This window comes from Pholcus phalangioides, unplaced genomic scaffold (genome assembly GCF_987345545.1).
Source record: "Pholcus phalangioides strain wild (caught in Gottingen) unplaced genomic scaffold, Ppha-v1.0 ptg000008l_1, whole genome shotgun sequence".
Taxonomy (NCBI): Eukaryota; Metazoa; Arthropoda; class Arachnida; order Araneae; family Pholcidae; genus Pholcus; species Pholcus phalangioides.
Window position 1 is genome coordinate 56,462,859 of NW_028301601.1, and position 144,179 is coordinate 56,607,037.

A 144,179-nucleotide genomic window follows, 5' to 3' on the forward strand; every position below is an offset into this window, starting at 1 on the left:
CCACTTGTTAATACAAGATATACGGAAGACTGGATGTTGTGAAGATATTTATTATTTCAGATGTTTATTTTTTAAGGAAGGAAAAAACTCATCTCTGCCTCCACCGGGAGTCGAACCCGGGTCCCTCGATTGCCGGACGAGTGCTCTGACCACTAAGCTACAGAGGAGATAGAGATTTTCCTTCGCTAGAGCGTATATATGCCGAACGGAACCGTGCAATGGACGGTGAAACCGATCAGCTAATAGCTCATTGACGACGAGCCACCAGAGGGCTATATATATGACATGAATGTCGCTCTCCACTTGTTAATACAAGATATACGGAAGACTGGATGTTGTGAAGATATTTATTATTTCAGATGTTTATTTTTTAAGGAAGGAAAAAACTCATCTCTGCCTCCACCGGGAGTCGAACCCGGGTCCCTCGATTGCCGGACGAGTGCTCTGACCACTAAGCTACAGAGGAGATAGAGATTTTCCTTCGCTAGAGCGTATATATGCCGAACGGAACCGTGCAATGGACGGTGAAACCGATCAGCTAATAGCTCATTGACGACGAGCCACCAGAGGGCTATATATATGACATGAATGTCGCTCTCCACTTGTTAATACAAGATATACGGAAGACTGGATGTTGTGAAGATATTTATTATTTCAGATGTTTATTTTTTAAGGAAGGAAAAAACTCATCTCTGCCTCCACCGGGAGTCGAACCCGGGTCCCTCGATTGCCGGACGAGTGCTCTGACCACTAAGCTACAGAGGAGATAGAGATTTTCCTTCGCTAGAGCGTATATATGCCGAACGGAACCGTGCAATGGACGGTGAAACCGATCAGCTAATAGCTCATATCTATCTCCTCTGTAGCTTAGTGGTCAGAGCACTCGTCCGGCAATCGAGGGACCCGGGTTCGACTCCCGGTGGAGGCAGAGATGAGTTTTTTCCTTCCTTAAAAAATAAACATCTGAAATAATAAATATCTTCACAACATCCAGTCTTCCGTATATCTTGTATTAACAAGTGGAGAGCGACATTCATGTCATATATATAGCCCTCTGGTGGCTCGTCGTCAATGAGCTATTAGCTGATCGGTTTCACCGTCCATTGCACGGTTCCGTTCGGCATATATACGCTCTAGCGAAGGAAAATCTCTATCTCCTCTGTAGCTTAGTGGTCAGAGCACTCGTCCGGCAATCGAGGGACCCGGGTTCGACTCCCGGTGGAGGCAGAGATGAGTTTTTTCCTTCCTTAAAAAATAAACATCTGAAATAATAAATATCTTCACAACATCCAGTCTTCCGTATATCTTGTATTAACAAGTGGAGAGCGACATTCATGTCATATATATAGCCCTCTGGTGGCTCGTCGTCAATGAGCTATTAGCTGATCGGTTTCACCGTCCATTGCACGGTTCCGTTCGGCATATATACGCTCTAGCGAAGGAAAATCTCTATCTCCTCTGTAGCTTAGTGGTCAGAGCACTCGTCCGGCAATCGAGGGACCCGGGTTCGACTCCCGGTGGAGGCAGAGATGAGTTTTTTCCTTCCTTAAAAAAAAAAAAAAAAATAAACATCTGAAATAATAAATATCTTCACAACATCCAGTCTTCCGTATATCTTGTATTAACAAGTGGAGAGCGACATTCATGTCATATATATAGCCCTCTGGTGGCTCGTCGTCAATGAGCTATTAGCTGATCGGTTTCACCGTCCATTGCACGGTTCCGTTCGGCATATATACGCTCTAGCGAAGGAAAATCTCTATCTCCTCTGTAGCTTAGTGGTCAGAGCACTCGTCCGGCAATCGAGGGACCCGGGTTCGACTCCCGGTGGAGGCAGAGATGAGTTTTTTCCTTCCTTAAAAAATAAACATCTGAAATAATAAATATCTTCACAACATCCAGTCTTCCGTATATCTTGTATTAACAAGTGGAGAGCGACATTCATGTCATATATATAGCCCTCTGGTGGCTCGTCGTCAATGAGCTATTAGCTGATCGGTTTCACCGTCCATTGCACGGTTCCGTTCGGCATATATACGCTCTAGCGAAGGAAAATCTCTATCTCCTCTGTAGCTTAGTGGTCAGAGCACTCGTCCGGCAATCGAGGGACCCGGGTTCGACTCCCGGTGGAGGCAGAGATGAGTTTTTTCCTTCCTTAAAAAATAAACATCTGAAATAATAAATATCTTCACAACATCCAGTCTTCCGTATATCTTGTAAAAACTGCTATTGGTGGACTGCGTAACGTTTTGAGTCAGCCGCTATATACGGGACTCATTACATCCTAGATACAATATTTATAGGACGTACTGGCCTAGTGAGAAGACTGGATGCATTTATCGCACCCACGTCCTGCGGCAGGGGTCGCTAGACTGGGATCTTTGATGGGGCTTTAGACGCCAGATTTTTCACTGGTCCCTCGATAAAGAATTTATAGTATGAAAAAAACTATAAGAAACTAGGCTGAAGCTTTTCAGCCCCCCACAGAAGACGTGCGACCTGTGCAGCCACATGGGACACCTCTCTAAGAAAGGGTGCCAATTCCGAGTTGGAAGGTAGAAAAAAAAATTTTGAGCTGACAAACGTCATCGGGAAGGGGGGGGGGGCACCAAAAACAGATCACGCACGGGCAGAGATTCCTTTCTCTTTTTTGCCCTACCAATTTGTTCATCAAGGCTACCTTAAGACCATCGTAGACCCGGGGCCACAACTAGAGGTTTGGTCACCTGTGTCAAGCAAGCATTTTGGCACCCTCTTGTAATGTTGAAGCAGAGTTGGAAACAAAGAAAAGAAACCATAATCGGTGTTCTAAATTAGGCACGGTTCTTTGGCCGTGCGACCTAAATATAGTTAGTTATAGAAACATATTTTCAACTAAAAACATTCAAATAACGTGTGCATTTCAAATACGTCATTTATTTTACTGGGAATGATATACAGGGTGTCCTGTAAGTGCTAATGCGGAATTATTATTATTATATCTCAAAAACCGTTCGCCGTAGGGGGTACAGTTTCAATTTGGGAAAGGACAGTGTGAAAGTCATTTAAAAGCTGTCGCCCAAGGGGCTGAAAAGGATGAAACTTTAATGGTTCGATGCTACTCATTCGTCATTCAACAATTGTTCATGCGCAGGACAGTGTAGAACGCGCGGACTGCTTATTCAATCGGAGTTTGTTTTGCCACTTCGATCGATTGCCTGGAGCTTTTCGTGTAGGGGGGAGGGCGAGCCCAGAGGGTGAAGGAGGAGGAGGATATATCAAAACGGAATCTTCTAAGGGCCGCCAGCATAAATTTATGCTGGAGTCATGTGCATAGTTTTCATAAATCAATAGATAATCTGTACAATAAATGTTTATACTTATACACCTCCACATGGCCTCCACATCCTTGAGCCGGGCCTCCAGGCCAGGATTTTATGCGGGCCCCCGATCAGATTTTCACGGGCCCCCTTTATGATGAATTTACAGCGTGAAAAAACAAAAAAAGGTAAAAATCGTCCCTGGCCCCAGGGCTGGAGCCTTGTCAGCCCCACCCCTTGTGGGAGCCATGCACCTCCACCGAGAAAGAGGGAAATTAAAAGGGGGAAGGAAGGTAGGGGATTATTTACAATATATACATCTTATTTATGTCAGCGGGCGGTTATTTCGCTCCGCTGTGCGTTGCTAGGCAACGGCTCTCGTAAAGCTGCTGTTGCCATCTCTTTTCCCTCATCTGCGTTACCTTGGTAACCTGCTGCGGTCTCCTCTTCTGTTCTCCTCTTTTGCCCATTGTTAGGGGAGAGCTGTGACGTCATAGGGTAATGTTTGGTATGTGTGGTTTCGTTTTTGTTGTGCGTGTTATGTTGTGTTGTTTTGTTTTGCATGTGAAAGAGTGTGTGAAAGCCCTGACACGTCAGGCTTTTGTAAGTGTAATATGCTTTTGGGTCGCCTTCGGCAGAGATAGTCATCGCTCTCGTAATTTGAAATTTGCCTGAGGTGATCGTGCTCTGACTCTTCTATTGCTGTGTAGAAATTTCTGGCAATTTTCTGGTTAAATGCGAACAGTGTCGCGACCCCTGTATCCTGTCTCAGGCTTCTGTTCCGTAGGAACCATGGAGCTCGTAATACTTTTCGGATGTATTTGTTTTGCTCGCGTTCGAGCCGAATGATAACCGTAGAACCACGTGACGGCGCCATACATGAGTGTGGGCCGAAGCACTAGCTTGTACGAAATGATTTTATTCTTGACAGATAGAGATGTCCTGTACTGGCATATTATTCTCATGTTGTTGGCGGCTATCGTCATACGTCTTACTGCTTCTTTGCAGTGTGGAGTGAACGTGCGTCGAGGATAACGCCGAGGTATTTGGCTCTATCGGTTGGTGCGATTGGTGTGATCCATAGAAATACGGTTTTTTCAGCATTCAGTCTTGTTCTACTGTCAAGGCACCATCTTTCTATATCTCTGGCATTTTCCTGAAGGCGTTCCAATGCGCGGCTATGATGGCACTGGGCGACCGCGCTGTCATCAGCGTAAAGAGCCGTGAGACCTGTAGGACTCACGGGGAAGTCGTTCATATGGTAATTATGAAGTGCCGGTCCGAGAACGCTTCCTTGGGCTATAGAGGCCCTTATGGGTCGCTCGGAACACAATGTATCGTTAATTTTGACTCTAAAGGATCTGCCCTCGAGGTAATGTTTGAGAAAATTTATTAAGCTATGTGGCAAGTTCGTGCTAATTAGCTTATGCAACAGCCCGTTATGCCAGATCTTACCGAAACTTTTGGATAAATCGTAGAGGGCCATTGCAACTGTCACGCAGTTGGCTCTAGCCCATTGCAAGTATTCAATCACCCTCCGGAGGTGAGTTGTCGTAGAATGTACATCTCTGAAGCCATGCTGTTCAGGTATCAGTACGCGATGGTAGTCGTTATAGTCATGGACTCTTTTGACCGCCACACGTTCAAACACCTACCCCAGCAAGCTAAGAAGAGAGATCGGGCGCCAATTTGAGGCAATTGATAAACCCTGGCCAGCCTTTGGAATGAGACTTATGATACCAAATTTCCAGATTTTTGGGAAGTATTGGTGTCTCATAACCTCATTAAAAAGTCTGGTCAGGATTTTGATCATGTTGGGCGGCATCTCTTGTATTGCTCTGTTGTTAATTTCATCATGGCTGGGGGCCTTGTTCTTTTTCCGCTTTTTTATGATGGATGTCACTTCAGCTTCGTCTGTCGGTACCAGTGTGGTGTAATACTCGAATTGAGTTCATGAAAAGTATCTGGCTACTTTCCTGTCAATGTAGTTTATTCGTTGAGCTGGCGTGTTGTTGTTCGGACTGAATTGCTGCTCCAGAGAGTCTGCAAATACCCCGGCTCTATCCTCGCCAGTGACCGCGGTTCCGTTGGGTCCGTGAATAGTCCTCATGGTTTCTGCCCTGGGTATTGTCATCTTGTAACTTTTGTAGAGTGACCCATCTTCGCAGCTAGCGTCATTAGTGAGTCTCTCATACCTGTCCTGAATGAAGTTTCTGATTTCGGCTGATACCCTGTTTTTCATGTTTGTGTAATTTACATACATGTTTCTATTTCTGGTTCTCTGCCATGTACTTCTGAGTTTATTATTCTCTCTGATTTTAGCTTATAGTATAAATATTAATTACGAAAACTAAAAAAAAAACCAAAAACTTTTCATAATATATAATGTTAAATACGTAAAAAGTGATCATTCCCCGTGGGAGATTGTGTTTTTTGCTTCTATTTTTGCTCATCCCTTCATAGCTCTCATAGCTTGGTGATTGATACTAAAGGCTGCAGGAAGCTCAGAACATTCAAACCTTGACTATAGATCACCTCGTATAACAAACATTTATCAGTAAATATTCTACCAACATGCAGAGCGGGAACTCAATCCCGCTTCAGCTGAAATAAATCGTAAACCGTTGGTTATACGAACACACCTTTTAATTACAAAAACTATCCAGATGCAGTCGACGCTCTATATAACGACCCCCTCCCCCTTTGACCCGTCGAAGAAGGACGTTATTTATATTGGGAGTGTAATTATATCGATAGTAAAACATGTATGATTGTCGTTGTATGAGTATGAGAACATTTGGGATTTATCCTACTGGTCGTTGTAATGGAATGGTGGCTATAACGTGGGGTGTCGTCATAACGATCATCGAATATATTTTATTCCCTAAGGATGATATATGTACTGGGTTAGTTTTTTGTACGGCACCCGGTCATCCAACTTCCAATCAACAAACTGTTGCGTTATCTCTCTTTAGCCCAACAAAAATACGTGTTTCAATGTGCAATATAAGCTAACATATTTGCATTCAAAAATGGGTAGAAATGAGGGTAGAAAAACAGCGTACGTAGCAAATGAAAAATATGAAATAGTATGTCTTTTACTATACGCGATTCTTTTCCTCATTTTCACAATTTTGGAATTAAGATACCTCAGCTAATATTGGATTTTGAAATATGTGTTTTTGTTGGGGGCTCAATATAGGCACCGCAACATGCCCTATACATCCTGAGGCAACACAAAAAAATTCCAAATTCCTAAGTGTAATATGCGCTAAGATATTGGAATTCAAAAATCGGTGAAACGTTATGAAAGAACAGCTGAAACTAACGGACAACGCTCCTTTTTCCCCTCATTTTTATACTGTCCTTTCCCAACTTTTCTCCCATTTCTGAATTCGAATATGTCAGCGAATATTGCACTTAAAAACTTGATTCTATTTTTCGGCCTCATGAGGTACTTGTGAACAACTTTCTAATTGAAATACAAGGGGGGGGGGAGGGGTACCGTGTAAGAATATATATTTTTTATTTTGTTATACATGTATTTGCACTCTCAAAGCTGGTACAGGGTAATTTTTGAACGCCTGTTGAGCAATTTTAAAATTGAAACTGTACCCCCTACGGCGAACGGTTGATGAGATAAATTCCGCATTAGCACTTACAGGACACCCTGTATATCATCCCGAGTAAAATAAATGACGTATTTGAAATGCAAACGTTATTTGAATATTTTTTAGTCGAAAATATGTCTCTATAACTAACGGTTCGCGAGCAATTTAAGGTGAAATAGGCTGAAGTTTTCACTCTTGCATATGGATAAATGGTCTTTCTTATCTTCATAAACCTTATTCAATTCCTTTTATTTTGAACACAATCGACCGAGCCCCACAATTTCAAATGATTCTCATGTTGAATGACACACATGGATCATTTTCAAGATAGCTCCCTTTGGATATATGATATGGGAAATATGATAACTCCTGGCTACAAAATGGCGACGATTTCTGAATAATTCTCATTGGTTATCAGGTAAAGTGCTACTTGAATAATATCGTTTCTTTACACAGTATCTTATTGCCATTTTTTTTTTACTGTCAATGAAAATCGAAACATCTTAGTGACGAATAAGTCACCTTCAACGACCATGTCAATGAATGAGTGCTTGTCGTGATAACGGTAGGAAAGAGATCGCGCGATATTCAAACGTTGATAGAAATGACCGTGGGACTTCATAAACGAAGGCTTTGAGTCCTGGAAGGATCCTGAAGTCTAACTGTCAAAGTGAAAAAATGCTATAGACTCTATGACTTTGGTTTATGAGCATTATTCATTCCTTAAACATGAGCTTAATAGAAAAAGAACTGTAATATTCTGTAACGTGGGAAAACTTCAGTGAAATCCAAAAATGTCTGCAAACACATTATAATAATCTAATGTAACGATTAGTATCATTTTTTAATTCTCTAAGCGGCACACACAATGACGAGATAAACCGTCTCGATAGAAGGCTTTTTTTTTAGCTTTGGCAAGCCCAGATATCTTAATAAGTTTATTTCTCAATGAAAACACTTTTTCCCCCTATACACCTTACTTTACAGTGAAAATCGAAATGAAGCGAACTTCATGGAAAACAAAAATATGGAATTTTTAAGAGGGATTTCTTGATTTCTAAATGACTCTTAAAGTGTTAATAGGTATATATTAGAGCAAAACTTGTGCCAATCAAATTGGTTAGTTTAATCTCAAATTGTCTGCTTTCCCATTTTCTACATGAAAATTCAATTTGAATTGCTCAATGGCGAGTGAGCGCTTAAACATAAGAAAACACGTTATCAGTGAGAAACAGTAGATTGAATTTTATTAATTATGCACAAGTTAAAACTTTATCTTAAAGCTATATTCAGACGCAACAAAGAATGTAAACACAAGCATACGGACGTCACATTCCTGGCTCACTTTTTAACCTGAAAATTTTCGGCTTATCTTCTGAAATATTTCGGCTGTTTGCCAAGATTCCTGATATTATTTCCGAAGGCTTATTTCCGAAATTCCCAGAATTTCAAGTATGGTTTATGAAACTCCAGGCATTTCAAGCTGCTTTTCCGAAATTCTAGAAATTTTATGCCTATTTTCCGAAAGATTGGGTAGTTTCTACATATTTTCCAAAATTCTGAAAAATTTCTATATATTTTCCGAAATGGTGGAAATTTTCTACGTGTTTTCCAAAATTCTGAAAAATTTCTACATATTTTCCGAAATGCTGGAAATTTTGTACATATTTATAGGAAATATAGGAATTTCCAGCTCATTTCCGAAATTCTTAGAATTTTCTGCTTATTTTCCGAAATTCTGAGCATTCCCAACTCATTTTAAGAAATTCAGGGAAATTTTGCTTATTTCCGAAATTCTGAGCATTCCCAACTCATTTTAAGAAATTCAGGGAAATTTTGCTTATTTCCGAAATTCTGAGAATTTTTGGTTGATTTTTCGAAATTCTGAGATTATCCAGCTCATTTTCCGAAATTCTTGTAATTTTCTGCTTATTTTCCTAAGTTCTGGGAATTTTTTGCATATTTTCTAAATTATTTTGAGCTTATTTTTGACATTTTTGTTGTTTTTAATAATCCAAAAGTAAGGGAAAATTACGTAAATCTTTTTATGAAGTTTTCTAATTATCCAAGCAAAAAAAAACCACAAGTATATGCCATTTGTAGTTTATTGACGATTGTTTTATCAGAAAACCCCTTTTCTAAGATTTTTAATAGTAGATAAAATTTCGATTCTGTCCTTTTGGTGCTATTTATAATAAAATTATAAAAAATTTTATGAAAATTTTTGTAATTGCAATGACAGGTCTAAATTTAAATTTTTAAACTCAGTTAAGTATTTTTCATTCAAGGGATAGTTTAATACAAATAGAACTGTAATGAGAAATTGAATTTTCTGGATACTATGCACCAACTGATATTTGGAAAGAAAAGCGATGTGTTTCCTCTGCGAATCGAACTCAGGGACCATTGCATACCGGGCAAGTGCGATAACCAATGTACCAGAGACGCACTTTCCAATTCCTTGCAACACGTATTACAGTGTGAAGCGATGAGTGGAAGTTCCAAATATTAGTTTCCGCGTAACATCCATCGTTCCGCATAACATCGGAAGAAAGCGAACTTCATTGAAAAAAATATGGCATTTTGAAGGGGGATTTTGTGATTTCTAAATGACCTAAAGTGTCAATGGGTATATTCGGTATTAGATGGGTATGTGTGGACGCCAGGGGTCTAGGTCAATTCGTCGTGCTACAAACTCGTCACGGTACAAATTTGTCGCAGACTCATTTCGTAGCCGCTGTGGTGGTCGAATGGTCATAGTGACGGACTCGCATCGCGGGGATCCGGGTTCGAGCCCCACCGTCGCCACAGTGGTGATCGGCGGAAGTTGGTTTTCTGTGGTTCCCAACTTCGAGGCGCAAATGCGAGCCGATCTCCCCGTTAAAAAGTCTCGCCACAGAGAGCAACATTCCTACAAACAGTACAAATACTCAGTCACTACACATCACACACTTCACTTCTGAGATATAGATGGCAGCACTGAAAAATCATACAAAACACTAGATACGCACTCAGACTGTTAGGTACAACCCAAACTTACACTTCCGGCACAACTCACTAGGTAGTAAATTGCCTATGGCGATAGACCTGAGTTGTGCTCGGTTTGAAAGAAAAAGGAAAGACTCATTTCGTAGCGGTACAAATTTGTCGCAGACTGATTTCGTCACTGTAGAAAGATGTGGCGAAGTCATTTGAATTGCTTTAAAATTCAAATGTTTCTTGTGATCTTATAAATAGGGTAGTTGTTTTAGGCATTAAAAAATGTAACTAATTTTTTTTCTCATTTGTTGGAAATGTTCCCCCCTTCCCACATCTATTTCAATTTTTAACACAAATGAAGGAAAGTATTGATTGAAGACATCGAGAGACAATGCAACGTTCACCAAGGTAATAAATTTGGATCAAATAAATTTTTAAAATGTTATTGCCACCGTATAAGCCGCATTTCCCATTTTTTATCAGGATTTCCATTTCTCGCAGTGAGGGGCGTATATTTTCTGGGTGGGGAGGGGGTATGAGGGCTTTATCCCAAGATGACAAGTTTGAGTGAAAGCGCGTGATCAGGAACATGAAATAGAAGGGAATAAGGTAGGCAAGGTTTGAGTAGCCCACAAGTGGGAAAGCTATAAATCTCCTCTGTTTATAGCCTACATTTATCAGGATAATTTGACTTCAATTTTTGACTGACAAAAAAATTCATATCGTACATATAAACACTCCACAATATCTAAACCTTGATTTATTTTCAGTGCCTTTGAGTAACATTTTATTTAAACGCTTATCTAATGTGAATATCGCAATAAACAGCCTGTGATGATGGTTAATAAATTAATAAGTGATGCTATTTTAAACAATCATAATTTTTTTCCTTTTTTTAACGATCCGCGCGCGTAGGAGAAGATTTCAATTTATCGCAATTTAAATTGAATTCAATCTGATCATTTTTGTCGCACCACGGTCATTTTTCTGCACACGAGGGCTAATTAGACCGGGACCTACAATTTATTGCCGATTCCGAACGGCAGGCTAGTTTTTTATACTCATCGAGAGGTTGGTGCGCTAACCCCTCGATGGGGGACTCCCTGCGGTAGCAATTTTTTGCTGCGGTTAAGTCGCCGTTTTTTGTTGTACCCCTGTGTCAGGAAAGCATTCTGACAAGGACGAACCGGGTATCGAACTCGCGACACCTCTAAACATGCTTTGGTACTTCAGGCGAGCATCTTATCGACCGGGCTACCGCGCCCCAAATTGAATTCAAACAATTTAATTTAAAAAGTACTACATTATTTTTTATGAAACTGAAAATATTCAAACAAGCCAGCCAACGATTTGCGGACTGGCTACAGACATAAGATTAATGGTTATATGATATCTATGCGACTGTGTGACCCATAGTCGTCTTTCTTATTGGTGATTATCTGACTTTTTTGTCGGTGCTCATCCTGTGGGCAATATGAAAGCTTCGTCGAATCGTCATTCATAAGCACTATGCATTTCTACCCTTGATCTGCACCCAATACCCTTCGCTGCGAGAAATGGAAATCCTGACAGGAAGCCGGAAGTGCGGCTTACACGTTGAAAATTAAATATTAATTTAATTTAATTATTAACTAATTAAATATTTCAGGTTCTTATGGAGATACTGTAGTGGTAAATGTTGGTGACTCTCGGAGGAAGGGGGGGGGAAGAAACTCTCGAGCCCATGGGGGCAGATAGAAATTTACCGATAAAGATAGGCTCCACTGTAATTTGAGGAATATCATACAAACCGCAATTTTTCCACATGATATTGAAATTTTATCAATCACAGCAAAAGTCAATTATTTAACATTTCAAATTTTATAACTGAATTTTCAAATATAATTAAATTTTTAAATGCAGTTAAATTTTTGAATTTAACTGATATTGTAATTTTAATTTCGATGACCTTTCCGTTAACTGCGTGTGCACTTTTGTTCATGTTTCTTATTTCACGTATAAGACAAAAACCTACATACAAGCTCGCGTGGAACATGTGCACGTACAGTGAAGAATTGACGGTTCGACGAATTGATCTTGTGATAAATTGACACGGCGACAAATTTATACCGCGATGAATTGAAGCTGCGGCAAATTGACCAGCTACGAGCCCCCCCCCCCCCCAGTATATATATGTAGACTACATGGGAAAAAAACTCCATTTTTTTAAAGACAAACATAAATTTGACTATAGTTTTATGAATTGAAGTTTTCATGAACAGTAATCATATCATTCACAGGTTTCACTGTCAGCAATAATTACACCGATTGATCAACACCAATTTTGTTCTCAAAGATATTTCAGTTGTTTTAGAGTTTTAATCGGTAATGGTAATTTACTTATCCCAGTGTAGACTTGTTAAAGTTCTCAGTCTGCCTATTCGGCTTCCTAAAATTGAGTCAAGATAAGAACAGCGTAACTCACAAACGTACCAACACACGTCAGGATACAACTTTTCCCGACATGAAACATGTCGGCGGCCGTCATGTGAATCCCTTCCCTGTCGACAATTGCTTTTAACAATTCCGAATATGCTTCCGTCTGGGTATTTTTCCGATTGTCAAATACGTAATTTTCGTAGATTTTTCGACATTCGACTCTCACATCATGTTGGGCTTGTGGAATCTTCGAGGAGACGACGATGATTCCGAATAACGTAAAAACACTGTACATCGAGAGAATCATCAAATAAAGTGAATCAGTGGTTTGAATTTTCGGTTCGAAAATTAGATTTGATATCATAAGAAATAGTAACACGTAATTATGCATGAAAAGGATGATCAACGTAACTGAAAACGTGCTTCTCATTTCTTGGACGATGCTCAGCATTCTCCTGTGCAAATGGAAAATTACTGAAATTTTTCTATCCGATATCTCCCCAATATTCGCGCACACAGCTTTGAATGCCATGAGCATGGAGTGAACGTCATTACAAATTATGTAGTACACTAATGCTAAAAGTGACGGGACGATCATTACGAAATACAGCTCAAGTACCACACCCACCACCAGCGTGAAAATCGACAAAATTCGCCCACAAGCATCTGAACTGAAACAGTAATAACGCAGAAAGTAGTCGATGGAACGTGCATTATTAGAAACCTTTACCGCTATCACAGATACCACGTACATAACTGTCAAGAAAATGATTTTGTAAATATAATTCAATTTTGATGTTGGGAAGTTGTTGTGCCTCATAATCTCATCTATGTGATGTGAAACAGCAATTATTCCGCTGGAGCTGAACTGCACCGAAAGCCAGGTAATAGCGCAAAGTAATATCCTAGTAAAGTAAATAACATTTATGTATTCCTTTAAATTAGTCATTGTATTTGCAGTCCTCACATTCCGCATCACCTGAAGAGCAAAGACGTAGATGTAGCAAAGCATGACTGGAATTGTAGACTTCTTCAAAAACAGCTTGCGCCAAAATGTCCCCTGATGTAAACGACTGTCGATACAACATGTTCTCATGACTCGTATCATGCGACGAGTGTTTGGGTAAATCTTTGACGTTTTCTTGACGGCGTCAGATTTCCGAAAAAACCACATCGTATTCGAGGCTATTTAGATTTTAATATAATTCAGTTGTAAATTACAAGTAGTATTTAATTTTTGCCAAATATATATGCATCAACTATATATATGAATTTATGGCTGTAGATTCTTACGGGAGTAGGTGTTAACTCTCAAAGTCTTGGTGCTTGCTTCCGTGAAGTGGGCTTTCAAATCAACTGTGACCTACACCAATGACAGCCACGCTAGGCTGAAGAAATTGAAGATCGATCTCTTCCTAATTATTATTACGATGATGAAAGCTATCGAATGTGCTGGACATTGTCAAAGCAAAATATTTGTTATTCCTTCCCATTCTTAACAGGCTTATGTTTGTTAAATATCCGAAAGATAGACGGAGAACAAAAAGCCTCCGCTTTTAATAAGATTCTGTGGAAAAAATTTTGTTAAGATGAGCACTTGAAATAATGACTCAACTCTAGTGTCACTTCAATTTTTTTTTCTTAGTTTCTTTTGCCAGGTAATACGCAGTTTACAAAATATGATATATTGCTCTTAATGCAAATACAATTTCAATTTCGATAAAACGCTGTGTCCAACGAGATGACTAAAAAGAAAAATTAAAAAGCAAATGCTCGCAAAAAGATACGGATGTGAAATGTACAAAATGGATGAAAACTCCCGGATACATTTCAAAAATTAATGACTATAACTCAGATTTTTATCACTTAAAACAGAAGAAAATATTACATTAAAATTTAAAAATATGACCTTATAATCATTATTTCCACTTCTTCTTTCTCAGTTGTTGCTTCTTATCTTAAGATAAAAAATTTCTTATTTTTCTGGTTAAAATTCTCTCACCAACTTCAAATTAAAACCACGCTTAAATTATGCACAATCACTGTTCTTCAGCACGCTCTCCTAGAATAGCACTGACCTTTAAGAGATGCTGTTTCAAACGTTTATTGAAAAACTGATATTGGTCATTTTATTGTGAGAAATATTTGAAGAAACACAATTTCGCAAAAGTTTTTCGAAAATTCAGGAAAAATTACCAGATGAAGCAATATTTGAAGAAGGCTTGTCGGATGACTACTTTCTGCAATCTGGTTGATTGTTTCTCAAGCTGAATTGCAATGTTAGCGCATTATGAATGGGTTTCGAGCTAGAAATATTAACTTATTCAACAAAATACGCCTGGGGCACCATCGGTCCTTCTCTTAAGCCGAGCACGACTATGGTCTACCGTCACTCTGCCATTGGCTACCGTTTAACGCTCTTTCAGAAATAAGTAATTTGTGTGTATTTCTATTTCCCTATAAAATAATACCTAACTGTCTGCGTGGTTATCCAGTGTCGTGTACGACATTAGTGCCGCCATCTATACTTGGATTGTAAGCGATAGGTAATGCTTGAGTACAGTCGAGTTCCTTTGCAACGAACTCCAAGCGACTGAAGAAATTTCTTCATTATAACGAAATTTCGTTATAAAACAATTTCCGGTTTTACGAATTTGAACATTCGTTAAAATATTTCGTTGTAGGGAAAAATTAATTATTGACGTTCTACACCCCACGGGCCAGAGGCGGCCCGCTTAGAGGTTCTACCCGGCCCATCGCACATTTATAAATAAAAGTGTAGAAATTTACGTAAATTTTTTAATGAAGTTTTCTTATTATTGAAGCAAAAAAAAAACCACAAGTATAACAATTTGTAGTTTATTGACGATTCTTTTATCAGAAGCCCCTTTTCTAGGATTTTTAATAGTGGATTAATTATATATAAAAAAGCATCAAAGGAATTCTGTCCTTTTGATGCTATTTATAGTAAAATGATATGAAAATTTTTATAATTGCAATGAGAGATCTAAATCAAAATTCATAAACTCACTTAAGTATTTTTCATTCAAGGGATAGTTTGGATAATTTAATATAACTGTAATGAGAAATTGAATTTTCTGGATGTTATGTACCAACTGATATTTGGAAAGAAAAGTAATGTGTATCCTCCACGAATCGAACTCAGGGACCATCGCATACCGGGAAAGTGCGATAACCAATACACCGAAGACGCACTTTCCAATACCTTATAACAATTATTACAGCGTGAAGCGCTGACTGGAAGTTCCAAATATTAGTTTCCGCATAACATCCACAAAATGCCATTTCTTAGTATATTTCAGGTCGAAAAAAAAAATCTCTTCATACAAAAACGCTAACTGGAGCGAAAATTGCTGTAGTTTAGGGCGGTTCCCACTACTAATGCGTGTTATAAGGCGTTGAAAAGTGTGTTTGCAGTGTATTAGTATTGCATATCGCACCTGCACGATATGCAAGGGGATCCAGGTTGGATTCTCGGTGAAGACATGTTGTAGAGTGTTTATATGAAGAGGTGTTTTAGAGTGTTTATATTCAGAAACGATAAAGAATGTAAACACATGCATACTTATGACAGATTTCCATCTCATTTTCTGAAATTCCAGGAATTTTCTACATATTTTCAGAAATTCTGGGAATTTCCAGCTCTTTTTGGGAGTTTCTGGGAATTTTTTCCAAATTTTCTGGAATTCTAGGAATTTTCTGCATGTTTTCCGAAATTCTGGGAATTTCCAGCTCATTTTCCGAAATTCGGGGAATTTCCAGTATATTTTTAGAAATTCTTGGAATATTCTGCTCATTTTTTTAAATTCTTGGAAATTTCCGCTTTTTTCCGAAATTCTAGGAATTTTCTGCATATTTTCCAAACTTCTGGGAATTATATTCAACTTTTCCGGAATTCTGGGAATTTCGGGTTATTTTCCGAATTTATAGGAATTTTCTGCATATTTCCGAAATTCCGGGAAATTTATGCCAATTTTCCGGAATTCAAGGAATTTTCTACATTCCGAAATTCTGGGAATTCCCAGCTCATTTTCTGAAATTCTGGGAATTTCCAGTTCATTTTTTGAAATTCTTGGAATTTTGTACATATTTTCTTAATTATTTTCAGCTTATTTTCCGAATTCTTGTTGTTTTTAATAATCCAAATGTAAGAGGAAAAATACGTAAATTTTTCAATGAAGTTTTCTTATTGTTGAAGCAAAAAAAGCCACAAGTATAACAATTTGTAGTTTATTGACGATTCTTTTATCAGAAGCTACTTTTCTAAGATTTTTAATAGTGTATGGTGATGCTAGTGCAAGTAGCGCCACAAGTGGATTAATTATATAACAATTATTACAGCGTGAAGCGATGAGTGGAGGTTCCAAAAATTAGTTTCCGCATAACATCCACAAAATGCAATTTCTCAGTATATTTCTGGTCGAAAAAAAAAATCTCTTCATACAAAAACGCTAACTGAAGCGAAAATTGCTGTAGTTTAGGTTCCCACTACTAATGCGTGTTATAAGGCGTTGAAAAGTGTGTTTGCTTTGTATTCGTTACTGCACTTGCACGATATGCAAGGGCATCCGGGTTCGATTCCCGGAGAAGACAAATCACATTTTTTTCCAAATTTTAGCTTTGGCATAACATCCAGATAATTCGGTTTCTCAGTATATTTCAGAAAGTTAATATTCTGTATGTGGTGGGGAGGGGGGGGGGCGCAAACTTTTTTCAAGTGAAAAAAACCCAACGATGTCTGCAAACAGATATTATAATAATGTGTAAGTGTTTAACCGGCAATGGCGAGATATATCGTCTCTATAAAAGGCTCTTATTTCAGCATTGGCAAGCCGAGATGTTTTATAAAATTAATTTCTCAATGAAAATACTTTTTCCTCTATACACCTTAATTTAAACCTGCTGAACATCGGAAGAAAGCGAACTTCATTGAAAAAAAATGGCATTTTGAAGGGGGATTTTGTGATTTCTAAATGACCTAAAGTGTTAATGGGTATATATTAGATGGGTATATGTGCACGCCAGGGCATTTTCGTCGTGCTAAAAACTCGTCACGCTACAAATTTGTTGCAGACTCATTTCGTCGCGGTACAAATTTGTCGCAGAATCATTTCGTCGCGGTACAAATTTGTAGCAGACTCCTTTCGTCATGGTGAAAATTTGTCGCAGACTCATTACGTCGCGGTACAAATTTGTAGCAGACTCATTTCGTCATGGTGAAAATTTGTTGCAGACTCATTTCGTCGCGGTACAAATTTGTCGCAGAATCATTTCGTCGCGGTACAAATTTGTAGCAGACTCATTTCGTCGCGGTACAAATTTGTAGCAGACTCCTTTCGTCATGGTGAAAATTTGTAGCAGACTCATTACGTCGCGGTACAAATTTGTAGCAGACTCATTTCGTCATGGTGAAAATTTGTTGCAGACTCATTTCGTCGCGGTACAAATTTGTAGCAGACTCATTTCGTCGCGGTACAAATTTGTAGCAGACTCATTTCGTCATGGTGAAAATTTGTTGCAGACTCATTTCGTCATGGTGAAAATTTGTTGCAGACTCATTTCGTCGCGGTACAAATTTGTCGCAGAATCAGTTCGTCGCGGTACAAATTTGTAGCAGACTCATTTTGTCGCGGTACAAATTTGTAGCAGACTCCTTTCGTCATGGTGAAAATTTGTCGCAGACTCATTACGTCGCGGTACAAATTTGCAGCAGCCTCATTTCGTCATGGTGAAAATTTGTTGCAGACTCATTTCGTCGCGGTACAAATTTGTCGCAGAATCATTTTCTCGCGGTAAAAATTTGTAGCAGACTCATTTCGTCGCGGTACAAATTTGTCGCAGACTCATTTCGTCGCGGTACAAATTTGTCGCAGAATCATTTCGTCGTGGTACAAATTTGTAGCAGACTCATTTCGTCGCGGTACAAATTTGTAGCAGACTCCTTTCGTCATGGTGAAAATTTGTCGCAGACTCATTACGTCGCGGTACAAATTTGTAGCAGACTCATTTCGTCATGGTGAAAATTTGTCGCAGGATCATTTCGTCGCGGTACAAATTTGTCGCAGAATCATTTCGTCGTGGTACAAATTTGTAGCAGACTCATTTCGTCGCGGTACAAATTTGTAGCAGACTCCTTTCGTCATGGTGAAAATTTGTCGCAGACTCATTACGTCGCGGTACAAATTTGTAGCAGACTCATTTCGTCATGGTGAAAATTTGTCGCAGGATCATTTCGTCGCGGTACAAATTTGTTGCAGACTGATTTCGTCGCGGCACAAATTTGTCGCAGACTCATTTCGTCGCGGTACAAATTTGTCGCAGACTCATTTCGTCGCGGCACAAATTTGTCGCAGGCTCATTTCATCGCGGTACAAATTTGTCGCAGACTTATTTCATCGTGGTGAAAATTTGTCGCAAGATCATTTCGTCGCGGTACAAATTTGTTGCAGACTCATTTCGTCGCGGCACAAATTTGTCGCAGACTCATTTCGTCGCGGTACAAATTTGTCGCAGACTCATTTCGTCGCGGCACAAATTTGTAGCAGACTCATTTCGTCATGGTTAAAATTTGTTGCAGACTCATTTCGTCGCGGTACAAATTTGTCGCAGAATCATTTCGTCGCGGAACAAATTTGTCACAGAATCATTTCGTCGCGGTACAAATTTGCCGCAGACTCATTTCGTTGCGGAACAAATTTGTCGCATAATCATTTCGTCATGGTGAAAATTTGTTGCAGACTCATTTCGTCGCGGTACAAATTTGTAGCAGACTCATTTCGTCATGGTGAAAATTTGTTGCAGACTCATTTCGTCGCGGTACAAATTTGTCGCAGAATCATTTCGTCGCGGTACAAATTTGTAGCAGACTCATTTCGTCGCGGTACAAATTTGTAGCAGACTCCTTTCGTCATGGTGAAAATTTGTAGCAGACTCATTACGTCGCGGTACAAATTTGTAGCAGACTCATTTCGTCATGGTGAAAATTTGTTGCAGACTCATTTCGTCGCGGTACAAATTTGTAGCAGACTCATTTCGTCGCGGTACAAATTTGTAGCAGACTCATTTCGTCATGGTGAAAATTTGTTGCAGACTCATTTCGTCATGGTGAAAATTTGTTGCAGACTCATTTCGTCGCGGTACAAATTTGTCGCAGAATCAGTTCGTCGCGGTACAAATTTGTAGCAGACTCATTTTGTCGCGGTACAAATTTGTAGCAGACTCCTTTCGTCATGGTGAAAATTTGTCGCAGACTCATTACGTCGCGGTACAAATTTGCAGCAGCCTCATTTCGTCATGGTGAAAATTTGTTGCAGACTCATTTCGTCGCGGTACAAATTTGTCGCAGAATCATTTTCTCGCGGTAAAAATTTGTAGCAGACTCATTTCGTCGCGGTACAAATTTGTCGCAGACTCATTTCGTCGCGGTACAAATTTGTCGCAGAATCATTTCGTCGTGGTACAAATTTGTAGCAGACTCATTTCGTCGCGGTACAAATTTGTAGCAGACTCCTTCCGTCATGGTGAAAATTTGTCGCAGACTCATTACGTCGCGGTACAAATTTGTAGCAGACTCATTTCGTCATGGTGAAAATTTGTCGCAGGATCATTTCGTCGCGGTACAAATTTGTTGCAGACTGATTTCGTCGCGGCACAAATTTGTCGCAGACTCATTTCGTCGCGGTACAAATTTGTCGCAGACTCATTTCGTCGCGGCACAAATTTGTCGCAGGCTCATTTCATCGCGGTACAAATTTGTCGCAGACTTATTTCATCGTGGTGAAAATTTGTCGCAAGATCATTTCGTCGCGGTACAAATTTGTTGCAGACTCATTTCGTCGCGGCACAAATTTGTCGCAGACTCATTTCGTCGCGGTACAAATTTGTCGCAGACTCATTTCGTCGCGGCACAAATTTGTAGCAGACTCATTTCGTCATGGTTAAAATTTGTTGCAGACTCATTTCGTCGCGGTACAAATTTGTCGCAGAATCATTTCGTCGCGGAACAAATTTGTCACAGAATCATTTCGTCGCGGTACAAATTTGCCGCAGACTCATTTCGTTGCGGAACAAATTTGTCGCATAATCATTTCGTCATGGTGAAAATTTGTTGCAGACTCATTTCGTCGCGGTACAAATTTGTAGCAGACTCATTTCGTCATGGTGAAAATTTGTTGCAGACTCATTTCGTCGCGGTACAAATTTGTCGCAGAATCATTTCGTCGCGGTACAAATTTGTAGCAGACTCATTTCGTCGCGGTACAAATTTGTAGCAGACTCCTTTCGTCATGGTGAAAATTTGTAGCAGACTCATTACGTCGCGGTACAAATTTGTAGCAGACTCATTTCGTCATGGTGAAAATTTGTTGCAGACTCATTTCGTCGCGGTACAAATTTGTAGCAGACTCATTTCGTCGCGGTACAAATTTGTAGCAGACTCATTTCGTCATGGTGAAAATTTGTTGCAGACTCATTTCGTCATGGTGAAAATTTGTTGCAGACTCATTTCGTCGCGGTACAAATTTGTCGCAGAATCAGTTCGTCGCGGTACAAATTTGTAGCAGACTCATTTTGTCGCGGTACAAATTTGTAGCAGACTCCTTTCGTCATGGTGAAAATTTGTCGCAGACTCATTACGTCGCGGTACAAATTTGCAGCAGCCTCATTTCGTCATGGTGAAAATTTGTTGCAGACTCATTTCGTCGCGGTACAAATTTGTCGCAGAATCATTTTCTCGCGGTAAAAATTTGTAGCAGACTCATTTCGTCGCGGTACAAATTTGTCGCAGACTCATTTCGTCGCGGTACAAATTTGTCGCAGAATCATTTCGTCGTGGTACAAATTTGTAGCAGACTCATTTCGTCGCGGTACAAATTTGTAGCAGACTCCTTTCGTCATGGTGAAAATTTGTCGCAGACTCATTACGTCGCGGTACAAATTTGTAGCAGACTCATTTCGTCATGGTGAAAATTTGTCGCAGGATCATTTCGTCGCGGTACAAATTTGTTGCAGACTGATTTCGTCGCGGCACAAATTTGTCGCAGACTCATTTCGTCGCGGTACAAATTTGTCGCAGACTCATTTCGTCGCGGCACAAATTTGTCGCAGGCTCATTTCATCGCGGTACAAATTTGTCGAAGACTTATTTCATCGTGGTGAAAATTTGTCGCAAGATCATTTCGTCGCGGTACAAATTTGTTGCAGACTCATTTCGTCGCGGCACAAATTTGTCGCAGACTCATTTCGTCGCGGTACAAATTTGTCGCAGACTCATTTCGTCGCGGCACAAATTTGTAGCAGACTCATTTCGTCATGGTTAAAATTTGTTGCAGACTCATTTCGTCGCGGTACAAATTTGTCGCAGAATCATTTCGTCGCGGAACAAATTTGTCACAGAATCATTTCGTCGCGGTACAAATTTGCCGCAGACTCATTTCGTTGCGGAACAAATTTGTCGCATAATCATTTCGTCATGGTGAAAATTTGTTGCAGACTCATTTCGTCGCGGTACAAATTTGTCGCAGAATCATTTCGTCGCGGAACAAATTTGTCGCAGAATCATTTCGTCGCGGTACAAATTTGCCGCAGACTCATTTCGTCGCGGAACAAATTTGTCGCATAATCATTTCGTCATGGTACAAATTTGTAGCAGACTCATTTCGTCGCTGTACAAAGATGTGGCAAAGTCATTTCATCATTTGAATTGCTTTAAAATTCAAATGTTTCTTGTGATCTTATAAATAGGGTAGTTGCTTTAAGCATAAAAAATGTAACTAACTTTTTTTCTCATTTGTAGGAAATGTTCCCCCTTCCCATATCTATTTCAATTTTTAACAAATGAAGGAAAGTATTCATTGAAGTCATCGGGGGACAATGGAACGTACACCAAGATAATAAATTTGGATCAAATAAATTTTTAAAATTTAATTTCTACCATATAAGCCGCATTTCTCGCTTTTTGTCAGGATTTCCATTTCTCGCAGTGAGGCTCGTATATTTCCTGGGCGGGTATGAGGGCTTTATTCCAAGATGACAAGTTCAAGTGAAAGTGCGTAACCAAAGTTGTGTAATTGGTGATCAGGAACATGAATTAGAAAGAAATAAGGTAGGCAAGGATTGAATAGCCCACAAGTGGGAAAGCTATAAATCCGCCTCTGATTATAGCCTACATTTATCAGGATAATTTAATTTAATTTAAAGAAATTCGTATCGTACATGCTTTTTGCCAACAGAAAAATGTAGACCAAGCACACCAACCTTGTACCAAAAACTAATGAAACTATGTGAAAATATTCAAACAAGCCAGCCAAAGATTTGAGACTGACTACAGACATAAGATTAATGGTTATATTATATCTATGCGACTGGCTCATGGTCGGCTTTCTTATTGGTGATTATAAGGGCTTTGTCGGTGCTCATCCTATGGGCAATATGAAAGTTTCATCGAATCGTCATTCATAAGCACTATGCATTTTTACCCTTGATCTGCACCCAACACCCTTCGCTGCGAGAAATGGAAATCCAGACAGGAAGCGGGAAGTGCGGCTTATACGTTGAAAATTTAATATTAATTTAATTGAATTATTAATTAATTATTTCAGGTTCTTCTGGAGATACTGTAATGGTAAATGTTTGTGACTCTCGGAGGGGGGAAGAAACTCTCGAGCCCATTGGGGGCAGATAGAAATTTACCGATAAAGATAGGCTCCACTGTAATTTGAGGAACATCATACAAACCGCAATTTTTAAACATGATATTGAAATTTTATCGCAACAAAAATCAATTATTTAACATTTCAAATTTTTATAACTGAATTTTCAAATATAATTAAATTTTTATATGCACAGTTGAATTTTTAAATGTTATTGATATTGTAATTTTAATTTCGATGACCTTTCCGTTAAGTGCGTGTACACTTTTGTTCATGTTTCTTATTTCACGTATAAGACAAAAACCTACATACAAGCTCGCGTGGAACATGTGCACGTACAGTGAAGAATTGACGGTTCGACGAATTGATCTTGTGATAAATTGACACGGCGACAAATTTATACCGCGACGAATTTGTGCCACGACAAATTGACTGGCTACAAGCCCCCCAGTATATATATGTATACTACATGGGAAAAAACTCCATTTTTTTAAAGACAAACATAAATTTGACTATAGTTTTATGAATTGAAGTTTTCATGAACAGTAATCATATCATTTACAGGTTTCACTGTCAGCAATAATTACACCGATTGCTCAACACTAATTTTGTTCTCAAAGATATTTCAGTTATTTTAGGGTTTTAATCGGTAATGGCAATTTACTTATCCCAGTGTGCAGACTTTTTAATGTAATTAGTCTGTCTATTCGGCTTCCTAAAATTCAGTCGTGATGAGAACAGCGTAAGTCACAAACGTACCAACACAGGTCAGGATACAACTTTTCCCGACATTAAACATGTCAGCGGCCGTCATGTGAATCCCTTCCCTGTCGACAATTGCTTTTAACAATTCCGAATATGCTTCCGTCTGGGTAGTTTTCCGATTGTCAAATACGTAATTTTCGTAGATTTTTCGACATTCGACCCTCACCTCATGTTGGGCTTGTGGAATCTTCGAGGAGACGACGATGATTCCGAATAACGTAAAAACACTGTACATCGAGAAAATCATCAAATAAAGTGAATCCGTGGTATCAATTTCCGAATCGGAAATTAGATTTGATATCATAAGAAATAGTAACACGTAATTATGCATGAAAAGGATGATCAACGTAACTGAAAACGCGTTTCTCATTTCTTGGACGACGCTCAGCATTCTCCTGTGCAAATGGAAAATTACTGAAATTTTTCTATCCGATATCTCCCCAATATTCGCGCACACAGCTTTGAATGCCATGAGCATGGAGTGAACGTCATTGCAAATTATATAGTACACTAATGCTAAAAGTGACGGGACGATCATTACGAAATACAGCTCAAGTACCACACCCACCACCAGCGTGAAAATCGACAAAATTCGCCCACAGGCATCTGAACTGAAACAGTAATAACCCAGAAAGTAGTCGATGGAACGTGCATTATTACAAACCTGGACCGCTATCACAGATACCACGAACATAACTGTCAAGAAAATGATTTTGTAAATATAATTCAATTTTGATGTTGGGAAGTTGTTGTGCCTCATAATCTCATCCGTGTGATATGAAACAGCAATTATTCCGCTGGAGCTGAACTGCACCGAAAGCCAGGTAATAGCGCAAAGTAATATCCTAGAAAAGTGAGTAACATTTACGTATTCCTTGAAATTAGTCATTGTATTTTCAGTCCTTACATTTCGCATCACCTGAAGAGCAAAGACGTAGATGTAGCAAAGCATGACGGGAATTGTAGACTTCTTCAAAAACAGCTTGCGCCAAAATGTCCCCTGATGTAAACAACTGTCGATGCAACATGTTCTCATGACTCGTATCATGCGACGAGTGTTTGGGTAAATCTTTGACGTTTTCTTGACGGCGTCAGATTTCCGAAAAAACCACATCGTATTCGAGGCTATTTAGATTTTAATATAATTCAGTTGTAAATTACAAGTAGTATTTAATTTTTGCCAAATATATATGCATCAACTATATATATGAATTTATGGCTGTAGATTCTTACGGGAGTAGATGATAACTCTCAAAGTCTTGTTGCTTGCTTCCGTGAGGTGGGCTTTCAAATCAACTGTGACCTACACCAATGACAGCCACGCTAGGCTGAAGAAATTGAAGATCGATCTGTTCGTAATTGTTATTACGATGATGAAAGTTATCGAATGTGCTGGACGTTGTCAAAGCAAAATGTTATTCCTTCCCATTCTTAACAAGTTTTATGTTTGTTGAATATCGAAAGATGGACGGAGAACAAAAAGCCTCCGCTTTTAATAAAATTTTGTCGAAAAAATTATGTTAAGATGAGTACTTGAAATAATGACTCAACTCTAGTGTCACTTCAATCATTTTTTCTTAGTTTCTTTTGCCAGGTAATACATTCATTCATTCATTCATTGCCAGGTAATACGTAGTAGTTTACAAAATATGATATATTGCTCTTAATGCAAATACAATTTCAATTTCGATAACACGCTAAGTGTCCAACGAAGTGACTGAAAAGAAAAATTAATAAGCAAATGCTCGCAAAAAGATACGGATGTGAAATGTACAAAATGGATGAAAACTCCCGGATACATCTCAAAAATTAATAACTAGAACTCAGATTTTTATGACTTAAAACAGAAGAAAATATTACATTAAAATTTAAAAATATGACCTTATAACCATTATTTCCACCTCTTCTTTCTCAGTTATTGCTTCTTATCTTATTAAGATAAGAATTTTATTACTTTTCTGGTTAAAATTCTCTCACCAACTTCAAATTAAAACCACGCTTAAATTATGCGCAATCACTGTTCTTCAGCACGTTCTCCTAGAATCGCACTGACCTTTTAGAGATGCTGTTTCAAACATTTATGGAAAAACTGCTATTGTTCTGTTTACTGTGAGAAATATTTTCGAAAATTCAGGAAAAATTACCAGATGAAGCAATATTTGAAGAAGGCTTGTCGGATGGCTAGTTTCTGCAATCTCGTTGATTGTTTCTCAAGCTGAATTGCAATGTTAATGCATTATGAATGGGTTTCGTGCTAAAAGTTTAACTTATTTAACAAAATACGTTAGAGTGGCACCATCGGTCCTTCTTCTCTTAAGCCGAGCACAACTCCGGTCTACCGTCACTCTGCAATTGGCTACCGTTTAACCTTCTTTCAAAAATAAGTGATTTGTGCCCCTTAGTGTGTGTGTATGTGTGTATTTCTATCGGCCCATCGCACATTTAAAAATAATAGTGTCGAAATTTTGAATCTCAATGTTTAAAAAAAAGTACTTTGTAAGGGGGGGGGGGGTTTGCATATGGAAATATAGATATGATAATTGAAATAGAAATCGATTTAAAAACGTTTGAATACGCAAAATAAAAAATTTAACACATACGCAATAATTATTCATGAAGTGCCTAAAATATACTTATTTGTTTTTCCTAAGTTGTAAAGGATAAACCATTGTCTCTCACATAGACTTAAGATATAAATAGACCGCGCACGCTATTCATAAAACTTGTCGAACGTGAAGAAAAGATGAGCAGTATTGTCGGGGAAAGAACAGGTTCTGCGCTATTACATTTGGCGCGTTTTCGCAGAAGCTAGGATGTTGCTGTAACGAAATTTGACTCAATTCGATCAAGTTGATGAAAACTTTCCTTCATTTTTTCAATGAATTTCACTCATTTTTATGGGAAATATTTAGGGAGTATCAGATTTGAAAAAATAAATTCTATAAAATAAACAAATATTGGAAAACGGAATTTTTTTATTTTCCATTAAGGGATAATTCTTAATAATTTCTTAACACATGGGTTTTTAAATTTTAATTGAATATATAATATTTGAAGGAAGTGAATATAAAGAGTATAAATTTCATGAAATAAATTTTTTTGGCACAGTTTTTAATAGCTTTCTAAATATCTATACACACACAGGAAACAAAATATTGTATACAACAAATATATAATGTTTATGTTACTGTAAATTTGATAAATCCGTAGTGCGCGTTATCTTCAGAAATTATGCATAATAGTTGGTAAATATATGCATAATTGCCAATATTTTTAGTAAGTTTGATGAATTTCGTAGCATTGATCACTTTTTATGAATGAATCGAATAATTCTTAAAATGAAGTTAGTAAGTTTGATGAATATGGAAAAAATCCATGCTGAAATATCACTTTATTTCAACAACTTCGTTCTGCCCGTATGAGATGCGTGCACTACACATATTTCGCCATAAAAATTAAATTAATAATAAATGCGAAGATAGAGAGAGATTTTTTTTCATCTGCTTAGTTCATGTTGGCTTTTGCTGTATTTATCAGCATATGCAAACATAACCGTTACGAAGAGGGGTAAAAATACTATTATTTTTAGAGGTTGTTATGCATTTTTATGCAAAACTGCAATTGTCTAGAGGGGGGGGGGAAGTTTTCCTCACATTCTATTTAAATAGAATATTTTTCATAAATTTCTCCTTCTGAAAAGCATATTTTCTTCCAAGTTGAGCAAAACTCGAATGAACTCACTAGCTCGCCAAATCTCGCCAAATCTTGCGGAGACGTATATTTCAGTTAAAACTTCATAAAACTCACAATTTCAATCATTTATTGCCAAAAATTCTATTAAAACATTTAATAATGATTCATGACATTTGAATTTTACCAAAACTTGGAACTTTAATTGAATTAAATCCAAAATGGAGTCGTTAAAAACTGAGATTACGTCAGAAATCCATTGCATCGTCAATTTAATATTAAAATTTTTAATTTATAAGAAGGGGAATAAGCAAAAAAGTATTCCTTTGTGAAAGGATAATGTTCCTCCTTTCCTAAACCGTTCCGAACATCCGAAAGCTGCACACGTGGTGACCATTCTAATCAAAAATAAGACAGCACTTGGAGATCGTCATACGAATAGCCATAAGGAAAGCATTGCCAGCGAGATTCCCTGACCAGCCTTTCGACTGGAGTCACGTGACTCCGAATCTTTGCTTCACATTGTAACCCCTCGCGCGCACTCTATAGTATTATTACTCTGTGGTCTCTCATTTGCAATGAAGACGTGGCAGTCTACATAGCATGGAAACACATTCTGTCACTTCATTTCTAAGTATAAAACTTCAATTATGAATAAATGTCAGAACATGCCTATCCCGCCAAAATGATGTTTTTCTCTTTTTTTTTTTTTGGTCCGCTTCCAAAAAGTTTGCTGCCCATATAATAATAACAATGAAGTTAAATTTAAAAATAACTATAATCAAATTAGGTAAGTCTTTTTTTTGGAAACCTTTTGCTTATTTAACATATTTAAGGAAAATAATAAGTAACTTCTTTTTTTCTTTTCATTTTTACAAGTATTGTGAAGCAGAGGAAACAAGAGATCTCTCTAAAGCATACGCGTGCAATACTTGAAACAAATGCTTGAAAGATTTCGCATCCAAAAGCACATGCAAATTCCGAAATCTTTTCTCAGATGAGTGGGTTGGTAACTGACACATTTCGAGAATGAACGTCTTGAAACCATGTACAGTGTGGTTTCTGGGAAAATTTCCTGAACGAAATATCCTGTGTGTAACGACAGCTACATCCACATCTTGATAATTTAAGAAAGTCTAGTTTTTTTTTCCTCTGCTATAGTAGGATACTATAACTACTGTTTTTGAATTTGAAATCCTAACTTTTTCTGATTTTTCAAAAATGTTAAAAGAGTAGATGGAGATATGACGTATTTTAATCCCTCATTGTTTTTATTTACTTCAGCATAAACTTCAGAAATGATCTAAAGTTTGCCTTTAATCGTAAACCATTTCCTTTCGACGTCACTCATTTTTGATACAGAAGAAATATGAAACATTCCTAATGCGTAGCTTAGGCTTAACACAGATTTGATCTATTTTTGACGCACCGTATTGATTAGCATTTGTCTTCATAAGCCATAGAAGAACAACCTTTCTTCCCCAACAGTCCGGCAAGTAAATTCTCTGAAACAGATTTTACGGGATCATTTTCGGAAAGTTCTGCACTCTTTTGTTTATTTCTAAAAAATTGTTTTTGAATTCGTTATAACGGATTTTTCATTTCGTAATATCGGTATTCGCTATACATTGTTATCACGTAAACTTATTTAAGGAACGAAAAAGTTTTTGTCACGACGAGATTTTCGCTATAATGATATCGTTAAAATAAGATTCAACTGCATTTATGTAGTTGTAGGCTGGGCCGCTAGATTGTATCGTGCAGTTTCTAAATTAAAGCAAAGTTCAAATTTCACTCATTGGTGACGCTGTAAAACGAAAAAATGGACATAACAAGAAAGGCCAGCGCAAACAGTGTATAATTCATGTTCGCGGCAAATTGCGTTACGTAAAACTATCACATTTCAGTATGAATGTCATTTAAAGCTCGGGCTAAGCCTAAACGGGTGAAAGAATGATCATATCGAAATGCAGTAGTTTTATGCAACGTAAACTGTCATAAACATTAATAATGCACCGTTTGGTGATTATTAATTTGAAAGACAAATAAACTTCAGAATTTGTGAACGTTTTTAATACTTTTGCTAAGTATCCACTAATTGTTTGTGACCACATTCTGAGTCCACCCTACGTCAATCTGCATTTATGTCGTCTTGCCCTAAAAATCTTATGTCATTATCTGTGAATAAACGAAATAAGGAGGTTGAATCAATAAATCTATTTTCCCTCACTTTGATCTTTAAAATCATTCCCCGTCCTATAATGCCAGTATATATAGTATTTTTGTGGAAACGCACCTTTTTATTGGTCATTAATCAACTGGTCGATTTGTTATTATTATTTTTTAAATTTTTCCAGGGCTTCTCGTTCATCTTGTGTATGAAATAACAGCAACTTAAAATCGACGAATATTTCACCAAAAATAGAAACTGCGAGAAAATATAACACACTGCCCACAAAAGACCCAATTTTAAAGTAGCCTACAGGTGAAACCAGTCATCAGAACAGTATGAAATTTTGTGGAGGACTTCATGAAGTGATGGAGATTTGTTTCGGGGGGGGGGGGGGATAGTTGCAAATGTCGCCACCAGAGGATGCTTCACTTTGAATACTTGTAGTAAAAATGTAAATTTGTGTGATGTCACGCAGCAGCTGTTATAAAACCAAGAAACATACGTGGAGATCTTGTTTCTCAATGTGTTTGCTGCTCGCAATGACGATAAGTTTACGAGATCATGCTTTGTTGGTCAAATTGTTTTACCAAAACAACAATTCCGCAGTAACTGCTCTAAGGAAATATCGGAATCGGAAGAGCGTTCGAAAGGGCCAATAAAAGTCAAAAACCTTTGGAGCATGATAACGAAATTTGAAACCACATGATCGTTGGCTATTCGTCCTGGAAGAGGAAGAAAACCCGTTTCCATAGTACATTGTGTCAGGCGTGTAGCAAGGCATTAGATAGGCCACGTTCATGTCCATAAGATCATGCGGAATATCCTCCGATATTCTCGGCACAAACTTTCACTGATGCAGCGGTTGCTTCCACATGATTATGACGCTCGACTCCGGTTCTCCCTGCAGTTTCTAGCTCGCGTTGAGGTGGATTCAGAATTGCCTTGGAATATGCTTTGGAACGAAGCGCATTTTCACTTGGATGGTGCAGTCAATACTCACAACTGCCGAATTTGGGAAGAAGAAAATTCGCACGCTATCTTAGAGATTTCGTTGCATCCACCAAAAGTGACGGTATGGTGCGGATTTACTGCATCATTTATTCTCGGTCCCTATTTCTACGAGGAGTTACGTTCTATAGGTCTAGTGACATGTTCGTTCACCGCGAAGCGATATGCATCGCTATTACAGAACGAAATTGTTCTGGCTCGGCAAGCACGTTACTGCCTTGCAGACACAATCTTTATTAAAGACGGAGCTCCTCACCCATTGCAGTGTGCTTTAAGAATGTTCTTAAAACAAATTTTACAGAAGAACGTTTCTTCAGCCGGTACTTCCCTAATCTATGGCTTTCCCGATCCTGGGACCTTGATCCATGGGATTTTTGGCTTTGGGGGCATTTTAAACGTCTGGTAACTCGTGACAATCCAAGAACTTTACCTAACCTTAAAGACAGCAAGCATTTCACGCCACGCGCTGAAAATTTCCCCGCACACACTTCGGTCAGTTGTGGAACATGCCATCTTACGATTTCACATGGTATCTGAAAATGATGGCCATCATGTGGAACATGTTTTGTTGCAGTAACAATTGTAAAAGTGTTTAACATCGTTAAAATTGTGAACGTTTGCCTAAATGTGTCATTCCCTAATAAAACGCCCTGTGGTGGAAACACGTGCAACTAATTTTTTCTCCCGTGACACAAATTCCCATCACTTCATGAAGTGCTCCATAAAATTTCACAATTTTCTGATGACTGGTTTTGACTGTAACCTGCTTCACAATATGGTCTTTTAATTATGGATCCCGTATATAACTAATTATTATGTAATGTATAATATAACTAATAAATATAAACAACTATAATAAATGTGTTGGTAATAACTGGAAAGGGGTTGACGTAATTAGGACACCTTTGATAAAAATCAAAAATTTCCTGTCGTTTTGAATTTTTTTTTTTTTTGGTTAAAAAAATTTATTTATTGCAATCACACTTACATAGCTATTAGGCATGGAGTTGATTTACTTCAATCAGTTTTCAATTTTTATTTTACTGTAAAAAATTTTTTCAGTATCAACGATTTTGCTTTGGGGGAACAGTTTACCGACACTTTCCCTTTTACGAAATTTAAATGCAATGCATTTATCGAAGTAAACTATACTGTGTTAGGTTTTTAAGTAATTCATAGATCACGACTGATGCGCATCATCATGGTAATACAGGTTATTACAAGTGTTATGCATATAATATGAATATTTTAGTTCATTTCTCGATATTGTTATGAGTGCCAATGTTTACTTAGATTTTTAGTCACTGCGAAACATATATTTTTTTATTTACAGTCGCCCCCCCCCCCCCGTATTTGCGGTTTGTTTTTCATCTATTGGAATTTTTTTCCCATTTTTTGCAACACTTAAAAATCGTCATTCGTGTGTTTTTTTTACAAAATTTGAGTTTAGGATGGCTCATGTTTGGATGGCTCGCTAATGACATTACTGTCATCACTAGAGCCATGGTAGATCCCAAGATAGAAACAGTCACCTCGGGTTGGATTAACCTTTGGCCACAATGTGCGCTAAAGGGCACAACCATTTCTACAGCGCCAACTGTAGAGACGTCACGATAGCGAAACAGATGGGTGGAGAAGGGCTCAATAATATGGATATATAGAAGTCGAACAACTAATTAATAGCTGTTCATAGGGTGTTGGCTGAGGAGGAATTAATGCAGTTGACTGATCCTAAAACTAAAGCCGTACCAGATGAAGAAGATCAAGATAAAGAAGTAAAAGACAAGTTGGCCATGAGTAACAGCGGAAGGGCTTCGCACGTTCAAATCAGCAACAGATTGTTTTCATGGCATAGATCCCTCTATGGTACGCTCTTCACATGAAGAAAAATTGGTAGAGAGGAAGCCTTTCCATCATATTCCAACATACTTGATGATATAAAGAAGAAGAAACGGCAAACAGAAATCACAATGTTCTTTCAGAAAAAATCACTGCACCCTCTTTTAAATTCCCTTATACCTTATAATCTGCGTTACCCTGCTCTTCTCATGCTGTTCAATAAACAAGATATACAAAAAAAACTATAGTTTCGGTTATTCGCGGATTTCCGTATTCGCGGTAACCCCTGGAACGTAACCCCCGCGAATACGGGGGACCGACTGTACTTCACAAATACAAATATGTAATACACAAATTTAGACAAGTTTTACACGAATACAAACATATAATTTACCCAGAAAAATGCATATACACACATATTACACAAAAAAAAAGAACACTTTGTAGCGTCAAGGCACTGAAAATTCCTTCCAGCAGGCCTAAAGGAGAGAGTAAGATATAGAATATTTTTTCTCTTGCACAGCATTGTATTATATTCATTAGATACGTGTTCAAATATATTTTCGTTTATGTATATATCTGAATAAAGTTTACAATTAAGTTGCCTGTCGTGAAGTTCAATATAATATAATTATCGTACACCATTTCTATTTTTTTATTACTATACTCTTTTTCTCAGTTAAATATTGTTTTTATGCACTCTTTCAATACATTCATCTAAATGGTTTCGTAATCCATGCGTCTGACGAAGTAAAAAAATCACATGATTTATGTTTTTATTATTTTTGAATTGATTTTTTCAGTGTGACAAATGTTTATTATCTCAAGGGCAATGAAGGAAAGTTCTCTTTATATAATGCTTTATTTTTGGTTTTGCCACTTGATAAACTCGATTATATCTTTTTGTAATTGTATTTTGATTTTTGGTTAAGTAATTTTCATTTAATCGTGAAAATTTGATAACTCTGCAAAAAGTTTTGTCTCAAAGTTAGAGTATGGCGTTGTATTTTGGAACTATCGATTAATATTTGAGATCTTATCTATATTATCTAATTTCCGAATATTCTCGTAATATGCTTCTCCCGAGGCACAAATTGCATAATTGACAATTGAATGTATCCATGCATAGAATAAATCTTTTAAAAAATGTTCATAAATCAAGTTTTTCATTTTGTAAATAATCACTGCATATTTTCTAATCTTTCTTAATATAATAGCATAGTACTTGTTCCGTTTAAGTTCATTCTGTATTGTGAATAAAATAATTGTACTCTCGAACAATATCTATTTCTTGGCAATGACAATGATTATGTGTTCTTATATATATTTAGAGAGAGATAGATAGATGAATTATCTCTCTTTTATCTTTTCTACTTCTATAAATAACTTGGCTTAATGTTGAAATCAAAGCATGATTATGTGATAGAATATTTATGATCGAGAGGTTGGTGTGGCACCTATGTTTCGACTTAAAATCAAAAGCGACGATGGCTTGATTTTCCCACCCTTATTTATTTCTGCCTTCATTCCGGCAGCATGAATGAATGAACGCCAAGATTCTGCCACCGGACCTATCCCGTTGCCGAGGTCTTTCCTGCCCAGATTCGTACCAGAGTCTGGAACAAATTGTGTACCTAACAGTCTGAGTGCGTATCTCGCAGCGGTGTGTCTGATTTTTCAGCGCTGCCATCGATACCTCAAATTGTGCGTGAAGTGTAATGAGTGGATGTTTGTACCGTTTCAGGCCTGTTGCTCTCTGTGGCGAGACTTTTTAACGGGGAGACCTGCTCGTATTTGCGCCTCGAAGTTCGGAACCATGGAAGACCAACTTCAAACTTCAGCCGACCACCACTGGGGCATCGACGGGGTTTTATTCCAGCAAAAGAAACTTTTACCTGAAAGTCTTGATATGCATTTTGAATTCAATCTCATTTGAGTGAAATTTTATAACCTGTATAATTTCGTATGAGGAATAAATTGTGACAATAATAAATCTACATTTAAAACTGGTATATATTTCTACAGAAATAAAGTTTATTTCTCAAGTTGTATGAAACACATACGGACATATATCACACAATGAAATGTAAAAACAATATAACATGTAAAACATATAAATGCATATAACAGGAATGCACATTACTTTCGATATCGCTTTTGAACAACGCTTTTCATATTCAACACGTAAGATCTGTTTTTTTCCTCTATTTTTTGTTTGTAGAACGCTGATAAATTGAAAAAAAACAACTTTACAGCCGATGAACATAAATTTGACTAGTTTTAGGAATTGAAGCTTTCACATATGAATGGTGATCATATCACTTACACGTGTCACTGTCTTCAAGTATTCTGAATGATCAATTGAGATCAAGTATGACCAATATAAGTCCATAGTTGATAAGATTTTCGCAGCCATCATTTGACGAAAATTGTCTGTTCGGGTTCGCAGACGTCCATTCCGGTTCGTCCGTTTGTGTTAGTTCTCAACGTTTCCCCCAACACTAGTGGTTGGCATCTTCAGGAGAATTGATAAAACTAGAACAAAACTCTGCTACTTTTTTTTTGGTCCAGTTTCATCAGTTCTCCTGAAGATGCCAACTACTAATTTTTATGAAAGGTTTAGAACTAACTCAAACGGAAACGATGGTCTTTGAACCAGAGCCGACAATTTTCATCAATCTTCGTCCAGTTATTTTCAACGTAATAAATTCACCCATTTCTTTTAATCTATTAGTTTATGGACCCACCCTCCTTGTAGAACTGATGATGTCAGGCTTCCTTAAATTGAGTAATGATGTAGTAACTAATGAGAACAGCGTGAGACACCAAAGAGCCAATCTATGTTAAGATGCTAATTTTGCCGGCCGCTTGGTGAGTAACTTCTCTGTCGAACATGGCGTATAGTAGCTCCGTATAATCATTCGTCTGGGTATATCTCGATTAAAAAAAATTGAACTCCAATAAAAATCCTAAATTGAAACCTTCACAGATACAGCCATTGTTATCATTTACCGGATACATGTCCTTAAATTCATGTACCGTAATGTAGACGCATTGGTTATATCAATATTGGTGACCCACGAATTTAAGCAATAATCAGCTCAGTCAAAGAGTGTCAAAATGAGTACTGCGTAAGACACAAAAGTACCAACGCATGTTAAGATACTACTTCTGCCGATATTGAACATGTCGGCGGCAGTCATATGAATTACTTCTCTGTCGACCATGGCCAGCAGTAGCAGCGAATAATCACCCGTTTTGGTATTTCTTCGATTGTCAAATACGTACTTTTCATAGATTTTCCGGCATTCCGCCCTCACCTGATGTTGGGCTTGAGGTATCTTCGAGGAAACGACGATGATTCCGAATAACGTGAAAACACTGTATATCGAGAAAATCATCAGATAAAACGTGTCCGTGGTTTCCACTGTCGGATAGAAAATTAGATTTGATATCATAACAAATAGCAACACGTAATTATGCATTAAAATGGTCATCAACGTAACTGAGAACATGTCTCTCATTTCTTGGACGACGCTGAGTAACCTCTTGTGCAATTGAAACAAAACCACAATTTTTCCATCCGATACCTCCCCGGTAGTTACACACATACCTTTGAATGTCATGAGCATGGAGTGAACGTCATTGCAAATTACGTAATACGCTAACGTCAAAAATGAGGGAAGAATCATGACGAAATACAGATCAAACACCACGCCGACCACAAGCGTGAAAATCGACAACATTTTTGGACACTTATCTAGACTGAAACAGAAGTAGTCGAGAAAGTAATCGGGGAATTCAGCAATGCAAGAAATTTGAACCGCTATCACACATACTGCGTACGTTACTGTCAAGAAAATCACTGTGTAAAGAGAATTCGATTTTGATGTTGGGAAGTTGTACTTCCTTATGATTTCATCCGTGAGATATGAAAGAGTGATTATTTCGCTGGAGTTGAGCTGCACCGACAGCCAGGTAATCAAACAAAGTAATTTCATACAGGTATAAGCAACACCTATGTATACTATGTAATGATTCATTGTATTTGCGGTCCTCACTGTTCGCATCACCTGAAGAGCACAGACGTAGATATAGCACAAGATTCCCGCAATCGTGAACTTGTAAGAAAATAGTTTGCACCAAAATGTCCCGTAATCTAAACGATTGTCGATACAACATATTCTCATGACTTGTAACATGCGACGAGTGTTCTTGCCCACGTTTGATCTTTGCTTGACGGCGTCAGATTTCCGACAAAACCACATTGTTTCAATTTTCTGCAGATTCAGTAAGAAGTGGTATTCAGTTTTGGTCAAAGACGCATCAATATTATATTCACTTGATGACTGTAAATTCTAACGAGAACTGCCGATAACCCTCCAGAGTCTCGCTACTTCTGTGAGTTGGATGTCTAAGCCGACGTGTGAGCTACAGCAATGACAACCACACTACTCTGAAAAAATTGTAGATCTATCTCATTCTCAGTTTCATTACGGTGATAAAAGTTATCGCATTTTCGGGACGTTATGAAAGCAGATTGTTTGTAATTCCTCCCCATTTTTAACGGGTTTTACGTCCGTGGAATAAACAAAAGACAGAGGAAGAACAAAAAAGGAACCATTTTAATAAGATTTTGTAGAAGAAATCATTAAAGGAAAAGCACTTACAATAATGACTGCTCCTCACAACTCCTGTTTCTCTTGATTGTGCATCTTCTTCTCTTCATGGTGTAGTTTTTTCTGGCAGTTAATACACGTAGGCAACGAAATACGGTATATTGTTCTACAAATTCAAAAGCCATCAAGCGTGAAATCTCAATGGAGGTTGCTGAGAAGAAAAATAAATGAGCAAATATTCATAAAAAAATGGGTGCCGAATTTATAATAAAATACAGCAACTTGAAATGAACATATATTTTACGAAAGAAACTATAAACTACGAGAAAAATTCAATACACTACCAGTAAAAAAGTTGTCTTTAGTCTATGTATGCGGAGAGTTTCTGGAATCATTCCAGCATGAATGTCGTATTTCCATTTTCATGCGTGTCAACTCACAACAGCCGAAGGTAAGCTGTTCCATCTGTTCACAACTCAGAAAAATATTCCCTACGAGACACCTTACCCTAGAATTGTGTCTCCTTGCGGAAGCACTTGATTGACAGTATGTTAATAACTCCTAGTTTGTTCATTCTGTTCGATTCCATTCAAAATTACAAACTCTTTAATCGTATCCCGCGAAACCCGGATCCAGATGATATTCTGGATCCAGGATATTATTCCATATAATAAGAATATACACGCATTACAACAATTAGCTATGCATGTGGGCAATAACAGGAAAATAGATGTAATCATTTATACTACGTCACTCATATAGCTTTTGTTCTGGATGCATGAAACCAAACTCGTTTCACCGACTTGTGATATTTTTGTGATTCAATTTTCATTATAACTACAAAAATAATATATTTATGTATTTTTCCACATTTGAAACTTGGTCAACGTGTAATAAACGTTGACATTGTTTGCCATAAACGTCATTCAGACTACCTAGCAAGTTTGCCCCATTTTGAAACACAGCATCCTATTTCGTTTCCTCTTATTTTGGCGTAGAATCTTCCTAATTGGCTCACAAATACCGCATAGTGATTAGATGTGGGGCATAGAAAAATTGCCAATTAGATCATTTCTTTTCCTCACAATGATGACGCTGAAAAAACAAAATCTTACTCTCTTCAGCGTTCTTTAATATACTACAAAAAAGATTCAATATTTCCTAGAAAGGGACTGAATTTTGTTTTAATAGGGACAACAGAGAGTCACGTCTGCAAGGCTCTTGAGGCAATTATTATGGGTTTAGTTTAAATGTTTATACCCGATTACTCTCTGGGGTAGTACTTAGTAACCAGGTTCGCATTTGCATTTCGAAGATAGTAACAACAGAAAAACAACTTCACTGTGCCACCTACTAGGATTGGCACCATATAGATGTTGCGAAACATAGAGAGAGAGATTCATCAGCTCCATTACTCTCATAATACGTGCTAGCAGGCGTCAAAACATAAGTAGGAGATTAATAGTAAAATATTGCCTCGCAAAAGAAGCGTTATGAGTAATTTTGTAGTTTTTTCACGATTTTTTTTTTAAATTGTAAGTGCAAAAAATATCGATAAACTTTTACTCTTAACAAATATTTACAACATTCAAAGTAATAAAATTAATACTACTTTTTCAAAATAATAATTTTAAAGGTAGTTTTTATCAGATCATTATTTCCATTGAAAAATGTAATAATTCATACATCAGAGAGACAAAGATGACGGATATATTTCACTGTTAGATGGCGCATGTCCCCAATCGGAAATATTCAAAATTATCTAGTGATCCAGAGATATTTAGTAATAGAAAATAGTACAAAAAAAAGGAAAACCATAATGTTTTTCATCCTATTTTCTTAGACTAAGAAGGTGCTGATACATTCGAGATCAAATTTGCATTGGAAATTACTGAAAACAGAGGCAGTGTATCTGGTCATATGTGTTATAAATTTTTCATTCCTGCCTCTGTACAAAAAAAAAATCGCATTTCTTATATTATCGTAAATATGACAATTGTCTTACCGTTGGAGAATTTTGATCCTCACAAGTTCCGGTGGCGTTTCAACGTGTTGGCAAATAATGATGGTCCATTGGTTTCCAACATTTAGCAAGAAAGTCGTTGCCCTGTGTCCAAGAGTCGTTGCCTCCTGACTCCAACATAAAAAAATTCCAGATTCCTAACTGCAATATTCGCTAAGATATTTGAATTCGAAATTGCAGAAAGGTTATGAAAGAACAGCAAAAAACTAACGGACGACGTTCCTTCGCCTCATTTACGCTGTCCTTTCCCAACATCTCTACGATTTTTGAATTCGGAAATCTCGGCGAATATTGCACTTGGAAACTTGAAACTTTTTCTGTTCCTATCAGGAGAAACAGGACAACAACAACTTTCTGATTGGATGTTAGAGGACTGGGGGAAAGGTATAAAAACTTAATTTTTTTTTATTTTGTAACACACTGCATTTTCCTCATCCTCAAAATTGATACAGGACAATTTTTGAACGCGTTTTGACATAAAGACCGCATTGGCACTTACAGGACACCCTGTATGTATATATATATATATACATATATATATATATACACATAGAATTTATTAGTCGGCTGACTCGCAATAAAGGCTATTTTTTACTAATAAAAAATTTATATATATTTCTCTTCCTTTAACAATTTAAACGGCTTAGCAGAAATCCCCTGAACCCACTGTAAAATGTCTATATGTTTTGAAAGAAGCAGTTTTCTTTGAATTTCTGGCATTTTGCATTTTTTTTTTTTCAAACCGAGCACAACCCAGGTCTATTGCCATAGGCAATTTACTACCTAGTGAGTTGTGCCGGAAGTGTAAGTCCGTGTACCTAACAGTCTGAGTGCGTATCTAGTGTTGTGTATGATATTTCAGTGCTGCCATCTATATCTCAGAAGTGAAGTGAGTGATGTGTAGTGACTGAATATTTGTACTGTTTGTAGGACTGTTGCTCTCTAATTTGCAAAGTTGGATGGACAGAGAAATGTGTTCCATTGTGTGAGAGAAATCACCTTTACGATATATATATATGGGCTTGTCATTATTAAAATAAATGGCCTTTTTCAAGAAGTTGAGATATATGTCATCGATTCCGCTGACAGGGTCAACATTTTGTAAATGTTACCAGAAAGAGGGGAAAGGAAATCCAATGTATTGGACATGTGCATAGAGTATCGGATCAGTGAGATGAAAATCTGAAAAACAACTTATATTCATTACAACATATAAGATTCTAATTTAGGTTTCTGAGGCATTTGGGGAGAGGATGTGGATTTTTTAGATGTACTGCATATTTTTTTGCCACCTTCATTCACGACGTTAATCAATAGAATTTGAATTTGGGGAGAGGCAAATTCAAGGAACTGAACGGTGAAGTTCCATTCGGCACGAAATAACTCTTTGATTGGCTCGAAAAATTAAATTTTTCTAGTGGCATTTTTATCACTTTTCTCATTTGGAACAAACATTCGGAGTTCACAATGCTTTTCCATACGAATTTCTTTTCAATTTCGATGTCAAACGGACGAATTTTTCAATTTTTTTTCTTGTATTATCTAACGTGGTTTATGAAAACTTAATTAGCACGCACAAAACAATTCAGCCAACAAATGGATGTCACGTGACACTTCAGAAATTCACAGAAAGATCAATGCGTCTATTAAACGCCATTACGTATCTCGCGACAGATCGCCGCGCGACGGAAAACTTGTGTACGTGCTGCTACCTTCATATTGAATATATGTAACAAAAGAAAATATGAATAATTATTTATTTTCAAAAATTTATACCACTTTACACAAAAGATATATTTATTGCAAGTACAACAGTTTTTTTGTGTTGATGTACAGTATATCAAAGAAATCAACACAGAGGAAACAAAAGAATAACTTTTCTCAACATACTAAAAAGATCCAATGACTCATACATTTAATTGATAAAAAATGACCTACAGGTGACGCTAGTCGCGTTATTAAATTTGAATTTGCAGTTATCTGATAACAATGCCCTAGCGAGCCTTCTCGAGGTCCTGGGGCAGAATATTTGCTTTTTATGCTCTTCTTCAAAGGGTTATGCTAAAAAAAGTGTTTTGGCCCCCCCCCCCTCGGGTCGGACGCCCAGCCTAGTTACGGGCCTGTCTAAGAACTCTATAGTTTTCTCTTTTTAGTCATAATCTAAAAATAAGAGTACAAGATTTCAACCATAAAAGTTATCGAAATTATATATCTGAGGCTATTTGAAATTACAACTACACAACCGCACATGCACCTCGTAAACATTAATTTGAGAAACTTCATGTGTAATTACTGAGGCCAAAGTCATACTTGTTCTTTGTTTTTGTGCAGCTGTTCCATTAAAAAACCAGTAAAACAACAATAACACCCCTCTTTCACGGCCAAATAATAATTTCCCCGTGTAATAAAAGTATGTTTTTTGAACCCCGTATTATCGGTCAACCCACTTTTAGCGAACAAGTTATTTTGCCCCTCCGGTGCCCGGAAAGGATGGGTTTCTACTGTACATCAGCCTCGCTCTCTAGCGCTCATCAGCTGACGCATGTCAAATGAGTCTAGATCTACACTCGCGAGAACCAGCTTTTATATCATTTGACTCAAGACTGTCAGCTATTGGTAAATATCAAATAGAATTAAATTATCTGTAAAAACTCTTGAATATTTTATTAATTCACAAAATTCTTTTGTGACTGCCAGAGATTCCAATAGTTACACTTTTTCCTCTTTCCCCCCGCACTGCTATATCCCATGTGCTGAATTCAATTCACGTTACGAGATTATTTTGCGGAACCAATTAATCGCGTAGCGCCAGCGACAACTGATATAAGTGTGAGATGAAAAAGGAACAGGTGTCATAATGATGATAATAATGATAAGGAATAAAACAAATAACATGCCGCAGCAACGGTTATAATATCGGTTCCTGGCGAATTAGTAACCGCAGGGTTTTTTACTTCCGTGGAAACAGCCAAATTGTGCTTCAATCATGGTGTCTCTGTTGGTAGTGTCGCTACTCTTCGGATGCGCAACGTGCATCCCTCTCGTGGACGGTGAGCCAATTATTCCAAATTGTTATAAGATCTGATATGACAAGTAACAGCTTCTGTGTACAATGTGCTAAGTTTGAAATTCTGTGTCACGGGAAAGCATCAGAAGTGGTATTCCACATGTGTATATACATTTCATACCTTGCACAGCCAACACCATCTATAGCAGAAGGCTTCCGCGCGAAGCTCCTGACGTCACTGAAGGTCATCTCACCTATACCCATTGGTTACAGCAGGCCGACACATGAGCCATCTTTGCCCCTTTTTTTTCTAACATATCCAGTGGCTATAAGTGAGATGACCTTGATGTATAGATGGTGTTGACGCCGCCCAGGCTCTATCGTCACGACTAATTTTAGCCATTGTCCCGAATGAGGGGCGGGGCTGTGTCGGGTACTTTATTATGCATTTACAAACGCATGACAATAAAACACATATAAAAGAAAAGTTACAAATAGTAAAATTTCACAATAGCAATTACAGAAAAAAGAAAAATAGCAAAAAAAAGTTTCGAATCCATGGCTTTGTAGCTCTAGTCGGCCTTTTGTTGTTTACCGAGGCCACGGTCCTGGACCACGTCTTCTCTTCTCGGCTTGGTGGCTCGTGTGAGCCCTTCGTATTGCTGTGGCCAGCCCAAGTGATGGAAATGGAGAAATGGAGAAACCGCGAGACACCCAGGCTCTGTCGCAAGAAGCAACGTAAGCACTTCGCCCCCCGGGGGGGCGGGGGAAAACAGGGCATCTCCGGTAAAACCAAAATTTATTGATACGTCAAAGATTACATATAGTGCAAGGAAATCAAAAATTATGTAAATCGAAGAATCAAATTAATCAAGTTAAAGTAAAGTGCAACGGGCACGGATAATAAATAGTCATGGAAAGTCGTATAAAAATCGTATCGTAAAAGGCGCAATCAGAAATTTGATTGATCAAGGATTGTATCAAATGACAAGAAGGGCAGAGCATCTCATTGCGCTCGGGCAGTTCAATACAGTCAGTCTAATTTCTCCGAGACGTCATTAATTAGGTTTGGGATTCATCCTGCTCCTCGCTCGCAAACAGCGCCCTGTCAGGGTGAAGACGCGGCGATCTCCTTAACGGCGCTGGTACCGGAGTTGCAGGAGCTGGAGGAGACGGATCCCTTATCTTCTCGGGATGTTCCTCAAGGAATTTCACCAATTTTCTTATCTTTTCCTTTGATTCCTCTCGACGTAGTATGCCAAGCATCCATGTTCTGTGTAGATGGGCAGCCGGCAAACAGAAGTGAAAGGGCTTCGTTTCTGGACAGCATGTGGCGTAGTGCAGGGGCGTGCCAGGCTCAACACAAGAGCATTTATCGCTGGCAATCACTTTAAAGCGAAGTAAGGTTGCCGGGAAAGGCCCATGACCGGTGACAAATAAGATGAGCTCTCGTGACTAGCCCCGGCTCCTAGTATATACTTTCTTTATAATTTAATGAGTTGATCTTCCTGACGCCTCCGGCATATCCCAATGCAATTGCCACTTTACTATCATGTCTCTCCAAAGGAGTGATTTTGCGTGAGAAGCTGGATATAAGAGTTCGTCGTAAAAGACTCCGGTATTGGTCGCTTCTTTGGCCGCCGCATCCGCAAGCTCGTTTCCCCACTGGCCGTTGTGGGCTTTTACCCAGGAGATGCGTATTGATGGGTGAGATGCAAGTATACTCCTTATCTTTCTCGCCATTGCGTTTTCACTCCCCATACCGGCTCGCTTTTTTGAAGTATTGATCCTGTGACGTTATGATACTAAACTTTTTATAATGCGTCTCATGACTATGCTTAAATGATCACTTTTGTTCGCATTAGTTACAGTTACTTTGCGTGCGCTCGATAAATAATATTACCAGTGGTAAAACCCAAGGACGAATCCAAGTGTTTACGTCCGAAGTAGAATTTCTCCACTAAATTTATGCGAATTCTGTGCTGCTATCTTTTGACAATAAATGCATTTATCAAGTAAAAATTACGTTTGTGGAACTAAATTCTGGAACGTGCAAACTTTGTTACAACATCTCAAAATTAATCAATTAAAATATAAATTTAATTTTAATATTTCAAATGTTAATAAACTCTCAAATAAATTGGCATTTCATAGCTAAAAATGGAAAGAAAATACGAAGTTGCATTTTGCAGCACAAACAATGTCAATGGCGCTCGTCTGAGATTCAGTGAATAGCTCCCATTGTCGGGAGCTAAAGCAGTTACAGGAATTTCTTTTTCAAAGAAAATACCACATTAATTTTATATTTACCGCACTTCTTATTGCCTATCTACCACGTTTCTTACAGATTCAAAAAAAGAAATTGACAGTGTTGAAGTCAAATTTTGTTACATTATTAGTGTAGCATTCAAATATCGACTTATTGAACTGCATTTCAACTATTCAGAAAACGCTTCTAAATATATAGCAATATTTATTGCGCGAATATCTGCTGAGTGCAAATAGTTATTACGTGAAGGTTTTATTTTGTCCTGGAAATATTCGGTCAATGTGGTGCATGCGCTGAACAAATTCTTTAATTGGAGTTAATTTTCTTCAGACTGTAAGGGTTTATGTGCATGCGAGGGTATAGAACAAGAAATGACGTATATGGGATTCATGTGAATAGAGCGATTCTTCGCGGGAGTTGTTGTAGTGGTAGTCGCAAACTTCAATACTTAGTTCAAGCTATTATGGCGCAACCGAACGCTTTGGCACAGTTAGATTCCAAAATTAGTCTGCATAAATGCTTAGTAGTCCGGATAATCGTGCCTGACCACTACCTCCTATGTAACGGTTATAAAAGTGGCCTGACACGTGATTGTCTCTGCCTCTTCCTCCCGCCCTTCACTGGTTTTCTGTCCAAGACGGTTTCGTTTAATACTAGACGTTGGGGAGAAAAAAAAAAAGGCTCTTTGTAATCGGGGCACGATTGGCTATTTAATTAAATATTTTGATTATAATCAACATTGAAAGAACCAGTCACCAGAATGCTATAGTCTGTTGCGAGTGCGATGCGATTTTGCTTTCTTCTTGTCGTAATATTAAATATTTTATTTTATCATTTGTGTCTTGTGTGTGAATAATTATATATACATATATTCACTGTAGTGAAAGCTGTGGCCACTTTCTACAGCCGTGTCACCCCGTTCGGGGTTGAGAGACGACCACCCCGCCCACCCCACTCCCAAACCTCTCCGACTAGTAGCCAATCACAAACGCCACTGTGGTGGTCGAGTGGTCATAGTGACGGACTCGCATCGCGGGGACCCACTCGTTCGAGCCCCACCGTCACCACAGTGGTGGTCGGCTGAAGTTGGTTTTCTGTGGTTCCCAACTTCGAGGCGCAAATGCGAGCCGATCTCCCCGTTAAAAAGTCTCGCCACAGAGAGCAACAGTCCTACAAACAGTACAAATATTCAGTCAATACACATCACTCGCTTCACTTCTGAGATATAGATGGCAGCACTGAAAAATCATACACAACACTAGATACGCACTCAAAACTGTTAGGTACACGCAGTCACACTTCCGGCACAACTCACTAGGTAGTATGGCAATAGACCTGAGTTGTGCTCGGTTTGAAAAAAAAAAAAAAAAAAAAAAAAGCCAATCACAAGCGTCTTCAAAAAGAACACAAAATAATTAATGCTAAAAGGTGATAATATACGAATAATGTGTTCGAATATCAAAAAATAAGTAAATGCCACGATCTGCAATCGAATCAGTAACCTGAATATTGTCACTCCCATGCTCTACCAACTGCTCTAAAGACGGCCGTCACAGTTGCAGTTCTAAGTAAATATGAGAAGTTAAGAATAAAATGGGTCCAAGATACTGGAGTGTACGTTCAGTACTGAAAGCTCACCAAAAAATCAGATTTCCTTGAAATGTTTTTCGTTTAAACACGTGAAGTTTCTTATAAGCACAAAAAACCATTTAAGAGGAAATTGATATTTTGGGAGCTTTCAGGAGAGAACGCTTTTGTATGAAAAGTTACACTCCAGTGACGAAAACCTCTTTGATACTCAATCTTTCATATATCAATTCTATGGAATGTCAAAACACCGACAAGAGATGGCGAGAGAGGGTCATGCCCATCTCTAACAAGGATATTACAAAACTCAAGGAGAAGAAATCTACTGAAATTATAGGAAGACTCGTTTTTTCTCGACAACGTGTGGTTCATATACTTGACCATTACACCTGGGTCTTGTTGGTCTACTCAAGACATACGAATTACGGTAGACTGGATACCAAGCGGGAATGAAAATGAGTTCACAAGCCTCTATTGAGAATCGAATTCGTACCCTCGCAATCCCATCGAGTATTCAACCATTAAGCTACAGGGGATAGATATTTCCTTCCCTCAGGGAGGTCATAGGGGAGATAGACTTGAAGGTCTGGGGGGGGGGGCACCATGATGACGATGATGTCAGTTATATACGCATGCTCCTGAGTGGCGTTGATCGTCTTCTCCACTTTGGAGGTTACCATCAAGGTTCACGGGTTCGCGAATCCGGACAAAACCATCAGAAACAAGTTATTTACCTATCGAGTCCGAGGCGACCACCGATATAGATGGTATCTTCATCCCCCAACGATTTTATCGTTGTAGCAGGCCCGTCATTTATGGGGGGGGGGGGGGCCGTTGCCCCACCCGGATTTTGAAAATACACTAAAAATGGTATATATATACGCATACATTGAGTACATGTGCTTTGCCCCCCCCCCCTCCCCCGGAAAAAGTTAAAATGACGGCTCTGCGTTGTAGGCCTGTTGCGAGACTTTTTAACGCGGAGATTGGCTCGCATTAGCGTCTTGAAATTCGGAACCACAGGAAACCAACTTCAGCCGGGCACCACTATGGCGACGGTAGGGTTTCAACCCACGTCCTCGCAATGCGAGTCCGTCACTATGACCACTCGACCGCCACAGCGGCGACATGCAAACCTGCATTACAGTCATTCAGTGTACGCCACATGCTGTACAGGAACGACGCCCTTTCACTTCCGTTCGCGGGCTGCCCATCCACAGAGACCATGGATGCTTGGCATACGATGTCGAGAGGAATCAAAAGAAAAGATAAGTAAAATGTTGAAATCCCTTGAGGAACATCCTGAGAAGATAAGGGATCCGCTTCCTCCAACTCCTGTAACTCAGGTACCAGCACCTCCGTTAAGGAGATCGCCGCGTCTTCACCCTGACAGTGCGCTGGTGACAATGTTTGCAAGTGAGGAGCAGGATGAATCCAAAATCTGATGAAGTCCCGGAGAAATTTTAAAGATCTTCATTTGATCATTTCATTTTTGTCGCACCACGGTCATTTTCTGCACACGAGGGCTAATTAGACCGGGACCTACAATTTATTGTCGATTCGGAACGGCAGGCTTGTTTTTTATACTCATCGAGAGGTTGGTGCGCTAACCCCTCGATGGGGGACTCCCTGCGGTAGCAATTTTTTGCTGCGGTCAAGTCACCGTTTTTTGTTGTACCCCTGTGTCAGGAAAGTTTCCTGACAAGGACGAACCGGGTATCAAACTCGCGACACCTCTAAACATGCTTTGGTACTTTAAGCGAGTATCTTATTGACCGGGATACCGCGCCTCTTAAAGATCTTCAACAGTGATCGAAAGCGAATTAGACTGAGTGTATTGAGCTGCCCGAGCGCAATGGGGTGCTCTGCCCTTCTGTCATACAATCCTTGATCAATCAAATTTCTGATTGCGCCTTTTGCGATATGATTTTTATACAACATTCTATGATTATTTATTATCCGTGCCCGTTGCATTTTGACCTTAAGTTGATTAATTTGATTCTTCGTTTTACATAATTTTTAATTTCCTTGCACTATATGTGATCTTTGACGTATCAATAAATATTGGTTTTGCGGGAGATGCCCTGGACCTCCGCCTCCGGGGTGGCCGAAGAGCTTACGTTACTTCTTGCGACTGAGGCTGGGTGTCTCGTTGCTTCTCCAGTTATTCAGTGTGCCTTTAGTTGAGAAATATTCATTTGTTTAATAAATGTTGCATCAAAGCTGCGGTAATGGTTTTTGCTTACCTCCAAGGTGGGAAACCTTGGGGAGCAGCAATACGGCTCTCTTGCAGTCTTGATATATTCTGGGGACGAGGATTGGGCATCGTTGAGAAATGATAAAATGACAGGGAGGCCGTGATAGTTGACTCAGAAGCCACAGAGAGGAGCTGCGAAGAAATATTAATCTTTTTAAGTTAAATATGATGGGACAAAAGTGTCTCTACTTTCAAAATACAGCAAAAGCGTTAGAATCACTGCTATCTCAAGGATTACTGCGACGACGGTGAGTTGGTCGGTTGAAGTTGGTTTTCTGGGGTTCCCAACTACGAGGTGCGAATGCAAGGCTATCTCCCAATTAAAAAGTCTCGTCGCAGAGAGCAACAGGCCTACAACGGTAAAATCTTCAAACATTACACTTCACTCATAGTTTGAAAAATATGTGGTAGATGGCAGCACTATAACAATCATTACACAGAAACAAGCTTCAAATTAGGTTCACAACACAGACACGCACATTCCAACATGTACCGATTCGTTAGAAGTTCCGCAGAGGAATATGGGCGAGGTACTTGTGTGGTGTAGAGTAGTATCTTAAGGATTAGCCCGCGGGCATCATGCGCATAGGAATAATACTGTGATTTTCGAGAATATGCGTGAACTGTTATTGTTATGTTGAATTGTCAAAATTCATCATAACATTACATTAACTTAATCTTAAAATAGTTTTAATTGTAGAGAAAAGAAAAGATTATTATATTGAATAGATTTTGCCTTATGTTGTATTTGTACAGTGGAATCTTACATAATTAATCATTTGATTATACCTATATTTAATTGTATATATTATGGTACATATAATAATAATAATAGTGGAAAGCAAAATCTATTCTATAGAAAGTTTAGGCCTTAAGATACAGTTGTACACGGTACTGCTGCCTTGGGGCCCCAGATGAGAAACACGGGTCGAATTACAAAGGGTTGTAAGAGAGTGAAAGAGATGGTCATCGAGCCATATAAGGTAATGTTTGTTTTTCAGGGGGTGTGATTAAGGGTCCTTGGCGAGAAGAATTTCTCCGAAGGTCTTAACGGTCCCCTTAAGTTTTCCCCTTTTTTCTGTTGTACCTCGATTCCCTCTCTCTCTCCCTTCTTCGCCAACGGTAAATTAAAACGCCGAATAATTCCCTTCAGGACCTGTACTCAGTACATTTTCATATAGTTTTGGATCGCCAAGGGGCCTTTTTAACATACCCTCTGGGAAAATTCGCTCGCAGTCTCGGGAGATGATTTCTACCAAGGTTTCGAGAATTCTACGCTACTGTCGGAGGAGAGTTTTTTTTGCTCTCGCTTGTAATTGAAGCTTGTGCGAGTTATATATGTTCGCTCGCTGGTGATTTGAATTTACTATGTGCCTGGAGTATTCACGACTCCTGTGTTCTCGAGTAAATCGCGTGCGTCTACCGCTATGTATTAATTAACGATTGTACGAAAGAGCAGAAATCCTATGGATGGAGGGTCTGGATCAATGGTCATTCCAGCAATTACTATGATAGAGGAACACCTTCGCCTTCGCCTTCCAAAAGGCCGATAGTAGCCAGTCGGTGAGTGCCTCTACCAACCTGTTCCTGAGAGGTGCTCTTAACAACAGGAATGCTCCTACGAACCTGCTCCTGAAAGGTGTTCCTAACAACAGGAAGGATTCCTAGCCGCCAGTGACCTGCAGAATATGCGGGAAAATAAATTCCGTCTTCATTATGGACAAACCTCCATGTTCACCTTTTCGAGCTTCAACCGTAGTTTGCATAAATAGACAGAACGATAATATGTAAGTTTTTTTTATTTAAATCATTGTAAAGCGATGTTGTTTTTTTTTTTTTTGTCTCGGAAAATCTAACCTTCTGTAGATGTTTACATTTATCTGTATAACCGTTTTAATTGTTAAAAGGTAGCTACCTACACCATTATTTTCTATTGTTAAAAATTAAATATCTTCTTTTCCTTAAAATTTGACTCTGATTTACTTGCTCATGAAAGTGTTGTGTTGTTTTCTTTCATCTTATGGATTGCTAAACCCCTTGTCTTGATCCTGCAATATTTATTCGAACCTGGGTGAATGGATTCCGATTTTGAATCAAAGAAAAATATAAATTAAAGAAGAAAGGATCAAGACATTATTTCATTTAATGTAACTAAGCACGAGGCTCTAAAGCAGTGTTTCCCAAAGTCACTGTGCGGTCATGTGGGCAACGAGCTAGACTCTCGTCCTGAGGATCCAGATTCGAACCTGTTGATGGCACAATGGTGGTCGGCTGAGGTTAGTTTTCTACGGTTTTCCAGCTTTGAGGCGTGAATGCGCGTGCCGGTCCCCCATTTAAAAATGTCTCTCCGGAGAGAGCAGGCAGACCTACAACACGATAATGACATAACATGAGAATTCAAGCATTTCCATCTTTACTTCAGAAAATTGAAGACAACTGGCCACACGAAACAAGCGCAACTAGTACAACATAAATACTTCAGGGCCTTCTTCATTCGTTAGAAATTCGATTAGAGGAATGTGTACGGTTAACTAGTAGTATATAGTGTTTCTCAAAGTGGGCAATATTGCCCCCTGGTGGGTGATGGAATAGTCCATTGTGGCGATAGAAGCTACGGGTATAACATACGGTTCTATATGTTCACTTGAGTGAGGGGTCGATGAGAGAAAAAAATTCTGAAGAAGGCTATGGGTGGGTGGGGGTGTGCGTGTGCGTAAAACGTGCCAACCCATAGAATCCTATGTTACACCCGTAGCTTCTACCGCCCCCTGGAGCATTCTATCGCCCCCCCTCCCAGAGAGCGTTAACGCCCACCTTGGGAATCACTGCTCTAAAGCATCAATTTCGCCGCGAAGGCCCCATGATGTTGAGATTGCCATGAACAGAAACCCACTTCCCTAGGAGGGATGTCCTCTATGAGGGTCGCTATAACAAAATATAATCCAAATGGAAAGTCGAACAGATCGTAATGAGATTCAGTTCTGGTGTTTCATAGGATAGATTTCAGTAGAAAGTTCACAGGCAAACTCGTGGACACACACAGACTATATATGTCAGATATACACACAGACTATAAACAATGTCAAATGATTTTTAAGCGTGTTTGTATATTTATGTTCGATAGTGCGTCCCAATAAAGAGCATGCAAAAGATTACAGTCGAGTCTCCCTATGATAAAATTGTATCTTCACTCTTCGTTCCATAAAGTAATTTTCTACAGAGGAAAAAGTTTCACTTGCAAATCAGTGTATCCCAAATAGGACAATATTGCCCCAGTGGGAGATGGAATAGTCCAGGGGGCGATAGAAGAGCTACGAGTATAACATAGGATCGTATATGGGTCGCTTGAGTCTTAGGGCGATGCGAGAAACAATTTCCGAAGAAGGGGGCGATGGAACTAAAAAAGTGTGGGAAACTATGCTGTAAATATTAACGATAATCTGAACGTTATATGGAGTCTGCTCTGTTTGAAAATATTTATGAAAATTGAATTGTTAAATGTTTATTTGATAAAATTATTGTACCATTTAGACATTTATTACTCATTTTAGATTACATATTTCTTTAAATCACTACGAAGTACTAAAATCCAAACTGTGAAAATAAGGAAATAACCAGCTTCGACTAAACTAATTATATATTGTGATGCATTAATGATTTATTGCCAATTTAATTAATAAACATCAATTACGAGTAGCTTACAAAATTAATATACGACTGTACTTTTGTGCTATTCCATGTCACGTAAATGTTGCGAAAATTTTTTCATTTGCAAGATACGCTTTTTTAAGCGAAAATTAGTATTTGTTTTATAATCAATTTGTTTCCTCCAGAAGATGAGTTTGATGAATCGGCCATGTTGAATCCTGATCTGTTCGAAGGTGACATTTTGGGAATCGACCCTAGCGTGGTAAGTTTAGTAATAATAAAGCATAACTTATTATTTTTTCTGACTCAATGATTAGTACAGTCGGCACTCGTCATAACGACCCCCGCGTTATAATGACTGTTCCACTACAACGACCGGTAGGATAAGTTCCAAATGTTTTCATAGAATGACTATCAAATATGTTTCACTTTCAATATAACGAGCCTATCCAATATAACGTCCGTTTTCGATGGGATGGTGCGTTGTTATATCGAACATCAACTGTATATTTTAATCTTCCTTTGATTATCACAATCAAATATGTTTGTTCATGAAGTTTTGATAAATTTATATTATTTTTCATTTATTAGGATCGTAATGCCATACCTTTGAAGAAGAACAGGTGGCCAGACGGCATTATTCCATACAAGATAACGCCGGACTTGGGTAAAATAGTAACGTACAGATTTGGTTCTATAGCCCTCCAATGACAAGAATGGACTTGAATGGCTCATGTGATATCGAACGATTCCATTTTTAAAGCCCTTTTACTACCTCTATGATGTATTTGTCCCGTGGGCATTGTATTATTTTAATCAATGCCTTTCGCTCAAATATGTAGAAAGTATATCTTCTCCCTAGGTAATACAAGATACACGGAAAACTGGCTATATGAAGAAATTCTGATTTTTTTTGGGGGGGGAAAAAGTCATCTCTGCCTCCACGGGGACTTGAACCATGGTCTCTCGTATGCCGGATGAGTGCTCTACCACTAAGCTATAAAAGCAGATAGAATATTTCCTCCTTGTATGCTGAATAGCGTGGTGCGATGAACGGACATAGAACTCAACTAATGACTAGTAAATGACATCAAAGCTACCAGATAGCAACATATATAGAGAAAGATATCTTCTCGACTTGTTGATACAAAATATACGGAAAACTGGCTATGTGAAACTGATTGCATGTTAATTTGAAATCGGCATATCTTCATATACCGACAGTTTTCTGTATCTTTCGCAGAATTGATTTGAATAAAACTACCTTGTTTCCCCGAAAATAAGACCTAACGAAAAAATAAACTCTAGCATGATTTTTTCAGGATGCTCCTTATTTTAGTCCTTACTCAGAAAATAATCCTTAGTCGAAATCGTCAGCCAGATGGACACATTTTTACGTCCGTTGCTACATTCGACGAATACATAGAATTTTAATGAACATAATACAATATTAGTTCACAAATTTTATCACTTGGATTTTATCAGTATTCAAAATTTATACTCAAAATAAATGTCAATATTTATCAAATATCTGATTTAACTATCAGCATTTGACCTCTCTACGATCGCAAGCGTAACATTAGTGGAATAAATTCGAACATGTTATCTGTATTTTCTTCCCTCTCTTCGCCGATGCGAAGCTTTATAGTGGCCCTATCTAGAGGAAGTTGTTCTTTCTTTTCCTTTCTATAATCCTGTTAACAATATTTTTCTGCACAATGTAGAAATAATGTATCTTTCTACTATATATATATAAGAGTGAGGACGTTGTATGCTTTTGGTTTTAGGTTTATCCCCTATCATTCGCTGATGGCACACACTACACAACACATATTCACTAGTATCATACAGGTAAGGGAAAAAAATCATATTTGTTGCATCGTGTACTCAGCCAGCTAAAAAGGTTATTTGCGGGGACAGCAGAAGTTTTCGTGCATTCACAATAAAAAACACCATTTCTTATTTAGCTACAGCCTTTAATATTAGAGTTGAGGAAATTAACTTTTTTATGATCGTTCACCTGTCATGCTCAGTTTTTGTTTCCGTCGTATTTTTCATAATTCTTCGTGTAACATGAAAGTTGCTTTGAAAGCGTTCTAGGAAACAGAGGTTCATTCACATTGTAAAGAAATGACTCTTATAGAAGACGGACGTGTTTGAACGATAGTGATATTATATTATTTCTAAACGATATTTCGAAGAATTAATCTGAGGCTGAGGAGACTTGCGATGCAGTCTCTGACAATGAAGATCATGATTTTCTGCTGTATTCAAGAGGTAGAGAGAGATATTGTGATTCGGCAGAGACTAATCTTTCACAGATCATACTGATGAAAAAGAAAAACAAAGATATATTTTTTTTAATTAGTGTACTCTTGATTAATTAATTTGCAGAATGAAATTTTAGAAGTGCGCCAGTTTTCCTCAATAGTGCAAATTCATGGCGACGTAATATTATGTGTTATCCATAACGTGCGCGAACCACTAAATCGTCTAAATAGAAAAGACAACGATACGCACATTTATGAAGGTACGCATAATCAAAATCGAACCATGTACGATGTGGTGTTAGTATAATGTTTATTGATCTCTTTTTCATAGTGAATCTTGTCAATAACTGTCCTTCATATATTTTTCAATTATAAAGTTGGAGAGTCATTTTATGGACACCCTGTATGCTTAAAAGAGGCTAAATTTCATCAAAATCATTAAACTAACCAAGCGGAATAAAGCTTGTTACTTTTATTCGAAATTTAAAATGATCAAATAAATTATTCCAAAAGAAATTGCAGTCGAAATGACTGCCCGTGACCCTTGTAGGTATGGCCGACCCTTCTATAGTGTTAAGGGTTGTATTTAAGTCCAATTCGGTTATTGGAGACTAATAATATTGAATATGGTATTCACACTTACTGTACTATCTTGATACAGTTTATACAGAAAATAATTCTTTCTCATACTCCACCTTTTTCCCAAATACCAGCCAGTAAAACGGAGCTGATCACCGGAGCAATGAAACACATCGAAGATAACACGTGCATCCGTTTCAGGCCTGCAACCAAAGATGATCGTTACTTCATGAACATTTTCGGCGGAAAAGGGTAATTTTACAAATTATTAATAATCGTGATATTATCTACATTAATATTACCTACCCGAATTCTGGTAGACGCTAGTTGAATTTCACCAAAACAACATGTAAATAATACAGCAGCTGCAACAATTCTACATAAACACTTGCAGGACATATAAGAATTAAAGTAGGGCCGGAACTAGAGGAGCAGCAATAGGGGATAATTTCGAAGGGCGGCAAACTGTAGGGGAGGCAAATTTTGGAAAGAACAAAAATACCGCTATGAAAACATTGAATTTCGCAGTGGAGAGTGTGCGGAAAAATCATGTTTGCACCCACTAACAAAAATCGTATATATAGTTGTGCTCCTAGAAGTACCAGAGTACCGTCATCCTCCTATTTGTAGTTGGTGATGATGATATGGGTATTTCTGCAACTACACTGTACAATGTTCTAACAATTCGGTTCATATTGGAATGTGGTGTGTGGTGTATTTACGTAGCCCTAACGTATTAATGATGCAAGATTTATGCGTGGTTCGTCTGGCTTCAATATCGAAAGTGAAAGGAGCGCATTCCTGAATTTTCGTGTTGAGTGAGTTCCTGTGGATTTTGGAATTAGTCTCGCTTCTTCCTGTCGTATTTCACTTTGAATGCTTCACACATCTGTGTTTTTTTTTTCACAGACCCATGTAGCCTCTAACTCAGGGGTTGAGCCCCTGACTTGTCACTTGACCTTTTTTTTCAGCCGCGACACAAAATCAACAACAGGTTCAGCTTCGCAGCCCATGGGACTGTTTGTTTTTCGAAACTAGTGAGACCAGTGACACATAAAGTGCATTTATAACAGGACCAAGTGTATTTCTACGATCCATCTCGGCATCATCTCCGAATCAAGTTGGTGTCGTGAACCATAGCTCCAGAATCCTTGGCTCTGATTTAATTTGTAGCCCCGGTGAATTACGTTTTGGTCACTACCAATATCTCAAGAATTTCTGGCTGTGAGTGGGTTTGTACGAACCATCTCGGAAGCATCTGCGAATCAAGTTGGGGTCGCGACTCGTAGCTCAATAATCCCTGTCTGAGAGTGGATTTTTATGAACCATCTCGGAAGCTCCTGAAAATATAGTTTGGGTCGTGACCCACACCTGAAGAATACCTAGCTGTGAGTTCATACGACACTTCGAGGAAGACCCAGCGACTCATAGGTTAAGTACCCCTGCCCTACCTCAATCAATTCATAATGGCTCTCGTATCACTTATCATCTCCATTCCAGAATGCCCCCAGAGACGCAAATCAACAGGTTATAGGTTGAACGGAAACAAAAATTTCTTAGTATGGATGATATGCTTCTGCAATATTATATGATATTGTTTGTGATTTTCATTTCTAAGAATAAAATATATATTAATTGGAATAAAATATATCTATTCAAAAACTAATTTATGAAAAATTTATTTCAAATATTTAAACATGGTGCATATATATACAGATAGATGTGAGTAAAAAAAAAAAGTCTCGCACCAAAAAACTGCTTGATTGATTTGATATTGATTTTCAAAATGCGCTCCGGGACTTCAGTTCCACCTTGTATATCCCTCACATTTCCATTGCATATCCTAAATGGCATCACAAGATACTTTTCACCTTGATATCATGAAAATATTTGTATTAGGCTATACTGTGTGGAGGATGATTCTAAACTCCTGGGACAACTTTAAGACGTGATATAAGACACCCAAACAAGCATTTTTGCTGTCACTCGTTCACTAACTAACTAGGTCACTCACTCTCTTACTCACTAACTAGGTCGCTTACTCTGTTATTCCCTGACTGGGTCGCTCACCCTGTCACACGCACTCAACCGCCAGATCATTCACTTACTGACTAGGTCGCGAGGTCACTGGGTCACTCACGATGACGCTCGCTCACCCACTAGTTTTCTGACTCTTCAAAACTAACCACTCGTTCTCTCATCCCCCTAACTACTATATCATTCACTGACTCGCTCACTCGGTTATTCCTCGCTCACTTACTGGCTAACTGACTCGTGTCGAACTGTTGTTGGTGAATTTCCCTTCTATGAATTGTTGGTCGGTGAACTTTCTTCTCTGTGAATTTTCCTGGCGGTGAATTGTTGTCAGTGAATTTCCCGCAGACCGCACACCTCGAATGATTGATTCAGCCTATTGAAGCAATCCGTTGGAAAAATATGATATTTGCCTTTGGAGAAGTGTTTTTGCGCACTCTTTAAAAACACCCTCTACCGCCATTACGATTCGACCGCACATTCTATGATGTAAATGTTTGTTCTTATACCACCTCACAAATTTTGTCCCGTGAATTTATAATCACCCTGTATGCATTGCATTTTATTATTGCAATGACTTGTCTTCCATTTCTCTAGGTGCTACACTTTCGTCGGAAAATCCTCTGTTATGCATCCCCTTTCACTGGGTAAGGGATGCTATCGGCATTCTATCATTGTGCACGAACTCATGCACGCCGTCGGCTTCAACCACGAGCACTCGAGATCCGACAGAGACGATTACATCGAAATCCACTGGGAGAACATACAGGAAGGTGAGACACTATTCAAAGCTGACAAATAATAAATTTTCCCGTGGGTAATTCACAAGATTTTTTCAGCTTCTAATTTTGTGATCCTTATTTCACAGGCACTGAAATACAGTTTAGGAAGTTGAAGCCGTCCGAGAACACATTGTACGACAATTTTGACTTCGATTCCATCATGCTCTACGGCGAAACGGCCTTCAGTAAGAATTCACGCGCGGGTTTGAAGACGATGACTTCCAAGATACCTGGGAAATCGATCCCCGATTCTTTCCAGAAAACCGGACTCAGCAAGAGTGACATCTACCGAGCGAAACAGCTGTACGAATGCAAATGAAGTCGATGTCAATATGCCAGGTGGCGTTATTAATGTATTTTAATTAAATTTGCCTGTTATCTCGTGCCATAAAAACTCTTATTTATGGGTCTACTTGTTATTCCCCCTCTTCTGGGATCATTTTTGTTGTATATTGAGCCAATTCCCATGATATTACAGTCGACGCCGCTTAATCCGCTAACGGTTAAACTGGTACCCCGCTTAATCAGATAAAATCATTTCCGAAATTTCTCCCATAGGTCTTGTCCATACTATTATACGAAGTCGTAGAACACCTGTTCCGTGACAATGTCCACGCAGAACAAATCGGGTGTTCTGCGACTTTTCATGGATAAAAGGCATGAGTCTAATTTACAAAACACGTCCACACTCATATACAAAATCGCGCAACACGTGTTCTGCTTCTTGTCGCTCGACAAATCAAGCAATTTGTTACGCGATATGTATTTGAGTGTGGACACACATGTGTGGCCATAGAGACAATATCACAGTTCTCGGGTTAATGTAATTATTTCAAAAAAATTTCCCTCTTTATGAAATTAATAATGTGGTACTACTACAGGGTGTGAACTAAATTCGGGAATTCACACGAACACTGAATACTCTGCAGTACCTATTTACCATTATATATAACTATATTTTTTATCAAAAATTAGTGAGACAGTCCAAGATTTACTAAAAACTGAGATTTAGCGCTTTGTAGTGTCCGATCTGGCTTCAGTACATTCAATTTTTTTCTTTCGTATTCGTTCTTTGTTTGGCCCATAGAGGACGTTACTGTTTTCGATGACAGTAAAAAAACCTTCACATCGCCATGGCTTCATGCAACGTCTTATTCAGGGCCGTCTTAAGAGTATCATGGGCCCCCGGGCCAATTGATTTTTCTGAGGCCCTACCAAACAAATTCTCGTAAATTTCAACCAGATCTCATTTTTGTGAGGGCCCCCTCTTCGCACGAGGCCCCCGGGCCGTGCCCGGGTGGGCCCATGCCTTAAGACAGCACTGGTCTTATTCAAATGGAATTTAAAAAAATATATTCATTTAGTTTCGATGTTTGATTTGTTCCAAAGCTTTATCTTTGCCGATACTCCGTCAGTTTCCAATATACAAACTGTTATAATGGGGTGAAACAGCAATTCAATTTTTATGACATGAATGTCGCTCTCCACTTGTTAATACAAGATATACGGAAGACTGGATGTTGTGCTCTGACCTAATAGGTCAGAGCACTCGTCCGGCAATCGAGGGACCCGGGTTCGACTCCCGGTAGAGGCAGAGATGAGTTTTTTTCCTTCCTTAAAAAAAATAAACATCCGAAATAATAAATATCTTCACAACATCCAGTCTTCCGTATATCTTGAATTCAATTTTTCCCGTACAGTCAAAAACCCCGCTTAATCGGATATTGTGTACCGGAACCGTTCATATCCGTTTAAAGGCAGGCCGACTGTGTATTTCAAAATTGTCCTTAATCCGAGGCTTCGTCAAAAATGTCATCTTGTAATGCCTAATAGGTCTCTAGTATGCGTCTTTGCTGAAAGAAAGACGATACTTAGTACAATGAAATTTCCAGAAAATGGACACCCACGGGACCGAAAACTTTTGTCTGTAAAGGGGAGGAGTGTCCGCCGATGGGTTGTGAAATGCATTCAAGCTCATTTGACGGGATTTAAAAAGTGTTTGCTTACGGGAAATGTCTGCAGACAGCGCCTTTTATGGAAAGTGCTTGTTGAGAGCGTCTTTTGGGAAATGTCCGCTAAAAGCGTTCGTTATGGGACGTGCCTGCAGACATGGTATCCGTCATGGGAAGTGTCTGGTGAAAACGTCCTTTCCGAGACGGGTCTGTTGATAGCATGCTTCATGAGAAGTGTATGATAAATTACAGGGTGGGCAAAAAGTCCGTAGAAACTTTAAAAACTCATAAAAATCGGAAAAATAACCGAAATAAGAAACGGTTTGCAGGGTTAGCGTCGCTAGAGAGGTCACGGAAATTTTTTAAGACGAGAAAAAAAACAAAAAACAGCCAATAGGGGGCACTGACGTACACAAGTCAAAAGAAAGATACGCAAATTACAAATACAAATACAACGCCACAACAGGCAAATTGCCCAACGAGGTGGCTGACTTAAGAACATCATGGATCCCCGAGCCATTTTTGGAGGCCCTACCTACTACTGCTACACCACACATGCAACCCCCCCCCCCCCCGCGGAACCCCCCAACGAACCCCCAACGAATCGGTACATGCGGGAATGTGCGTGTACGTGTAGTGCAACCTGACGTGAAGTTTGTTTCTGTGTAATGCTTGTTATGTGTAGTGCTGTCATCTGCCCCCAGTTTTTCTAACTATGAGTGAAGTGTTATGGTTGAATGATTTACCGTTGTAGGACTGTTGCTCTGTGTGGCGAGACTTTTTAACGGGGAGATCGGCTCGCATTTGCGCCTTGAAGTTGGGAACCACAGAAAACCAAGTTCAGCCGACCACCACTGTGGGGTTCGAACCCGGATCCTCGTGTCACGAGTCCGGCACTATAACCACTCGATCACCACAGCGGCTGAATGCTGAATTACGAACAGAATGCTTCCAATCGGACAACTGCCTCGGGCGACAAAATTTAAGGGGTGACAGTTTTAAGTTTGGAACACAGAACAGCGTTACAAAATTATCGAATTTTAAAGTTGTGATGGGGGGCGGCAAAAATCCTAGTTAGGGGCCATTCAAGTATTACGTATGCAGATTTTCAGTCATTTTTGACCCCCTAACCCTCCTTGTCAGCAAAACACTGACCCCCCTCCCTCTGTCAGCAAAATTTCGTCAGCAGCTTAGAATATTTCATATCTTCAAAAAGGGGCAGTTGATGACGTAAGCAACTTTCAAACCCCCCCACCTTGTCATCAAAAGTCAGCAAATCCGAAACTCCCTCCCCCCTCGATTCTGACGTAATACTTGAATGACCCCTTACAGCCCTGATCTCACACGAGATTTTTTTCTTTTTTTGTCAATTACAACTATTTTTTATCATTGCAATGAACTCGGTAAACCACACGAAGAATTACGGTGATCAGAGTTCCTTCAAACTTCCGACGAATTCATCGACCATCTTTGATCGCAGTGTGACACCAATTATTAACACTATACATGATCGTAAGGCACCTTGCCTAGAAAGAAGGGCGGACTCGCAGCCTCCATCTTTGAAGATAAACCGATTTTGTCATTGTAAGTGACTTAGGATAAGGAAAAGTGATTACTTCACCTAACACCAACTCTGGTCATATCGCAATTCACTGTCATTAATGAGATGGGTTGGAAATGAAGGGGCTCTCTATCGGTGGTCACCTCAAGTTCGTTAGGCAAGATATATAGGGAATATATATATATTAGGGAAGAATATAGATATCTTATCTATATCTATTCTAGGGTTCGAACCACGGAACCGTGACAGCAACCTTCACGGTAGTAGACGAGCATCTTAACACCCCGCTATTCGGGCGTCGAGGAAACGTGATTGGACTAGAGCTAAAATACTCACTTCGCATTTTCGCTCAGAGATGACATGAGTCAGCCTATGGTTTCACAAGGAGCCTTAGTCACAATCGCTCTCTCGATTTCACGATTAAACGTCACTTGGAGCAGCAGAACTAGCTGTTTGCTCAAAGATGGCGGACGATGAGCCTGCTTTACTTTCTGGGTGCCTTAACTGTGACAGCAGCGTGATAATTTGACCTTGAGGGTGTTCGTGACTTGAAAAATGTGATTATGTCACCCTCATAATCTCTGTCTTTCTTTCTCACGAGCTGTATGGACCTCTCAGAGATTACAAGAGATAAGAGATACAATTTGATCTTGGAAAAAGAAATATGGCGGATGTGAATCTTTATCGATCCACGCACGCACACAAAGGTGTGTGTCAGGTGGCAACTTTCTGAAGCTACTCACAATCCATATCAGTTGTTTTTATTGGCTATTTTTCTACTCATACCACCTATTATCCCTGTATACACAAATTATAAATCACAAAAGAATTTCGTTTTACCCGATGTTAAGTTTCCAAAAATCACCATAATTTGCGGATATGCTTCTAAAAACAATCAATATACAGGGTGTCCTATAAGTCCTGATTTGGCCTATATCTCTCCAACAATTCGTCAGGGGGGTTTGGTTCTAATTTAAAAAATGCTCAAAATGTGTTCAAGAATCACCCTGTACCAGTTTTGAGAGTGGAAATACAGTGTGTCACAAAATAAGAAAAATCTAATAATTTTTACGACTGCCCTGTCCTAAAAGCCCAATTAGAAAGTTGTTTTCCCGTCCCTTCTGAAGCCAACAAAAAAAATCCCACGTTTTTATGTGCAATTTTCTCTGATATAAAGTATTTGAATTCAAAAATCGGAAAAAAGTTGAGAAAGAACAGCATAAACGAACGGCCAATGATTATTCTTCCCTCAAAAATCCGTCATAACGGAATTCATTTCCCTTAATATTCACTATCAAACACAGAGCAAGTATATGAGCAAACGTACACACTGTGTAATTTAATTTAATCTGTATCATTAATAGAACATGAATTTTTATGTACGTGTAGAGCCATACCAAACTGAAATGATGTTTAGTACCTAACACTAGGGCCAAGACTTGGAAGTGTAGGCCAGTGGTTCTTGGCATCTCATTCCCATGGCTTTCTCTGGGCAATATTTTCTACCCGTGCCCCCCCCCCCTCTCTGTCTTATGCAAGCCACCTCCCAAACCTCATATAGGAGCAATCCGCTTTTTTATAGTGAAAGAAAATTTCATAAACAAGTTTTATAAAATTTTCTTCGGACTACTCTCTCGGCTAGAGTTCAGTACGCTCTTGTCTCTTGTGAAGGTTTCTACGCAAATCGGTGGATGCCTTAACATCCCCGACCACCTCTACGCCAGTGGCCCCCGAGGGGAAGTTCTGAGGTCCCATACATACCTGAAAGTAATAGGTTACTCCCCAAAAACAATCCCCGATTTCAAAATTTAGCCGCCACCCCTTATCCCCCCCCCCCATGAACACATGAGGCCCCTTTGGGATGGGACCATGTGTCAATATGGTCCTGGTTCTACGGACACTTTCTGCTCGATTCTCAAGTTAAGATATTATTTCATAAAAGATCTTGTTTTCTTCACATCTCTATGCCCCTCCCCTTGACCGCCAGTTATGACTCTTCTTTCACTTGATTTGCTCACCAGTAGCAACTTCAGAACGCTCCAGAATCACATGGGACGAAGGACAACATCACCTTAGATTGGGAAACAGTGGTATAGGCGAATATGCTGCAATGGAACAGGTGTTATATTCTAGTGTGCTGCCATCTGTTTCCCATTCTAGAAGTAAAACTGGCAGATGCCTGAATTCTTGTGCAATGTGAGTATCGTGTTAAAAAGGTGTACCTACTCTCTACTGTCATTATTTTGATGTTTAAACTGATAAAAAAGTGCAGTTTAGTGTACATTTGTTTATCAGTGTTTCCCAAAGTGGAAATATCGCCCCCGGTAGGAGATGGAAAGGTCCAAGGGGGTGATGGAAGCTACGAGTGTAACATGGGATGCTATGAGTTCACTTGAGTTGAGGGGGGGGGGGCGATGAGAGTAAAAATTTCTCTGAAGAAGGAGGCGATGGGAAAAAAAGTTTGGGAAACTATGCACTAAACCAAAATGCAATTCGTGCGATTTCCTCAGCGGATTTATGTTTCCAGAGTAGTGTGTGTTGGTGATGTCATCTGGGGCGCAAGTTTGCTCAATGGTATAAGTTGCTCGTCTACCACCATGGAGGCTACCAAGGGCCCGCGGACCGAACCTCAGATCACCACCGATAGATGGTGCCTCAATATGCTCTCGCTAGAAGTCCGCTCTGTCTAAGACAAGGACAGAATTGTAACATGAACTGCTGTAGAGAGAAATATTTTTGACCAAACTCGACCGGTAGTAAATTGCCGTATCCCTTAACTGGCTGAAAATTCTGAGCGTAACTGGCGTCGTGGCCATATCTGGCAACACATATACGGCAACAAAATCATGGAAGAATAAAATTGATATCTCCTGCTCAAGGCAGATATGACCGTAGTTGATATACGGTAAAGTACAAGCTATCAAAATTATATCTGAGGCCATTTGAAATTACTACTACTAAACCACACATGCACCTCGTAAATATTCATTTGAGAAACTTCATGTGTAATCACTGCTGGAGAATATGTACTTGTTCTTTGTTTTTGTGCTACTGTTTCATTTAAAAAACTCATTAAAACCACAATAACGCACGTCTTTCACGGCCAAATAATTATTTCCCCCGTGTAATAAAAGTATGTTTTTTTAACCCCGGATTATCGGTCAACCCACTTTTAACGGACAGTTTTTTTTGCCTCACCGGGTGCCCGCAAAGGGTAGGTTCCTAATGTACATCACCCTCGCTCTCTAGGATACCACCTGGCGCATGTCAAATGAGTCTAGATCCACACTCACGAAAACAAGCTGGTATATCATTTGACTCAAGACTGCCAGTTATAGGCAAAATTATCTGTAAAAACTTGAATATTTCAGGAATTCACAAAATTCTTTTGTGACTGCCAGAGATTCCAATAGTTACACTTTTTCCTCTTTCCCCCCGCATTGGTATATCCCATGTGCTGAATTCAATTCACTTTACGAGATTATTTTGCGGAACCAATTAATCGCGTAGCGCCAGCGACAACTGATATAAGTGTGAGATGAAAAAGGAACAGGTGTCATAATGATGATAATAATGATAAGGAATGAAACAAATAACATGCCGCAGCAACGGTTATAATATCGGTTCCTGGCAAATTAGTAACCGCAGGGTTTTTTACTTCCGTGGAAACAGCCAAATTGTGCTTCAATCATGGTGTCTCTGTTGGTAGTGTTGCTACTCTTCGGATGCGCAACGTGCATCCCTCTCGTGGACGGTGAGCCAATTATTCCAAATTGCTATAAGATCTGATATGAAAAGTAACAGTTTCTGTGTACAATGTGCTAAATTCGAAATTTTATTTCACGGGAAAGCATCATGAGTAGTATTCCACGTGTGTGTATGCATTTCATACCGTGCACAGCTAACACCATCTATGGCAGAAGGTCTCCGCGCGAAGCTTCTGACGTCACTGAAGGTCGTCTCATACCCGACGCATGAGCCATCTTTACCCTTTTTTTTCTATTATATCCAGTGGCTATAGATGAGATGACGTTCCTCTATAGATGGTGTTGTCACCTTCTAGGCTCTATCGACAATTGCCAATTTTAGCCATTGCACCGGACGAGAGCACATATGCATCGGACATATGCACAAATAACTTCTACATATTTTTTATTTAGGCATTTTTTTAATTTTCAGTTTGTTGTAGCTGCTCAATAACGAAATTAGTAGTAACAAAAGAATTTCGACACTATTTCTAAAAAACATATTTAACATTTTGCCATATCTCTAGAAAAAGCCTTACAATAAAACGGTTAATATTCGTAAAATACTTTGCAATTATGTATTAATTCACTAAATTTCGCCCGCGGGGAAAAAATCGATGTTATAAAATATTATGTACAATATTTATTTGGAAAATTAGAAAATATTGAGTGAGCTTTAAATATATCTTCAAAATATGCACTTATACTGAAAATTCTTCGATTTTATGCATTTATATCCATTAATGCTAAAAAAGGCCAAAATATGGCTATTTGGCTAGTAGTGCATATAATCTGGGCTCTAGTTATGTTTTCTTGTGGAATGTCTGATTGAGCCGTATGTTTTGAACGTATAATTTGTGTGCATGTTGAATTCCGATTAATGTTGATCATGTGATTTTGAGTTCATATTCGTGAATGTGTGTAACATGGAAAAAAGAGGGAAATTCGAGAAAAGAGGGAAATTTTTTCTCTCGCTCGCACTGCCTTATGGGAAATCTTCGTCTTGTATGTTCGTCTTGGAACTTGTGAAAAAAAAAAATTGCTTTCTCTGTTGGATCGTAGTCAGAGCCGTCTGCATGTCATCGGTTTTTGTTTTTGTCAACACTGCCGCGATGCCTGCCTTGCTGCCGATGACATGTAATTCTTCTCCTGCTGTTTTTCTTCAAATGCCATTCGTAACCGTGTCTTCATCGCTCTCACTTGAATTCATCAGACTGTTCTTCTGAATCACTTTGGAACTGTAAAATGTCGAACTGTGACCTTCTACTAGCAGTCCCCTCACCCGAGGCATACTACACGTCGGTTGGACAGGCTTTGCACGCGTTTCACGTTCTTCTCTCTTCTTAAACGCTACATTTTTCTGGTGACTTGCTAGAGAATAATTATTTCGGTGGAAAATTCAAGCGTTTGTGACATGGAATGCTGTCGTACCTGAAGATTTCATACGTTGAAATATATATATATTGATGATGATATTATGTGATGTTTTGAGGAATATTTTTTATCCAGGGTACGAAGCCGATTTCAACAGGCGCATGTTTGTTTTACCACCGTCGTCAATTTTGCAAAAGCAGCCTTCCAAACATTTCTTCTCTCTGCATGTATTAAATTTTCATCACCATTGTGTGTCACTCAATGTACATATATATGTTTTTTTGTTTTGTTTTCGTGATTGCTGCCTTAAAAAATCATATTACGCCCCCCCCCCCCATGTTGAGAATCATGGAGGAGGTTTAATGGTCTGGGCAGGCATCATGTTCGATGGCCGCACACCTCTCCATGTCTTTGAAAGAGTCACTGTGACTGGTGTGAGATATAGGGATGAGGTCTTGGAGCCCTATGTTCGCCTTTTCAGGGGTGCAGTTGGCTCTGAGTTCGTTTTAATGGACAATAACGCGAGGCCACATAGAGCTCTTCTGCTCGACGATTTTCTAGAGAATGAGGATATTCGCCGGATGGATTGGCCAGCCAGATTTCCAGACCTTAACCCTGTAGAGCATGTCTGGGACGCTCTGGGGAGGGCAATTGCAACTCGCAACCCCCTCCGGGAACCATCCAGGGAATGAAAACAGCGTTGCTGAACGAGTGGGTATTTCAAGTATGAAACCACGCTGCGAGACCTGTATATCTGTAAGAGGGGACCATACCCATCTATTAACCCATTTTTTTGTTTATTCTGCAACCGCTGTTTCATACCTTCCGACTCCAACGAGTGTTACGCACGATCATGGGTGTGCATTACAATTATTGAATGCTTATTTGTTTTGTATTGTATCAATGTATGTACATATCAAATTTCATTAAAATCGGTACAGTAGTTCTAGAGATAATCGACCAAGTCTGCAAATTCTCTTCATTTCTTACACCAGTGTATTATATGTGTGCACGATATTAATTAATTTTTTTTTTAGTTTTTCCTTCTGGTAAATTGTTAAAATTTGAAATTATGAAAAATATCATGCGTGTATGTTAGTTGCAGTAGTTGTTGATTTTGATATACATAAGAAGGTTCTGTTCCCTATGTTCATGGATGCCTAGAGTATTGAAGTCAATTAGTTGTTAAAATAGGCCTATTGCGTCATAAATTAGTTCTTGGAAATTGAAGGATAGTTAATGTAATTACTTGGTTTTTGTATGTGTGTTATGATTCTAACGCTTCTTTTTTCTGTCCCTTGGAGTTGAAACCCACCGAATATATTCTACAATGATATTCATCATAGATCAAGCGCTGTGTATCAAGTTTGTTTACTTTTCTTTGTTATCATTCCATATAACACTGATTATGTTCAACACATACTTGCAATCACCATTTTTATAGCATTGTTATTTGATACATATCGTGTCATATCTTGACTTTGCTAACACTGACACTTTTTTTTTTACACAACCTATGTTACTATTGCCAGATACTACTTATACGACACATATAGTTATGCTCAGCTGATCACAAACCCACATTCCTTTAACGTGCATACATATAGCCTACACGCACATACACCATGTTTTTTTTTAAACTCTGTTTGTTGCATAACATTTCATGTTTTGTTTGGTTGTACACCACATTATGTTTACCGTGTTTACATTATAGTTGTCATGTATGTGATTCACTCTCACCTTTTCTCTCGTGCCATATGTAATGGTCTCTCACTCATCTCGTATTCTTCCCGTAGGTAATATGTCACGAGTGCACCAACACTCAATCTCCCTCCTCCCCTCTCCTTCCAATGGATAAACCACAAAACACACATCAATACATGGACGCAACACGTGTGTTCACCTTTCCCTCACCAGGGAATTCCACGACGCACATGAGTACCGAAATACGTACTTGTTACACATCACAATCACAACTCCCTCCAGACGCACATTGTGCCTCTGGGCCAATGAAAACCCCTTACAGATATCAGGCGATTGCTTTCGTCCAAAAGAAGAAGTCTTCAACTTTGTGTGAAAACACACGAGGCTTTTCGGCAGAGACAGGGGGTACGTTTTTCCATGGGGTAGTCGAGTTTTTGAACTCTCTCTCGGAGGGGGAAATGGCCAAGCTCGATTGAGCAAGATTGGTGAGTGATCCAATTTTTGTATTCATTCGGTTAATGAGAGTGCCAGTATCTTGAAGTATTAATTAACAATGTTTAGTTATTAGTAGAGCATTATTCGATTTAGTATGATTGTTATTGACATGATTATTTAGATATCGTGAATAAAGTAGTCGAAGTTTCTTAAGGAATCCATGTACTATGCCTGGCAGTAAGTTTGTCTGGCTAAAGTAAAGAAAAGTCGCACCGCGATATCTGTGGCGTCGTTCACAGCGCGACGCCGGAACCGCAGAAAACCAACTTCCGCCGACCACCACTATGCCGACGGTGGGGTTTCAACCCGGGTCCTCGCAATGCGAGTCCGTCACTATGACCACTCGACCGCCACAGTGGCGACATGAAAACCTGTTGTTACAGTTATTCGGTGTGTCTTTAGTTGAGAAATATTCACTTGTTTCTGAGCGAATTTTATTGTCTGTAAGTGTACATATGGTGACTGCTCTGAAAAAAAAGAAAGATTTAATCCTTATTAAACTAGTCTAATTGCTTATATAGTTATCAGTTAATTTTCCTCAAGTTAATTTCTTTATTGTTTTTCATTTTTTCCATTAAACCATCAAAAGTGTTGATGGGAATGAAACTTAATTTTTTATTTTTCCCTGTTGCTCCAAACCTTTGAGCGATACGGCTCTCTTGCAGTCTTGATATATTCTGGGGCAGGGGTTGGGCATAGTTGAGAAATGATAAAATGACAGGGAGGCCACAGAGAGGAGCTACGAAGAAATGAAGCTTTTTAAGTTAAATATGATGGGACAAAGTGTCTCTACTTCTAGAATCCAGAAAAAGCGCCCATAGAATCACTCTATCTTAAGGATTAGCCCGCGGGCTTAATGCCCATAGGAATGATACTGTGATTTTAGGGAATATGCAAACAGTTATTTCATTTAATGTAACTAAGCACGGGGCTCTAAAGCAGTGTTTTCTAAAGCCGCTGTGTGGGTGTCGATCTGGACTCTCGTCCTGAGGATCCAGATTCCAATCCCGTTGATGGCACAATGGTGATTTGCTGAAGTTGGGTTTCTACGGTTTCCCAGCTTCATGGTTCGCATGCAAACCGGTCCCCCATTTAAAAATTTCTCCGAAGAGAGCAGGCAGACCTACAACACCATACTGACATGAAAAAATACATGAAAATTCAATCCTTTCCATTTTTACTTCAGAAAATTGAAGACAGCTGACAACACGAAACGAGTGCAACTAGTACAACATAAATACGTTTGAACCACATATACACTCAGAACACACATTCGCGCATGTGCCTATTCGTTAGAAATTCCGTAGAGGAATGTATATGGTTAAGTGGTAGTGTTTCCAAAAAGTGGACAATATTACCACTTGGTGGGCGATGGCCAGGGTGACGATAGAAGCTACGTGTCTTATGGGTCCTATCGGTTCGCTTGAGTAAGGGGTCGATTAGAGAAAAATTTCTGAAGGGGAAGATGGGACAAAATGTTTGAGAAACTATCCTCTAAAGCAGTGATTTCCAACGTGGGCGATCGAATGTTCCAGGGAGTAGTAGAAGCTAGGGGCATAATATAGGATCCTATGGATTAGATTGCGTTTGGGGACGATGGGCCAAAAAAGGTTGGGAAACTATGCTGTAAAGCAATTTCCTAAAGTGGGCAATATCTCCCCCTGGTGGGCAATGAAATGGTCCAAGGTGGCGATAGAAACTACGGGTATAGCATAGGATGCTATGGGTTCGACTGAGCTGGTGGCGACGAGGAGAAAAAAATTTGAAGAAGGGGAACAAAAAGTTTGAGAAACTATGCTGAGCATCAGTTTCGCCGTGGAATTGCCCTGAACAAAAACCCACTTCCCCATGAGGGATATCCTCCATGAGGGTCGCGAGGTATTAGATATCACAGCCGCTTCATGAAAATATAGTCTAAATGGAAAGTCGAACAGATCATAATGAGATTAAGTTCATAGGATAGATTTCAGTAGAGTTTTCACATGCGAACTCGTGGACACACACATGGCTACTATATAACAATGCCAAAAAAATTGTAAGCGTGTTTTCATATTTATGTTCGATAGTGCGTCCCAATAAAGAACAACATGCACAAAAAATTACAGTCGAGTCTCCATATGATAAAATTATATCTTCACTTCGTTCCATAAAATAATTTTCTACAGAGGGAAAAGTTTCGCTGTAAATCTGTTTCCCTAGGTGGGCGATGGAATAGTCCGTGGAGGCGATAGAAGCTACGAGTATAACAGGATCTTATGGGTTCGCTTGAGTCAGGGGGCGATGGAACTTAAAAGTGTGGCAAACTGTTGTTAATTAACGAAAATTTGAACGTTTATTACTTATTTCAGATTACATATTGAATCACGAAATATTAAAATCCAAACTGTGAAAATAAGGAAATAACCAGCTTCACCTAAACTCATTATTGTGATGCATTAGTAATTCATTGCCAATTTAATTAATAAACATCAATTACGAGTAGCTTACCGATGTACCGATTCGTTGGGGGTTCCGCGGGGTGCATGTGTGGTGTAGCAGTAGTAAGTAGGGTCTCCAAAAAATGGCGCGGGGATCCATGATGTTCTTAAGTCAGCCACCTCGTTGGGCAATTTGCCTGTTGTGGCGTTGTATTTGTATTGTATAAAATTAATATACGACTGTACTTTTGAGCTATTCCTGTCACGCAAATGTTGCGAAATTTTTTCATTTACAAGATACGCTTTTTCAAGTGAAAATTGTTTGTTTTCTAATTAATTTGTTTCCTCCAGAAGATGAGTTTGATGAATCGGCCATGTTGAATCCTGATCTGTTCGAAGGTGACATTTTGGGAATCGACCCTAACGTGGTGAGTTTGGCAATAATTAAAAGTAATGATAACGTATTATTTTTTCTGACTCAGTGATTAGTATTTTTAGTTTTCATTTGATTATCACAGTCAAATATGTTCGTTCATGAAGTTTCGATAAGCTCTTCTGATATTATATTTCATTTATTAGGATCGTAATGCCATTCCCTCGAAGAACAACAGGTGGCCCGACGGCATTATTCCATACAAGATCACACCGGACTTGGGTAAAATAGTTAAATGCTGATTTAGTTGTATAGGCTCTCCAATGACAAGAATGGACTTGAATGGGTCACGTGATGTCGGACGGGGACTTGAACCCAGGCCTCTCTAGTATGCCGGTCGAGTGCTCTAAAAACTAAGCTATAAAAGCAGATTAGCGCGGTGCGATGGACGGCGAGAAAAACGAACTAATGGCTCGTGAATGACCAAGGCCACCAGATAGCGACATAGGCGGGGAAAGATATCCTCTTAAGTTGTGGATACGCGCTGATTCAAAATGAGCAAATCTTCATGTAGTCAGTTTTCTGCGTGTCTGGTATCCTTCGCAAAATTGATTTGAATACAAATATATACCGTGTTTTTACGGAAATAAGACCTTACCACAAAACTTGCCCTAACATGATTTTTCAGGATGCTTCTTATTTTAACCCCACTCAATAAATAACCCCTCCTTGAAATCGTCAGCAGCGACGGAATAAATTGAATTTTAATGAACATTATAATAATAATATCAGAACACAAATTTCATCACTTGGTTGCCATCTCCTTTTTTTGTATTTATACTTGAAAAAAATGAAATGGATGACAATATATTATTCAAATATCGGATTTAGCTATCAGCGTTTAACCCTTACGATGAAAAGCGTAACATTACGTCTACATCAGTGCAATAAATTCAAACAAGAGTTTTCTGTGGTTTTTTTTAATCTCTCTCTCTCTCTTCACCAATGCGAAGCTTTATAGTAACCCTATCTGCAGAAGTTGCTTTTCCTTCCCCTCCTTTCTTCTAAAAAAAATGGTCTCTTATCTACCTTATCTGTTATACTTTTTCTTTTTAATACATTTTTTCTTTACCACTTCTTTCCTATTCTAACGTGTGGTCAGCGTTAGCACAAGGTTATCAGATTTATCGGTGATTCGTCAAATAAAGACGGTCCAAATTCCATGTCAGAAGCTTGTGCGTGAAGCGGTTGAACATTATAAATACAGTATTCAAATGGGTGTCTTAGACGAGAGGTAAACGCACATAATAAGTACATAGAGATATAATTCCATGTTAAGGATTCACGCAAGAATGACTGCCAATCTCGAGGTTAGTGATATTATTATATGTTAAAAAAACTATTGGGAGAGAGAGAGAGAGAGAAAGCAGGGGGCGGGTGCCCCACGCATTTTGCGCATGGTCTTTTTCCTGAGGGATTAAATCAGTTTTATCTATATTACCAATGCGCTAGGAGCAGTTCCCATAGATAAGAAATGCTCATTTTAGGGGAACTCTTATTTCTTGGCAAAGCGATTATATAAGGCCAATGATTCTCGGTAAATGGTGTCGTAGGAAATTCGAGCCACAAAATTGCGGATGATTAAATCACACAGATTTTTATATACATCGGGAAAATTGGTCGTAACCCGAAAATAAACCCTAATGCACCTTTTGGAGTGAAAATTAATATAAAGCGGGTCTTATTTTCGGAGAAACGGGGTTAACTTAGCTGTTCATTGCATTTTAATCATTATTGCAATACCACTATGACATGTGTGCCACTAAAAACACCAATGAGACATATATCCCCCCCCCCCGATCCATTCTCCACCTGGTGGTTTTTTTTGTTTCCAGCATATTATAGATATACAGTGATACCTCGGTTTTCGTTGACTTCGGTTATTGTCGGTTTTCGTCGATTTTTTTCAGTGATAAATGTTCCTTGGATTTCGTCGATGTGTCCACTTGACCTCGCTGCTAATTAATTTTCATCGCCCTGCTTAGCGTGGCGTTGTTTCTCGTTGTTTGAGCATCACCTTACGCATCTAGCGAAACAATTCCATGGAACCAAAGAAAATTTCCAGAGCCAGCAACCCTTCGAAGAAGAAAGCCAAGCACATGATCGAGTTCAAGAAGGAAATCGCTGTATGAGTGGCATCAACTTTGCTGCAATCCGAAGCATGTCATGTATGGGATGTCGCCAGCCACGATATGTTCCATTGTGACGAAAAAGGAAGCTATAGAGAAGGCTAATGTAGCGAAAGAGGTTTGAATGTGTTAACGAAATAAAGATCGCGAGCAATTAACGATGTGGAGCATTTTCTGGATCAATCAAAAACAATTAGATGGCAATTCTGTTTCGGAGGTCCTCATATGTGGAAAGGTCAAAATAGTTGTATGCTGATGTCATTGAGAAAATGCCTAGAACGAGTGCTAATGTACTTACTCATTGTAAGGCCAGCAGAGGCTGGTTCGGAAAATTCGAAAGGTGTACTGGCATTCACAGTGTTACTAGGCACGGCACAGATGCGAGTTCGGACAAGTCTGCGGCCGAAAATTTTTTGTCCGAATTGAAGTGCCCCAGGAAGTGCCTTGTTGCCTAAGGTCCTTATGGAAGGAGACTGCCTTCCAAACAAAAATATCTGCACCCCTCTCCCCGTCTTCCATACACCTAGAGAAGTCTTCAGAAAGGTATAAAAATGAAAATTGCATGTTAAATTTTCATTTATTCTTTACTTATCTTTATATTCATTTTAAAATATAAAACACTAATATTAGAATTAAACCCTATTTATTCTCCATAAAATGTGTTTTTTGTGTTATTTTGGAGAGTGTAGAACGAATTAATTGGATTTACATTGATTCATATGGAAATAATTGCCTCCGTTTTCGTCGGTTTCGGATTTCTGCGATCGTTTTCGAACGGGTTATCGACGAAAATCGAGGTATCGCTGTATTTGTATTTTAGCTGATTCAGTAAAGTACATATTTTATTTATCCATGTTCGTTTCCAATCGTTTCCTTCATTTTAATTTCAATGTTGTATGGTTACATTGAAGTCATGCCATTTTATCATGCGCGCAAGTTGTTTTTAATGGGGGTTTTTTTTTGAAAATTTAAAAAAATAAGTATTAGAGATATGTAAAATTATATACCCCAGCACATAAGATAGCATATTTAACCAAAAATTTGTGAAAAAAATTTCTCATAAATCAATGGTTAAATAGTATTTTAGTGATATTTTAACTTTTGCCCATGTTAAGATGTATGTGACCCCTTAAGGGTTGTATTCAAGTCCAATTCGGTTATTGGAGACTAATAATACTGAATGACTGTACTATCTTGATACAGTTTATACAAGAATAATTCTTTCCCATACTCTACCTTTTTTCCGAATACCAGCCAGTAAAACGGAGCTGATCACCGGGGCAATGAAACACATCGAAGATAACACGTGCATCCGTTTCAGGCCTGCAACCAAAGATGATCGTTACTTCATGAACATTTTCGGCGGAAAAGGGTAATTCTACAGATCATTAATAATATCACATGGTACTATCTACATTTACATTACCTAGCCGAATTCCGGTATAGTCGCATTTCACCCAAACAACATGTAAATAATACAGCAGCTGCAACAATTGTACATAAACACTTACAGGACATATAAGAGTTAAAGTAGGGCCGGAACTGGTGGGGGGCCAATGGGGACAACTTCGCCGGACGCCAAACTTTAGGGGTGGCAAATTTAGGAAATTAGGAAAGAACAAAAATATCGTTATGAAATCATTGAATTTCGCAGTGGAGTTTGTGTGGTAAAATCATGTTTGTACCCACTAACAAAAGTCGTATGTATAGTTACGCTCCTAGTTGTACCAGAGTGCCATCATCCTTCTACATGTAGTGGGGGTGTATTTCTGTTACCACACTGTAGATGCACTCCATAAACATTCGTCTTTGAATTTCTAACAATTCGGTGCATGTGCTGTTAGTGTATGTACGTAGCCCTAAAGTATTTATGATGTCAGATTTATGCTTGGTTCGTGTTCGAGAAGTGCTACCACGTGGCTTCTACATCGAAAGTGAAATTAGCGCGTTCCTGAATTTTCGTGTTAGGTGAGTTCTAGGGAATTCTAGAATTAGTCTTGCATTTTCTTGCCGTATTTAACTTTGAATGCTTCACATCTGTGCGTTTTTCTTTTTTCATAGATCTCTGTAAAAAAAGATATGGAAGTATTCAAAGTGAAATACAAACTCAACCACCTCATAATGGCTTTAATTTTACTTATTTTTCATCCATTCTTACCCCTAGAATACCTCAAAGACACAATGGGAAATTTCAATTTCAAATATGAATTTGTGAAAAATATTTTTTCAAAGATTTTTAAAGATGGCGCATATAGATGTAAGTAGAAGAAAACTGTGGTGCACCAAAAACAGCTTGATTTTATATTGATTTTTTTAAGACGTGCCCCAAAATTTAGTTCCACTTGTATATTCCTCTCACATTTCCAGCACATATCCTAAATGATGGCATCTCAAGATACTATTCACCCATGATATCATGAAAACATTTATATTGGGCTATACTGTATCAAGGGGGATTCCTACCTCCTGGGGAAAACTTGAACAGGTGAAATAATACACTAAACAGGCATCTTTGATCATAGAATGTACGGTTGAATCGCAATAGCAAAGGCGGTAGAGGGTGTTTTTTAGAGAGAGAGAGAGAGAGAGAGCTCAACAGCATTCCACCAAAAGCAAATATATATTTGAGTTTGTTTTTTATTGGACCATGAAGGTTATGCTGCGACAAACAATGATCAAGCGGTACAATGACTTGGATTCTAATTGAATGACCATTGAAGCGGTAAATTAACGACGCATCTAAAGCACATGGCTATACCCGTTGCTAAAAATGTCACACTCTAGATCAGATAGATTTTTAAAAACAAAAGTGATAGAAGACAATGGAGAGACAAAGCGATCCCACAGTCTCCATTTCTACCAATGGTACAAGTACACCACCACCAGACCAACTGTGATCCCCCGCTCTGTCTTAAGCTGGTTCGTCTCAAGAGACTTGAGCCACGGTGGAACAATCCAAAGACATCCACGACCGGCAAACCGCCCGCACCAGGCAAGACAGCCACAAGCCAACCGGCAGCTGGACCCCTCCAACAATTTCCTACCCCCCACACACACTTGTCCCATTTATTGTATATGAAATGGCACAAGTACAGACTGCACCACCTCGCCGTTTACAAAGAACAAAGAAAGTGATCAACTATGAAGAAGACTGACTGATGGCACAAGAACAGAAAAATACCGTGGAAATCGGACGATTCAAATTGAAAAAGAAATCGACACATCTAGTTCATTATTGATTTCAAAATATGCGATTTAGGATTTTATATTCGAATTGAAATTTAATATGAGATATACGATTATATGTTCCAAGACTTGTTATGATTATAATATATTTTGTGATGTATGTTTTTACGAGTTGCCAAAGGTATCCAGTCCATGAGGACAATGAGCCATTATTACCATATGACGGTATGGCCTGGATAAATTTAGGTTTGATGCTACAATGACTTGAGGCAGAATTCGCTTACCCAGGTTTACACCATAAGAAAGTCTACCACATTAAAATACCCTGTACCCCTCGAACGATTGGTTGCACTTATTGCAGCAACTTTGTCAGAAAAATATGATGTTTTCTTTTAGTGAAGTGGTGTTGCGCACACTCTAAAACCACCCTCTACCGCCACTGCGATTCGACTGTAAATTCTATGATAAAAAAATTCTTGTTTGGGAGTCTTATATCACCTCTCATAGTTAGTCTCATGAATTTAGAATCACCCTGTATGCATTTGGTTGCTGAAATTACTTGTATTCTGTTTTTCTGAGGTGCTACACTTACGTCGGAAAATCCATGGTAATGCATCCCCTTTCACTGGGTAAGGGGTGTTATCGGCACTCGATCATTGTGCACGAACTCATGCACGCCGTCGGCTTCTACCACGAGCACTCGAGATCCGACAGAGACGATTACATCGAAATCCACTGGGAGAACATACAGGAAGGTGAGACACTATTCAAAACTGACAAATAATAAATTTTCCCGTGGGTAATTCACAAGATTTTTTCAGCTTCTAATTTTGTGATCCTTATTTCACAGGCACTGAAATACAGTTTAGGAAGTTGAAGCCGTCCGAGAACACATTGTACGACAAGTTTGACTTCGATTCCATCATGCTCTACGGCGAAACGGCCTTCAGTAAGAATTCTCGCGCAGGTTTGAAGACGATGACTTCCAAGATACCTGGAAAATCAATCCCCGATTCTTTCCAGAAAACCGGACTCAGCAAGAGTGACATCTACCGAGCGAAACAGCTGTACGAATGCAAATGAAGTCGATTTCAATATGCCAGGTGGCGTTATTTAATGCATATTTAATTAAATTTGTGTCTGTTATCTCGTGCCGTAGAAACTCTTATTTATGGGTCTACTTGTTATTCCCCATTCTCTGGGATCTGTTTTGTTGTATGTTGAGCCAATTCCCATGATATTACAGTCGACGCCGCTTAATCCGCTAACGGTTAAACTGATGCCCCGCTTAATCGGATAAAATCCTCTGGATCCGAAATTTCTCTCATACGTCATGTCCATACTCTTATACGAAGTCGATATACAAAATTTTTTCCTTTTAAATTTGTTCCCTGTTTGGCCCCATAGAGGACGTTACTGTTTTCGACGACAGTAAAAAAACCTTCACATCGCCATGGCTTCATGCAACGTCTTATTCAAATGGAATTTTAAAAAAAATATTCATTTAGTTTCGATGTTTGATTTGTTCCAAAGCTTTATCTTTGCCGATACTCCGTCAGTTTCCAATATACAAACTGTTATAACGGTGTGAAATGGCAATTCAATTGTTCGCGTATAGTCAAAAACCCCGCTTAATCGGATATTGTGTACCGGAACAGTTCATATGTCAGCCGATGGTTTCAAGGAGCCTTACCAGGGCCGTCATTTCGACTTTTTCCGGGAGGGGGGAGGAGGACAAAGAACATGTACTCTCAATGTATTTATAATATTATATATATAATATAAAGTATATACCATATTATATATATATATATATATATATACCATTTTTAATGTATTTTCAAAATCCAGCCCCCCACCCCCAAATGACGGGCCTGAGCCGTACGGCCGTATTAACTAACACAGTTTAAACTAAAATCGCGCAGGTTAAACGGTAAGCGATCGACACGGATTGGTTGAAATCCCTAATTTAACCAAACCGTTTCGATCTCCAATCCTTTCACCTGCAATTACAGTTTAAACTGGGTTGGTGAACCCGGTCGTTAGTCACATTCGTTCTGTCGATTTAACGATTATAAACGTCACTTGGAACAGCAGAACTAGTTGCTCAATCAAAGATGGCGGACGATGAGCCTGCTTTACTTTCTAGGTGGCTTAACTGTGACAGCAGCATGCTAATTTGACCTTGCGGGTGCTCGTGACTTGAAAAATGTGTTTTTTTTTTATTCCACCCCCGCAATCTCTTTCTTTGTCATGAGCTGTATGGACGTCTCAGAGATTCCATGAGATAAGAGAAATATAATTTTATCTTGGAAAAAAAAATGGCGGATGTACATCTTTATCGATTCACACACGCACACAAAGGTGATGTGTCAGGTGGCATCTTTCAGGAGCTACTCACAATCCATATCAGTTGTTTTTATTGGTTACTTTTTTTCCGTTTTCCATTTATTATCTCTATATACACAAATTATAAATCAGAAAAGAATTCAATCGAAAAACAATCAATATACAGGGTGTCCTGTATATATTATCGCCTATATTTGAGTCCTAATTCGGCCTATTCTCGCCAACCGTTCGTCAGAGAGGTTTGGTTCTAATTTTAAAAATTCTCAAAATATGTTCAACAAACACCCTGTACCAGTTTTGAGAGTGAAAATACAGTGTGTCACAAAATAAAAAAAATAAAAATATTTTTACGAGTGCCCTGTTCTATAAACCCAATTAGAAAGTTATTTCGCTGCCCCTTCCGAAGCCAACTAACAGTAAAATCCCACGTTTTCATGTGCAATTTTCTCTGATATATTTGAATTTAAAAATCGGAGAAAAGTTGAGAAAGAACAGCATAAGTAGACCATATAGCACAAAAGCTCTTATTTTCTTCACATCTCTATTTTTTTTTTCCACCGCTCTCAGTGCTCCCCTCCCCTTGACCGCCAGTTATGACTCTTCTTTCACTTGATTTTCTGACCTGTAGCAACTTTAGAATGTCCCATAATCGCATGGAGGGGAGGGGAAAACATGACCTTAGATTGAGGAAACACTGGTGTAGGCGGATATGCTGCAATGGAACAGGTGTCAAATTCTCGTGTGCTGCCATCTGTCTCCCATTGTAGAAGTAAACGTGGCATATGCCTGAATTCTTGTGCTATGTAAGTATTGTGTTGAAGGTCTACATACTCTCTACTGCCATTATTTTGATGTTTAAAGTGATTAACAAGTGCAGTTTAGTGTGCATTTTTTTATCAGTGTTTCCCTAAATGGGCAATACCATCGGTGGGCGATGGAAAGGTCCAACCACCATGGAGGCTACCAAGGGCCCGCGGATTCGATTCCAGCGTAGGAGATAGATGATAATTTCTTTCCCCACCGAACCTCAGATGACCACCGATAGATGGTGCCTCAATATGCTCTCGCTAGAAGTCCGCTCTGTCCAAGACAAGGACAGAATTATAACACGAACTGTCCTAGAGAGAAATATTTTGGCCAAACTCGACAGGTAGTAAATTACCGTATCCCTTAACTGGCGTCGTGGCCATATCTGGCAATGCACATATGGTAACAAAATTATGCAAGAATAAATTTTATATCTCCTGCTCAATGCGTAATTAAGAAATCATTAACTTAAATTTGTTAAATGGTCATGCCTCATAGAATACTGAATTGTTAAATTGTAAATTTCTTTAGTCTGCTGTATGGAGTCACATTTTCAGTAAGTTTCGTAAAATACATTGTAATGTTGATATCTTTATAACATACATTTAGGTTTGGTTTGGTTTCCACAAGTAGCAATCTGAGATTGCCCGAGAAAAACTCTTATATTTTTCTAATTTTATGCACGTGAAATTATGAAAGAGAATTTATTACTAGAAAATCAATTCCCTTACGTTGACTGACCAACCCCCCCCCCCTCCCCGTCAAAAGTCCGTTCCTAGAGGACTAACTCCAGGATTTGTTATTCTTCCTACTGACCCGAGCAAGCATCAATGCTTTTGACCCCAGATTAATGCATTTAAGAAAATCAACAAAAAGTGTCTTCATAAAGGCAATGGGCTTTTTCACATGACTCCTTTAATTATCTTGTTAAAAGTGATGTTTCACTAAGACACACATTCGAAAAAAATGGAGGGATACATGACTTTTAAAAAAAAAATTTAAAGAATACATTAAATTAAATTTTCAAACAAATATGATTAAAATATATTCAGAAAATAAAAAAATTGCACATTAAAATAATCTATATATATAAAATTGATTTTCTGTGTGTGTGTGTATGTTCTCTATACAAATCTACAATTTTAGATCGATCGTCGCCAAATTTTGCATGTATACCAAATGGGACCCGACTTGAAAGATAGGCTACTTTAAAATTTCGTCAGCCCAGGGCAAATGCCCCAAACGGGCAAAAAAATGTCCGGCAACAATGGTTTTTTGGCCTCAACAATCACTTTCCGAACGTTTACTTTGGTTACCGTGGTTCCCTAGCAATGCGTTTCAGACGTGTATATGCCTTTACAACTGTTTGTCACTTCTTTAATCCTGTTAGTATATGTATAACAGTTTATGCCTTTATAATGGTTTGCCACATTTTCAATATACTCTCAGTAATGAGGCTTTTTGAATAGACGTCATGATCATCATCAGCATCGCTTTGAAAGTCAGGAAAAGGGTGATCCTCATAGAAATCAGTGCTAAAATTGTCGATTTTACTGTAGAAATGCGGAAATTAGTGGGATTTTCCGCCCCATCAATAATTTTAATTGTATTGAATTCTCGATTTTTGAAATATTCAGTTCGCTTACAGATATACGAAGCCCAGGAGATTAAATATGAAGTAATTAGCCAAACCTATACTTTTGAGTTGGATATTCGAGCAATATCATTGATTTCATTTATATCTTCTCAAGTATGAAAATTAATGTCTCCATATTGTCTCTTTTGATATTTATTTGCATAAATTCATGTGGGTTAGGATATTTTAAAATTAGTTATGAGCCCGTGAAAAGTGCATCGAAAAAATTCCACAGCTTTAACTAAGGATTTTTGGAAGCTGGAACAGACAGATGGATAACTTGAAGTTCAAGGGGGGGGGGGAATCGAAATACCTAGCGCCCCTTAAAAAAAGAAAAATATATATTCATTTCTACGTTTCTGTGTAAATCTAGATTTGTTTATTTCATGAATCACGCAGGTCGCCATATTGGTTAACTTGGACACGGTTTGTATGTCCCTCAAGAAAAAGAGAGGGAGATATCACGTGATCCAAAAAAGCCTCATTGAAGAAAACCCGGGCAGCGCCGGGTATTATAGCTAGTTTACTATATATTCACCAGCACCAAAATTAGTCTTATTCTAAGTCGGTAACACAGTACTTGTGAACTACATCATGACATGTTGATCACACATATCTTACGTACAATCTACATTTTCTCCTCGGATATCCGATGTTTCAGCTTTGATTTGAGTCTTCCGAGAGTATTTCGATCTGAACACTCCTGCCGTCAGGCAAAAAAAGACTTACGCAAGTAGTGTGTGGGGTCATTTTGACCCCACGGAAATTTTGGTCAATGATATAGAGGGAGGAAAAAGTATAAAAACACCATAAGTTTGTCAAACCCGTGTAAACAACTAGGTTGAAGGACACTTAAAATAAGATGGCCCGGATGTATTTTTCTTTCTCAAAGGGGTGGCAAGATGAAGAATGCGTGGGGGTTAAGATGGCCCAACCACGCCAGTTTAACGTTAAGGCAGATATGTGTGACCGTTGTTGATATGCGGTAAAGTAGTTATTAGCCATCGTATTGTTCATCTGTTATCGATATGTTGGAACGAAGATAATAAATGCTTGTGTGTGGATTTTTCATGTTGTGTAAGTATCGCGTTTAAGATCTGCACTGCTCTCTTGCCGAGAGACTTTTTCAATTAAAAGTCCGGCTCGTATTCGCACCGCGAAGTTGGAAAACCGAAGAGAGCCAAGTTCAGCCGACTACCACAGTTCTGCCAACGGGGCCCGTTCCTCAATGCTGAAGATGGAAGTTCAGCCCAATGCTCATACGACCGCACACACATTGGATGATCCTGTTATACCCCAAACTAGCGATCATGTAGTCTAAGTGAAAGGCCGCTGTGCAGTCTTGTGGGCGTCGTGCTTTATTCTCATCCTGTGGATCCAGGATCGAATCCCGGACGGCACAGATGGTCGGCTGAAAGTGGTTTTCTGTAGTTTTTCAGTGTGTGTGTGTGTGTGAGCTGGTCTCCCATTTGAAAAAGTCGCTCCGCAGAGAGCAGGTAGACCTGCAACACGATACTGACAAAACGAAAATTCAAGCATTTCCATCATTACTTCAGAAAATTGAAGGCAGTTGGCAACACGAAACAAGCGCAACTGGTACGACATAAATACGTTAGGGCCACACATACACTCAGAACACGCATTCCGACATGTGCCGATTCGTTAGAAATTCCGTAGAGGAATATGTACGAGTAGTTGTGTAGCTGAAAGAGGTAATTTTTTTAATGATTTAAAGAGCTCCTGCTATTTAAGAATTCGTCGAAACAGCTTGAAGTCCTAGTACAGACAGAAATAGAGTTTTTAGATCTGTTGATGGCTATTCAGAGTAAAATTGATCAATAAATATTGTGCTACTTTTATGACTTGAGACGATGGGCCTTAGCATTGTAAAAATTTGTACTGGCTTTTTTTGTTGAAAAACAGAATGGCCAGAAAACCTTATGTAACTTGTTTTGACCACCGCTGAGCATTAGTGGTCAAACTATCGGATAGAATGCTCGGTTTCATTTCTTCGCGTTCTCGAAGTGTTCAAAATTTTTAACGGGATGGATCATGAATTATTAGTACACCGCCAATTGACTGCTTTTATTAGGGGACAATGCCAGGTTATGCTGTCGCATGGAATATTTTTCTAATAGGGTTGTTAATAAATGGAATGGCTTACCCCCGGAGGTAGTAAATTGTGACACAATTGACACGTTTAAAAAGAAATACGATAAACATTATAGGGTAAATCGAGAAGCTATCCATACTCAGAATGAGACAACCATAAGTATTCTTAATGGGCATTGTATAATATTTTATCATGTATATTTATTGTTTCCAAGTAAAGTTCCCTTGAATGTAAACCGCTTTACCCGTATTTAATGCTGTTTTTTTTTTTTTAATGCTGCCAACTTTCCTCCATATTTCGAATTCGAATACATCTGCTAAACTTAAAAACGTGGATTTTATTTTTAAGAGTTGACATCAGGAGAGACAGGATCAATAACTTCCTAATTGGGTTTTTGAGTGCACGGGGGCTGTAAAAAAAGGTGTTTTTTTTTTAACTTTAATAAATACATAACCCTTAGAAACATGGATGACGTATCGGAGTTCTACACCATATATGGATACGTTTTCTAATTGGAAGTATGCCTCTAGGATCAACGATTCGCCAGTAAAATGCGGTGTGCCGATAGCTATGTGCTCCCTGTATACAGGGTGATTCAGAAAAGATGGGGAAAAACTTTAAGAGGTGATAGTACTAGCAATACAAACGATTGTCATCAAAGAATGCATGGTCTAACATGAAACGTAAACACCCTAGCACGTTTCGAAACTGCCGCGCCGCAAACGTTAGAAGGCATTCCTGTTGAAATTTATCTGGAGAAATGAGCACACCGTGCATGCAAATGTAACCTGGGGGGAAGAAGATACCGTATGCAAATCTGCGTTCTCAGTGAATGAAAGACGCAGACGCCAGCACTGTGAAGTTATTCCAGCGCGCAACCACCGTTCTAACAGCTGTAACGTACGGGATAATGGCGCACTTTAATACTAAAACGGCAGACATGCATTTCATTCACGGAACTGCTAACGGAAATACCCCAGAGGCAGCACGAATGTACCGTGAGCGTTTTCCCCACAGGCGGTTGCCCAATCTGAAAACATTTGCGTGCGGTTCCACGTCTGATGCACTGTGACGCAGATTTGCATACGGCTTCCTTCTTCTTCCCCCAGGTTACATTTGCATGCATGGTGTTCTTTTTCTCCCGATAAATTTCAACAGGAATGCCTTTTAAACGTTTGCGGATCGGCAGTTTCGAAACGCGCTGGCGCGTTTGCATTTCATGTTAAACCATGCATTCTTTGATGACAATTGTTTGTATTTGTGTGTACTATCACCTCTCTTAAATTTCCCCCATCTTTTCTGAATCACCCTGTATACTAGTGCTGGGATCAGCATTGCGATCTCTTTCAGAAATTGCGGGTCAAATTAAAACTTTCCATGTAGATCGCGGGCGACTAAATTCTATTGTGGTATTAAGAATAGTGAGGTGATATCCATATTCTTGAACACTTTAATTACAGCCACAAATCATTGAAGATGTTTATTTATTCTGAGACTATCCTGCTATTGTTATATACAGCTTATATTACTTATCCTGTTATCGTTTTTTGAATATGAATTTTCATTAATAGCGAATTCATATTTTAGAATTAGTTTTCATTCGCACTCTTTTAAAAAGAAATAATACTCTTTTTGCCAGAATGTCATCGAGAAGCCTTTAATAATTGTGATGAATTTCTATTATGAATGCATAGGAACCGAAATAAATGTCATTCGTTGGATATTGAGCATGCTTCCTAATCATTCTAAAGAGAAGAACCGGTACTTTTTCCACCAAAAACCTCATAAGAAAATATATGTTTTGCAGTAAACTGAAGTTTGTTCATTCAATGTACTAAAGATAGGTGATACATATTTTAGATTGAACACGCAAATAAACTCTTACACATTTCGATAAGAAGAATCGATATCTTTCCGAACAAAGAGCAAGCAGAATATACTTTTGTCTACATTCTGTATATTCGTGATAAAAATGCTTTTTACGAAATTAATTTGAGCGGCGTGTGTATAATGGGAACAAAATATACCCGGGTATATCAAAATACATGGATGTGAATAGTTTTTACAATGATCCATCAAGTACAGAGCTCTTCTAATCATTAGTTGGTCAGTGTCGGTTTCGAAAACACCACTAAAACTGCAAAGGTACATACAAGAGTTTCAGAATTATTACGATTGCCAATTACTCAAAAAAAAAAAAAGTACAGTATGTCAGCAACAAGTACTGCAAATAATCATGAATCCTGTATTATCACGGTCGAGACGTCGTTCAATTTTATGTCGTTTTTAAGCAGGAGATCAACAAATGCTATTGTTGAAAATCCGGGACTTCATACAAATGGTCACCGCATGATCCAGATGATGAGAGTGTGCTGTATCGATACTCGGACACGTCATCAGGCTTCTCATTGCAAACTATTTTCTAGCAAATTAGTGATTCTGTACTTGGCATGCTGCATCTACGTGTTGGCTCTTCATATGATGATATTCATTAAAACAATCGACAACTCTTTGATATTCTTCTTGGATCTTTCAAACTTGTGTATCAAATTACTCTGCATGGCAACCTGGTTATCGGTGCAGGTGAAGAACGACAAAATAATTGCGATTTCTGACGCTGTCAGAGAAATTTCCAGAAAGAGCAATTTCCTACCAACGAAATGTAGTTTTTTCAAAAAGATGTTCTTCACGACGTTGTTCTATGTAATAACTCTGACAGGACTAAGATTTGTTTATTTCCTACGTTTCACCGATTTCTACTTTAGCTTTTACTGCTTTAGCTTCAACGATTGCCCAAGAATGTTCTCGATTTTCACTGCGATGTTCGGAACGATTCTGGATGTGTATTTCTCGGTGATTATCCCGTCATGTCTGACATTAGTGTATAACTTGCTCGGCGACGACGTCCATTCCATGCTCGTTGGGTTCAGTGAAATGTGTACGGCTATCGGTGACGTATCGGACAGAAATGTGTTGATGGTGTTCCATCGCCATGAAAAAATAATGTGCGTCGTACGAGAGATGAAAGCCGCTTTCTCCTCGACGTTGTGCGTAGTTTTTATACGTAATTGCTTGATCTTGTTCCTCGCGGTATCCGAGATGATTCTGAATCCATACGGCAACCTGAAGCATGTCTATAAAGTGTTAGACTTTGTGGTTATAATTACTTACAGCGTGTGCGTACTTTTCGGAATAATCATCGTTTCTTCACGGATACATCACGCGCAACATCAGATAAGGGCAGCGTGTCGAAACAACCACGAGAATGTTTTGACGAGACGAAAAAATGTCCGTTCCGATGATCATGCTCAACTGTTGAGAAGCATGTTGGACAGAGAGATAGTTGTCATGACGGCGGCGGACTTGTTCCAAATCGACAAGAATGGTATCCTAACATGCGTCGGTGCATTCTTAACATACTCTCTACTCATCATCACTCAGGTTCGTTAGTCCGACAGCATTAGCAGCGTGCATGTTTTTTAGCATCAACAGTTATGTGTTGTGAAACGCGTATGTTAAGATAAATGTGGTAAATCGATTATTGTTCATAATAACCGGTGACTATCCATGATCACCAATCGTCTCAGTAAATTTGACAAATTACTAACTTCACCGGCGATTATGAATAACACATAAGCGTCGTTGGAAAATTAGATAAATATGTTGTGATCGTGAAATTTGTTAAATCAGTGTTCGTTATATCGGGGTACAATCTCAAAATTCGCCAAATAGGAGTTATTTCGTTGATGTTCGGAAAAGTTCGTTAAATCAGAGTTCATTATATTCGGTTCAGGCTCTAGCTCAGTGATCTGAGTACAGTGATCTGAAGAACAGAGATTATGGATAATGGCAGGTCAACACTTATATCCTATGGGGGGGGGGGGAATTCTGGTCATTTTTTTCATCAAACATGGCTTTTCATTAATTCTGAAATTATTTCTCTTACCAATTTTGTAATTCAAATTTATTAATTATTTCGTTCTTTAATTTTATCAAAACGGTCGGCGAGACTCGGGAAAACGCTTCGTGGACCATATTTGGCCCTCAGGCCATGCGCTGAAGACCCTCTGACATACGTATTGTTTATGACACGATTTAGATTGCCATCTGTGGAGAATATAAATACAGAATATTCATCACGGAACATGAGCAATTCATTTCCAAATTTCATTATAACTGAATTCAAGAATAAAAATTTGGTATAATCATATTGAAATATAAAAAATACATGAAAGGAAAATCGTGTAAATCAGAATAGCGAGTGCGTTAGATATGTGCTCAAGTTTTTAAGTTATACATAATAATTGTTTTAATTTACCTTGAGAATTCAGGTTCGAGCCCCGTTGACAGCACAGTGGTGGTCGGCTGAAGTCGGTTTTCCAGCTTCAAGGTACGAGTGTGAGCCGATCTCCCATTTGAAAAAGTCTCTCCGTAGAGAGCAGGCGGGCCTACAACAAGATACTCAGAAAAACATGAAAATTCAAGCATTTCCATCCTTACTTCAGAAAATGGAAGGCAGCATGAACACGAAACAAGCGCAACTCAACAACATAAATACGTTAGGGCCAAGCATACACTCAGAACACACATTCCGGCATGTGTCGATTCGTTAGAAATTCCGAAAAGGAATATGTACGAGGTGCATGTTCGGTTAAGTAGTAGTAGTAGGCTGTATTCTGGACCGACCAATGGCTTTTGGTCCGCAGATTGACTATGTCAGGAACAAGGCCACCCAAGCCCCAGGCATTCTCTCCAAAATGGCATTTCCTCAAGCTCGTGTCTCCTTAAAGAATAAAGTCATAATATATAAATCTGTACCTCGACCAATTATGTCATATGCAGCTTTGGTCTGCCTACGCAAGTCATAGCAACATGCAAAAGCTACAATCTCAGCAAAACAAGGTCTCTTATGAGGGAACCTAAATTTATACGTGGAGCTGACATCAGGAAAGATCTGGGTATACCCCCTTATATTCCGGACTTCATCAAGGAGCTATCTACAACCCACTATGAAGGACTGTAAAACTCTGAATATGGCCATCTCAATGAGATAGTGGATTACGGCCCATTACAGAGAACAATGTACCATAGGCCAAAAAGGGTATTGCACACTGACTGGACACTCTACTGATAAAGAAAATTATGTATTCTATTCTTATTTTTGTGTTATAAATGTTTTCGAGAAAAAACAAAGGAATATGTAGAAAAGAAGAAGAAATTTTTAAAAAATGGAAAAAAGGATAGATCGGAAAAAATGTATATACAGTCAAATCCCGTTATAACGAACGCCAAGAAACCGGAGGAATCACTTCGTTAAAACGAAATTTCGTTATAAAGGATATATCCAGGTTACCTAACATTGTTCCTATGTAAACTTATTTGGGGGATTAGAAAAGTGTTCGTTAAAACGAAATTTTCGCTATAACGATAACCGTTAAAACGGGATCGACTGTATATATATATTGTGCATTTCTATTTTTATTTCTGTATGAGTCATCCTATTATATCCCACCTTATCTACTTTGTCACTGGTATATTGTATTCATTCTTGTATTTGTATGTATTATCTATATATGTTATATGTGTTATATTGGTCTTCATCTAACAACGATTTTTTTTGAATATTGAATATTTATTTTTCCTCCTTATTGTGACCTTTCGGAGCACATATTGCATTTGTACTTTCGACATGACGTTGGACTGGATTTTTGTTTACTCTACACAAACACACACGCATTCATGCTTTACACATACATGTGCAGACTTGTCTTCCTCCTTCACAACGCCTCAAAAAGGCTATTGGTAAGTCGCCAGACAGACTCATTGGGCTGGGAAACGACGAAATAGATTCAATTCTGTTCTGTTAATCATGTTTCATCACTGAATAGCGTATTAGTTAAGGTGGCGGAATATCAAGACTGTGATCCGTCATACGGTCCTTAATTGTCTAATTTGGGGTGAGCGTGAATCGTCAAGAATCCGCACGAGATATGTCAAAGTGCACATAGGATATCCCATTGTGCTGAATACGCGAATATTAAAGACACACACATGAATTGCATTTGTAGTAACTGTGGCTATTGTGCGTACAGAAAATTTTACCAAGTAGCAAAAGACTATCTTTCAAAATTCGCTCACATCATAGTTTATGAATGTTTTTTCTGAACGAATATGAATTATTTAACAAAAAATAGATCAATTGAACCATTACTTGTAATGAAAGTTTTTGAAAACTTCGAATGTGAACTTTAAATGTTGAGAATGTTGGAATTTTTTTCACAGACAAATAGGCACATTTTCTTTTTCCAGACTTTACAAATTATGCAAGACTTAATGTCTGATATTTGCATTAATGGTGTTAGTCTTCAGTTCATCAATTGTACGTGGATCATTGCAGAATGCCATATTTTTAAGGTAGCGCCGAAATTTTGATATTGGTCCACAAATATCTAGAACGTTTCAAGAAGTCGGACAACGACAAGTGTGCTCGTGGTGAGATCGGATCCTTAAGGCGTTACCCGACATCTTGTCCACATACGACAAAACTTCATTTCGGTGCTATATCCGAGAACGGTCGACTGTGTTTCAAAAGGAGAGTTTTTAAGAGCTCTATGAACCCCTATTTTAAGAGCTGATTATATTTTTCCTAGATAACAACCTACACCACATACTGACAGTGCTCGTTTGAGCGGTGGGAGTCATGGCGAGTTCAAACCGGCAACAGCCCCAATGATTTTCCATGGCGAGGAAATATGATCTCCGACCACGTCGGCGTCCACAGTAAGTAACCAGAGAATGGGAAACCTGAGCGCGTTCACCTGTAAAGAGAAGAAAAATTACGTCACTAACTTAACACATTAAGTGCGATTTACTCGGATTTAATCATGTTTATAATTTTTATTGCCCATTGGTATTGATTATATATTTTATTTGTCTGTTACATGATATCAGATTGACGATTGTTGATGCTCCAAGATGACTGTATCAATTTATTTTATTTATTTTATATTTTACCGCCTTCCTCTGAGGTAACTGCGTTTCTTTGGTTTTAATAAAACTTTCCGGATGCACCCATCCTTCGGGAACACATCGATATCTCTCCAAGATGGGTGTGTTCGGTCTTCAGTTATCAAAGGTATAGTTCCACTACGATCCCTCATATTCATGTGATAGCCCTTACATGATTTAAAAAATAAAATGTGTTTGGTGCGCTCTATCACGCCGTAGGGTTATGGGGCTTATTTTTTTCGATTCCACTTCTGATGCCAAAGTCACACAGACATCATTACTCAAGTCACTTCACTGTTGAACAGCAATGAATGGTGCTTCTGATTTCAATGAGATAGTTCCACACGTCAAAAGAAAGTTTTCATGTTTTTACTGAATTTTTTTGTCGATCGTGTCATACTCGGGGACTTAGGCCGCCTAGTTGACCGGGCTCGTAACGTTTTCTTTGGGACTATCTTACAAATGTGACGTACTGCAATATAATCCCCATACGATACATGAATTCTCAAAACGAACATCATTAATGCAATATCACACATTAATTCCTGCAGATTTTATAAACTCTTCAGCAATCTGGGGCAAAAAGTGCCTATGTGTCTATGACAAATGCCAGCATTTTCAACATTTACTGAAAATTCAAAGTTTTTAAACTCCTTATTAAAGGTAATCTTCCAATTCATAAGTTTGACCTGTTATTTTCTGTAAAGTAATTCATATTCATTAAAAAAAAAATGTTCAGAAACTATGATGTGAGCAAATTTTGAAACATCCTGTACAGTGAAACGAGACCGTCCATCCCTTTGGGAAAGAGCGCAAACCATCCCAAGGTGGTCTCTCTGGGCGATTAGCGGTTTCCGAGTTTGACAGGTTCCGTTCAATCCAAGTTTTTTTTCTTAATGTGTATTTCAGAACAGAAATCACGGAAGGCGAAGATTTTTTTCCGTTGACGTCAGGTTCCCGCTTTATACAGGTTCCATTAAAGACGGGTTTTACTGCATTATTTTATGCGATAATTTATTTTGATGAAAGTGAATCGCGTTCCCATGTCTCATTTCCTCTAACTTCATTCTTTATTCACTAAAGATGTTTCGCAAATCTTTTGAGGCTTCAAGATACGTTTTTATAAACAAAAATTTACTATATGCGTATTATTTTCCACACAACACTCTCTTTTCCTATACATTTTCTCTACTTCTAAATATTCGATACGAACTGGTTATCGTGTGGTTAAATAAAATATTAGCTTATGACACTCAATATCTGGTATCGATAACAATACTGTACAGAACGTGTAAGGAAAGTTTATGTACGCGGAACTGTCGTTTTTTTTACACAATAATAATATTCTAGGAACGTTGAAACTCGAAAAAACTTGTAGGAATGACACATATTTTTCTTGAACATTGTCATTATCTTGTAAAATTTCATTGTAATGACGGGGATGGAAAAAAAAATCAATGTGCGTTTTGACACACTGAAACTTTGATTCTATGATATCGCGTCTTTTGTGTTGACACCATAAAACCGAATAGGGAACACAAAATGTCGCGCTCATGCGTCATATATCACTTGCAGAAAAATCGATATTAGACGTTGATTAGGCATATTCCTCAAGGCATTTTCATGCATTATATCGTATGAGAGAGAATCTGTGAAAATAAATCAGTCATAAGAACTAAAACAGCGCAGCCATGTCAATCACAAACAGCGCAATTAGCTCTGAATCAAGTCACGACAGGTGGAAGTCACCGACGCTGTTTTGGAAGAAATCTAACGACGGTGCTCAGGAGTCGGACATCCGAACGAACTCTCGGCGTATGATCCAGCTGATGAGGATGTGCTGCGTGGACACTAGCTTCCGTCACCAGAATCTGCGATGCAAATGTTTAGCTTGCGTGAAATTCAGAATTGTGTGCATCGTTTGCTACGCGTACGTGTTTGCTCTTCGCCTAACGCTAGCGATGTCGGTGATCGAAAAATACTGGACGGTCTTGTCGGAGGCATTCTGTTTGGGTATCATGGTGCTTTTCCTTACCACTTGGCTATCGATGCAAGCAAAGTCACGGAAAATAATCGATATTTCTAATCGAATAGATGAAATATTCGGTCAGAATGATTTTCCGGGATCAAGATGTTATCTGATCAAAGTTATGTTCTTTGCGACGCTGTTCTACTTGATATCGATCACAGGGATTCAATTCGATTACTGCTTGCGTTTCACCGACTTTGTCTCCGTGTATTATTGTTTCAACGTACAGGACTGTCCAAGAACATTGTCTGTCTTCGCTGTTGTGATTGGGTTCGGTCTAGAAATATATGTCTTATCCATTGTCCCGACTTTTTTGACGTTAGTATACTGCGTGCTGGCCGACGACGTGTATTGTATGATGATGGGACTGAAAATGATGTGTTCTGATATCGGGAAGATATCGGACGGCAAAGTGTACATCATGTTCAACATGCACAAAAGAATGTTGAACGTCGTGCAAGAAATGAGAGACACTTTCTCGACGATATTGATCATCTTTTTCATGATTAATTACTTGCATTTATTCGTCTCAATTTCCCAGATGATTTTGAATCCCGAATACAGTGCAAGGAATCCCGAGCATGCTTTTTATATGGCGATCTCCGGGATCTACAACGTTTTCACCATGTTGGGAATCATCGTCATTTCCTCGAAGATAACTCTCGCCCAGCGTCAGGTAAGGGAATCGTTCATAGACATCTACGAGCATCATGTCTTGACTCGTCACGGAAAAGATGACACGAGCAATTTTTCACAGCTACTGAAAGCCATCGTGAACAGAGAAATTATTCACATGACGGCCGCCGACATGTTTAACATCGGCAAGAGTAGTATTTTGACATACGCTGGTACTTTCGTGACTTACGCCGTCCTAATCATCACTCAGGTCCAGAAGCCGAGAAGCGATGGCGCCAGATATGGGGAAGCAGATATCGTCAACGCTTCTACTTCGTTTTATTCAATGACTGTTTAACTGATACATGCTCAATCTATGGCCCGAGACCTCAAACCTCAATTTGTGAAAACCAACACACTTGCAGAACAATTAAGCGATTCGTGGTACATTTGTAGGTGACGTTCGTGTGTGTAGAAGTAAGTTCGTATCTAGTGTTGTACGAACTCGGACTGTTAGAAGCACATAGCGATTTTAACTCGTCAAAGAAAAGATGACGCGAGCAATTGTTCACAGCTACTGAAATCCATCGTGAACAGTGAAATTATTCACATGACGGCCACTAACGCTTAGAAATTCTGATTCTCCTCGTTACAGCCAATCAGAGTCAAGCAACAGTGACGTTGTGAAGTGTACCTCCTGCTGCTATGTTTGGCAACTTATCGCCAAGCACCAGCGTCTACTAACGATTCCGCTATTATTTTTTCATTACGTCTCATTTGCTCACACGATTATTACAATGATATAATTTAACAATACTATAATATAACGATCATAATAATAATAATGATATATATTATATAATAATAATTATATTGGCATGCAATAAATACAGTGGCTTGCCGAAACACAAGTTCTATGTTTGGTTTTCTAATGAATCTATTCTAATTATGAATCAATAAATGATAGCAGGGCCTGGGTGCTCGCTCTTCGCGAGCCGTTATTATTGTCAACTTGATGCAACTTAACCACATTTGGATTAAATCAGAAAAAAATTAAAACATTTTTTAGTGATTCAATAAACGATAACTTATTATACGGGGGTGCCCCTCCCATTCCCCTGTATCGCCAAGTTCGCTGTTTGGGAACAACCCCCCACCCATTCCCGTGCATCTGACAATTTGTGGTAAATTATAATAAATCATATTTATGTGCAACGGTTAAAAGAAATTAAATGATATTAAATTTTTCAAACGAAGATGTTAGGAAAAAAAATTGGATGGGTTCGAAGGAACTCGAACTCATATCCTTCATTTTAAGCGTCCTGTGAACTTCCCACTGTACTAATTGTGGTTTCCGAGCTGAAGTTGAATTTAGTATATCCATTATTAAATGTCGCCAAGAAATATGGTGGCGCCAAATGGATCAAAAGTTGCGGTAGCCTCGCGGTCTACTGTGACGTTTCTATGAGGTCACAGTTTCTTGACTCTGCTTGGCTGGTAACGTGGAGAGCTCAGAATTTCTAAGCGCTACAATGACGGCCGCCGGCATGTGTAAAATCGGGAAAAAGTATCACAAGAGTAGTATTTTACAAGGGACATACTCAAGTGAATTCGTGGCTTACTCTCTCCTCATCCTCACTTCAAGTCCAGAATCCGAGAAGCAATGACACCAGATATTGGGAAACAGATGTCGAAAACGCTTCTAGTTCGTTTTATGCAATGCCTATTTGACTCAAATGTATTTTCAGTAGATTTTCTAAAAATTCTACAACCATTTCTGCACAACCATTTCAGTCGACGGGAAAAATATGCGATATTGCTGCCATTCTCATGGCCAAAAAATGGCATATATCGTAAAATATGTAAATAATCGGTTAGCATAGTACCAGTATTTCACGGGACAGTCCTGTCATGTTTTGTCCTACCTTTTTTTTAAAATAAAAATATGTATATCTCATCTATTCCAGTTCTTCCAAAGTGGGCGCCCAAAAGGTGCAATGGTAAGATCGGCGGTTCCCTCTTGAGAACGCCTCCTCATTGTTCCTCATATTTTCTATTTTTGTTCGTATCTTTATTTGTATAAATTGGCGTACGCAAAGGTGGGGGGGGGGGGCCTTGAACCAAGATTATAATATTATTTTGCAGGAAAAAACGTAAACTCTCCCTCAGAAGGAAAAAAATCTGAAACCCCCCCCCCGAGAAAATTCTGCGTACGCCTATACGCCTATGTTTGTGTATATGTTACCGGCAAAGTATGAAATCCAGGCATTCTGTAGAATGCCTAAACACAATCCAGGCAAAGTATGAAATATCTTCTTCCAACAAATCTCTTTAGGGGCGGTATAATGGTTATATTGAAGGTATATAAGGTATATAGGGGCGGTATATTGAACAGTATAATGGTTCTGTCTATGAAAAAACTTTACATTTACAATCGGTAGAATTCGAGAAATTAATTTGTTATAACATTATATATATAAATGTATATATATATATACTTTATGAAATCACTTGTTAATCGATTCTATACATAGTGTCTATTGGCAAGGCTGCCCCACCCCCCCCCACCCCCCATGCTGGGATGGGAATGTAAGCCATGATATCTAAAAGCGGCTTTAGTTCATAATTTTCAGAGAGCACCCTTCACTGATATTTCTGTAAATGTATGGAGCACGTAATGTAAAATAATAATACAGTCGACACTCGTTATGACGACCCCACGTTGAAGCGGATATTCAATTACAACGACAGGACAAGCTCCAAATGCTTTCATACAACGATTATCTTACATTTTTCTTTACAATATATAACACCCACCCGATTTATATCGGATCCTTTTTTTTTTTATGGTTTCCTCAATCTTTTTTTTAACGATGGAAGTCGCTATAACGAGCGTGGGCGGAAATAAGGTCGATTCATACGACTTCATGCTTAAGCTCCTGTCTTCTCGTGGGGATCATGCCTTTCTTTCTTTCTTTTAAACCGAGCACAACTCTGGTCTATCGCCATTTGCAATTTACAACCGATTGAGTTGTGCCGGAAGAGTGAGTATGCGTAGGTTACCTAACAGTCTGAGTGCGTATATAGTGAATGTGTTTTTAGTGTTGACTTATATTACAAATTCTGAGTGAAGTGCGACGTTTGAATATTTGTACTGTTGTAGGCCCGTTTCTCTCTGTGGCAAGACTTTTCAATGGAGGAGATCGGCTCGCATTTGTGCCCGAAGTTGGGAACTAAAGAAAACCAACTTCAGCACTGTGGCGGCGGTGAGATTTAAACCCGGGTCCTCGCTATGCAAGTCCGTCACTCTGACCACTCAACCACCACCACGTCTGTGGCATTGGACACACCTAGTGGATAATACACGTACTTCAACTATACTGCCCATTCTTCGTTCGCATAAGAGACAATTGGTATGGTGCAATTATTTGTGGAAATTATGGTAATTTTAGAGTTAAAAAGAATCCAAATTCCCCCCTGATCTGTTACGTGAAAATTTTAATAAACAAGAAAATGGCAACGGGAACATCAGAACGAAAGTTAAGCTTTCAAAAAATGTCAACGTTTGCAATTTGTTGCAGGACACAAATAATCTCAAACTAAATTTCGACCAGTAATTTCCTTTCATTCAAAATTGAAAAATACATACGCACATACTCTACAAACGCGAATGAAGATATTCACGACGGAGTTCATTAAATTCGCTAATTAATAACTTAAAAATAATTTTTTTTTTTCGACAAAATTAAAATTCACAAAAAGTATAGAAAAGTTCCTTATTTGAACGAAATTGATTCTTTGAATAGCATTTCTTCAACGAAGGCGCATATGCAGCGCCATCTAGATTTTAAATTTTCAGGAAAAAATTTGTTTTTTCAAAAAATGATTGTCATATCGATAAAAAAGTTTTATATATTCTAAACTATATTTTGTTATATTTTCTTTTATTAAATGTGTGGCATTTTAACAAAAATTCTTATATTTTGTCATTTAATATTTTTGAAAGGAAATATTTATATGATAATTGAAAAATATTATGACGGTATAAACACAATGTAAGACTTGTGTATAAGCAATGCCTTCAAGTTGAGATCCTCAGCATTGCGAAATGTAATTTCCAGACTAACGAGAGAAACTCTTCATTTAGTAATTTCCACGCAGCCTTTTGTTTTTGACAATAGCGTATTCTCAAGAGGTCCGTATGATCTGTATGGAAAAACACGTTCCCTTTCTTTTGAAGTTCTAACTGAAACAAATCCTAAACTGTGGTTGGGCTGCCAGAGAAAATACTATCGGCGAGTCTGGCCGAATAACGGTCTATGTTGCATTTTTGCGCTCGAAATCGGTTTTTTTGGATAAACAGCGTTCTAAATAAAAACATCTTCACAATTCAGCGTCAGCAGTTGTGAGCTTGGCCAGTGAGGTCGTCCATGTACAATCCCTTTCAGTGCACACGAGCTCCAAGAAAAGATTGACGGATTCGCTGCCTTTTCGTACTCTAGGGCATTCACCCGGAAAGTGAAAAGGGCGTGGGTTCGATTCCCTGTGCGAAGGCAGTTGAATTTTCTCTTTTTCCAAAGATTCATTTTAGCAACAGCCAGTTGTTAAAACCTTCGTATAACGTTCTATATAAAACTTCCGGTACGCGTTTCTTGAGTTCGTTTCTGCAGTAACCCACATATATCGTTGCTATGTCATTTTAAACAGCTGCAATTATGTGTTCTACAATTAAAACAGCGGTGTCGTCATTCAAGCGTGTCAGTTATTCTGCCAGATATAAATGCAATAGATATACAGGGTATTCTGTAGGTATTTGCGTGGCTTTTATCTCATCAACCGTCCGTCGTAGACGTATGATTCCAATTTAGAAAATGCTCAAAAGGCGTTCAAAAATTATCCTGTACCAGTTTTCAGAGTGAAAATACAGTGTGGAACCAAATAAAAAAATCTAAATTTTTATACGGTCCTCTTGCCCTGTAACTTCGTATTAGAAAGTTGTTGTCCTGTATCTCCTGAGGCCAACAGAAATAATCCAATGTTCTTGAGAGCAATATTCGCTGAGATATTTTAATTCAAAAACGGAGAAATCATTTTTTTTTTTTTTTTTTTTTTGCGGGATAAAACAAAATTCTCTTTCTCAGCGATAACTTTCATCGCGTCTCCTCTAAAGTTTGAAAAAACGACAAATAGATTGCGCGACGATGACGTCACTCTCCGCTATCCATACAATGTTTTTAACAGCTGGCTGATGCGAAGATATGTTTTGGAAAGAAAGATAATTCAACTGCCCCTGCGGGGAATCGAACCAACGTCCCTTCGCTTCCCTGATGAACGCGCTAGACTACAGAGGCAACGAATATCACAATCTTTCCAGCTGATGCGAATATACCTTAATCAGCCAGCTGTTAAAAACCTTTGTATGGATATCGGAGAGTGACATCATCCTTGGATAAGTCGCCATCTGGTGGTATTGTCAGCAATTGTGAGTTTTAGCCTGCCTGAGTTAGGTCCGGCATCCATGTACGGTTCCGTTCAGTGCACACGAGCTCCCATAAAAGATTGAGACATTCGTTGCCTCTGTAGTCTAGTTCGTTCACCCGGAAAACGAAAGGACGTAGGTTCGATTCCCCGCAGAGGCAGTTGAGTTTTCTCTATTTCCAAAATACATATATCTTCGCATCGTTTTATATTAAAAACATAGATATTATTTGAATTTTTTTTAATTTTTTAACAAGGGCAAGCTTGCAACAATACTGTAGAAATTATTATTTTTTTCATTGCAGCGGATCCATTCAAAATACCGTTGGTACCTCAAGTTTCAAACACACACCCCTATGAGTACCCGTGGTATGCCTATACCTCAAGGACTTCTGTGCCATTACTTTCTATTGTCATCATTTAAAAATTAACTGTTAGAAATGGAATGTCATGCCTATACCCACCGACTTCAAGGCAAATGGACTGTGCCTTCCCACGCCATGAACATTCTCAGTGGCGGCAAGAAAAGAGGCTATTTCGATCAAGCGCTCAAACTTGGCCCGGGCATGACTAGAACAGAAGGCGGGTGAGTTGGATAAAAAATAAATATTCTAGTCATACACAAAATATTTCTCAAAGTGTGCGTCGCGGCTCTAACGGCGTCGTCAACCCTTTTTCAGGACGTAAACCAGCGCTCTTTAACCTGTTTGTACCCAAGGACCAGCAATATGCTTGAAAATTTTTAAACGGGCCGCTATGAGTTGTGTGACTATACGCCCCGTTTTTTACGGGACATTCCTGCATTTTTGGTTGGACTGAATATTTTATACAATCGTCCCGTATTTGAAATTGTAACCGTAAATAATTTTCTTAATTTACCTTATGATAATTCTAAAAATTTATGTCGCATATTTATTATATATTCGCTGCTTTTCCCCCCGTCAACTATAGTTAACTGAGATTTGTAGTAGCCCCCCTCATTTACCACTTATTGGTGGTTTTTCAACAATTTCAGGAATAATAGGTGATAGTGAAGACTTATGTAGTCGAATCCCGTATTAACGAATGCCGTTACAGCGAAAAAATCTCGTTTTAAAGAACACTTTTCTAATCCCTCAGATAAATTTACCTAGGAACAATGCAAAAACCTGGAATTCCTTTATAACGAAATTTCGTTATAACGAAGTGATTTGTCCGGTCTCTTGGAGTTCGTTATAATAGGATCCGACTGTAGTAATGTTTTCTGGTGACAATCGGTGATATAAATTGCCTGTATTTTTCTAAATCCCAATTTTCCGTATTTTTCCTTTGATGAAATGCAATCACCAGGTTTTAACGCTTTTTCGTGAAATACATTCTGTTCACTGCTATTTGCAACAGTCTTCAATTTTTGATCTAACACTTTTACGCCTGTGTCGCCTGTTTTTGAGTCAATTAGAGACGCACCCCATATTTTTCTCAATCAAATATGGTAACCCATAGTATGAAGGCCTTGTTTTTTCATTTGAACTTGAGTGTACATAACTAATCCCTTTTTCACAGTTGAGTAGTATTTCAATTGCGAAGCATTATTCACACACAATTGAAATAGCTATAATTACTCCACAATCATAAGGATCTGTCCACGGACTATGGTTTCAGAAATGCTGTAGTATACTATTCTGGAGTGCTGTGGATGAACCACGAATCTGGCAAGGGAGCCGCGTGTAACAAAAGTTTGAAAACCACTGTTCTAGGATTGATATCACCAAGTGCACAACAAGAACATTAAGATGCATCTACGGTATCTAACAGAAGAGAAAACCAGCAATTGTAAGGCGGGCGATACGACTTAGCGATGGATACTCGAGTATTTTTAATTTTTTTGTTGCTGGGGGGGTTGAGAAAGTCCTCTGCCATTAACCTGTATACTTCGATCAAAGTCCATGCAATTTCCTTAAATTTTCCGTGGACTTCATTGTAATGTTCTTGTTTTATCTTGGATGACTGCGCTGTTGTTCTTGTGTGAATATGAGCATGGCGTAAGTCACAAAAGTACCGACGCATGTTAGGATGCTGCTTTTGCGGATTGTGAACATGTCGGCTGCCGTCATATGCATAACTTCTCTGTCCACGATGGCTTTCAGCAACTGCGAGTAATTACCAGTTTCAATATTTCTCCTACGAGTAAAGATAAAATTCTCGTAAATATTCCTGCACGTCGCTCTTATCTGATGCTGGGCATGCGATATCTTTGAGGACACGGCAATGATCTTGAATATGCTGAAAACGCCGTAAATCCCGGAAACTGTCATGTATAACACGTTTTCGGGGTACTCCGTGCCGTAGTTTGAATCCAAAACCATCTGAGAAACAATGAGAAAAAGAATCATGTAATTAAGCATAAAAATGATGAACAAAGTCACCGAGAGAGAATCTCTCGTTTTCTTCACCATGCTCAACAGTCTCTTATGCAGGTGAAACATGACGGATATATCCGCATCTGATATCTTTTGAATTTTCGTACACACTGCATTGAACGTGATTAACATCGAATAAATATCTTCGCCCAAAAAACAGTAAATGAGTGTCAGAAAGGGTGGAACAATCGATGATAGGTAAAAATCCAGGACCGTACCGACTATCAGAGTGAATGTCGAAAATATCCGGGGACAGTCCTCCAAGCTGAAACAATAATACTGGTAGTAAAAGTCAGTGATACGTAGAACAGAAACGATTCGAATGACTACCATAGATATGATATACAATAACATCAGGAGGAAAGTCTTGCTGACGTAAGACGTCGATGTATTAAAATGGTTCTTCTTAAAAATGCCATTCACACGATTAGAAATCTCAATCAGCTTCTTGGACACTGACTTCACAGAGAGCCAGGTGATCATGTGCAGTAGTATGACACACAAATGGAATATACTGAAGTTTGTCCAATTCTTTTTGGCTGACATTGTGATAACCATCGTCATCTGAACGGCAAAGACGTACAAGTAGTAGATCACGCACAGAATTGCTGATTTGTCTGAAAATATGTTGCATCGAGAGGAGTCATCGCGTAAGCTAGTACCGATGCAACATATTCTCATGAGCCGTAACATTCGGCCAACGTTTGTACGAATATTTACTTCTTGTCGTGTCTGATTAAATCTTCGTAGAAACAGCATATCGGTGTTCATTGATTCTTTGTAAATTTTTGGCGATTCCATTCAACACCACCTGATGATTATAGCAGACATTACTGTATTTGTTTCAGATTATTGGTTGTAGGTTCTCGTATTAGAGAGCATATTCTGATGACCCTTTGAAATCTTGACTTTGACTTCGTTCTCGAATCAGATCCTCTCAAACGAGTCGAACGAGCGGATCCTTTGTAAGTGACATAAAATTGGTGTAGTAAACTCGTATGTAAATATATATATATGTATATAGTTCCACGTCAAAGACTTGGTACAATATCCTTCACTTCAATAAATCCCTTATTGCATTTTCGGCTTTAAAAAAAAGCGGTTTACGTCGAAACACAATGAGAAAGATTGATTTTTCTATTTCCATCACGACGACGAAAGTCATTCGAGGTAACAAGCTTGGACAAAGTACGCCAATGAATGTCATTCATCCATCTTCAATGATTTCAATGTTCGGTCAATATTTGTCTAACTACAGTGTTTTTAGAAAACATTTATTCTAATGGCCAATAAGAATAATTGAATTTTAGTTGCATGATATATTGTATGTGTTTTAACCCTTTTGCGGTCCTATGTCAAGGTCGAATTGACATTAGGAAAAAAGGATACTTCATTGTTTTACGTGGGCCCCTACGATTACAAGCAGGGCCCCTTCAGCAAAACTCATGAGCTATTAAAAAAATGAAACATCTACCATCCAGAGGCCTTCCTGTAATCGTGAGTGAAGGGACGCCATGGAGCACAAACTATAGCACGTCCAGAATTCACCAACTTGTGTTCATATTGCGTTTCACTATATCTCTATACCATAGCACTCACGGATTAAAATGCAATCCATATTTATCCTCGTTCTCACATTATTTTCCCAAAATTATTTTTACCAGAAATAGAAAGAAAAAGTTTAGGTCCTTCCTTTCCTTTAATTTACAAGGGATTGTGGGATGCAATTTTTAATGTAGCATATATTCGTCAGTTTTTCTGTCATAAAAATTCTAACCCAAATAGTAATAAGCAATTTCTACACGATTTTAAAAAAAATATTTATGACGTTTAAAATTCATGTGAAATTAATTTATTTCGAATTAATGTTGAAATTGAATGTGAAATGAGAACTACATGCATTTAATTTTTACAATTGTAGCATAAAAATCAATGCATCTTTTAATATAAAACCACGCTCACTTACCTATGAAACGGAAGTTTATTTTCATCTTCCTTCAATTTTCCCCACCGGTTGGTGCAGTTATAGGCAGAACACGATATCACCATTTCTATATGTGCAGATGGACAACTATACTAATGAAATAGTGTGAAAACAACTGAAAAAAATACTAAAGATGGAAGTTTCCCCCATCGTTTACGTGCTGAAATAAGCAGTGTTTTGCCTATTTCGCTCCGTCACGCCCATTTTTGTATTCCTCCGCGTCGGCTCGCGCACGTCTGTGTTATTGTATAGGGAGTCTTCACTCTAGTTTACTTGGTATAACTCAGTGTATAATACACAGTCTATATTATAGCTGCCAAGTCTCCCGAATTTCTACTCGCGGACTCCTGAAAAATTCTTTTATCTCCTGAATTTCATCCGTGATTGTAAGAAATCCCTACATTTAGGGGGAAAATTTTGTTCCCCAAAGAATTTACCTTCCCCTTCCCCCCCCCCAAAAAAAGCAACCTGCTCCTTCATAAACGTTTTTGTAAGTTCTCACTATTTAGTCAAATCACAAAAAAAATTTTGGGCAGAAAACACAAAATTCGCCAATCAGCAAGCGCCAATCCAAAATTAACACGATCGCGTGTATCTGCTTTATCCATATGTCCCATTTCGCTCCCGACAATGATTTTTTTGGTTTGTGAGATTTGATTTTTAAGGGGTAATTTAACCCTAGGACTTTAACCTAATCGTTGGCCGTGATTGGCGATGGCTTGTTCGGTGTCACGGTTTTTGCAACAGGAAAATATCCCTAAAATTTCCTTTTTACTACACTGGTGAAATAAATTAAGAGAATTTGCATATTTTACCGAATTTCATGAAAAGAACTGAAGTGAATGTAAAACCACTGCTTCTAGACAAAAATGCAAATCTTGTACGTCAAATACCTAAGCGTACACGTGTGTGTGTAGGCGGAGCCAGTAGAGAAACAGATTTTATAAGCGCACGTAAGTTAAGACGCATTTCGTTCGCTAGCACACCTCGGCGAATTTTTTGGTGTTATTTTGCAGCAATCGGTTAATTTCAAACTGTAACAGTAAAAATGAGTAACCACCAACGTTTAGATGATGGAATGAGGTGGCGAATTGTGGGGAGGCTAGAAGCAGGCCAATCTCAAGCCCAGATTTGTAGAGAGTTCAATTTAACGCCCAGCGTCGTGTGTAACTTATGGAAACAGTTCCAGGATACCGGATCCATCGAGAGAAAGCCTGGGAAAGAGTCACGACGGCCAGAGAAGATCGCCTTTTGTCGATTATAGCGAGGCGTAACAGGAGTGCTACAGCTTCTCAGCTCTCTCGTGACTTGTATGCAGCGGGCGCGGTAGCCCAGTCGATAAGATGCTCGCCTAAAGTACCAAAGGATGTTTAGAGGTGTCGCGAGTTCGATACCCAGTTCGTCCTTGTCAGAAAACTTTCCTGACACAGGGGTACAACAAAAAAACGGCGACTTGACCGCAGCAAAGATTGCTATCGCAGGGAGTCCCCCATCGAGGGGTTAGCGCACCAACCTCTCGATGAGTATGAAAAACAAGCCTGCCGTTCGGAATCGGCAATAAATTGTAGGTCCCGGTCTAATTAGCCCTCGTGTGCAGAAAATGACCGTGGTGCGACAAAAATGATCAAATGACTTGTATGCAGCCACAAGAACCCGTGTATCAAGGGTGACTGTTTCCAAAGACTTCATGAGAGAGGGTTGTTTGCAAGAAGACCTGCTGTTTGCGTCTCGCTCACTTCTACGGACAGGAGAATCCGTTTAAAATGGTGCAGAGAGATTGAAGTGTGGATCAATGGGCGACTGTTCTCTTCACTGTCCGGGTTCCGCCTAAGCACCGATTCTCGCCGTGCGTTCATATAGAGAGAACCAGGGACCCGCTACCTACCCTCCAATGTCCGCGAAATCGACCATTATGGTGGAAGAGGTTTAATGGTCTGGGCAGGCATCATGTTGGATGGCCGCACACCTCTCCATGTCTTTGAAAGAGGCACTGTGACTGGTGTGAGGTATAGGGATGAGGTCTTGAAGCCCTATGTACGCCTTTTCAGCGATGCAGTTGGCGATGAGTTCATTTTAATGGACGATAACGCGAGGCCACATAGAGCTCTTCTACTCGACGATTTTGTAGAGAGTCAGGATATTCGCCGGATGGATTGGCCAGCCAGATCTCCAGAGCTTTACCCTATAGAGCATGTCTGGGACGCTCTGCGGAGGGCAATTGCAACTCGCAACCCCCGGGAACCATTCAGGGAATGAAAACAGCGTTGCTGAACGAGTGGGATTAATTGCCACAAGAAATGATAAACTGCCTTATTTCAAGTATGAAATCACGCTGCGAGACCTGTATATCTGTAAGAGGGGACCATACCCCCTATTAACTCACCTATTAACCCATTGTTTTCGTTTATTCTGCAACAGCTGTTTCATACCTTCCGACTCCAACGAGTGTTACGCACGATCATGCGTATGTATTACAATTATTGAATGGTTATTTGTTTTGTATTGTATCAATGTATGTACATATCAAGTTTCATTAAAATCGGTGCAGTAGTTCTAGAGATAATCGACCAAGTCTGCAAATTCTCGTAATTTCTTACATCAGTGTATGAAAAAATCTCTAAAAGGTTTTAAAAGATCCCTTTTACATTTATTTTTGTCAGGAATTTGGATCCGCGCGAAAACCTCCCGAATTTTCATTCTCCAAAGTTGGCAGCTATGGTCTACATTCAATGTCATTAATAATTATCAATTGGTGTTTTTGATAGTTGTTTATTGCCCAATTTATCGAAATATTCACTAATCAGTAATACTCACCATGAAATTTCATGTTTGCATTCCGGGTGAGTTGCTGCCGTTTATGGCTCTTGAGATTTCTTCGTCAAAAGATATACACTGGCTTTCGAAAGTTAAGCACGTGACTGGGCTTATATAAGATAATGACACTACTGTAATCTGGTCCCTCTGAATTGGATGATTCGTAGAACACAAACACGTGATACTTAAGCGTACGGTCCCTGCATTTGGAGCCTTTGGCGCACATGTGACAGTTTTGGAGGTCTCGTCGATTCCGCTTGGCTACCATAGCAATGCACTGATTATGAAAGCAAATCAAACAGTTGCCCGGAGACCCATGCTCAACTGACCAAGGACTACCACCTCCTCTGATGATCGGTGTATTGTTGTAGTAGTCAAGCGGAATCGACGAGTGACCTTCGCAGTTATTTCATCCATAGTTGCAACATCACTTCGTAAGACAAGTTCTGCCCGCCTGCTATGTGACAAAGGCTCCACATGTAGGGACTGTACGCTTAAGTATCACGTGTTTGTGTTCCACTAACCGTCCAATCCAGTGGGGCAAGATTAAAGGAATGTCGTGTATTATATAAGCCATCACGTGCTTAACTTTTGGAAGCCAGCGTATAAAAAACAGCTGACATCAAGTTTTTGATATCATTCGTGCGCTTGTGTGTGTGTGTGCGCGCGCGCGCATGCGCAAAATGACCGATTCGGTTTGATAGCGTGAGTCGATGAAGGTAATCAAAGGAGCTGCAATAACCTGCATGGTCTTGTCTTCGAATGGCGTAGCAAGACCACAAAGAAATGAGTCCGGTAACTTTTTGTACAAATCGTGTACAATCGCTGTACCGGTCATATCTATCTATTAACATGAAAGTTTCCTCGAGGGGTGTAACAATATAATTTGTTCCCAGTATTTACAATTTCATTTTTCAGACTGTAATCCAAAGAATTTAAAGTTATTTCGAGGACCGATCTCAGCAACTTGTGATTCCGAAGTAATTTTCTTGTTAGCTTTTTATAATATCCGCAATGTCAGTGTAATTTCTTGACAGTTCAATCAAGTTCACGGAAATTCATTTCTTTTCCGATAGGCAAGATCTAGGAGTGCCTACCCATGGCCGAAAGGAATCGTGCGTTACTATATTGCTCCTTAATTGGGTAAAAACTATTTATGTATAATTTAATGCACTGAAATTATGATGGGAATTTCATGAACGTGAGTGCCCTCTCTTGACAAAATTATAATGTTTAAAAATGTCTGTTCTTTTGAGTTTTCTTTTCTTTTTCTTTATTCTGAAAGCAAAATTCACTCCCACAATTCATGCCGCAATAGAGCAAATACATCGTCTCACGTGCGTTCAGTTCATTAAAGATGCTATTCCAGGGCAACAATTTGTCTGCATTATGAAAGGCTCAAGGTAATTGATAAATATTAATTTATATGAATTATGATTATGTGAAATGTTCCTGAAAAATGTGTGCATGCATCGTGTTTGCAAAAATGCATGATTTTACGTGTGAGCCGGGCTGTGTTTATGTGCATTCCCAATAGTATAAAAAAAGGGAAATTTATATAATTTAAATAATATACGTGAGTAATTTTTTTAAACGTGAATGCCCAGCACTGTCAACAGTGGCTCTGTTTGATTATTCCCGTCACAGTGGAGGCTCTGTGTGTATATTGCATATTCTTTAATTGAAAAGGGAAACAAAACTGCCCAGCGCTGTGGGTGGAGGCTTTGTTTCCCGTCACAGTGTAAATGATGTATATATTTTGCATATATTGTGTATTTTTAGACCATTCACGCTTAACGCTCACACTCACTCTCCCACTTAACATGCCAACTTCTTCTTCTTCGTCTTGCCCCACAAGTCTTTTCCACGCTTCTTTTGAAATCCCAGGTTGCGGTCTCCGGCCACTGGGCACACGTGCAACTTTTCTACCCCTAATCATTGGATTCAGCTTTAGTCAAATGGCGTGTACGTTTCATCGACTTGATAGCTGTCTTCATGGGGGAGAACGACGCGAGTGATTCGATACTTTACTTGCAAGCACGGGGCAAGGGGGGGGGGGACACGGCTTTAAATCTTTGCGAACTTTTTCCGACACAACATGCCTCTTTTGAGGTAACGGAAGCAAGTTGTTTTGCATCAGTTCGGAGTTGGGAGTGGTTCCATCTATCTGTCTCAATAAGAATCCGCTCGGGATGATCTGGAAATGAAATTTATCCTTTCGCATTTGTATAACTGGTTAACGAAAACCACAAATTTTTCGTTTCCTTGAAAGTATTTTCTTTTTTCAGATCGCCAGAAAAGCTTCAAAAATGTGCGTGAAAAGCCGACAGACAGGTTTGATTTCGACTCCATCATGCTCTCTGATGGATGCGCTTTCAGCAAAAACGGACGAAATACGATTGTATCCAAGATACGTGGTAAGCAAGTGATAGACATAAGGATGAAACCAGGACTCGGGAAGAGTGTGTGACATATGTCGCATAAATACTTTCTACAACTGCACCGAAAAATATCCGTGGCATCAGTGAAAGAAATTATACGTTCTTATCAGTTGCCCAATGTATAGATTCGTAATCCTTTATTGAAATGTAAGTAATAAATAAAACTATTATATACTAAATGAATACTGAAATAAATTTGCGGTCTTCACAGATATCGTTAGTCATGTTAGCGACACTACATCCATTAATAATGACATTCTGTATCATCATCTGGGTGATTTGAAAAGGGGGGGGGGGCAATGCACTCCTATATCTCCTCCAATGGTTAGCGCTAAAATTCAGATCACGACGCGACTGTTTCATGTTAGTGTGTATCCATTTATATCAGTGATTCCCAACGTGGGCGTTAACGCCCCCTTGGGGGCGATGGAAAGTTTCAGGGAGGGGGGCGGTAGAAGCTACTTGTATGACATAGGATGCTGTGGGTTAGATTTCGGGGCGATGGGACAAAAAATATTGGGAAACTGATTTATATCAAAAAAGAAAAATGTTCGTTAGCCGAGACAAAATTTTTCGTTAGCGAAAAATTCGTAAGCCGAGACGTTCGTTAGCCTAGAGGGGGTTTCACTGTTATACATATTTTTCTTCGGGGAAGTGTAGGAATAAGTGTATATTATAAACGATAGAAAACATAAGAGTATTTTTCTTCCCTCGGGTTCATTATTCTCGAATTTGGGGGAACCTAAAAGCAGATTAAAAGAAGTATTCTTCTTCACGCATAAGATTTGATTATTTCCACTGTGACAGTTACACTATAATCTAGTGGAATGTGAATAATTTAACAAATTGTTTCGGACTTAAAGCAATATTACGAAAACTATAGAGTTACCTGTTTTATATTTCCTTATTAAAATGTTAAATCAAAACACATCGGCATTTTTACCAGATTTCAATTATTTCTAAATTCATTAACATTTTTCAAAATATTTCAAACTTTCTTTGAACAAACTTTAAAAAATTATCACTTTTCTTGATCATGGTTGACGACACACTTCATCTAAAGTTCAAAACATCGATGTCGGTACATATTGGACAGTGGTTTTCATCCTTTTTTGCACATGGCCCCCTTTCAACGATTTCTCATTTCTGTGGTCCCCCCCTTACGACCACGATTAATTTCCTCCTCCTCCCGTTTTCCCGTTAGAAGATAGTTATTCAAATATTGTTTGAAGTGTAAATATTTTTGAATTTAATTAAATTAATTTTTTATTTATGGAAGTATGGGAAAAGCAAAATAAACATAATACAATACATTAAAAAAATATTTTCAATCAATGTAAACCTTGAGCTTGATGACGGCACAATGTCATCAGTTTACTGTACTGGATAGAAATTGTATTATTTACACAAACTATGTTTTTCCTGGGTGTAAATGGTTATAGTTTTATTCAGAATTATCAGCTGTAGGTTTCAAAATACGCATTCTTTTGATGATAAAAATCGCAAAAAAGTGGTAACAAGCATTTTTACTACTTTTATTCTCTTCACGCAGATAAAAGCAGTAATGAGGAAGTAGCCACACAATCGAATGTTAAAAACTCAACCATTTTCACATCATTTTCAATAATATTATATAATTCAAGGAAATAGGTTCATGTTGTAGCGCTACTCTGAATTAAAAAATAAATAAACTAAAATAAGTGTAAAAAGTTTTAGAATATTTGTTTGAACCATTCATTGCAAAGAATTCATGTACGCAATGACAAAACTATTCATTCGGAAAAAGGAAAAAAAAAACAATTTTAAATAATTTATGAACATACAGAAGTATAATGATTCATTATTAGGATTTTGTGCCCATCATAAAATATGAATAACCAGATTTTCAAATGAGAAAATTATCGGTTTGTTGACTTTAATTTAGAAGCGGTGAAAATTTGATACCTCGTTGGATGACGCCTAAGCGACCTTCGAGCGGCATTTTGGTCCATAATGTGGCCACTCTCACACAAGCGAACGAAGCAACGTCTGAGTTGACTTAAACTCAACACAATATTACACATAATAGTCCGTACTATATTTGAATCGCTGAATGTGAAAATGGGGGGGGGGGGGCATGTCATTTTCTCAAGTTTTCAGGAGAGGCAAAAAACGTATATCTTCTCCAATAATTTGTTTTTAGTAAAAAATTTAATTGTAGTGTCTGCAAGACACATTTAATGAAGCCCTGAGAGAGGGTTTTAATTTTCTATTACTTAAGAATAGCCACGAGAGAGTAAAGTCTGATACGGACGTGACCCGTTTTTACAATTAAACATTTTAGAGCCCCAATTCTCCAATGAAAAGTCTTAGCAAAACACATAAATAAACAAATGTAGCCTACGCAATGAAACAAATTTTATTTAGCTTTTTATTCTATACAAACTTTCTATTAGACAGGGATCAAAAGTACTCCTCTTTCGGTTGCCTTTCTAATGAGTGCCTTTGAGTGCCTAATGAGTGTCTTTCTAATGATGGGGCACTAAAAATCAAGTCCCAAAAATCGTTATACTCCATTGGGATGTATTTTCTGTTTTATTAACGTCGTCCCTTTTTACTTTGGTTATTGGAAGTTTTGTCGATGAATAAGCTTTGCTTTCGAGTAGTATTAGTGGTACACCAAGTTTTCTTAGTGAGAAGATTCGTGAGCCAAAACCATTGACGTATTGCGTGCATTTCACTCTATGGGATGAATCTTTGTGAAGAGAAAATTGATGGTATTTGGCAATAGAAAAAGAAACGTTTTGCTATTTTGGGATATTCTTTCCCCTGCTTTTCCAAACTTAAGACTTTCTTCTTCTACAGATTAGGTCACCACGTCTTGAATTCGATAATGTCCTTCTTTAAAGTTTTACTACAGTAAACTTTTATGCATTCTGGTTGATCAAATCCACATATTGGTCCACTGTGTACAATCTCACATTCTTCTGATAAGTATTTTTATCAGGGCAAAATCCCTATCACAGGGTAAAAAAAGAATGCCCTCTGATGGGGAAATGAAATTTAATTTCCTCAAAACATTCAGACTCCAGTAAGAACATCAAAAACCTCTTCAATGTGGGATTTTTATTCTGCCCTCCACAGTTGTCCATAAAAAGGTACAAGATCTTCCCATCTTCAGCTCCATCAATATACTTTTTCAAAAAGAACGTAACTTCATTAGGCCCTTTACCTCCATTTGTTTCGTCATAAACAAAACATTTCATTTTACTACCTCTTAGGTTATGAATACCGAAGGTATTAACACTCAGCTGCCTAAAATAGTAGATATCTTGCACTGGAATCCGAGGTAAGGATACAGTAGTAACCATATAGTCAATACACAGACAAAATATCGCTGTTTTCTTGGCAAAGCTCTGTAGCTTCTGTGATTGCATCAGATAATTTTTTTGCTCCTCCTTTTCTGTGCTAATAATTCTACAGTTCACTTAGATGATTCACAAAGGACAGGACTTTTTTATCTGAATGTTCAACTCTTCGCTTCAGCATGTGTTCTTTGCTGGCCGTACAAATCTCAGAGAAAATATTTCCTTGAAGTACTGCCAATAAAACTGGTAAGAAATCTTCTCATCAGGGTTGAATTTCTTTGAACAAGTTATGCATAGTTTTGTCATTGAGATCAGAGTTCAAGTAGGTCACTTCTTTCCCAGTATAACGAGCAACCTTTGTCTGAAATGATGCGATGTGGGAGTGAATTTTTTCCAATTGAGGGAATGTCTTTCGCCCTCTCATGTCTGCGGAGATATTGTTCAATCTTAAAGGATCCCTGATTCTCCGAACTCTTTTTTTTAGTCACTTCATGAAGGCTTGTTTATATACTTTTTGACGAAGACCAGATGTCAGGATAATATAGTGAACTGTACAACCTTTGGCTTTTATCTCCTCTTCTGGCGTGTTTACTCTGGGTCTTTTTCTACCTACTGGGGAACTATGCCCATCCAGCTTCCAGCTTTGTAGAAAACCATCTCGCTCATCTTTTGTCCTTTTCGCGTAGAGCTGAGTAAACAAAACCGTCAATTCGCCGTCATCAAAGAATTTGAGATATTTGCCAGGACAGCAACTAGAAAAAAAAGCAATTGAAAATGTTTTAAAGATAAAAAAAGAAAGAAAAAATTCTAATTTGGAGATAATGCAAAACTCAAATAGACCGCCCTAACTTACTCCAAGTGAAATTGTCTCTATACAAGTTATGTGAATTTGATACTTACGTATTGTAACTTAACGATGGGAAAAGTTTTTCAGCAATTTCTTTTCCTGCATGATTCATATGGTCTTTCTCTTTGAGCCTGGCATCCTGTAAGGCCATGTATTTCTCACTCCTCGTTTCATTTGCTAAGTTGAGACGTTTTCCTCCTGACACGGAGAAAAGTCTGAACAGTCCGATGTTACTTCCATGATTTACTAACGACTATTGCGTTTTATTAATAATGTCAAATAACAACAACCCTTGTTCAACAAACAACAAAACAAAAACAATGTAAACCCAAGCGTTTATTAAAGACGAAAAATATTAATGCGCTTTGATGTAAACGAAGCAAACCTTCTTATGAAGGTAATTCAACAGGAAACCCTGCTGCCACCTGTTAGCGGTCTTGAGAACTAAATGTAAAAAAGGGGGGGGGGGGTTCATGTTCTGTGGACTAGACACCTTTTTACTTTTAATGTTCGTTTTTTCTCAGCATCTAGAGGCGAGAGTTGGTCCATTTTACCATAAAACGATGGGTTGACATCTCTATTATACGAATCCATCAAAACATAAAAATTTAAAAAATGTGACATGACCCCTTTTTACATTTAGCGATTCATTTAACATACGCGGTGCATAAGTGACAGGGCGTATGACATTTTACTGGTGAACCGTAGATCCTAGATGTATACTTCCAGTTGGAGAAATAGGGGCTGTAGCCATTTGAGGGACGCTCCAATAAATTTCGTAAGTGGGCTGAGCCCCTCCCCCCTGTCCAATAATTTCTGGAGAAAAAAAATGCAATGCATCCTTCCTCTCCTGTGTGCGTGCTTGAGTCCCGTATGTACGGCACGACCAGCAACTTTCAGCCCCTTCAATGTTTTCTTCATGTAGGCGCCTCTGCTACCAGACCAGAATTGAATTTTGGATGATTCCCAACCCTACTGGCCGCCTGTCAGCATACAAACTGACCATGAAGGCCTATGAAGAAAAGAAATTTGTAAATTGTTTGTGTATAGAATTATGTTGTGCATGTTTGTGCTTGATAAGAAAAAATCCAATCGGTCATGGTCTGGGCCTCTGCCTGAACAACGGGGCCAACAATGGAGCGCCTCTGCTCTGAAACATATATTTCTTCATTGAGACATTAGTGTTTTTGTGCAATAGCCGTCCGAAATTCCCAAAATGTTTTTCTGTTTTCGTTTTTTTAGCGGTTCTGTTTTAGTTGGGAAAAAGTATTGTTGTGGCCGGTTTTATCGGTCAGAGTAGTGGGGGGGGGGGCCTCTGTTGTGAGAATTCGGACAAGTGGCGCTACTGAGGGTGCGAGTGCAGGCGTAATCCTTTATGAATTTCCTTACCTGGTATTCTGGTATTCTTAGATCAAGCACAGTACAAACCATAGCTAAATTAGGGAAATACCTTTCTTTCATAGATTGCAGCTGCTATTTAGGGAAAGATCAAAGGCTTCCAGGGAGGCGTGTTTCACAGATTACTACCGCCCATACACTTAAAACGACGACACTCAACATTTCCTCACTCTGGGGCAGTCATTGGTGATGCCCAGGACACAGGCCACTGTGGAACATCAATGGTCAAAGCACCGTTGAAAAAAACAAAGACAAAGCAATGGTATTCACCTTGAACGCATTATTGCTGTACCACACGATGGAGAGGGGGGGGGGATGTAAACTTTAAGCTATATTTACCTTTAAATAGCTGTTTTTGTGTTTCCATTTTTTGTATTTTCAGTGAATATCCAAGGATTTAATTTTCTATCCCGTGACATTAAGCAACAGAAAAGATTTAAGCAAAAGTCGATAGTTTTTATGGAGCCCTTTTCTCTTGGTGCCCTAAGCACGTGCTTATTTTGTTTAATGGTTAATCCGGCCCTGGTAATGAGAAACTGAATTTTCTGTATGTCATGTCGAAAGTGATATTTGGAAAGAAAAGTGATATGTCTATTCCGTGAATCGAACCTAGTTCCCCTTGCATACCGGGCAAGTGCGCTAATCAATACACCAGAGACGCATTTTTCAGTTGCTTATAACACGCATTAGTAGCTTGAAGCGCTGAGTGGAAGTTCTTTCCAAATATCAGATTCGGCATAACATCCAGAAAACTGTTTCTCAGTATATTTCAGGCCGAAAAAAAAAATACCATCTCTTCCTACGAAAACGTCAACTGGGGCGAAAATTGCTCTAGTTGATGGAGGCTGCTATAAGTTCATTGGAAAAAATATGGCATTTTGAAGGGGGATTTTGTGATTACTAAATGACTTAAAGTGATAATGGGGCAAAATATTATTATCTTATATATATAATAATATTAAATAATAATATTATAATAATATTAAATTGTATTATAATAATATTAAATCTTATATTAGGGCAAAACCTGTGCTAATCACATTGATTAGTTTAATCTCAAATTTTCTGCTTTCCCATTTGCTACTCATGAAAATTCAAGTAGAATTGCTCAAAGGAGAGTGAGCCTTTAAACATAAGGAAACACACTTTGTGAGCGAGAAACTGTAGAGTGTGTGCGTGCGTGCGTGCGTGAATTTCATTAACTATGCATAATGCTTATGCTATGGACTATTTATATTCAGACACAATAAAGAATGTAAACACATGCATACTTATGCCAGACTTCCAGCTCATTTTCTTGACCTGAAAATTTTCGGCTTACCTTCCGAAATTCTTGGGATTTTCGGCTGTTTGTCAAAATTTCTGGTATTTGCGGCTTCTTTTCGAAATTCTCGGAATTTCCAGTGTGTTTTCCGAAATTCTGAGAAATTTCTGTATATTTTCCGAAATTCTGAGAAATTTCTGTATATTTTCCGAAATTCTGAGAAATTTCTGCATATTTTCCAAAATTCTGGGAATTTCCAACTCATTTTTAGAAATTCTTGGAATTTTCTGCTTATTTTCGAAATTCTTGTTGTTTTTAATAATCGATCCATACTATAAAAAACTATCATTATTTTATCGTAAAAAGAGAGAAGCAATGCAGAAGACAATACAAAAATACAGCAGTTTAAATTCCCCAAAGAGGTGATTATATGATGACTACGGCTGATCAAAGTTACTATGAGGTAACATTTCACTCTCACGTTATCGATTATTTGATTCTTGAAACTAGTATTTTCACAAAACAGCATTTTATTTCGAGTTCTAAGAAACATTATATTGTACAACAGGAATGCATTATGTTTTCGACATTGCTTTTGCGACCACATCATCCTATGTGTATAAGTGAATGGGTTTTTTTTCTCTCGGGAATTCGTTCATTGTTATATAATGTGTATGTGTATATTACATGGGGAAAACTCCATTTTTTTTAGAGACACACATAAATTTGACTGTTTGACTGCATAGTTTTATGAACTGAAGTTTTGATGAACGGTAACCATATCATTTACAGGTGTCACTGTCAGCAATAACTAACTGCTCAACACCGATTTTGTCCTGAAAGATGTTTCAGTTATTTTAGAGTGATTATGAGGTGCTCGTTCCGAATCTGACATTGGTTTCGTCAGATTAGCTCTAGTTTTTGAGATAAAGTGAAAATTAAACTTCAACAGTAGTAAAGACCACATTGAAATAGCGAACAATATGCAATATTTCGAGAATAGAGCCAATCCAGCAAAAAAAAAGAAGAAAAATACACACACATACACTAGTTTTGGAACAAGAAGTCTTAAAACACCCTAAAGCAGTTGAAACTTCCTTGAGAACACGATTTTCTTTTTGAGCAGTGTTCTTCATCTCCGTATGTCGAGTTATACCCCCTAAAACTAAAAGTTTTAATCGGTAATGGTAATTTACTTATCCCAGTGTAGACTTGTTAATGGTATCAGTCTGCCTATTCGGCTTGCTAAAATTGAGTCATGATAAGAACAGCGTAAGTCACAAACGTACCAACACTCGTCAGGATACAACTTTTGCCGACATTAAACATGTCGGCGGCCGTCATGTGAATCACTTCCCTGTCGACAATTGCTTTCAGCAATTCCAAATATACCTCCGTCTGGGTATTTTTCCGATTGTCAAATACGTAATTTTCGTAGATTTTTCGACATTCGACCTTCACCTGATGTTGGGCTTGTGGAATCTTCGAAGAGACGACGATGATTCCGAATAACGTAAAAACACTGTACATCGAGAGAATCATCAAATAAAGTAAATCAGTGGTTTCAACTTTCCGACGGAGAATTAGATTTGATGTCATAAAAAACAGTAACACGTAATTATGCATGAAAAAAATTATCAACGTAACTGAAAACGCGTTTCTGATTTCGTGGACAACGCTCAGCATTCTCCTGTGCAAATGGAAAATTACGGAAATTTTTCCATCCGATATCTTCCCGACACTCGCGCACATAGCTTTAAATGCCATGAGCATGGAGTAAACGTCATTGCAAATTATATAGTACACTAATGCTAAAAGTGACGGGACAATCATTACGAAATACAGCTCAAGTACCACACCCACCAGCAGCGTGAAAATCGACAAAATTCGCCCACAGGCATCTGAACTGAAACAGTAATAACCCAGAATGTTATCGAAGGAACGTGCACTATTAGAAACCGAGACCACTACCACAGAAACCACGTACATTACCGTCAAGAAAATAGTTTTACGAATATAATTCAATTTTGATGTTGGGAAGTTGTTATTCCTCATAATCTCATCTGTGTGATATGAAACAGCAATTATTTCACTAGAGCTGAACTGCATTGAAAGCCAGATAATAATACAAAGTAATATCATAGAAAAACGAGCGCCATGTAGGTATTCCTTGTAATTAACCAATGTGTTTGTAGTCCTCACATTTCGCAGCACCCGAAGAGCAAAGACGTAGATGTAGCAAAGCATGACTGGAATTGTAGACTTCTTCAAAAACAGCTTGCACCAAAATGTCCCCTGACGTAAACGACTGTCGATGCAACATGTTCTCATGACTCGTATTATGCGACGAGTGTTTGGGTAAATCTTTGACGTTTGCTTGACAGCGTCAGATTTCCGAAAAAACCACATCGTATTCGAGGCTATTTAGATATTTTAATATAATTCAGTTTTAAATTACGAGTAGTATTTAATTTTTTACCAAATGTACATGCACCAACTATATATATATGAATTTATGGCTGTATAGTTTTACGGAAATAGCAGATAACTCTTAAAGTCTTGTTGCTTGCTTCCGTGAGGTGGGCTTTCAAATCAACTGTGACCGACACTAATGACAGCTACGCTACTCTGAAGAAATTGAAGATCGATCTGTTCCTAATTGTTATTACGATGATGAAAGTTATCGAATGTGCTGGACGTTTTCAAAACAAAATTTTTGTTATTACTTCCCATTCTTAACGGGTTTTATGTTTGTTGAATATCCGAAAGATAGACGGAGAACATAAAACCTCCGCTTTTAATAAGATTCTGTGGAAAAAATTACGTTAAGGTAAGCACTTAAAATAATGACCCAACTCTCGTGCTTCTTCAATTTTTCCTTAGTTTCTTTTGCCAGGTAATACATAGCTTACGAAATATGATATATTACTCTTAATACAAATACAATTTTAATTTCGGTAACACGCTAAGTGTCCAATGAGGTGACTGAAGAGAAAAATTAATAAGCAAATGCTCGCAAAAAGATACGGATGTGAAATGCACATAATGGATGACAACTCCCGGATACACTTCAGAAGTTAATAACTAGAACTCGGATTTTTATGCCCTAAAACACAGGAAAACATTACATTAAAATTTAAAAATATAACCTTATAATCATGGGGGAGGGGGGGGGGGACAGCGTCAAAGGCGGAGTCGACTGATCTAATGCATATATAAATGTACACTGCTCAAAACAATTAGGGGAGCACATGGTTGTAACAAAATTACGCAAAAATGTATACCGATAAGTAACATAAAATGAATCATCCATAATTTAAAGCCTAGCAGGAAACGGAAGAAGAAAACTTCATATGCAAATCAAAGTTCATGACGTCTAAAACCAGAAAAAGGAGATAAGGGCAGAAATCGGGATGTTGCAGAAACGTCTGTTTTACTGCCGTAACTGTGAAATTCGATTGCGCAATATTTTTTTTTTGAGACAAAGTGACTTGAGGATGTCTCAACAACGTGATTTACCGGAATCCATGGCATGGCGTGTTATAGGCAGACTGGAATCCGGGCAAACACAACGTAGTGTCGCGGACGCTGTTGGAGTCGCCAGAAATGTTGTTGCAAGGCTGTGGAATCGATTCCAAGAAACAGGAAATGTTAGACGTCGACCAGGGCAAGGTCGGCCACGCGCCACTACAGCAACTGATGACCGGTATGTACGGTTAACAGCCCGTCGAAACAGAACAGAGAATGCTACGCAGCTGCAAAGACGGTTGCTTTTGGCAACAGGACGAAGGGTGTCCAGCCAAACAGTACGTAATCGGTTTCATGAGGGAGGGCTTTATGCACGTAGTATCGTTTGGCACGTAGGCCAATGGTCTGCATTCCGTTGACCCACGCCACCGTGCGGCCCGGAGAAGATGGGCTGCTGAACATCGAGATTGGGAGCAACATGATTGGAGCCAAGTGCTGTTTACAGACGAGTCCCGATTCAGTCTGGAGTGTGACACCCGACGTGTTCTGGTATGGAGGGACAGGGGCACTCGAAATAACCCCGCATTCGTTCGTGAAAGGTCACAATACAGACGAGCTGGTTGGATGGTATGGGGTGGAATCAGCATAGGCGGACGTACGGACCTGCATATCATTCGGAATGGCACTTTGACGGCCCGAAGGCATGCAGACGAGATACTGCGACCTCATGTCATCCCTTACGCTGGAGCCATTGGAGATTCCTTTGATTCCAGGATGATAATGCCCGATCGCATAGAGCTCGTCTGGTGGAGAACATGCTTGAAGCTGAAACAATACAGCGTATGGAATGGCCAGCGTGCTCTCCTGACCTGAATCATGTCCCAAACATGCTCGGACGACGCATTGCTGCGCGACCAAGGCCGCCTGTCACTGTCCGAGACTTGCAGATTGCACTTCTTGAGGAGTGGAACAGTATTCCCCAAAGTCTGATCGATAACCTCATCGCATCCATGGCAAACAGGTGGTCAGCAGTCTTAGCTGTTCGAGGATACCACACGCCCTATTAAAACTCATGCATCATGTCTAAACAGTACTTTTTTTATCGTTTACATTTAACCAAATTGTTGCCCTAAATCATCTTTTCATATTTTTTCCATATTTTCAAAGAATTAAAGCATAATTCCAAATTTTTTTACGTCTTTTTTCTGTATTGCGCATTGATACGCGTGTACTATCCATTGTATGCCAATACGTGGCTGTCTCGCACGGTTTTCTTCACTTTTTTGCTTGCTCCCCTAATTGTTTTAAGCAGTGTATATATGAATTGACATCATTATCATCGTGCCCTCCTGCAATAATGACCGTGCCACCCCCTCCCCCCCCATACTTTCAAGTCTATTTCCGCCTATGTAACGAACTCCAAGCGACTGAGGAAATTGCTTCATTATAACGAAATTTCGTTATAAAGCAATTTCCGGTTTTACGAATTTGAACACTCGTTAAAAAATTTCGTTGTAGCGGAATTTAATTCTAAGGGAAAAATTACTTATTGACGTTCTAGATATTAGTGATGGGCAAACTACAGACCGCGGACCTTATGCGGCCCGCTTAGAGGCTCTACCGGCACATTTAAAAATAATAGTGTAGAAATTTTAAATTTCATTGTTTCAAAAATTCTATTTAAGGTAGGGGGGGGGGGTGTTTTTGCATATGGAAATATAGTTGTGAGAATTGAAATAGAAATCATGGAAATAGAATCAATAGAAATCATAGAAATAGAATCAATAGAAATCATAGAAATAGAATCAATAGAAATCATAGAAATAGAATCAATAGAAATCATAGAAATAGAATCAATAGAAGTCATAGAAATAGAATAGAAATCGAATCAATAGAAATAGAATCAATAGAAATAGAATCAATAGAAATCGAATCAATAGAAATCGAATCAATAGAAATCGAATCAATAGAAATAGAATCAATAGAAATCATAGAAATAGAAATCATAGAAATAGAAATCATAGAAATAGAAATCATAGAAATAGAATCAATAGAAATAGAATCAATAGAAATCATGGAAATAGAATCAATAGAAATCATAGAAATAGAATCAATAGAAATCATAGAAATAGAATCAATAGAAATCATAGAAATAGAATCAATAGAAATCATAGAAATAGAATCAATAGAAATCATAGAAATAGAATCAATAGAAATCATAGAAATAGAATCAATAGAAATCATAGAAATAGAATCAATAGAAATCATAGAAATAGAATCAATAGAAATCATAGAAATAGAATCAATAGAAATCATAGAAATAGAATCAATAGAAATCATAGAAATAGAATCAATAGAAATAGAATGGAAATCGAATCAATAGAAATAGAATCAATAGAAATAGAATAGAAATCGAATCAATAGAAATAGAATCAATAGAAATAGAATCAATAGAAATAGAATCAATAGAAATCGAATCAATAGAAATAGAATCAATAGAAATAGAATCAATAGAAATCATAGAAATAGAAATCATAGAAATAGAAATCATAGAAATAGAAATCATAGAAATAGAAATCATAGAAATAGAAATCATAGAAATCATAGAAATAGAAATCACAGAAATCATAGAAATAGAAATCATAGAAATCATAGAAATAGAAATCATAGAAATAGAAATCATAGAAATAGAAATCATAGAAATAGAAATCATAGAAATAGAAATCATAGAAATAGAAATCATAGAAATAGAAATCATAGAAATATAAATCATAGAAATAGAAATCATAGAAATAGAAATCATAGAAATAGAAATCATAGAAATAGAAATCATAGAAATAGAATCAATAGAAATAGAATCAATAAAATAAAAAAATGAAAGTTGTGAAGGATAAACCAGTCTCTCATTTGCAATGAAAACATGGCAGTCTACATAGTATGAAACATATTCCGTCACTTCATTTGTAAGTATAAAAATTCAATTATGAATCAATGTCAGAACATGCCTAGCCCGCCAAAATGATTTCTTTCTTTCTTTCTTTTTTTTTGGCCCGCTTCCAAAAAAGCTTGCCCATATAATAATAAGAGTGAAGTTAAATTTCAAAAGTAACTCACAAAGCAACTCAAATTGAATTGGGTAAGTTTATTTTTTGGAAAACTTTTGCTTATTATTTATTAATAGTGATTTAATAATGATGAGTAACTTTTCGTTTCTTTTTTACAAGTATTGTGAAGCAGAGGAAACAAGAAATCTTTCTAAAGCATACGCGTGCTCAAAACGCGTTCAATACTTGAAAGATTTCGCATTTTTCGCAAAAATTATGTAAAAATTATGTAAAACGAAGAATCAAATTAATCAAGTTAAAGTCAAAGTGCAACGGACGCGGATAATAAATAAGCATAGAAAGTTGTATAAAATCATGTCGCAAAAGGCGCAATCAGAAATTTGATTAAATAAAATAAATTGAAAACAAATAAATAAATTGAAATTAAATAAATAAATAAATAAATTTGATTGATCAAGGATTGTATGACAGAAAGGCAGAGCACCTCATTGCGGTCGGGCAGTTCAATACACTCAGTCCAATTCGCTTTTGATCACAGTTGAAGGTCTTTGGAATATCTGAGTTTAGGCTATAAAACACATCCCACAAATATTTTATCCTTATTCATCGCACAATGGAACTCAATACCAGACGCATTGGTGGTAAAAAAAAGGTGCCCTGGGAAATACTCGAGAAAATAAAGGGAGATTTTCTCTAATTCAACACCTTTGCATTTCCCAACAAAGTTATAGCGAGAGTTACTCGCTCTTGTAGACAAGAGTCAAGTTCAAAATGAACCGGCACCAAAAGAGTAGAGGAGGAGGACGGAAAAAGAAAAGAAGGACGATCGTAACGCTAACATTGACCATATTCTAAAAACTCTCAATTCCATTGACCCTGCATTCCATTCACTATAGCACTATAGATTCACTATAGCACTATAGATAAGGTGACGATGCGTCCCTTATTTCCCGGGACAGTTCCGGTATTTTCTGTTTTTATGGCCGTCCCGACTTTTTGGCAAATGTGTCCCGGTTTTTCCCGTATTTTACACGAAGCCCACTTGAATTTTTATTCTTTATTGAAGTCAAAGATTGAAATTATTTTTCAACTTATATTATTATGATAATTACAACTATAAATAAGAACATTAATCTCCCACATTTGTCTTCGTTTTTTTTCGTGGAATTCATTTTAATCCACTGCAGTTTTCAATAATGCTTCATTTCTTACAATTGTGATTTTCCGTAATTTAACCAATATTTGGCAACTTTGTTTGGTTCTGGCGTAATTTTTGGCGATAATTGTGATGTCCCGTATTTGGAATCTCAATTTGCCGTATTTCTCTAGAGGAAATATGGTCAGCCTAATTATAGAGGAAGAAAACAATAACCAAATTGTATTCCTGGACGTATTGGTCACTCGCCACCAACAAACTTTCTCTACCTCTGTCTTTCGCAAACAGTTTGCTGTTTCTCAACCCCCCCCCCCCCCCACAACCTCTCTGCGCATCCTCCGGCACAAAAGTATGCCTCGTTCTACAATCGATCCTTAAAAGAAATGTTTGATATTTTCTCAACAGATGACAGCACAAACCCACTACGCAATTTCATGATCAAGGATTTAGAAAGACATTGAAATAATTTTGAATAAATAATAATGAACATTCTGCACACAAGTATGAAATAATACTTTTATATATTTTATTTTAACTCAGCAATACATTTCAAAAAAAAAAAAAATTCTGCAATTTAATTTTCCTCTAAAAAAAAGAAGTTCTACAAAAAAACTATCTACCTCTAAATTTGTCATCAGCCCAATTCCCCCATGCATTGTTGATTAAATGTTAAATAGGTAATGGGTGAATATTTTTCAATCATTTTCAATCCAATTATTAACGTCATAATTGATAATTTTTTTAATTTATTTCACGCCATTTGATAATCACTAATTATTCTGTTTGCGTCTTTCTCTCAGTTTAGGCTGTCGACTTGAAGATTAAATATGTCGGATGTAGAGAAGTGAGTTGTTGCTGCATCTATTTTTCTACGGTTTATTACATTGATTATTTCCTTGAAATTTAATTATTAATTATCTTGCATTGATGTCTATTTAATAAATGTCAGTGACTCATTAATTAAATAATTTAGTTCGTTCCCCCTACGTCATTGAACGGCAGTCCAATGCCTTTATTTCTAGATGGGCTCCCCTTGTATTATAACATGTAAATATGGTGTAGAAAATGCATTAACAGTGTAAAGTATAGTTTGGTCTCCCGTGATCATGGGTGTGAGCACTCTATGCTCATGATGAGGGGCGAGCACCTCTATTGGCCATGTAAGGAGAGACCCAACAAATGTCAAATTTCAAAAATAGTAATATGAATGTTGTGTGAGGAAGGGTTGAAGCACTGTCAAGTACTTCGAGGAGCTTTGAAGTGCTTTCTAGAAGATGCTTAAGATTGAGCACTCCTCATATGACATGTATCAAAGATATTGGTGTCCGATAAGTTGGAGCGAAAACCCCCCCATCACTTTTAGTCCTTTGGAACAACTACAGTATAATCCATTTTTGGCCGCATGTTGACATTTTTTTTTAATGTTGAGGAAAATGACTGAAAGCATGATGAGAGTCGTCAACAGTGAAACGGAGTAATTTTTTTGGATTTTTTTACTTGCGGAAGAAGAAAATCGCCGAAAAAGGATAATTATTGAATGGCTTCGATATTGGTCACGGAACAGCTTTGGTATAAGGGACACGCCAAATTGGTGACTTTTTTTCCGGCGATAAGTTGCCATTGTTGGCGCGCTCTGGTTTGTTGTTGTTCTGCTGGGTTGTCGTTGTTCCAGAATGTTCATAGAATTCTGCCAGGCGGTGGCGCTGACTGTTGTTTTTCTGTGTTCTTAGCATCCTAGCGTGTCTTTCAAACGGGTTTTACTGCCATTTTCAAACTGGTTTTCTCTTTTTCTCATTCTATCCTCTCTTTTGTTTTCTTCCAAATGACGTCACTTAATAGCCGCGGCGTTTTGAAAAACCGTTGGGATAGTTCTTCATATTTTCTCTTCCTTCCGTATATATGATGTAGTGTGTGTGTCGGATTAATTGGAATTATTTTGGACATCTTTTCCCTCAGGTTGTACCTTTAATATTTTCCAATATTTATTCTTTTCTACATGCAGGATGCCCCTGCATAAGAACCCGGATTCTCGGAAAGAGAGTCCGGGTTTTAATTTATAATAAATAGAATATTTTTATTTATACAACATGCAGGACCGTTGATTATTTATAAGAACTCGGATTCTCGGAAAGAGAGTCCGGGTTTTAATTTATAATACATTGAATATTTTTATTTATACAGCAGGACCGACAGTCCGGGTTTTATTTAAACCCTGATTTCATTTTTTTTTATCCAGTTTTATTTTTTAAATACTCCACAGCTTATTTTTGTTTATGCCATTTGTTTTTACTGTTTTCTATGCTGGAGACTTTTTTTCTGGCGCACGTAGTGTCTGGCGGCTTTTTCTCGGGCCGTCTGACATATTTGGCGCCGGGAAAAAAAAGTCGCCGAAAATCGCCAACCTGTCCCTTATACCAAAGCTGTTCCGTTTATTGTATGTATGGCAGCGTTGTTTGTGACATCGCTGCCTTTGCTGTATCGTTTGAAAATAAATATTACAGACTCTTCACTTCAACGTTTCCGGGGGGGGGGTGTGAAGTACATATACTCGATATATATATTTCACTTTGTCTATTTCTAATCTTTTCTTTTAAAGCTGGGGGGGAGGGGGGGTTTGATCTTCCCGCAAATGATGGGCCTGAAAAAACAAATAGTTGTCTATACTTTGAATGGGTGGTATACTCATATTACTGAATTAAAAAAAGTGTCACAAAAATACAAAATTATAATCACGAGAAAAATTCCATGGGGTTTCAAGTTATTATACCTCGTCCTAGCACTACCCAATCCACATGGGGTAAAAGGCTTACATCCCGGAAGGGACAGAGCCTGGGTTGCGTCTGGTCTGGCAGGCCTCGACCCAACAGAAGCTATTTAACACTGTCAAGGATTTTTAAAAAAATCTGCTCAGACGCGACTGTGAGCAGAATATCCTGAAACAACGTGTGATGGAAGTGAAATCACACATAGTTCAACAATGCATTAGCGCAGAAAATGTTTCTTCAATCGCTAACGTAGGCACATGAGAATATGCAAATAAGATGTAAGAGGTGAGGTAGTAAAATTCCTACAGCTCTAAACCATAGATACGAAAAAAATTTCAGACTACTTTATTCGTAATTATACCTGTTGCCCGAACTTCGCTTAGGCTCAGACATCACATTTCTCAGGCCATTAAAGAGGGCCTCTGCCATAGAAACATGACAATATTATTTCACTAAGCAGGATTAAAGCCCTAGTAGACACAGAGAACGCAATATAATCCAGTCTAGCAGGCAAGCACTGCGAAAATCAACATTTCCAAGGTGCCACAGTTGGCGACATTCTTAAAGGGTCTAAACTACGTGCCACCCATGAATTGAATTGTTTTGTCAATTGTATGTATTTTTTGTCAGCCATCATGGCTGGTGATTGCTTGGCACGAATAAAAAGTCGTCACGTTGGCTTTGACCATGTTTATGGAAAATTAATCTGTGGGGGAGGTCAGTGCTTGATTGTAAATTATATGAAACTATTTGCATTGTTTCATTAAATATTGTTTAATAAAAATGTGAACGTAATTCTATTGGTGAATGTAATATAACTTTTATTCTTTCTTTGAAGTGAGATTGCCAGCGGTGGTGCCATGGATGTGCACACCGCACTGAAGGAGGTCCTTAAAATCTCGCTGATCCACGATGGTTTAGCTAGGGGATTACACGAGGCTGTCAAGGCTTTGGACAGGAGGCAAGCTCTTCTATGTGTTCTTGCGACGAATTGTGATGAACCTCTATACCTGAAGTTGGTTGAGGCCCTTTGTGCCGAACATCAGATCAATCTCTTGAAGGTAAGAATTTTAAATAACTGGTGTGTAATACATAAAGTTTTGTTGCAACTTTATATTAAAAAAACTATTTCCAATGAATGTTCCATTATCATTGCCTCATAACGGCTTGACAGATCCAGTGTCCCCATAGTGAGTGCAAGATGTGTGTTGGCTGAGTTACATTGAGCGTAAATTGTGTTGTGTGTAAGAACTGAGATTCCACAAGCGAGGTTGTGTCAAATTTTTAGTTTTTTATTTCATCAAAGTGATTTTGGCTTCTTGGTGACAATTTTTTTGCTTGCCAAATACCTTCAACATTGTGAGCCTTGATAATAGCACCAAATGGTTATCAGCAATCTTGTGACTAATGCAAAAAACAAAACATAAAGAGGAACAAACAAAGAACGTGTTGACCTTGGGGACACTCCAAACCATTACATTTGGATTGAGAGTGTCTGTTCTGGCAATCCCAATGCTGATCGCTGTTTGAAACCCTTCTAGTGACATGTTTCCGTTAAGAAACTATAGCATTTTTTGCTGGTATAACACAGGTTCTGGTCAAATATTGGACTTTTTCCTCCCATCTGATTGAATGTTCATCATGAAACTTCGGAAAATTCACGACATTAAGAATTGAAAATGGTAAAATAGCTCGGTTTAAAAAATATTTCATGTTGCCAACAATAAAGCCATAGCGCCAACTTGATGAACTCTATTGGTGATAAAAAAGTTGCCAAAACTTGCCACAATTTTCTAATAACAGCGTGTATAAAGATTATTTGGAGTAGTTTTTCGTTAAAAAAATTGTCCCTGAAGAATCAGGCTGGCAATTTTTTTTTTTTTTTTTCTATTCGTCAACTCCTGATGTTCATTCAACTAGAATCTGATCATGAATATTATTCATTGGATAATTTACCTTTAAATCAACAGTGGGGTTGATCTTATTTAGACCAAAACTCCTACGTTTGCACAGTTTTGGGGTTGGAGAGGCTAAAGCCAGGGCTGGATAAATAGTCAAAATTTATTTAAAATGAAAATAGGTCCACAATAATGCTTTTGAATTTTTCAAGACACTGGTTCATAGTGAGAAAAGTTGATGGCAGCACTACACTTAGCAAGCATCACACAGAGAAACTTCACATTAGGTTCACAACACACGCATTCCGGCATGTACAAATTTTCTTAGAAATTCTGCAGAGGAATGAGTATGAAGTGCATATACGGAAAAGTAGTATTAGGGCATACTGATACTCTCTTGCATGTTGGCAGATGTGCTGCTCTCAGCATGCAATTTAGTAAACGAAGAATATATAGAGGATAGAATGGACCATGAACTTTTAGTACACCGCCAATCGACTGCTTTTACAAGGGGACACCAGTATCGATTGGTAAGGGACAATGCAAGGTTATGGTTCAAAATTCGCAGGGAATTTTTCTCTAATAGGGTTGTCAATAAATGGAATAGCTTACCCCTGGAGGTAGTAAATTGTAACACAATTGACACGTTTGAAAAGAAGTATGATAAACACGTTGGGGTAAATCGAGAAGCTATTCATACTTAGAATAAGACAACCATAAGTATTCTTTATTGTATAATATTTTATGTGTATATATTTATGTTTCTAATTACATTTTTAATTGGGTTGCTTTATTTTTGAAATATGACATCCATATTTGTTATGGGCATCTTTGTCTCAGCCACTTCGTTGGGCATTTTGCCTGTTGTTGTGTTGTATTTGTATTTTTTCTTTGCAAAAATAGAAATTTCTTTAGTTGCCACCTGAACCTGGCGCTTATCCAGCCCTGGGTTAAGCTCTTCCCTGTTCCAGTGGTTAGATGGCAAAAGTTGAAGTGTAAAGCATTGAGTTGCACACTGCTTGTGATGAAACGAACAGGCTCCCTCTTCTGAAATGTTTAAAATTGAGGAAAGAAACCTTGAACCCGTTACTGAAGCATTGCAACTCTGTTGGGCATTAAAGCGGCAGTCTAAAGCATTGGGCATTACTGCCAGTATTGATACTAGAAATCGAACTCAAAGAGTTGTTTTGAGTCTTAACCCGCTAAGGGCTGTATTCACAGACATGGTTTAAGCTATAGTCACAATTTTTTGATAAGAGATCGACACGATTGGTTAAATTCAGAGTTTTAACCAATCTATGTTGATCTCTTATCCAAAAATTGTAACTACAGGTTTAAACCATGTCGGTGAATACGGCCCTAAGTGGTTTTTAAAATTTTCCTGATCCGCATTATATCTGCCACACAGTAAATAAAAGCATGTTAAGAACCCGAAATATTTTTGGGTGACTGAAATAAAGCAGATCATGGTTGACAAGATATATCTGTATTGCAGCTGTGAGGGTTAATGTAGTCCCTTCAATGTAAGAAGTATCCGTATGCTCTAGTGAGGTTTGTTCGAAAAATATCCAACTCTTATTCCTTAAAAATGGACTGCCACACACTTATCCCAAACATTTCTGTCGCTGTCAAAAGCTGTGCTGGAATGCCTCTTTTGAGATGGAGACACAACTGGTAAGTTACCTTCTGTGGACTACAATTTGGTTTATTTCGGGAGTATTTTCAGCTGGGGGAAATTAAGTCATGCATAGCTATGTCGAGATTAGGGAGCCTGGTAAAGTGCTAATGTGTTGTGTTTGGCCAGGAAACTATCAAATGTGAGGAATTCGCAGGTGCATTATTGTGGTAGAGCTGCCAATTAATCACTGTCCGGCCATTTGCACCTCGCGAGTGTGACACAGAACCTTTTGGTAGTTGATGGTTGCACCATGCGGTGTGTGCTTGTGATGATCCACACCACTAGTCACCACCACTAAAGGAGATGGTCAGCAAGACTGACATTGCTGCTGACCTGTCATTCTTTTTTCTTTAACTTGGTATAATGCATGCTTCCATTGTGTTGTGATGACTGCTTCTGGATTTCTGGGTCATAGTAAAAAACTCAGGGCTTATCACCAGTGATCACTGTATTCAGGAAGTTAGGATTACTGTTCATAGTTTCCAGAATGTCATACATGATTTCCTAAGAGTTGCTTCTGCTCAGTCGGCTACAGCTTTGGCACTAACTTCCTTCTTAAGCCCATGGCAAAGCTGAACATTCATCACTACTGAAAAGCTTTAAGAGTATGTTGGCATGTCTGCATTTTGCTAAAGCTTTTTTTTCTTTTTGCTAAAAAAAAATTATATAACTTAAACCCTGAACTCTGCCCATGCTCTATATACTCTTGCTTATTATTTCCACATTAGGTTCATCAACCTTTACACAAAATGTAATGCGGCAGCGTTATAGGTTTTTCTTTCCAAAAATGAAAATCCCAGGTTATTCACTAAGACTTGCTCACTTAGATGCGTTCTGCTGACGATTGATGACAATCACCAATACCCTGAAACTCAGACAAGACCCGGACTCTGTCCCTTTACCCTGTTTGGTTGAGTCTTGCTGAGGAGGAGCTCCCACTGGATCTTCTCCCATGGGCATCTGCCCCAGGCCCCATCTTTCAGTCACCAATGCCGTGAAGATCGCAAAGACCGGATTCACAGAAAGAAAGTCCCTCGAGAAAGCTTGTTAAAAACATGCACATACAGTTCTCTCCATATATAGTTTGTGTAAATATTAATATTTATCTGGAATTAATTATGTAAAAGTAAAAAAATATTGTTCTCTCAATGGAGTGCACTAGTAAACAACACCTACAACTATAGCCTTTTCAGGCAAAAATTTGAACATGCTCATTAGGGGTCTCCCGAGTTTTAGCTTTATCTCTCGACCTCCCGAAAAGTTCTTAAATCTCCGAATTTTTATGAAAATCACAAAAAAATCTCTAATTGTCCGTAAAATTCCCTACTTCATTTAAAAAGAATTCCCGCTTCTGAAAACAACCCCTAAGAAATTTCTTGTGGGGTAAAAAGTCTTATGCGTCGATTTTTTTCCCCTTTCGAAATGACGCCATATTTCATAAATGGGGGAATAGTGAGAAATCTATTTTTTAAGGAAGTTTTATAAACCCTCTGATGGTAATAAGAAAAGTTGTTTGTCTTATCATGCAGGGAAATAGCTTAGCTGCCAATACTCCTGGATAATTGAAGATTATACACGCATGTGGTCCAGTTTCACTTTTTTTTGTGTAGGAATTTTATTCCCTAAGCTTTAACTTTTTAAGTAGAAAATCCTTATTTTTAAAAAAATCCTGTTTGTATTTATTAGGGAGTGGTTTTAGTATAAAATACGGTCTGTGTGGAAATCTCCCTAATTTTCATTTTCAAAAGTTGGCAGCTATGCACATGCATGCACCCATACCTCACCTCCCTAGCTTTATTTTTTTTTTTATGCACGAATAATTATGGTCGGGTATTCTTTGAACTAACTTCATAGCTTGAGTGAATTTCGCTATGATGCTTGAATGTAGGTTTGCGCATTGTAGAAATGCCTGTGTTGAAAAAAAAAGAATATAAAATATTGGAATCTTATATGTCTGTGATGAAAAATTTGGCTCCCTCTTCTGAGATTTAAAAATGGAGAAAGATTAACCTTGAACCCATTTCTGAGACATTGAGATTTTCCACTGGTATTTGTGAGTTTTCTTAATTGCAAAAGAATATTCATCTTGAAAAATTGTTTGTCTTTCAACTTACTCTCATTTGTCAATGTCTGTGATGAAAATATAGGCTCCCTCTTCTGAGATGTATAGTATGAAGCAAATACACCTCGAACCCATTTTCTGAGACATTGCAATTTTCTTCATGTGAAATGACTATTTCATGTAATTTCTTTTTTTTAATTTACCTAGGAATATATCTTGCATAAGTGTCCGATTTGCAAAAAAAAAATTTAAATTTTCACTTTTTTTTTTTGTTGAGTGCATGGCTGCCCGATCTGGATTTCCAAAATCCTCATGTCTCTCGGATTTACGCCATGATTGTAAAAAATTCCTACTTATGGAGGAGAAAATATATTACAACGTATTTACCTGGGGGGAAAAAAACTCCAATTAAATCGATTTTTACCTCGAAATTGACATCACAAGCCTTAAGGTGAATTAAGGCTAAATTTACCAAACAGCCATCATCAGTTCGGTCTTTCAACATCTGTAATTGACAAGATGACTTGTATCTGCTTTGACTATGTTCCTTTTCGGGGTCCAGTTGTAATTTTTTGTTGCCAAAGATTTGATTTGGGAGCAGTAATGACAGGTAATTTAACCTACTGGTTGGTGGTGATTGGTGACTTGGCGCTAATTGTCAATTGCTTGTACGATGCCACATTTCTGCAAAATTATTTTTCTTTACGAAAAATCCCCACGTTTTCAAAAATCCCTTTTGCATTTACTTTTATACAAAATTTGGATCCACGCTAAAATCTCTCCAATTCTCATTCTCCAAAGTTGGCAGCTATGTATAATGCAGGACTTGACAAATCGGGAGGGGTATCTAGGCACCAATCAAATATTTATGGAGCCAAGCCCTTTTGACCGAGCTGGTTATCATGTATGAAAAACTTCACGCACCAATACAAATTTTTTAATCAACCTGGCCGATTGGACTTAGTAATCCCTGTCATAATGTTACAGATACTATCGTATTCGTGTAAAATTTACACTTTATGTAATTCATGATGTCAGTGATGAAAAATTAGGCTCCCTCTTCTGAAGTTTTCAGAATGGAGAAAAATACTCTTGAACCCATTTCTGGGGCATTGTGGCATTGTACACGAGGTGACAGAGATATAGGCAGAGCAGTAATTTTGAGCACTTCTTGTTATAAGCAGGTCAGATTGATATAATACGAACTCATTTTTAGCGTAAATGCTAGCTAAATCTGTTTCACTCTCTAAATCAGTTTCTAAGTGAAAATTTTTCTTCGTAACAAGTAAACAATGAAACCTTGATTTTAGGAAACTTCTGTTTTCCAAGAAAAAATAGTGTTGCAATGCAGGGGGCAAATCCCATGTTGATTAGAAAAATGTTATTGGAGCCTAAAATTTCCTATGATTAATTGAGTTTAAGAATGACATAAAATTGGTTAATTTTCTGTAAGCATCGTCACTACTAACATGGAGAGTTTTTTCGCGCCAAGCAATCGCCGATCAATTCAAGATGGCGGACAAAGAACATACAATTGCACAAAAAAATCAATTTATTATGTGAAGCCAATCTAATATGTTGTAATGTGTGATAATCAATAAAAATATGCAGGAAATAAGAACTACAAAGAAATTACACACAAAAAATTTAGTTAAAGAAATATTCAGTTAATTGATGCGGTTTGATGAAGGGTTGCCAAAACTAGAAAATACTATCAAGGTTGCCAACTTTGTCGCCAAAAAGATTGCCCCGTTCGCTCTGACCACTCATATGGAAAATTAACCATAAAATTTTCTGATTTAATGGTAGCGCATCTTTATACTTGAAAAAACAAAATAGGCATTAAACTTCAGCAAAGTAGGCTAATTTTTCATAAGCGTGGCCAATGTTAATTTGGCACCAAGCAATAGGTGCTTTCATTGCAGTTGAGGTGAACTCTTATAGGTCTTGACAAATACCCGGTTTCAGGGCCACTAGAAAATCAACATTATAGCACCTAAGATAATCTGTATCTAATTGCTGAAATTGGAGATTCTGGATAACACGACGTTTTCTTATTTTATTACATTACATTTTCAAAATGTGAAGAAGTTCCAGAAGAATTATTTGTGTTAGCAGTTGCCATATTCATTAAATTATTTTATTTCTACTTGTTTTAGCTTTTATGACTCAAATGAATTTTCCGTTTCAGGTTGAAAGCAACAAGAAGTTGGGTGAATGGGCAGGACTCTGCACACACGACAAAGAAGGCAAAGCTAGGAAAGTTGTCGGCTGCAGCTGCGTTGTTGTTAAAGTGAGTTTGATTAGGTTCTATCAATATAATGATTCTTCAATGTTTTACCTCATTTAAAGGCTACCCTAGGTTTTGTTTTGATCATTTGAAATGTGCTTTGGTCCTGGTGAATGATGTGCCAATGAAAGCTTATAAAATTAATGTATCACTCAGTGTATTTACCCATTTTGTCCTTTTGAATTTTGTTATATGTCCAGCGGAGCAGGACATTTTCACATAGACACTTGGACCCATGTCATTTTTATGTGGGATCATTAATTACAAAGGCACAAATGCGAACCGATCTCCCCTTTGAACCACAGGGAGCAACAGACTTAAAACAGTACAAATGTAATTCAATCATAATACATCACTCACTTCACTTCTGAAATATAGATGGTCACACTGAAAAATCAAACAACACTACATACACACACACTTTTTGCACAACTCACTAGGTAGTAAATTGCCCATAGATGGTGATAGACCTGAGTTGTGCTCAGAATGAAGGATCATTAATTTAATTTAATTAATTGTGCTGTATTTAATGAACTTTCCATTTAAATTTTTAAAAAATTGAATTTTTGAGTGATTATTTTTTATTATACTATGATTATGTTGTCCTAGAGGGGGTACCCTCCTCTCATGGCAAAGCTGAACATTCATCACTGCCGACAAGCTTCAAGCCAATGTTGGCATGTCTACATGTATCAAGGCCAATGACTTTTTTTTTTGGCTTTAACATCGGTTGGTTCTGTGGGTTTGAACATAGTTGCAAAAATCAGTCTGATGATGCTCAATGATGTTTATTTAAGGTAATCATGCAGAAGCCGTTTAGCTACATGATTTGGTAAAGTGAGGGTTCTATATTTTCTCCTCAAAAACTGACCCATGTAAATGCCTTCTTTCCCCCCCCCCCTCCCCCCAAATTAAGGAACATATTTTTCAACAAAAAGAAATAACTGCTTATACATGAGTATGTGTGGTGGTAGTTCTATTATTAATGCAATCAATTTACTGTACAGACGAAGGAAAAAATATATTGTACAACAGAGCTCGACAAATCGCAAAAAAAATATCTAGGTGCCGAAAATTTTTTACCTGAAGAAAATGGTCCAAAATGATGCTTCTTTTGACTTTATTGGGGCATGCTGACCCCTCTTTCATGTTGGCAGATATACAGCTGTAAATTACAGACATTTTGTGCTGCTCTCAGCCTCGAATTTAGTATCTACACAAAGAAAATTTTTAGACATCAATACCAATTTTACAGTTGACCTGGCACCTGGAATTTTTCTGGCCCTGTTGTACAGGTTGTATAGAGCATTGCTGTAGTAAAATTTTGCTGTGTTTAGCTAATTTTTATATTTGTACATTTCACGACTGTATGCTTATTGGATTTTATTTTATTTTTTCCAGGATTATGGCAAGGACACGCAGGCGCATGATGTTTTAAAAGAATATTTCAAATCCAAAAGAGGTTGAATAGAATTGTAATATTTGGAATAAAAAAGTCATTTCAAAGACTTTTTGTACATACATTCAATATCATGCGTTTTGAAATCTCTTGTATTTTAAGGTGTGTAGGTTCTGCATGGTTTTTCTGTTTTGTGCGTGCAGGTGCTTGGGTTTTTAAAAATAAATTCACTGTGATTATAAACTAAGTTGGGGTTCTCAAACTTTTTCCACAAGTGGCAACCCTTTCCATTATTCAATGCTTATCCGGAGCTGTTTAACAAAGAATATTTTAAAAAAAAACTGTCATGGGCAGAGCGGTGACCCTGATAAAGGTTTTGAAGGGGCACAGTTTGAGAACCCCTGGACAAGGTTATAGAGTTTTTGGGTTCGGTTTTTGCTGGCTAAAGTTAAGGTATTTGTTGCTGTATGAATTTTTTTTAATGTGTTTGAAGTAGTGGAAGCTACAAGTTCAGCATAACTTCCTATGTGCTGGCTTCAGTTAGTGGGGGTGCACAGTGGAAAAAAAAACTGAAAGGGCAAACAAACAAAGTTTGTATGGTCTATATCAGTTTCTCAAACTTCTGGTTCCATTTCCCCCCCCCCCCCCCAAATCAGAAAATGTTCTCACCTTCAATTCAACCCACAAGATCTTATACTAAATCTGAAGGTCCTGGCGCCGATATTGCCCACTTTGCAAAATTTGATCTATATCAATGCTTGACAAACAATTTAAATGCCAGCCAAATTTTTGGGGAGCCAAGCATAGGTGCCCCCCCCCCCACACTTAATTTCACTTGCCTATCTTTCAATGGATCCCGATAAGAGACGTTACTTTTACCCCCCCCCCCCCTTCCTGACAGTGACTGCCTAGAGAGTGGGGTATTAAGTCAGGGAGTTTGTAACCATGGGAATGAGTGAATAAAAGAGTGTTAGTGATCACGACAGTCTTAAGAGCATTCTCTGCTCCCGGGCCGTCTGCGAGGTGTAAAGATTTTAGCTAGATAATTTTCATGAGTGCCCCGGGTGGGCCCATGCCTTAATACGACATTGCAAGCGTGTGACTGACCAAAGAAAGTAATCTCAGGGCGTCGGAAGTTTTTCGAACCTATTGTGCTCGTCTTGAGTTCCATGTATAAAATTTTGGCAATCAATTCTGGGGTTGCTCGGACGTGCTCCACAAAACTGCCTGGCAGTCGAGTGTTAGGTAAATAGCTTCTCACTGAAGGTCTGGGTTCGAATCCCGGTTGTCTACTAACACCAACAAATTCCCTGGGCGGATCATGCTGATCCCTTGGGAATTCGTGAATTATCACACTTAAAAATTAAAAAAAAAAAAAAAATCTGAGTACACTTCGAACATCCCCAGCTCGGACGCCACTGAGTAACCTACAGAGCTAAGGACTGGGAAGTGAGCGGCTGAAAGAGTGATTAAGAAAGTTTGTAAAAGTGCGATTCATCAAAGGACACAAATATGGAGGGGCGGCCATCATTATGTATTATATTATATATTTTACCATATTTCATGGCATTCAGGCAACAGTGGTTTTTGGGCCTCAACAATCACTTTCCGAACGTTTACTTTGGTTACCGTGGTTCCCTAGCAATGCGTTTCAGACGTGTATATGCCTTTACAACGGTTTGTCACTTCTTTAATCCTGTTAGTATATGTATAATAGTTTATGCCTTTATAATGGTTTGCCACTTTCTCAATCCTCCCAGTAATGAGGCTTTTCGAATAGACGTCATAATCAGCATCAGTTTGAGGGTCAGGCAAAGGATGATTTCCATAGAAATCAGTTAAAATTGCCGATTTTACTGTAGAAATGCTGAAATTTTGTGGAGTTTTCTGTCACATCAATAATTGTAAAAATTGTATTGAATTCTAGATTTTTGAAATATTGAGTTCGCTTAGAGATGTACGAAGCCCAGGAGATTAAATATGAAGTAATTAGCCAGACCTACTTTTGAGTTAGATATTCATGCAATAACATTGATTTCAACTTTTTATTTATATCCTCAAGCATGAAAATTAATGTCTCCGTATTGTCTTTTGATATTTATTTTCATGAATTCATGTAGGTTAGGATATTTTAAAATTAATTATGAGCCCGTAAAAAGTGGATCGAAAAAATTCCACAGCTTTAATTAAGCATTTTTTGAAAGCTGAAACAGGCAGATGGGTAACTTTTGAAGTTCAGGGGGGGTGGAGGTTTATCGAAATACCTAGCGCCCCTTAAAAAAGGAAAAATATATATTCATTTCTACGTTTCTGTAAATCTAGATTTAATTATTTCATGAATCGCGAAGTCGCCATATTGGTTAACTTGGACACGGTTTGTATGTCCTTCAAGAAAAAGAGAGGGAGATATCACGTGATCCAAAAAAGGTTCATTGAAGAAAACCCGGGTATTATAGCTAGTTTATTATATAATTTAAAAAAATTACTCTGGCATAAATTCCTAAAAAAAAAAAACACCATGCGATTCAATTTAGTAACGTAAACATAAGCAAATAGTTATGAATTTTAACTTAGTTCAGAACGTTTATTACATTCATAGATCTAAAAGGTAATGATAATTAGAAAAAAAATTCCAAATTTTATTTTTTGCGTCAACAACAGTCGCTGGTAGTTCAAATATTCAAACGTTTCACGTCTTCAATTGGCGTTCGTGAACAGAATGCGTAATGACCCTACATTTTCATATTGGGACTAGCGGGATCGGTACAAGAATGAATTTCGTGCTTCATACCGACAGACCGACGCAATCAGATACCATAAACCGGGGTTACTTTTTGACAGTTTCTGGTGTTTTTGTGAATTTTATAGGTGAAAATATGAATATATATATATTTTGAATATTATGTTACAGAGTAGAACCCCTCACGATAACGGACAATCATGGGACTGAGAATTTTGTCCGTTAACGTGGAGATACGATATACAGCGGAAACTCATTCATATACGACGTTTAGTTTCTCAGGTTCCGAAGAAGTGCAGTGACAAGAAAGCCTCCACGCGCAGCTCGTGAAGCAATTAATCAGGGGTCATTCAAGTATTAAGTCAGCATCTGGGGAGGGGGGTTTCGGATTTGCTGAATTTTGATGACGGGAGGGGTTTGAAGGTTGCTTACGTCATCAACCACCCCTTTTTGAAGATATGAAATATTCTAAGCTGCTGACGGAGGGGGGGGGGGGTCAGAGGTTTGCTGACTTTTTCTGACAAGGGAGAGGGGGGGTCAAAAATGGCTGAAAATCTGCTTACGTAATACTTGAATGGCCCCTTAGAAGTTAATCATTTTTGTCGCACCACGGTCATTTTCTGCACACGAGGGCTAATTAAACCGAGACCTGCAATTTATTGCCGATTCCGAACGGCAGGCTTGTTTTTTTTTATACTCATCCAGAGGTTGGTGCGCTAACCCCTTGATGGGGGACTCCCAGCGGTAGCAATTTTTTGCTGCAGTAAGTCACCGTTTTTTTGTCGTACAGTCAAGAAAGTCATCAAAATCATTTTGTCAAGGAAGTTTTCTGACAAGGACGAACCGGGTATCGAACTCGCGACACCTCTAAACATCCTTTGGTATTTTTGTCCTACACGGGTCTCCACCATAGAAATTTTATACTAGAAAAAAGGCGAGTCAAAAAGGTTGGGTTGTGAACCGCTGCATTAGACTATACGCAATTTTAAACTATATCAGCAAAAAGTATCGTTGGAGAGGTATTTATCATTATATCGAGTATCACTGTAGCGAGGTTTTACTGCAAATATTTTTGAGGCAAATAGATACGCAAAAGCGTGATTTTTAGGGGTACTAACGACGCCGATTTAGAAAAGACGCCAATAACGGCATAAATTTGAGGTCACGTGGTGATAATGTTGCCTCTCGATAATCCCTCTACAACGATATTTTTTCTTGGTCCGCAGCATCAAAATTCAAAGTCAAACACACTCAACGGCGTATTTTGTCCATTCCATGCAAAAACAAGAAAATGGGGAGCCGACCTTAGTTCGGTCGTTTTTATGGATTGAATGATATTTACCGGTCGTTATATTGGATAAAAAATAACGGTGGAAACGGGTACAGGTACTTCCTGAAAAAGACAAAAAAGTTTAATTTCGACACTAAAAATCTGCTTCTTCTGGAGAATTATCACCTCATTGCCTCGCACATGTTGTGACAATAAGCCCCTCGCATATCAATGATTTCAAATTACTAAATGTCCGGAAAACGACTGATTAATTGAAATAGGAGAGCGATGTAAATACAGTAGGTGACAAGAGGCAGAATAGAACAGACTATACTTAGCCCAGGCTGTGACAAGCGGCAGCTGGACTTGACATTTGTGGAATTAATTGAAATTCAAAATCAAGGTCGGAACTCTCTTTTTGTCTGCCATGTATAAAATGCCCAGTAAATGACGATGCAAAGGGAACATCATCATCAATATGTTTCGGCTTTTAGCGTTGACTGTTATTGGAATCGCGGCGGCCTCGTGTCCAATCGGTTTGTGAATTATTTAAAATTTTGATCTCTTCCTTGACATTGTATCAATCGCTTTATATTAGAATATGCGGTCTGTATTTGTTACGGTAAAAAAACCCGAAGACTGGTATAACATTGGTTTTACGAAAGCGAGTTGGTAAGGGGCCATTCGAGTATTACGTAAGCAGATTTTCAGAAATTTTTGGCCCCCCCCCCCCCCTCTTGCCAGCAAAACACTGACACCCCCCACCACCTTCCCTGTCAGCAAAATTTCGTCAGCAGCTTAGAATATCTCATATCTTCAAAAAGGGATGATTGATGACGTAAGCAACCTTCAACCCCCCCCCCTCCTCCCCTCGTCATCAAAAGTCAGCAAATCCGAAACCCCTTCCTCCCTCGATGCTCACGTAATACTTGAATGACCCATAAAAGGCCGAAATACGCTTGTAAACGTTTTCATTTCGGACTTTCACCAACTCAAAATCCGTTTTTAATGAATAAATTAACCATCGAGCTTATTTGTTTCTTACTCTTATTAATTAACTAATAATTGTAATAATTTTACCAATTAATAAGTAGCAAATGGCATGAAGTTAATACTAGTTGAGCAATTTTTCAGAAAAACATAAATTCATATTCTGGCGTTGATCAAGTGATTATTAATTAATTAATTAACTAATTAATCCACTCCGATCACCAATAATCATCATTGCCTTCAAATTTTTCATTAGAAACGATTTTTAACTGTTCAGATAAGGAAATTAATTCACTAAACCCGAACACACAGTATGAACTTTAAACCATCCAGTTAATTAATTATTAGTAAGAAAGTCAATATTTAGTTAGCATCAGAAGCTAATAAGTTCTAGGAGTTTGTTTGATTTAATATTCAATTATTCATTAATTGTGATTATTATAAGTGATTGTAATTATTAATTAATAAGAGTCAGGGATCAATAAGTTCACGATGGTCAATCGTTTCATTAAAAATGGGCTTTGACTAGGCAAAAGTCCGAAATGAAAACGTTGGCGAGCGTATTTCGGGCATTTACCGACTCGTCTTGAAAAAAACATAGATCTTATCGATAAAACAGAGTCGCCCTTAGGGGTGTACGGCAGGTGCGGCCGCACGGGCTCCGTGTTTTGTGAGGTCAAGCATTTGCATGCATGCACACACACACACATTGGAATTTTTCGTTTTCATCTACACCAGTGGTTCTCAACCGGGGGCCATATGACCTAAGGGGGGGCCACGGATGAAAATCTGGCAAAAGGGGAGCCACGGCTACTGCTACGGGGGGCCACGAAGAAGTTTGTGGAATTAAATTTTTTTAGTCACTCTGATTAAAAAAAATTTAATTTCAAACAAAAAATGTATAGAATATATTTTCGGTATTTATTTACAGTAGGCCCTGACACAAACTATTAGAAGAGGTTTAAGCAAAATGGAGTAACTTTTACAGTTACTCCAACAAATTATAAGAGGGTTGCCATAAAGAAAGCAGACAAGGATTTGTTGACCAGTCATCGACATTTTTTTGAGTGCTGGTAGTAAATGCAATCCAACAAGTAGATGGGTGAAAAATAAATGCTTGTGTGTAAAAAAACCCCATCGTTTTCATGCAATTACAGACGGATAGCCATCTAGTTTAGTACAAAGCTATCGTCAACCGGCACTGTGTGGTCTGATCATTGATCATTTTTGTCGCACCACGGTCATTTTCTGCACACGAGGGCTAATTAGACCGGGACCTACAATTTATTGCCGATTCCGAACGGCAGGCTTGTTTCTTATACTCTTCGAGAGGTTGGTGCGCTAACCCCTCGATGGGGGACTCAGAAATTTTGTGCTGCGCTCAAGTTGTCATTTTTTGTTGTACCCCTATGTCGGGAAAGTTTTCTGACAAGGACAAACCGGGTATCAAACTCGCGACACCTCTAAACCTGAGTGGTCTGATGGGGAATATATTTATAAAAATCGAATAAAGAACGATTGCTCTGGGGTATTTTTTTAATGAATTTTTGGGGAGGGGTGTGCCAACACCCATTGCCTCCACTGAAAAGAAATAAAGTCGAATTCAGTTATAACGAACTGCAAGAGACCAAATCATACATGAGGAAAAATACCCGCGAAATTAAATTTTTTAAAACTACATTGCTGTATAACTTGAGAAACTGTAATTGCATAAATTTGCTGTTGTGTCTCAATCGCAAGTGTTTATACTGTATGTCATTCATTTCAATTTAACAGGGAAAACGTGATTTTAGACATATTTAAGACGATCTTAACGTCATTTGGTTTGCTGATTGGTTTCTATATGCAATCCAAGCAGATAATGTATTGGGACTTCCTCTAAGATTGACACCACATATTTAAAGTTTTTTTTAATCTATACTGTAATGCTTCCTATTAACTGCCCTACTACGTAAACCTGCTGCTGGCATGCAACAAACAAATAATTTCAATGCAATTTTCCTATCCTGCAAGAACAATGTTGTGGACATAAGAAAAAAAATATTCTAAAATGGCGTATGACTACATTTAAAGCAATTTAAATCCGTTTATTTGAGACTCACAGCATCTGCTGATTTCTCAGAAAAGTGCAATAAATTCTCACGCAAGTCTTCACTTTGAAATGTCCACAACCGGCTCAATGCGTCTCTTTGTATCTGTCAACCTAAAATTTGTGGTTTTTAGTGTTGATAATACGCATGCAAAACCAATTCAGCGACGCATTTTTCACAATCTGCAAAAACCTCGTGGATTTGATAGTTGGAAATGATGTCTAAATGCCAACGATTTGGAGTTCGAGTCAAAATGAAAATGCCAAATAATTGAAATTGCGCTTCGTATAAATGAAATATTTTAGTATTGAAAGAGCTATATATAGAGGTTAATCGTAACCGTAGTCAAACGTCTCATTAATGTGAAATTTTGTCATAAAACTGAGAGTGAGGCCCGAATCCCCTAGCGCACAAGTGAAATTTCAAGGCATTTACGCACAACAGAGCCCCCTTGGCGATTTTTCTTTTTTTCTCCCCCACCCTTTCTTCCTTTTGTTTCCTTCTTAAATTTATAAAAGTAAAATGACATAATCATTATAAAAAGGACTGTTTTCACATCAAATTGCAAAAATATCAGATTTTTTTGGTGGGAATACAGTCAACCCCATTATAATGAACTCCAAGAGACCGGAGTAATAAAGAAATTTCGTAATATTTGAGATTACTACTCCGTATATCTCAGTGAATATTCCACTTAGAAACGATGAATTTTTTTGTTGGAGACCGGGAAACAACTTTCCAATTGGGTTTTGGGGCACAGGGTATCCGTATAAAAAGTTAACATTTTTATTTTAATAACTATGAATCAAATATCTGAGTACTATACGCATTATTCGGGTACTTTTTCCAACTGGAAGTATGCCTCTAGGACCAATGGTTCGCCAGTAAAATGCCGTATGCCCCGTTACCTATGCGCCTTGTATATTAAATATAGTACAGACTATTATGTGAAATATTGTGTTGTGTTTAATTAAGCCAACTCGCACGTTGGTTCGTTCGCGTGCGAGAGAGCGGCCATGTTACGAACCATAAAGCCGCTTGAATGCAGCTTGTCGTCCAACGAAATATCAGATTTTCACCGTATCGAAATTGAAGTCAACAAATTGATAATTTTCTTATTTGAAAATATAATTAGGGGTCATTCAAGTATTACAGCAGCATCGAGGGGAGGGAGGGGGTTTCATTCAGATTTGCTGACTTTTGATGATAAGGGGGGGGGGGGTTGAAGGTTGCTTACGTCATCAACCACCCCTTTTTGAAGATATGAAATATTCTAAGCTGCTGACGAAATTTTGCTGATGGTGGGGGGGGGGGTAAAAAATGGCTGAAAATCTGCTTACGTAATACTTGAATGGCCCCCTTATTTATATGGGCTTGAAATCCTGATAATGAATCATTATTATGTTCACATGAAGTTTTGTCACTGCGTTACACAATGACAAAACCCGTATTTACCGGGTGACTCGAAATGTTACGCCGTCCGTCAATAGTAGTTTTTTTTTTTTTTTTCCTTGTAGCATTTACCGCGAATTCACAATGGCACTAACAATTTTAAAAGGGAATTAAAATTAATTTAATACTCTAGAATACTATAAGAAATTCATTTTTAGAAATATTGTTGGTGCTGCTACCTACTTTCAAAATCAAGTGCCTTATGTGGTGATGACGAAAAGCTCAGGTATAAAAAACTAAATTCTTCATTCAGCTACGCTCCTTATAAACAAAAACTGACCTGAAAGATCAAAATTCCAGTTCAGTAATTTTTTCAAGACCCAAAGAGACATCTAAAACAAAGGACCTCCCCGCACAATACAATACAATAATAATTATACAGGGCTTTTGAGACCTCCACACAAGCAGACGACAGGTAAGAGATCGTAAAAATTGAATTTTCCCACACTGCACTTTATAGTAATGTGCTGCCATCTAATGTCAAATTTGAAAGTAACTCATATGGTGATGAGGAAGTTCAAAGTGAAAAAAAAACTATATTCTTTATTCCTCTCAGTTCCTTATAAATAGGCTGACCATATTTCCTCGAGATAAATACGGGACATTGAGATTCCAATTACGGGAAAATACGGGACATCGCCAATTATCGCCAAAAATGACGCCAAAACCGAGCAAAGTTGCCAAATATTGTTAAAATTACGGTAAAATCACAATGGCGGGAAATGAAACGTTACTGCAAGTTGTGTGGATTAAAATGAATTTCACGAAAAAAACGTTCACCAAGACAAATGTGGGAGATAAAT

General features: G+C 38.3%; 3 protein-coding genes across 6 annotated transcripts; all 3 read left to right on the top strand.

Moving 5' to 3' along the window:
- Positions 1–41,980: 41,980 nt before the first annotated feature.
- On the top strand, positions 41,981–57,931 carry LOC149084572 (astacin-like metalloprotease toxin 5). Of its 2 annotated transcripts, none has more exons than XM_089235502.1 (6): positions 41,981–42,144; positions 52,051–52,124; positions 52,454–52,529; positions 54,846–54,963; positions 57,343–57,518; positions 57,614–57,931. In XM_089235502.1, exons 1-6 carry the CDS (start codon positions 42,081–42,083, stop codon positions 57,844–57,846), a joined length of 741 nt encoding a protein of 246 aa, XP_089091628.1. In that variant the 5' UTR covers positions 41,981–42,080; the 3' UTR covers positions 57,847–57,931. The 2 variants fall into 2 exon arrangements, with proteins under 2 accessions (XP_089091628.1, XP_089091627.1); XM_089235501.1 differs by having other exon boundaries at positions 42,005–42,144; positions 52,048–52,124.
- Positions 57,932–64,659: 6,728 nt separating this feature from the next.
- Positions 64,660–77,626, top strand: LOC149084573 (astacin-like metalloprotease toxin 5). 2 transcript variants are annotated; one of them, XM_089234995.1, is made up of 6 exons: positions 64,660–64,794; positions 71,128–71,204; positions 71,356–71,431; positions 74,593–74,710; positions 77,104–77,279; positions 77,375–77,626. In XM_089234995.1, exons 1-6 carry the CDS (start codon positions 64,731–64,733, stop codon positions 77,605–77,607), a joined length of 744 nt encoding a protein of 247 aa, XP_089091121.1. In that variant the 5' UTR covers positions 64,660–64,730; the 3' UTR covers positions 77,608–77,626. The 2 variants fall into 2 exon arrangements, with proteins under 2 accessions (XP_089091121.1, XP_089091122.1); XM_089234996.1 differs by having other exon boundaries at positions 71,131–71,204.
- Positions 77,627–123,343: 45,717 nt separating this feature from the next.
- RpS12 (ribosomal protein S12) lies at positions 123,344–134,943 on the top strand. 2 transcript variants are annotated; one of them, XM_089234997.1, is made up of 5 exons: positions 123,344–123,419; positions 123,543–123,586; positions 126,346–126,568; positions 133,337–133,438; positions 134,837–134,943. In XM_089234997.1, the coding sequence occupies exons 2-5, from the start codon at positions 123,570–123,572 to the stop codon at positions 134,900–134,902; spliced, it is 408 nt and encodes a 135-aa protein (XP_089091123.1). In that variant the 5' UTR covers positions 123,344–123,419; positions 123,543–123,569; the 3' UTR covers positions 134,903–134,943. The 2 variants fall into 2 exon arrangements, with proteins under 2 accessions (XP_089091123.1, XP_089091124.1); XM_089234998.1 differs by having other exon boundaries at positions 123,368–123,419; positions 123,548–123,586.
- The last annotated feature ends 9,236 nt before the right edge of the window (positions 134,944–144,179 follow it).

Coding starts and splice junctions, on each gene's coding strand:
- LOC149084572 (XM_089235501.1), top strand. CDS start 42,081: ATGGTGTCTCTGTTGGTAGTGTCGCTACTCTTCGGATGCGCAACGTGC. Junction 52,125..52,453: donor TGGGAATCGACCCTAGCGTG/GTAAGTTTAGTA, acceptor TTCATTTATTAG/GATCGTAATGCCATACCTTT. Junction 57,519..57,613: donor CTGGGAGAACATACAGGAAG/GTGAGACACTAT, acceptor CTTATTTCACAG/GCACTGAAATACAGTTTAGG.
- LOC149084573 (XM_089234995.1), top strand. CDS start 64,731: ATGGTGTCTCTGTTGGTAGTGTTGCTACTCTTCGGATGCGCAACGTGC. Junction 64,795..71,127: donor GTGCATCCCTCTCGTGGACG/GTGAGCCAATTA, acceptor TGTTTCCTCCAG/AAGATGAGTTTGATGAATCG. Junction 74,711..77,103: donor AACATTTTCGGCGGAAAAGG/GTAATTCTACAG, acceptor TGTTTTTCTGAG/GTGCTACACTTACGTCGGAA.
- RpS12 (XM_089234997.1), top strand. Junction 126,569..133,336: donor ATCAGATCAATCTCTTGAAG/GTAAGAATTTTA, acceptor TTTCCGTTTCAG/GTTGAAAGCAACAAGAAGTT. Junction 133,439..134,836: donor GCAGCTGCGTTGTTGTTAAA/GTGAGTTTGATT, acceptor TATTTTTTCCAG/GATTATGGCAAGGACACGCA.